This window comes from Blennius ocellaris (genome assembly GCF_963422515.1).
Source record: "Blennius ocellaris genome assembly, chromosome: 17".
Lineage (NCBI taxonomy): Eukaryota > Metazoa > Chordata > Actinopteri > Blenniiformes > Blenniidae > Blennius > Blennius ocellaris.
The window spans coordinates 16,976,731-17,089,618 of NC_137666.1; the positions used below are offsets into that span (position 1 = coordinate 16,976,731).

The 112,888-nt window shown below is 42.4% G+C and overlaps 7 protein-coding genes across 7 annotated transcripts; 5 read left to right on the forward strand and 2 right to left on the reverse strand.

Moving 5' to 3' along the window:
* Positions 1–5,155: 5,155 nt before the first annotated feature.
* On the forward strand, positions 5,156–12,904 carry thbs1a (thrombospondin 1a). Its single transcript, XM_080512984.1, is given in 23 exon segments — positions 5,156–5,285; positions 5,370–5,456; positions 6,018–6,577; positions 6,673–6,751; positions 6,831–6,920; positions 7,009–7,118; positions 7,414–7,539; positions 7,825–7,921; positions 8,022–8,195; positions 8,283–8,459; positions 8,550–8,723; positions 8,808–9,088; positions 9,175–9,393; positions 9,590–9,697; positions 10,085–10,244; positions 10,344–10,443; positions 10,445–10,460; positions 10,864–11,098; positions 11,204–11,431; positions 11,514–11,785; positions 11,876–11,973; positions 12,062–12,201; positions 12,301–12,904. Coding segments are annotated over 22 exon segments (3,516 nt in total). The 5' UTR covers positions 5,156–5,285; positions 5,370–5,392; the 3' UTR covers positions 12,309–12,904.
* Positions 12,905–16,085: 3,181 nt separating this feature from the next.
* On the reverse strand, positions 16,086–56,079 carry fsip1 (fibrous sheath interacting protein 1; the record flags this gene model as incomplete). The annotated part of the gene is made up of 9 exons (XM_080512663.1): positions 16,086–16,193; positions 31,624–31,776; positions 49,058–49,219; positions 52,674–52,784; positions 52,966–53,075; positions 54,060–54,141; positions 54,294–54,448; positions 55,788–55,839; positions 55,921–56,079. The coding sequence occupies 9 exons, from the start codon at positions 56,077–56,079 to the stop codon at positions 16,086–16,088; spliced, it is 1,092 nt and encodes a 363-aa protein (XP_080368789.1).
* Positions 56,080–56,289: 210 nt separating this feature from the next.
* On the forward strand, positions 56,290–63,473 carry LOC308142743 (sushi domain-containing protein 4-like). Its single transcript, XM_080513294.1, has 11 exons — positions 56,290–56,450; positions 57,037–57,157; positions 58,452–58,643; positions 59,292–59,483; positions 59,589–59,780; positions 59,862–60,056; positions 60,204–60,395; positions 60,691–60,885; positions 61,712–61,844; positions 61,933–62,321; positions 62,423–63,473. Exons 2-11 carry the CDS (start codon positions 57,061–57,063, stop codon positions 62,446–62,448), a joined length of 1,803 nt encoding a protein of 600 aa, XP_080369420.1. The 5' UTR covers positions 56,290–56,450; positions 57,037–57,060; the 3' UTR covers positions 62,449–63,473.
* Positions 63,474–65,542: 2,069 nt separating this feature from the next.
* On the reverse strand, positions 65,543–68,814 carry LOC308142316 (hepatic sodium/bile acid cotransporter-like; the record flags this gene model as incomplete). The annotated part of the gene is made up of 5 exons (XM_080512664.1): positions 65,543–65,598; positions 65,678–65,877; positions 67,049–67,227; positions 67,693–67,897; positions 68,426–68,814. The coding sequence occupies 5 exons, from the start codon at positions 68,812–68,814 to the stop codon at positions 65,543–65,545; spliced, it is 1,029 nt and encodes a 342-aa protein (XP_080368790.1).
* A 4,864-nt stretch (positions 68,815–73,678) lies between these two features.
* LOC308142638 (protein max-like) lies at positions 73,679–83,478 on the forward strand. The gene is made up of 4 exons (XM_080513147.1): positions 73,679–73,795; positions 78,199–78,306; positions 81,155–81,278; positions 82,251–83,478. Exons 1-4 carry the CDS (start codon positions 73,760–73,762, stop codon positions 82,433–82,435), a joined length of 453 nt encoding a protein of 150 aa, XP_080369273.1. The 5' UTR covers positions 73,679–73,759; the 3' UTR covers positions 82,436–83,478.
* Positions 83,479–85,198: 1,720 nt separating this feature from the next.
* On the forward strand, positions 85,199–95,129 carry LOC308142042 (ras-related protein Rab-15-like; the record flags this gene model as incomplete). The annotated part of the gene is made up of 7 exons (XM_080512332.1): positions 85,199–85,322; positions 93,885–93,945; positions 94,044–94,104; positions 94,240–94,317; positions 94,580–94,669; positions 94,848–94,913; positions 94,989–95,129. 7 exons carry the CDS (start codon positions 85,199–85,201, stop codon positions 95,127–95,129), a joined length of 621 nt encoding a protein of 206 aa, XP_080368458.1.
* Positions 95,130–96,353: 1,224 nt separating this feature from the next.
* On the forward strand, positions 96,354–97,156 carry gpx2 (glutathione peroxidase 2; the record flags this gene model as incomplete). Its single annotated transcript, XM_080513155.1, has 2 exons — positions 96,354–96,575; positions 96,803–97,156. The coding sequence occupies 2 exons, from the start codon at positions 96,354–96,356 to the stop codon at positions 97,154–97,156; spliced, it is 576 nt and encodes a 191-aa protein (XP_080369281.1).
* Between the last annotated feature and the right edge of the window lie 15,732 nt (positions 97,157–112,888).

Genomic DNA, 112,888 nt, shown 5'->3' on the forward strand with positions numbered 1-112,888 from the left:
GCAGTCACATGTGAACATTGGGGGGGGGGGGGGTCAATATCTTCTAACTTCCGCAGGTCTTTAATTCAATACTCTTTCAGCAATTGTTCATGCGGTTTGGGATTTTTGTGAACTACATTACATTCCCCCTAAGAACTTACAATGGTGGCTGATACCAATAACTGGGAAAGCAGCATTATTGTAGTGCGTTGGTCTAATTTTCTGTTGGAGTTGCTGGTATTATTCATTGGTGAACTTTAACTTGAGGACACCCCAAGTCTGTTTTTGTAATGGAAGCAGACATCATATACACATAAACATTAACAATGGCGAGATCACTGACATTTGTATGAACAGATGAAGTTGAATTGTTATTACGGTGATTGTCAACTGTAAAACTATCAAGTCCCAGGAGAATATCCACTGAGAGTCATGACACGCTGGAGGCGAACGTCGTTGTTATTGTCCATCTACTCACACAGTAGCAGCGTTTTCAAAAAGTTGCGTTTTCCAACGCCTGCAGAGTGATGGGAGTCAGGGCATTTTTGTAAAGTTACATTTTCCCCCCGTTTCCATGGAGATGGAGTCACAGTATTTTGGAAAAAATTCACCTTGGGAGCCATTAATAAAAAAAAAGTTGTATTTTCATTGGCTCAGAGCGCCGTTGTTGTGTAAACAGACACCCAAAAGGCATTGAAAGTTTTCCAATCTCCCTTAAACACATTGTGTAAACGGGGCCTGAGCTTCTATCTGCTATATAGAGCTTTTATAGAGACCTTGTTATAGTTTGTGGAGCATAAAGTGACAGAGTGGCCTGTTTATTCCCCCAATCAGGAAATCCCTACTTTTTAATGAGTTGATGCAGTCGTTTGACATGTTAGAAATACACTACCTTGACTGCAACTCTCATCAAGGATAAGTTGTTAGTACTCGAGCACTCCAAACAAATCCCACTGGCTTGTTTCAAGTGGATGGGAGTGCTTCAATAAACACGAGTCTCTAAATAGACGAGGAACCAATATCTCTGAAGCCCCTCTATAGTGCTTTTCTTCAACATTCATAAAATTAAGTGGAAATGAACAATTTGTTTTAATTTAATCCTGTCCCCTACCCTTTACTGCTGGAAGCAAGTATTGGAATTCACCCCAGACAGCAAGCCATAAATAATACAAAAGATAGAGTCAAAGTGATTTGATTTTTCACCACAGATGCAACGTTATCTCTATGTTTGACACGTGGAGATAAATTAGCCATGACGACAGTATAAAACGCAAGAATGACAACAACTAACGAACATCAATAAAACTGTTTAAGCAGCTAGAATTATCTAATTATAATTAGATTTGATAGGTATAGCTAAACTATATATTGAATTTTATGAGCTTTTTATCAAAGGATGAACATGTTTTATGGTTCCGGGTTAATTTATCCAGTGGAAATAAACAAAAGCTGCTAATTCAATAATAACGGTTGCAGACTCATGGGATGGATCTTCCTGAAATGAAACTAAGCATTGTTTAATGCTCAGTTTTGTATGTTCAACTGAACTTTTTTTCTAAAAAGACTTGACAAACTTTATGATTCACCACCAGTCAACTCCCACTCAGACGCGCAGTATCTCAGCTCCCCCGGCTGGAATGAAGCTCTCAGAGGAGTAGACTTTGGAGTAAACACTCGCTATCTAAGGACTGTTTCCGTTCTGGCTCGGCTCTGAAAGTTTATTCATCCGGGCTTTGCAAGTCCCGTCACCTCCAGCTCAGCGCTGTCCCACGCTGCCAGCCTGCAGGGAACTCCCACCCAGCTGTGTTCAGTCACACCTACTGATCACATCTCCACAGAAACCCGTTCCCACTCTGATCCCACCTCCAGCCCACCTCACAGCCCCACAGACATTTTTCCACTCCGCCGGTCGACCTGCGGGGCTTCATTACTGCCTCATTGTTTCCTGTACGTCTCACCAAGGTGAACAGTGCGAGCTGTAAATCCCCAATGTCGCTGCGGCAGCAGAGGTCATAAAACTCTTGCGTCCGTGCGGAATGTTTACCCTGGATGGAGCGCAGGTAACCAGATGTGGTGTCTCATCTCAGATCAGAACTCCTATTTTTAGATGGCTCCTCTGTTTTTGGAGCGGGAGTCCTCGCAGTGCCCAGGCGCCTCTGCGTTCCCACTCTTTTTCTTTCCAGAAGGCTTTCGTCTCTCCGTTGCACACTCCCGCTCTTCTTTCCACGACGCTCCTGCGCATCCACAAGCAGCCGACGTGTTCGCAAACACTGGCTTCTCCGAGGAAATACAACACACATCTGTGGTCAGGACTGACCTTAAACAAGCCGGCATGATCGTGTCCTCACTTAATGGTACTTTGGTGGGAGAGGAAAAAAAAAGCGAGGGAGAGATGGAGGTCATAGGTTAAATGCTCAGCTATAAACTTTCAGCAAGCCAGCAGTGCCATGATTTGGAAGGAATTTGAGTTAAAGTGAGAAGAATTTCCTGTCTTCTAGGAAAAAATGGGAAACTCATGAACGATTTACTTCACTGCAGCCAGTGAAGAGTTTATATGAAAAACACAAGGAAGAAAGTACAAATACACACTGTTCAACATTAGGTTAAGCTTCCAGGTGTCATCACCTCATGAGAGATCTACACAGCTGCAACCTGATTGGCTCAAGATGACGTCAGTCATTTCGTAACCAATCAACGCCAGTGATTAAACAGGAAGTGTGGGACGAGACTAAAGAAAACTATAATATTGTCATAATTACTAGATTTCGCACCATTTAAAAGATGCTTATAATTCTGTTAATCTCTTTACTGACTAACTTGATGTTGAAGGGAACATCATAACAGCACAACTTTTGGAAACGCTTGGACTCTGATTCCATGGAAACGGGGGACAAACGCAACTTTTTGAAAATCCTGCTGCAGTGCATGCGAACCACAGCGATAGTAAATAGTTCAGATCATATTCATTTGTGAGCAGATGGACGATAACAACAATGTTTGCCTCCAGAGAGCCATGACTGCCAGTCCATGTTCTCCGGGGAACAGTCACCCGGAATACAAATCCAAGTTGGTCATCGGTCTTTACGAATGTCCGCGTACTCGTCATTGTTAATGTATATAGCATATTGTGTATGGGATTTCAATGCAAAGCCAAACAACAGTACCCACTTGTGGCCCAACATGCTAACTACATTATTTGTTTGTGTCTCTACCATTTCCGTGTACACAGACATTGATTTTAATACATTGCTGTATAAACGCAAAACTTTTCTGAAACAAAAGCACAAAAACAATGTGTTTTCACTTGAAACGTTGTCATGGGAACTGGGCCTGAAAAGCTTATTTTTACTTTAAGGTGTAAATATTAAAGAGAAACATCTTTGTCCCACTTTTGGTTCACCCCCAGAGTGTAACTACTGAAGCCCTCTGCTTAAAATGATCAGGGACCACCCCTGCTACTTCAGGAGTCTCGCATAGACAGCTGTTGAGCCTGGGTAGGAAAGTGGGCCTAAACTGGAAATGGGACCTCAGAGAAGAAAGAAAATGTCCTAAAAGACCTTTATTAGACTTTATTAGACACTGTGTGCAACAACGACAGTATGAGGGGTATCCCCCTCATGACCCCCCCTGCTTCATGTCATGGTGTGATTCAAAGGGTGAAAATGTGTTTTTTAATCTCATTTAAGCAAATCTTGCTTTTCATATTTACATCATATGGCTTATGTTTGTATTTACCTTAAAAAAAAAAATCAAATCACAGTTAAAAATAAAACATGTTTATGGATTCCTCATCAGTACACACAGTCTCTGTTTATTTGTATATGATGCCCAGAAATGCCCCTGCTCACATAGCACAGACTTTTCCCTAAGCTTCTCAGAAAGTGCTCAAATAAGGCAAACTGTCCAAGAATTCACCAGAGTGTTTTTTTTCTCTTCTTTGGATTCATCTGGTTAAACCACAAGTTGGAATTTTTTTCACTAAGCTCTCTAAAGAGGACCTTATTCTTCCTCTTTCAGCTGCTATTTAGAAAGTTTATTTGCGGTAAATGATGCACGACAAGTATTTAATATATATTACGGAATATCTTATTTTTATGAAAAAATATATTGTAATTACATTTTAATGATACATTTTCATAGAAAGTAGTTAGTTGCAACTATTGCTCATATAATTTGCAGTTACAGTCAGTTGATAGAGGATCTGATGTCTCTACACACATAATGCTCCAACAAGCATATTTCTACGTTAGTGATTAATAAAATTAAATGAAAAGTATGAGCTATAAAGTCCATTGCTTTTATATATTGTGCTCATCTAATAGTTATTAAACCATTTATGTGGATTTCTTTTTACTTTAAAACTCGCAGGTTATTAATGTGTTGTATATTTTGGATGGTCTTGTGCTCATCATATTGTAGATCACTTAAAGTCCTATTTTTGCACATGATTTTGCTGCAGACAGGCAGACAAATAATTCTTCCACAGACCTGCAGAGCTTATTTTTTACTCACTGAGTCCCCTGGTGGCCATAAAGGGTATAACAGTATTTAAACCGCCTGCAGTTTGTTTAAATATTAACTCAGATCAATACAAAGAAGCATAATTTTGTCGTTTAATATTTTTTTTTTATGATTTTCATATAATAATAAGAACCCGTAAAAAAAAAAAAATCCTGCCATCTGTTTGATTTGTGAACTCATTCTGGTTTGAATTCAAGTCTTTATGTATTCCTCTAAAGGTTAGATGTAAGAAAGATGAATAATTAATCTTTTGTTTAACCGGAAACGACCAAGTTTTGGATCGGGTGTGTGTATGAAATATTTGTCCGGTGATGGAAATTCAGCTCAGGAATGCATTTTTCCCCCTATTGTGTGTGTGTGTGTGTGTGTGTGTGTGTGTGTGTGTGTGTGTGTGTGTGTGTGTGTGTGTGTGTGTGTGTGTGTGTGTGTGTGTGTGTGTGTGTTTTCGTGTGCGTGTGTGTGTGTGTGAGAGAGAGAGAGAGAGAGAGAGCGAGAGAGGGAGAAAGAGTGTGTGCGTCTCGGATATTCCTCTGACTGGCTGTGAGGTAAGAAAATAAGTCCGTCCCTCTCCTCCCATTGGTCCACTCTGGATCTCAGGAATGTCCCCAAACTGTTTAAATAGCTCTTATATCGATGGGGTAAGGCAGTAGAATAACTTGAAGCATCGGAATTAAAACAGCAAACCGACTTCTAAAAGAAGAGAAAGAGGATAACTGATCAAGCAAGGACTTCTTTTCTATTTTCACAAGACTGTTGTATTTTTTTTTTTTTTTTTAATCTTCAAGGTTTGTAGACAGATTCTGAGTGTATTTCTCTGTTTTATGTCTCCTGGATATGTTGATTAATCCTGTGTGTTGTTCTTGAAATAGGACTTCAATTTGAGACGTCAACCATGATGCTGTGTGGCATCTTTTTGCTGCTGATGCTTTGGAGTTGTGAGGGCGCACGGTTGGCAGGTGAGGATGGAAAGAAAAAACTACAACTTTGTCAATTGTTTCTTGAAAGAAAAACTTTGTCACTTGTTTCATTTCACTTATGGAGAGTTTTAGAGTAAAGATGAATCAGTATGAGTGACGTTTTCGTAACATTTCTATAAGGAGTGGATGAAGTTTACAGCCGCGTTTTTTCTGATTTTCTTTTAAAAAAAATTATTTGACAGTTGTTTCTTTTCAAGAAAAACTTAATCAGTTGTTTCTTTTTACTTGTGCGTAGTTTTAAAGAAGAGATTAATCCGAATGAATGAGGTTTCTGTTACATTTCATGGAGGAGTGGATAGTTTCGTGCGCTCCAGCCGCTCTCTCTCAGTTGTATTAAAAAAAAAAAATGTCAGTTGTTTCTTTAAAAAATAGAATTTTTCAGTTGTTTGTTTTCCGTTCTGGAAGGTTTTTAAGTACAGGTGAATCGGCATGAGTGAGGTTTCTGTCACATTTCGAGGAGGAGTGAATGGAATGTCGTGCGCTCCGGCGCACCGCGAGAGAAACTTGAAAGTAACGCGTGTTTGTTCTCCTCGCACGCAGAGAGTCGGGATGATAACAGCGTGTTCGACCTGTTCGACTTGGTCCGGGTCAGCAAGAGACACAACGGAGTGGGTCTGGTGAAGGGCGCGGACCCGTACAGCCCCGCGTACAAGATCCTGAACGCAGACCTGATCCCCCGCGTCCCCGACAGCTCCTTCAGGGACCTGCTGGACTCCATCCAGGCCGAGCGGGGCTTCCTCCTCCTGGCCAACCTCAAGCAGTTCAAGAGGACCCGGGGCAGCCTGCTGACCATCGAGAAGACCGACGGATCCGGACCCGTTCTGGAGATCATTTCCAACGGGAACGCGAACACGCTGGACCTGGTGTACTCCACCGAGAGCCAGCAGCAGGTCGTGTCCATCGAGGAGGCGGACCTGGCCACGGGACACTGGAAGAACATCACCCTGTTCGTGCAGGACGACCGCGCGCAGCTGTTCGTGGGCTGCGAGGAGATCAACGTGTCGGAGCTGGACGTGCCCATCCAGAGCGTCCTGACCACGGAGGTGGCGGACATGGCCAGGCTCAGGATCGGCAAGGGAGCCGTGAAGGACAGGTTCATGGTAAGTTTTGATGTGTGGAAGACTCTAAGGACGAATAAATGCCACATAAACACCAGACAGATGTAATTTTAACACTTTAATCTCTCTGTATTTAGGGAGTTCTCCAGAATGTGCGTTTTGTCTTTGGCACGACTCTGGATGCCATTCTGAGAAATAAAGGATGTCAAAATGGAGGTAAATATCTTGACTGACTGATATTCTGATAAGTGATCATTTTGAATACAAAATAATCTCCATGCTTCTACTCTTATAGCTACCATTACTGATGTCCTGACTCTGGACAACCCAGTGAATGGCTCCAGGCCTGCCATCAGGACCGATTACACAGGACACAAAACCAAAGGTGAGTCTTCTCCTCCCTCAATGCTCTACTTTATGGCTCTGCTGTAAAATTTTAAGAGTGGAGATCATTTCTTGGTTGTTTTATTCAGATCTGCAGTCTGTCTGTGGCTTCTCCTGCGAGGACATCGCCAGCATGTTTAAGGAGCTCAATGGACTCAATGTGGTCGTCAAGCAGCTGTCCAATGAACTTCAGAAAGTGGTAAGCTCCACTGAGGTCTGCTCTATGTCATCATCCCCCTCTGAGCCACTTGTCGCTGTAATGACAGCCTCCCAGGCCAAGTCCTTAATGAGACCCATGTGAATACACAAATATGTTTGGCTGACAGTTGCATTTGCACTGCTTCACTAGATTCAAGCAATGTCTTAATCACAGTGTCGGCTTGTCATCCGCTTGTACTGGAACTTTGGCAAAGTGTAAGTTTTCCATCCTGCATCCTGAGGAAACCCTAACCTCTCTCTCTCTCTCTCTCTCTCTCCCTCGCTCTCTCCGACAGTCCCAGGAAAGCACACTCCTGAAAAGCCAAATCAAAATCTACAGCGGGGTTTGCATCCACAACGGCATCGTGCACAAGGACAAAGACGAGTGGACCGTGGACGGCTGCACCGAGTGCACCTGCCAGGTGAGTGTCATCACACCTGCTGGAATGTAACAGGCCGAGTAAATGACTTCCTCCATCCCCGCTGCAGCCGTGTTTATGTTAGCGCCTCCTGATAGAATCACTCTGTCTCTAACTATCAGCCAGCCAGTGTGAGGTCAGGTGTCTGTTAATGGGAGAGTGTGAGAGAGGATGATGTTTTCACTCAACACAGCAGGAGTATTGTCTGATAAGATGTACAGTAATTAGTCTTGGAACAGGGCCAGCAGATCTTATTCTTTACACTCATTGTGCTGTTCTTCTCTCCAGAACTCTGCTACTGTGTGTCGTAAGATCTCCTGCCCTCTGATCCCTTGCGCTAACGCCACCGTGCCTGACGGCGAGTGCTGCCCTCGTTGTGGACCTCGTAAGTTGCCTTTTAAATCTGATAAACCTGTTTTTTGGGAGGGGGTTTTATTTGGATAACATTTTCCCACAATTGATTTTGTCTTTCTTCTTCCCTACAGCAAATGACTATGCTGAGGATGGTTGGTCTGCTTGGTCTGACTGGACTCATTGTTCAGTGACCTGTGGCCGTGGCATCCAGCAGCGTGGACGCTCCTGCGATCGCATCAACAGCAAGTGTGAGGGCACTTCTGTCCAGACCCGTGACTGCTATCCACAGGAATGTGACAAACGCTGTAAGTCATCAAACTTCCTCATCGCAGCCGTCTCTGATTTGACATTTTCTGGGCTTGTGGGGTTAATGGTGTATGTATTTCTCACAGTCAAGCAGGATGGAGGCTGGAGCCACTGGTCACCCTGGTCTTCGTGCTCTGTGACCTGTGGTGAGGGGATCATCACCCAAATCCGTCTCTGTAACTCCCCCACACCACAGATGGGAGGCAAGGACTGCGAGGGAGAGGGACGCCAGACCAAAGTGTGCAAAAAGTCGCCCTGTCCGAGTAAGTCAAACACCAGCAAAGTGTAGGAGCAGCAAAGTATTCCTGTGCTCAAGGAACGACAATGAATGTGTTGTTTTTTTAACATTACAGTCAATGGAGGTTGGGGACCTTGGTCACCATGGGACACCTGCAGTGTCACATGTGGTGGAGGAACTCATATGCGTAAACGCCTGTGCTCAGACCCTGCTCCCAAATATGGTGGAAAGGATTGTGTTGGTGATGCAACTATGACTCAGCTTTGCAACAAACAAGACTGTCCCATTGGTAAGCGTTTGTAAAACTACACACCCACACCACACACTTCACAGCAGATCAGTTTTGTAATGTCTTGATCCCTCCTCCACACAGACGGTTGTCTCTCCAACCCTTGCTTCCCCGGCGCGAAGTGCATCAGCTTCCCCAACGGCTCTTTCAAGTGTGGCAGGTGTCCTCTTGGCTATACTGGCAATGGCGTCACCTGCAAAGATATCAACGAATGCAAAGAGGTCCCCGATGCCTGCCACACTCATAACGGAGTCCATCGCTGTGAGAACACCCAGCCAGGATACAACTGTCTGCCGTGTCCCGCGCGGTTCTCTGGTCCTCAGCCCTTTGGAAGAGGAGTGGAGCAGGCGACGGCTAAAAAACAGGTTGGAACAAACACCTACTCGCCGTCTTTTGTAGTTTTACACTTTGCAGCTTTCATTTGTGTTCACACTTTGGCGATTTTCTTTAGGTGTGTGCACCTCGTAACCCTTGCCAAGACGGTAGCCACAACTGTCATAAAAATGCCAACTGCATCTACTTGGGCGTCTTCTCCGAGTCCATGTTCCGCTGCGAGTGTAAGCCAGGGTATGCAGGGAATGGTCACATCTGCGGAGAGGACACTGACCTGGACGGTTGGCCAAACACCAACCTGGTGTGTGTGGAGAACGCCACCTACCACTGCAAGAAGGTTAGCCACACTCAAAAGACCATTTTTACCACACACACACACACACACACACACACACACACACACACACACACACACACACACACACACACACACACACACACACACACACACACACACACACACACACACACACACGCACGCACACTGTTATTGTGAAAACTGCTTCTTTAACCACTCTTTTCTTTCTCTATAGGACAACTGCCCCAACCTTCCCAACTCCGGTCAGGAAGATTACGACAAAGATGGTCTGGGTGATGAATGCGACAGCGACGACGACAACGACGGAATCCCCGATGATAGGGTGAGCAGCTGTCTTTTTAACCCTAAAACCTTCCTCAATAAAACTAGACATGGCAACCATCCTTCCTCGGAGTGGTAGGAATGTAAAGTCTATGTTTGTGTGCAGTTGAATGTGGAAAACTAGGAGCACAGGAATGGTGTTTTGTATTTTCTGCTTTAAGTCAGAATTGAGGACAGGCTTCTTGCCCAGTATTCTCTGTGTGGAATTGGAAAGTTGGGAAAGAAAAATGCAGTGGTTGAAACTCTCTGATGGAATATCACATTCCAGCTAAAGAAAAGAAAAAAAAACAATGATATCAACACTGGAAAACCACATTTCTGTTCCTATAAATATAATTTCCTCATGACCCATTTTACTAACAAACCTGATATGTCTTTTTGAATTCAGGACAATTGCCAAAGAGTATACAACCCTGCCCAGTACGACGCAGACAGGGATGAAGTTGGGGACAGTTGTGACAACTGCATATTTGAAGCCAACACCGACCAAACCGACACTGACAACAATGGCGAGGGCGATGCCTGCGCTGTGGACATCGACGGGGATGGTGAGTAACTTCATTCAATTCAATACAATGTATGCCTTCCTCTCATCTGCACAATCATAACCGATTAAAATATATGTATTTTTTTTCCCCACTCGACAGGCATTCTGAATGAGAACGACAACTGCCCGTACGTCTACAACGTGGATCAGAGGGACACCGACAAGGATGGGGTGGGAGACCACTGCGATAACTGCCCACTGGCACAACCCCGATCAGGTAACGTCAGGATGTCACCTCTCACCTCCGTATTAGAACTGCCATGACTGACAAAGTGTAATCTGACATGTAACGATAAGAGTATTTCACACAGGATGCAATGTCAAGGCCAGTTTTAATAAGAGAGAGGAATGTAAAGGCTTTGTGGGGAAAGTGCTTCTCTTCTCTTCTCTTCTCTTCTCTTCTCTTCTCTTCTCTGCTTCTTCTCTCGAAGACACTGGACGATTGTCTGCCAAGACATTGCTTGCATACCTGAAAACAAGAGTGTATTTAAATCACACCTCTCATGTCCGAGCTGGCGAATAGCAGCAGGGTGATTTGTCTGAAGTTGGGACAAACGTCTCACAGTGTGCGATCCCGGCTCCGAGAAACCTCATCTCAATGGAATTCTGTTCTCCCGCAGATCGACTCTGATTCAGACAACGTAGGAGACAAGTGCGACAACAACCAGGACATTGATGAAGACGGCCACCAGAACAACTTGGACAACTGCCCTTACATCCCCAACGCCAACCAAGTCGACCACGACAAGGACGGCAAGGGTGACGCCTGTGACCACGACGATGACAATGACGGCATTCCTGATGACAAAGACAACTGCAGATTGGTCTTCAACCCCGATCAAGTGGACTCTGATGGTGAGCATTTCACACACAGAACATAAATGCCATGGCCGCTACAGGCACAATATGAAGCCTTCCTTGTAAAAATCCAGGATTTTCATGGACGTGTGTTTCTTCCAGGTAACGGCCGAGGCGACGCGTGCAAAGACGATTTTGACGACGACAAGATCTTGGACATCGACGATGTGTGCCCAGAGAACTTTGACATCAGCGAAACAGACTTCCGCAGATTCCAGATGGTTCCTCTGGACCCCAAGGGCACATCTCAGATTGACCCCAACTGGGTGGTCCGGCATCAGGGCAAGGAGCTGGTTCAAACCGTCAACTGTGACCCCGGCATTGCTGTCGGTATGTAACACACCAACAAGTGTGCCTCCACATGAAGCAGGAGCAGAAAAGTGATTCTAAAGCGTCTCTCATTCCCGTTCAGGTTACGACGAGTTCAACGCGGTGGATTTCAGCGGAACATTCTTCATCAACACCGACAGAGACGACGACTACGCCGGCTTCGTGTTTGGCTACCAGTCCAGCTCCCGCTTCTACACCGTGATGTGGAAACAGATCACGCAGACATACTGGTCTCACACACCCACAAGAGCTCAGGGCTACTCTGGCTTGTCAATCAAGGTGGTGAACTCCACCACGGGACCCGGCGAGCACTTGAGGAACGCCCTGTGGCACACCGGTGACACCGCAGGACAGGTAAGGCTGTCTTAACTGAGGATTTAGGACAGTTTTCTCAATATTTTTCACACTTTTCTTATATAAACTATTGTCTTTTGACATTTTCAGGTTCGCACTCTGTGGCACGACCCCAAGAACATCGGCTGGAAAGACTTCACTGCCTATAGATGGCACCTGACCCACAGACCCAAGTCTGGACTTATCAGGTGAGTTTCAATTATTCTTTTTGATGCAGATTGGATTTAGTGATCTTTATGTCACAAGAAGTTCATGGGATGATGTGTTACTTTGCAGAGTGGTCATGTACGAAGGCAAGAGAATCATGGCCGATTCTGGAAACATCTACGACAAGACATATGCTGGAGGGCGACTAGGCTTGTATGTCTTCTCTCAGGAGATGGTTTACTTCTCAGATCTCAAATACGAATGCAGAGGTAAGCACACAAGAGATAATTACACATAAAAAAAAAAAAAAACTTATTATCTCCTGGGACAAGAGCTATAACATGTTTTCTGTCCATCATTTCTTTCAGATACATAATCGGACCACAGAGACAGTGTGAATCAGTGACACGACAACTGGACTGATTTGTGTTTAACTTTTGACAAATGCACATTGGAGGTATGACGAGCAAGTGAGCTGACGTGAGGCGAGAGAGTCCTCCGGAGCTAAAGCCAAATGAAAGTTCAATGATAATTCCGCACGAAACTCAAATTGCGAGCACATCTCTGCTCAGAAGAAAAAATGGCTCCCTCACTCTTTTTGCTCTGATCTGCATTGAAAGAGGGCCACGTTTTATCGCTTTGCACACCTGAACTGTTGGTGGTATTCCTCTGTGGTTGAGGGACCAAAGGGACAAGTGTTTTTTTGTTGTTGGTTTTTTTTTTTGTAACCTTTTTTAAAATATTTTTTGAGCATTACTATCCATCTGCTGTGGACTCAAATATACTTCTTTAAGTATGAAGAAAGCGGTAGGAAATCTTTCTTAGGCCAGGGTAAAAAAAAAAAAAAAACCCTTTGAAGGAACTGTTGAGGGACCGTGGACAGTATGGACTGATTGTTTCTATCAAAGAGAGTGAAAGTTGTTTGTGTGTTTGTGCATGTGTTCCACTTTTTTTTTTTTTTTTTTTCCAAAAGCATAATTACAAAGACAACAATTGAAACCATTGTGATGATGCCCATTAATACTGACGTGTACATACAGGATGTATTTGAGCACAGTGTAGGGCTGGCCCAGAACGTTAGTCTTCTCAGGAAAGAGCACAAGGAGAAACAAGGAGGGCATGAAATTCAGGACAGCACAGGGCTCCAACGCAGGCACATTACACACTGCTTGGAAATAGTAAATACTAGCAAATATTGTGTTGATATCTCTCATTTACTGGACGTGTCAAGGGATATAAACAGCAAGGGCCAGTCTGTAAGATTACTCGCTGTTTGTATTTAGGCTGAATTCTTCTTTTCTGCACCTTATAAATATTTCATATTATCAAAACATAAAGATCCCCTGAACATGTACAGTATTTTTATTTTTTTTAATCCAAAACATTCAGATTCATACCTGCAGTAACTTTAAAACATCTTGCTTCTACACAGTGTGCATGACTGGAGTGCCTGAGCTTGTGTGTACATTTCCGACAAGAGGGGGTCAAATGAAACCCCCGATGTACAAATATTACCTCATTAATTCTTTTTGTATTGAGGCCAGCAATACACAAGAATCACTTAACAGCAGAGTATAAATTGGTTGGCTTCTTCTTCTTTTTGTTTTTCAAGCAAGGCTTTTAGTACCATTATTTTTTTTTATGTTGTATATAAGATATTTTGTAGCAAAAAGAAGCCCAAACAGGAACATTAAGAAATTCAGAGATGTTGTCTTGACAATGGTTTTTTTGCAACATTTCCTGTGCAGTTTTGATAAATTATTGTTTGTTTTATGTTGAGGTTATTTCATTTGTGTAGATATATATATAGATATATATATATATATGCTATTTAAATAATTTATCTTGAAGCGTAGCCTCATATGGAAGCGTTTCTGTCTGTATAAACTTATTTGCACACTGACATAAGGATGTCTTTGTTATGTTTGATCTTTTTGTGTGTCTTTTTTTTAATTATTAGTGACGCTTTTCTATAAACATTTGTACCATAGTTTCTACCCAAAGTGCTGTTTATACTCCAGTCTGTTATTTTGTAATGTCGAATGAACAATAAACTCTTCAAGAGAAAAATAAAAAGTTTCATGATGTGTTTTTGGGGAGGCAAACATGGAATTAAATAGCTTCTTTCTTTGCAATTTTTAAACCTTCTAATGCTGCTGTGTCAAGCGACTGGAATCCATTAGTTTAGTCTGGAGAAGCCTCAGAGGGAGGATCTCTGGGAGTCAACAAGACGAACGTTTACCATGAAGAATATCCCACGTAAGCAGCACACCCATACAGATCTGATCACACGTTACAGAAGCATCTGCAGACACATTCAGACGATCGCACAGGAGAGGAGAAGACGTCGGAGGAATTCTTCAGTCTGGAGCCATAAATCCACCGGCTGTGGGGAAGTGAAGTGAAGTTACGGCTGTGGCAGGAATGTGCATTGAAATTCCATAGCTATAAAAAAAAAAAAAAAAACTCTGACTGCCAAGATAGAAGCAAAACTTCTTCCACAGCAGGGTCACAATGAGCTGTAATCAAAGGCACCAGCCAGTAAAAGCCAGACGGCCTCAGTACGCTGCAGGTCCCTTTACATTAGAGCTGACCTCATTCTTACCGTAATGAGCTCACTGTGTTTCCATTGTCCCAAAATGAGCAGTAACTCCTGCCTTCTCAAAATACACCGGGTCAGTTACATACATGGGATTTGTAATACAGACAGTTAGAGTACTTGTACTGAAGATGGATCTCATAAATCTTTATAATTATGTGATTGGTTAAAAAAAAAAAAAATACAAAATACAAAAGTCTGATGCCCCAACTTTTTAAAGTGAAAACAGAAACGTTTCGTGTTGGGTGTCTGTTTACATGACAATGCCGCTCAGAGCCACTGAAAAGGCCACATTTTGAGAACAGCTCCCAATGTGGAGCTTTTCTAAAAAGCTCTGACTCCATCTTCGTGGAAACGGGGGAAATCGCAACTTTCTGAAAATGCTCGCATGTCACATGTCGAAGGCAGAAATGCAGCTGCTGCACATGGGAACCATCGCTGACGTAGTTACTTTTTCCGCACATGTTTTAGTAGATAATAACAACAGTGGCGGCCTCCAGAGTGTCATGACTCCCAGTCAGAAACACAAATTCACCCACTTGTTGCCCAACAAGTTAACTGCTTTGTTTTCCGCTGTGTGAATGTGAAACTTTTCTGAAACAAAAGCTAAAACAAACAATGCGTTTTCACTTGAAACATCGTCGTGTAAACGTGGCCTGAGTTTCACTGATGGCAGCTAGGCCTCGTGTCGGGATTCCACCTCTGAGGCTCACCTGGCGGACGGAGCTTTTAATCCGGAGGAATGCGAGGTAAATTCTTGCCGTATAAGACTTGGCTCGGAGAGTGTGGGTGAGGTGAAGACTGACATGAACGGGCCCATAGATGTCCAGCCAGTGCCAGGAGAGGCAGGGCCTCTAGGCTCAGGTCAGCCAGGTGCGGACTTGCAGCTCCAGCTGTGCGAGCAGGAGCGAACAAGAACCTTGTCAATGCGATCCTAAATGGAGTAATTATTGACGTGGCAAATTCCAGTGAACATCAAGCTTTAAAAAAAAGGTCCTAAATTAGAATATCTCTGTAATCTGAATCACCTGTAAAAGGTGGAATGACAGGAATGTGAGCAGCCGAGCAGCAGCTGACTGTCACTCCTGTGAAGCACAAATCATCTTTAATGGTCATGTAGGATGTCCAGCCACACACAACTGACACACACACACCATATTTTTCATAGCAGAGGGATTTGCTTTAATACTTCAGTTAGTGTTAAGACAGATTCGCCATCAGTGAACATTCGTGTGTGCCGCAGAACACTCAGCGTGCACCGCGCCCGGTTATTATGGATAATAAAAGCAATCTTCTGATCCTACGGTTAGTACAAAGAGTGGCCCCGCTGCTCTGTTTCCACAAACAGAATCATAAACACAAATTTTAGAAAAAACAAGCCAGTTGTATTTAGAAATCAGAGATCAAATAAAGTACAAACTAGCAGCCGGTAATAAAGTTTCAAGAATACAACTTTTTCCATATTATTGATGTACAACAAAAATCAAAACATTTCTCACAGTCTTCAACCCTCTGTTACAGCCTAAAAAGATGTGTTTCTATTGTTTTATGGTCTCATGGTGCCGTATCAGTCATCTTCAGGTCCTGGCTGCAGCTCTCTGTCAGCTCACATTCATCCAGTAGGTTAAGGAGCTGCTCCTCAGTGAGCGCTGCAGACTCCTCCTGCAGGAAACACACAAATAAAACAGTGTTTAAAATGTGTTTGAACTTAAACATTAAAAACGTATGCGTCTGTGTTGCAGATACGGCCTCCAGAACTCACTGTCAGATTATCAGTGTCACATGTGCACTGTATTAAGAAACGAGCGATAGAATAGTTTTCCTCTGATATCTTCTCCCTTCCCGACCTCCTCCCTGAATTTACTCCCAACAAATCCACCGAGCTTCGAAACTTGGTTCCCGACAAATCCAGACAATTCTGCGATGCATTAAATCATGACCTCACACAACAGTGGCACTTTATACTTGTGTGCTGTTGCTGCTGCTGCTGCTGCATCCCTCGGGGTTTTGCTGGAAGCCGTCTTTAAAGGAGTACTTCCAGTTGGATCTGAGTGTTGTTTTTCCACAGATAAGCCAGACTGTTCACAGGTGGCCTGGGACTGCATGTGAGGTTATGATGACAGCCGCCCAGGTTAGAAGGGAAAGGTCTTCAGAAGTACAACATTTCATATTGGCCGTTCGATATGAAGCAATGTGACCTAAAATAATCAGCCACGTGAGAAAAACAAAAGTTGTGATGTCATTTAGAGACAATTTTAGTGAAACTCCAAACCTGAAATCGTCCTAATTAAACCTGCTAACCCTAAAAATAAAACTTTTCACCTACATTCAGACAATCTTGTGCCATTTCAAACAATCTTGGTAATCTTTCCTCTGACAGTCAGACCACTGGGGTTATGCACAACTCTACTTTCAGAATGTTCTTCCTGCTTTTATATCTTCCAGATTAAATACAGTATTTCCTTTCACTCTGGTCATCGATTCAGCCAAAATATCAGGGTTTTTTTTAATGCACGCTAAAAGAACTGCAGACCTCCCACCAATCCTTGCTGCGCTCCACTGGCTCCGTGTGAGTTTTAGAATGAATCTTCAAATGTGATTACTTGTTTTTAGATCCTTAAATGCTCTGTATCCTTATGGTAGAGGGTTTCAAACTCCCTATGACCACATTTACTGTCTGAGATTGAAGTTTCCTTTTAGCTGTATCAAAATCCTGACACAAAGATGAGCGAGTCTTTGCTGTTCAGACTCTCCGGTTGGAGAACTCAGGCAGGTAAATGTTTGTTTTCTCTTCTAGATCCCTCCTTAAATCTGACTTTCATCACCTGGCGTTTACTGAATCATTTCTCTATATTAACCCCATTTAATAGTATTTTATTCATGTTTTTTTTTTCTTTCTAAAAGCAACTTATTTCCATTGTTTTGAGCAAGTTATTTTTCAGGGCCTGTTTAAATGTTGTTCCAAGTCACAATGTATCAATGTGGGTCAATGTTGGGTCAACGTATCAATGTTGGGTCACTAGTGGGTGCTGTTAGCTGTTTTTGAAATGAGAAACATGCACACATGTTTGCGGACAGAGAACAATAAGCTATATACATTGTTAAGCTTTAGACAGTATGTGTGAGGGGATTACAGTGAAATGACCAGATCAAGGATTCTTTAGTAGTTCAGCTCAACATCAGTACTCAGGTTACAAATCAACATTTTTCCTCAACTTACACCCTCTGCAAAGACAAAAAAAAAAAGTTGTGTTTTACTTTTTAAGTTCTCCTTTGGAAGCTGGTTTGAAAAAGGCATCCTTTCAGTGGCTCTGAGCACCGTTGGCATATAAAATGTAAGTTGGCCCACTTGTCCCAGCATGTTAAGTCTTGCAATACATGTTTAGACCACAAGGTGGTGTAATGAGTTACTCAAAGTAGAAGTTGGAGGGATATAACCGCAAAATAGTGCACTAGCGCACTGAGTGAGTAGCAAGCGCTGGCTTCGCACCTCATTTTCAGTTGACCAAACTAATGTTAAAGAACTGATCTGCTGACACGGGATGTCATCAGAAGCTTGCACCACTGCAACTACAAACCAAAATGCTACTGCAAAAGAAAGACTGTAGTGTATGTGACTCAATGCTGCCACCTAATGTAGGACAGTAGCATGACTTTAGCGGAATGCCACCTGGACATGGCAAATGCCAAGTTCTAATAAAGAGACAAAGTAAACTTGCAATTCTTATGTTGTGACTCCGAGGGGAGACACGTCTAATTCACCTCGACACAAGTGCTTTCAGACAGTTGCCATTCTTGGTGTGAGAAAGCTGAACTTTGTTTAGACAGCTGTGACATTAGAGTCCATTCGTTCCAATGATATCAACTCCCTACCTTTCAAGACTCGAGGAATATGCCAAAAACGTGTCCTGAAGTGACAAATGTAAAACCTCTGAGTGGAATAGTGATTGCTGTCATCATCCTCTCGGCATGTGCTCTCGTGTTTCTCGGCATCATCACACACTGGATGAAACGTCCCTGCTTCAGATGAGGAATGTCCTCATATTGATATGCTGTCTCAGTACAGTATTCGTTTAGTTTAGGATCAGCAAAAAAAAAAGACAAAATATCGCTATATAAGGTAATACAGTGTTACCAAATAGTAATTGTGGGGGGAACCGTGGTTGACGCCACAGTGTGACCCATCACCAGGCCCTCCTCTTCTGATAAAACGTCTGTGAAGCCATTTCTATCTCTTCCCCATATCCTGCTGAGTCACTCAGACAAAATCGCATTCCTGCCGGAGCTTAAAGCTCAGCGTCGCTCATCCAGACCACCTCCTGCAGACCTCCAACCCCCCCCAGACCCCAACTGCTGAAATATGAGGTATATTCATCAAAATTCCTGTCCCATATTCACAGTCCTCCTAATTATAGGTGATGGCACGTTGGCTTGTGTTACTTATTTATGACCTCCGCGATGACCCTCGCAATCACACGCACGTCATCTTCAAGACACCACAGGCCCCTCCAAGACATTCCAGCCAATGACGGACGGAAAAAAAGAGCCAAATCCGTAATATCTTTCTGCACGCGGTCCAGCATCTAAAATAGCACACTTAATGTCTCCGCTCATTGGATATACCGTTTTCCCTCCATGTGTATTCTGTTATATAAGTTTAGCAGACGCCGGAGAAGAAAAATAAAAGGTTTTGCTTGAATGGCAACAAATTCTTACAAACCTACGCGAGTCATGAGTGCAACTTGAGACATTCGGCAGAGAAAAACTGCCGGTCAATTACAGGCACATCTGTATTTTTAGTGGACATAACTGGGGTAGTAAAATGTGCCCCACTGGCTTGAGTATTAATGGTCAGAAATGCCTTTAACTAATGCCAGCCGTCTTGGAGATGGGAGCTACATCTACAAGTTTCCATTAGACAAGAGAGAAAAAGAGAACAGGGTTGAACTTTTTCTTTTACTGCTGTGACGGATTGTTACGATTCTTTAGAAGTGTTTGACCCCAGGTACCCTCAAAGGTATCTGAGTGCAACTTTCCTTTTTTTTTTTTTTTTGTCTGCTCACACAGACAGCTAAGATCACACCGTGTGTTCTCTGTTCACAAATTAAATCATTGAGAACTCTCAGTCAAAGGAAACCTGTCAGAAAAAGAAAACATATCAACATAAAAGACTTCCTGGTCCTGGAAGGATACACGTTTTTAATTTCCATCCATCAGGCAGCCACACATTCACATTCATAGCCACGGGTAATATTAGGGACACCTATTAACCTCGAACACGTTTTTTTGGCATGTGGGAGGAAGCTGAAGTCCTTGAGGAAAGCCCGGGCATAAAGACAATAATAGTGGCCAAACTCAGTGAAGAAAGGCGTCAGGACACACATGAATGCAATAAGGCCCTGTTTTGGGTGACTGTTTACACTACAGTGGTGCTGAAAGCCAGTGAAAATGCAAATCTTTGAAAACAGAACTTTTTGGAAACATTCAGACTCGGAAAACGTGACGCCTTGAACTTGTATTTTTTTGTTTACCTTATCGACAGGACTCGTTCAGATTACCATGTCAAACTTATTTTAGTTCAAAAGTCACTCAGAGTCCAATTTGATGTCAAGAGGAGCAAAGTCATCGACTCCAAATTCCAAAGTTCTCACTCAGATTTAGTGCAAAAAAATCAACTGTACGTGTTGAAAATCTTCATATCTGATGCAGTATTTACAAAAGAATAAAATACGTTTGAACAATATGAAATTTGATGAGGGAAAAAAAGGAATCTAAAATCCAAAGTTGTCTGTTTTGGTTACTTTAAGCTGTCCGAAGATGTGTGATTGGTCATACTGTGGCTGCATGCAGGGACTCAGTGTTCTCACTTAATTTAGCTGTAAAAGGACAAATGAAACAGTGTTTTTCCAATGAAATGCAAAAGTGTCATCTCCTATTTCCTTAAAAAAAAAAAAATCCTGAACAAATTGCTATGATGAAGGCAAATAAGCTTTAATATGTGTACGTGGCAGTCAGAGATCACTGCCATGAGGATCAAACGTTGAGCTGGAAGGACCACTACTGTCCCACGCAGATTCCCATTTAAGACCACTATGGCCCTGTTTACATTACAATAACGTTTTGAAAGCAAACGTCACAGAAATTTGTATGGACAGGGAGGGAGTTGTATTGCTATTCGTAAATAACTCAAAAGGTTGGAAGACAAATACTTCTATTAACTAACAGGGAAACACAGAAGACACGGCAATCCAACTAACTCAAAGAAACAAGATTGCAAAACATGGATCACAAATCCAGAGAAATGCAGGGGAAAAACACAGAAGAACTGGCAACAAGACACAGAATTGACGCCCAGCTTCAATGCAATCACAATCAGGTGCAGACAATCACACACTCAGACACAGGTGAAACACACCGGGGCGGGGAACAACAATGAGACACGATGAGGGAAAGTCCGGGACACTGAAAATGAGAGACAGTGTGAGACTTCAAACTAAAACAGGAAACAGACCAGACAGAAAATGTGCACTTTGACAATTACAGCTGAGTCAGCTACAAAACTACCAAGTCCCAGGAGAATATGGACTGTGAGTGATGACATTATGGAGGCTGCCATTGTTGTTATTGTCCACCAACTTGTGCCTGCGCAGAGGAACTTGTCACTACAGACGGCCGTGGTGCGCTGTCAGAAAAGTTGCGGTTTCCACCGTCCACATGAAGATGGAGTCAGACGTTTACCAAAAGTTGTGTTTTCAGTGGCGTCATGCACCATTGGTGTCGACGGACCCCCCCCAAAACACAGCGAAAGTTTCACATTTTCACATAAAAACACTGTTGTGAAAACGGGGCTTAAGTCATTGGCTTTAACTAAGAGCTTGACAGTGTGTGAGAGGTGGCAGCTCTTTAGTTGGATTTCAATTACGACTAGTTTGCTGATAAAACTCTTGTCACTATGATTTAGGAGACGGGTGGAGGTTGGGTCTCTTCACACAATAAACCACTACTCCACCTGACCACACAACATTTTCTCACCAGAGGGACACGAGTGTGCACATGGCAGCTGGACGGGGAACATCCTTTTCCACCATTTTGCAGAAAGTGTCAAACCCCATACCGTCTCTCTCGTGTGTTTTTCCCCTCCGTTTGCAAATTTTGCAGGTATTTTCTGCAAGTTCCTGAATTGTGGTCAACCCCCCCCGAGCCAGCCCAGTGTTTACTGTTTGATGTTTTTTCCTTTTCACCACTTTCCTCTCAGCCCAACCGGCCTGACTCACACTCTGTCTGAGGTTTCTTCTTGTTAAAAGGAAGTTTTTTTCCTGTCCACTGTTACTCATGTGGTAATTGTTGGGTTTTTTTCTCCATTTAATTGTAAGGTCTTAACCTTACTATGTAAAGTTAACCGCGATGTGGTGATTTGGCACAATGTAAATATAGCGAAACAGAAAATTCAGTTGAACTGCACGAATATATGTAAATACACACGTTGATTTCCATGGGATTTTTGCTTTTGTTTTGTTTTTTTTTTCTATTAACCGGTCTGGAATCAAAGTAAAAACAGCTGTGGGAGCTTCTCAGCTTGGGGCGAGTGTTGGAGGTTTTCCCAGCCAGGCATGAACAGACTGAAGACTGAGGATCTATAGATCGTCTTCACACTGACAATCCCTGCTGGTGAAAGTTACAGGCCTTTGACAGCTTTATGAAAACACGGCGGCACACACTCTCTCGCGTTTCACCGGCATCATCTGGCACAGGAAGAGTGACGTTTGCTTTCATGTGATTTGTTTGCATTTCGAATGGCGAGCTCTGTTCTGTCGTGTTCATATTCGCTGCACTCTGAAGTTCATTCATCACTCCGCTTCACTTATTGGCAGATTCTCGCTCTGTTTGAGCCAAAATGTGCCAGTTGAGTGAAATGCTTTGACGTGGCTGTTCATCGGCACCAAACATTTTAAAATAATTATGAAGTATCCTCACAAAGGAGCAGACTTTGACCCGGACATGTTCGGAGTCTTTTTTTTTTCATTCATAGTGTTATACTTCATTACAGTCGCCACATAATTTAGTCTGAGAAGCAACCTGTGCATGACTTTTAACTGTCTCTCTCAATCAGAACGTCCACATAATAAGCACATGGGTGAATTGTTGTAGTTTACCTGTGACATTAGCGAAGCTGTTAGCACTGATTCCTCATTCAGTTGAAGTTAGGGTTAGGGTTAGTTGAATGGTTGCGGTACAATATGCAAGGGCCATTCGCGTGATGAAGAAAATATAGAAGGCTAATCGTGGGCTGAAAGGACAGCAATCTGAGAATGTGTAAAAAAACTAAACAAAAAGTAAATTGTATGCCATTGCAACGTATACATGTTTTATTTCATTTTTTGACAGGTATGACTTATAGCCTGGATCATGAGGTACTTTTAATTGCATGTGCTCCTGCATAGATGATGCTGTGTTTGGCAAAAAAAAATTGAAAAACAACAACAAAACTGAGTATGAGCAATTAGATCTGTGGATGCAGACTGATGGACTGAGGCCTTGTTTACACGACGACGTTTTTAAGTGAAAACAGAAACCTTTCATAGTGTTTTGATCATCCGTTGGAGCAACTGGGTTGAAAACGAACAGCCAAGGATGAAACTTTTCAAAACGTTTTTTATTGTTCATTCATTGTAATAATCAGTGTTTTCTGAAAACTATTTCCAACAATAACCCCAATGAATGCATTATGATCCCACAAAGTGAAACTTTGGTTGGTGTCGCTTGTCTCCAACATGTTGCATTTGTCTAAACACCCCTAACAGTGTGTTCATGCTGAATTCCCACCATCCCATGTGTCGCTTGCCCTCCAGAAAAAAAAAAAAAAAAAGAGTCCAGTTTCGGGAACAATGGCCAGGTGGATGAACTCCCAAGCCTGTGTGAAAAGATTGAGGTTTTCGGTCACTCTTCACTATCAGCTTTCCATCAGGGAAGGAATCTGCAATCTGCCCTGCAGTGGACCACCGCCTCTGCTCAGCTGTCTGGATACACGGATGCAGCACTAGCAGCGTGAGCTGCTCGGCTTTCAAGGTCACTGACTTCAGTCACATACCTGAGCTCTATCGGCCACAGAGCCAGAGGCCAGTTCTCTACTAATACAAGGAGGAATTCTATTCCCCCATTCAGATGCTGAGACCTGAGTAGCTTCTGCTATAGCAATACCTGTGACATCACTGTGAACACATCAGCAGATGTCAGATAATGTGGTTAATATGATAATAGCTCACCTCGGGGAGTTCCCGATCAAAGCCAATAACTGCTGGATGAATCCCAATATCCTCACTTTACCCCGTCAAACAGACCCATGTGCTGTGTGAATGAGGATACGGAGCCTTGGTGTCTTTCTACACGTGAGATCTGCACGTCATTTTTCATATGTTCATCTCTCACGTGCTCCGAAGTTTATTCTTTTTGTTTTTTTGCTCCAAAATAAAGACCATACTGTACTTTGAATGATTACTCTGCCTCAGTATGTATTCGGAGTTGCTGTGGCTGGTTTGTGAGAGCGCATCATCCTTCAATTCAGAGGTTTGGGTTCGATCCATATGTCGGAGGACGCTGAACTCCAACTGACTCACAGTGATGTGCTACATGGCAGCCAGCGCCATGTGAGCGTATGAGTGAGTGAATGTGACTGCTGGGGCAGCAAAGTTTGACAGTAGCCATGTATTAATATTAACATACTCACAAAACTGTAATCAAGTCACACTCAGACCTTAATCCCTACTTTTGTATCTACATTTGTTTATAGAAATTTGTCATGTTGCCCTTCTTCAAGTACCTTTTCTGATTGTCTGAGAAAAGTAGTTTGAACGGTAGTTCATTTAGATTCAGGAAGTTGGAGGATTATAAAATGTGACTATTGAATAGTTGAGAAGGCGTAGGATTGATTAAGTTTTGCAAATTCCAAACCCTTTTCAGAAAAATTGAAATTGACATGACATATCCTAGATATACGTGCTACACTATTTGTGTATGTATGCAAGTAGGTATTTCTAGATTAATGTAAATTGGGACACATATTTTGTGTGCATATATATAAATATAATATAGATGTATTTATATAGATTTAATTGCAAGGGGTTTATGTATGTATATATATGTGTGTGTGTTTGTCTATGTGTACATATACTTGCTTATATATATATAACCAAGTGCTCAGATGCGAGCACTTGCTTCTTGGTTTCTTTCTTACTTGTGAATAATGAATATCTTACATTATATTAAGATGAATGCCGGAACCTGGTCTGGCCCTGGGTCATAGTGCGTTTGTCCTCAAGGCAAATTCACTTCTTTGGTATAAAATGAATATCTATAAACAATAGTCCAGCTTTGCATCAAATACTTTGAGTCGACTAATTAGTACTTTTACTTAAGTGTTTTAACTACTATTACATAAGTGCATATTTTCAGTAGCTTTCAACCTTTGATCATCAGTTTCAATGAGTGTATTTCTCAATACATGAATACATGCTGGTTCAGCAGATGATCTCCCCATCTGAAGGTTACAGGTTCAATCCCCCATCTCTTCTTGTCCATGTGTCAAAGACAACAAGCCCATAATTGCTTCAAATGGATGGATTGAGCTGATTAGCATAGCAGCTGTCAGCTTTAGTTGCGTGTGTATGAGTGTGCGTTTAAAAGTGATTAACAACGTTAAGTATTAAAGCAGTGGAAAAGCGCTCTTTAAGTCGAATCTGTTCCAAACACAGAGGGTTAGGCTCACAGGCACTGAAACTGTCTGAAGTCTCCGTCCACTGTCAGTAACTTGACCTAGTTGACTAAACAGTGGCAGGACTGTTTTCCTTCATATCATCAGTGACAAGCACAGCACATAGTGTTGAAAGCTGAGAAAGATTCCGCAGACATTTAGCAAAAAGCCTTGTGGGAGTCAGTGAAGGGATCGGAGCGAGAGAGAGAGAGAAACAAACAATCTGACTCACTTTATGTTTATAACGAATTCTTGTATTCAAACTTTGGTAAGCAAGTTCGAGGATAAATGCTGATTCAGGGAATTGAAAAACAGAGTTTTCAAGAACAGGGTTACTTCAACGTAACTCATGAAGACCTAACGCAGCGTCGGTGCTCACTGTGTAATTCTTTTTATGTATTCCCACCTTGCTATTTGCAAACAAACCAAAAGCTAGGGGGTTTTCCTTCTCGACAGATTTTTTTTTCCCCCATTTGATTTCATTACTAATGATTTCATTATAATGCTTTTATAGCTGATTGCTTTGTGACTGTAACAAAATTGTAAATTTCTGTCAAGTGATTAGGATTCCTAAGCCTTCTTATTTTAAACATTTCAATCGAGCACAAAAGGTTCAAGCCAATGCAATATTATGATACAATAAGCTACAATCCAATCCATTTTTATTTTTATTTTTCAAGATGAAAACCTCAATTTGTATAATGTAATGCCTATGAAACATTTCCCTGACCAGATATATTTCAGAAAAGTTTTGCTGTTAAACAGCAACATTTTAGAAAACCATGTCTGTTTACACGGAAACGACAGAAACTATGAAGTTTTCTAGTCCGGCAACAAGTAAGTGTCGTTGTCTGGTCTTCTAGTTTGATTTATGTGTTTTTATTAGTTTCCCATTAACAAAATACAATCATATATACATATCCATGAATGTATGAAACTTTACAAAAGTACAATCTTACATACTTCCCACCGCCACCCCCACAGTCTCCCACTGTTTGCAGAACAAACAGAGGGAGACCGTCAACTCGTTCCATATGGCTTTGCTGCTTAAAAAACATAAAAGTAAAAAAACAGAGCAGAGGTCCTGTTTAACATAATTGTGAATATACCTTCATCCTTTTCTCATGCACTCATCATTGAAATGCATCTGCTACCATTTCTGTTTATATTTGTGCACTTATTTGTGATCCTGGAAGACATATTTTCATGTGCAGCAACCTTTGCCAGTTCAGCAGCCCATTCATCAAATGGATGAGTTCCTGGGGATTTCCAGTGTCTGAGCAGAATTTGTCTTCCAATCATGATCACAGTCTGTGCCCAGTCCTCCAGTGTGATACCTTTGAGCGTCCAAGAACGTACAATGACAGACAGAAATCAAAGTGTACACCCGATACATGTACAATATACTGTAATTGTGCATTCTCATCCAGATACTCAACTTCCAGACAGTTGCATGTTCCCTCGTTTTCACAGGGATGGTGTACAGAATAGGAGCGTTTCTGAAACATTCCACCTTGGGCGCCACCAGTGTCTCCGAGAACCGTTATCCTGTTTTAATTTTAATGTGCTTTGTTGCAAACAATTGAGTGACTTCATATCACATCTCAATCAAGTTGTTCACCGTTTACTTGAGATCGCCAGAGATGACTTTGCTACTGATCTGGCCAGAGTACAAGTGCAGAAAGAAATACAGGAAATCCACATGTAACTTCCTATGTTTAGATGCTGCGGAGACAGAGATTTCATCCATTTCGAATATCGTTTTCAGTTTCAAACCTATACAGACACGAGTTTGAGCGCGTGCTTCTCTGCCACGCACAAGGAAATGCTGAGAAACCTTGTCACGAGCCGTCTCCGTTTTCAGTGATCATATAGTGGCAAATAGGAGCAGACAGCGTGACAAGCCAGCGCAGTGGCAACCAGCCAGCAGCCATGGGTGGAGTGGAGTGGAGAAGGTGGTGAAAGATCTTCGACGAGACAGACAGATTTACAGAGAGAGAGAGAGAGAGAGAGAGAGAGAGAGAGAGAGAGAGAGAGAGAGAGAGAGAGGGAGAGAGAGCGAGAGAGAGAGAGAGAGAGAGAGCAAGCACCATTTTTCTCCGGTTTTCTGGTGAACCTGACCAGCTTTCTGTGGAAAAAAGTTGTGAAACTGCAGAGTTGGCAGAATGACGGAGGCCCGGTGCCCGAACAATGAAGCTAACAGATTCAGGCCAGCTGCGGCCTGCCACGGTGGCTGGGTATCCTCCTGGCTGTACGTGTGTTTACCCTGCTGTGCCATACTTTTTTTTTTCTCTCTCTCTCTCTCTCGCTTTTCAAAACTGGAATTCCGATGAGTTTAACTGCATTAAGAAGCTCTATAATGGCAAATGTGAGCCTGAAATTATGAGTGATAGCGTTGGCCTGATTAAAAGAAAACAGCCCCGCTTCGACTTTATAGTAAAGAGCCGGGATTGTCCTTCCCGTCACGGTTGATGTGGGACTGCAGCCAGACAACGTTGCAGGGAAAAGAGAAACGGATCAGCTGAAACATAGAATACATCAGCTGAAAACCGCTGTGTTCTGTCTCGAAAAAAACATGATGAATGCCGTCTTCGAGGAGAGATCATCAAGATGTTGCTACACGGGAAAATGCGAGACGGACCTCTTAAGGTGAGAGGGGAGTTGTTTTTCCTTTGGCGAAAAGGGTAAGTGTCACTGGAAGAGGAATTGTTTGGACCACAGGCCAGGAGTGCGGATGACGCACAGCATTCTCGCAAATGTCTGATGTGAGTCCAAGCCGGCACAACTTTTGTTTGAAATAAAAATCAAAGCACAACAAGTTAAATCAGGTCGATCACCTAAATTCACTGGAATCTAACAATGCAAATAATCCGTTGTCACAACTACAAAATTATAACTTCTCTCACATTATCATACAAGGAGGAGCCCGATTTAATTGAATCCTGATGAATCTGCATAACCTCTAATGATGTTTTGACAAATAAAAATGCACTTAATTAGCATAAATGACAACATGAATAACCTAAAGATTTTAGTTTGGCTGTACTGTAGCTCTGATGTCAAATAGGGATCCAATCTGATCTGGAGGACCTTGCAAAGGTGGTCACCACTCACAATCCTCACAATGGAAGGATCTGTGATATGAGTTTCAGGTTGGAGGCCTTTCTGCACGTAGTTTGCATGTTCTCTCTGAGCGTACATCGGTTTCCACTGATGACACTAAGTTGAATTAAGGTGTATATAGGATGGATGGATGGATGAATGGATGGATGGCTGGATGGAGTCTGTGAAGACATGCACCCTGGGAACGGAGACAAAAGTCTGGAAGTCTGGAGAAAAATAGCTTGGCAAGCACTATTTCAGGTTTATCAAAAGTAAACATCTTCTGAATACAATCATAGTTTTTTGCAGTGAAACAAAAGAAAACACTTCAAGATGTTGTTACCTATAGGGCATTGTGCTATAATTTCACCGTTCAAGTCCAATCGAGCTCAAACTGCGCTGCATGTGGCACCGCAACTCCAATTTCTTCAATTGAATCTCCATTGGACATTCTATAATCATAGGTTTTACTGCTCATGCACCTTCACATCCTCTGATCTCTTCCTTCCCATTGGGCCCGTCTTTTCCATCAGACAGCTGTGCACAACGTCTGCATAGCAGGTAGACAAGTTCCAGGTAGAAAAGCACACCGCGAGAGAGTTTTTGAGTTATGGATGTTGTACAAATCAACTTTATGGGGATACTGCAGCTGTGTGTGAACGTGGTTAAGAATGCCCTCCCAGACAAATTCTGCACAAATAAATCTTCCATAACCACAAAACGAGCCCAGTGGCACTAAGAATACACACAGCCAGCGAGCTGTTTGCATTGAAGTCACTCGCTGGGGTCTGTGACGCGACAATAAATGCAATGACACACGGCTCAATGCAAAGAGCGAGCTGCAGCGGCAGCAGTTAAAGGGTGTGATGTCTTGTGATCATCATGAAAGAAGTTTCCTCGAAGTCAGCCTATTAGCGAGAGAAATTCCACTTGCCTCACCATAATAAGGCCCAGAATAGGTCTTGGTTGAATGAAATGATGCCCTGTGATGTCAGGGTGTGGCTGCCACTTAGCGTTTTTATCACCGTGCTTTTATGTTTAAATCTGGCTTATACACATCATATTGTGCTCCATCCGTGTGAGAACTGAGGTGAAACGCAGCACTCTTGAATTTGTATTTCACTGATGGTAGTGCGGTTGAGAAGCAAAACTTTTTCTTTTCTTTTCTCTTTTTTTTTTTTATTTCCTGCAGGACTGCGAAAACGCTTAAATTCATCTCCAATGTTTTCTTTTCCTCGCCGACGAAATCCACAGTCATAAATGTCAGAAGAGTCAGAAGTCCGGTCTTTCCACTTTTGTTCCTGGGACATTCTTGTGTTGTGTCTTTAGCTACAGAGTTTGGAGAGAGAGAGCGACACTTCTGCGGCCGTAAGTCTGCCGAGGCTCCGGAAAGTCAGACGGTTTCCAGGGAACACGACGGAGGGAGGACATCGGATCTCAGGGAGGAATGTTAGAAAGCAATGAAACAGAAGGTGGACGGAGGCCACACTCGTGAAAAAAAAAAAAAAAAAAGTAAAGAAAAACATTCAAACTGAGGGTTTTAAGAGCACGGGGCCAGTGGGGGGCGCCAGGGAGCACAGCAGCAGGAAAATATCTGAGGGTCAGGAGGAGGCCTTTTCCAAGCAAAAGACATCGTGATAATAACAAATGAATGGAGGGTAAAACTAATAATTATTTGATTAAAACACATATATTGTAATTATATTGGAAACCTGGGGCAAGTTACTATATATATAGTCACTTCCAGGTTCTTCTTATTCATTTAAAACCAACTAATGATAACATATCAAAACACTTTCCTAATTTCAACATATTGAAAAAACAAAATTCAGAGGGCATTAGTGCCATGTGGTGATCTGGATGAATCAGAATTCAGGCTGTTTTATAATGACGCCCAACAAGAATTTAAAAAGAAAAGACAATGTGTTGAAATTTTTGATTTCCAGATATTTCATTGAGTGTTTATAAAGACTCATACTTGACTCATAAAGAGTCAAGCTTCACTTGCTGGTATTTTGTTGAGACTTCGTAATTTAGCATCTGTTTCTGTTATTGATAAACCCTGACCAGGACAAATAGAGACCGACACATACACAGCCGTGGGCTGTTTCAAGTCCCCTATTAACCTCCTACACACAAGTTCTTGAAGAAAAACTCCCACCAGGAACATGCAAACTCCACTCAGAAAAGTTGGACCTGGATTCAAACCTCGAACTCTCGCTATGAGGCAAGAGGAGAAAGTGCTACACCACCATGTGGCCTGTTTCCTTCCTCTCTTATACAGTGAATTTAATATGTAGTACTGTAAGATCTGTTCCACATGTGAAGGAATGTGTTCATTTTACAGACATTTTTCATTGCAAGTTTAGGTACTTTAAGATGGTTTGACAATTTTCACTTGTATAGCTAACTCAGAAAGTACACAAGAAAATGAAGAAAAAACCTGATGTAATGTAAAATGGTTTTAAATAAATTAATTGGTTAGTTAATTACTACTACTACTACTACTACTACTACTACTACTACTACTACTACTACTACTACTACTACTACTACTGATGATGATGATGATGATGATGATGATGATGATAATAACAGGAACATAATGTATAAAACAATCATCATAAAATATTAAAAAGAAAGAAAGATTAAGTATAAGTGTTGATTGAGTTTGTTTAATAATAATATCATGCAGGTATTTATTTATTTATTTATTTATTTGATTGATGGTGGTCATTCATTAGGTTTATGTATTATTAGAAAATGCCTGTTCTATTAAAACTAACACTCACACATCATTTTGTGTGAGTTGTACTACATTCTACAAACATCCACAATATTCCGCACCACGTTTTTTTCTCATCAGAACAAACCAAAGATGTGAATTGTGGTTTATAGGTTCAGTGACTCCCACACACTTTGAAAACATGCGCAACAAAACATAGATTTCTGAGTAAGGTCTGGAAGATACATGTTAGTGACCGGAGAGGGAAGAAACAAAATAAATAAGAGAAAGGATCTGCTCCTGCAACACAATAATGGCTTGTGATTTCCTCATCCCTGTGTGAGAACGACTGATAGCGAGCTGTGTGCTTGTAGTAATTTGTCAGATGCATGTGTCCACTCTGAGGAGTCTTCTAATGCTCAACGCAGACGGTGAGTGAACTTGAGCATTGGTAGTGGATATGAGCATGTGTTTTCTAGTGTGTGCATGTGCCTAAATGAACATTGCTTTGAACTCACCGTCATCTCCTGGCCTTGGTCCAGGATCTCCAGCTGCTGTTGGATCTGGAGGAGCCGCCTCTCCAGGCCTTTTCTCTCCCTTATATCCAGCAGGACCTTCTCCCCTGGCTGTGAGTCCCCATCGCACTCCCAGCCCACCTCAGAGCCAGCGCCCTGACACACAACAGACACGATTAGTCCGCATGTGGGAAGAAACGACTCATCTCACGTGGATAATCGACATTCAGAGCTCACGGAGGTCACCTGGAGGCGTTTCAATGAGGATTAAACAGGTCACCATAGTTCCTAGAGGTTCAAATTCCTCTAAAACAGGGATTTCTGCATTTTATCTGTTAATTTGCTATTTGAGAGATTAATGCCGGACTTTCTAATCCTTTGTACATGATAGCACCATGCTGTTAAAACCTGATGGGCTCTATAGGCCTGGGATCCACTTATTCATTTGTATGATTAATCTTCACTAAAATTAAAAGGTATTCCAATGAACCTCAGCTATGTTGTACCCGCTGTACTACTCTCTGGGTGCCTCACACTAAAATCAGGACCTGATTACAAGACCTGAGAAAATTCAGTGCACATGGGGTCCAAAATAAGCCACACATTTTTGGGATCCACGTGCACTGACTCGACGACGTGAAGCACGGGTTGACTCCAAAGCAAACTTTGAAAATGGGTCAGGAGGAAATGGGAGAGCCATGTTTGGAGGAGCATCAACGGCCAGCTGATATAGTGAGAGGTTTGTCCTCCGGACCACAGCCTGGATCATTTTGTCTGAGTTGCAGTCACACGGAGAGAAACAATTTCTATTGAACTACTCGGATCCAAGTGACACACATTAGGATCTCACGTTCTCCTAATGCCTGTGCAGATCCTGAGGTCACAGAGGAACCGCTCTCTGTGTGATGAGCGTCCAGTCATCCATTCATCTTCTCAACTACTAAATAGTACTTAAGTCCTGCGGGCTGGAGCTGCTCCCAGCTGAATATGGGTGACACACACACACACACACACACACACACACACACACACACACACACACACACACACACACACACACACACACAACCACAACTGCTGTACCAATGATAAACGATGGCCAATAAAATTATTCTTTCCTCATCCGTCTTTTTAGTTATTTATTTCGTAATGTTGACGTTCGGTTGTTTTGGAATTCCGTGGTGTTTCCGATTAGAAGCTAGTGTTCTTGGATGAGACGCAGCACAACACTTTCAGGCATCATGTGCACAACATTTCAAGTAAAAACTCAGTTTTGTTTTGTTTTTTTGTTTTTGTTTCAGAAATGTTTCACATTTACATGACAACACCTTTGAAAACTCTGCCGCTTCCACTGCTTCTTTCATGCTGTAATAAACTGGAACACTACAACCGGGTTTTTACGGTAAAGTGATGCCATTTGGAATAAAGAACAAAACCATGGGGACACACCAATGATTAGCCTGCACTACAGTCACAGTTTGACCTGTAAAAATAAATCAAACTGCAGCTAGGTCAGAGAGATTGTTGGGTCTGAGAGGATGTTGCTAACCGCAGAGTGAGTCCAGTGCCATGTGATTGAAATCTCCATCTCTCTTGGTTCGTTCAGATGGCAAGCAGGCGTACATGCAATCTAACAATATTTCAATTGATTGACGTTTTATAAAATGTTGACATCTCTTGCATCGGGAAACAGCTGAAGTTACCAACCGAAACGCCGAGTTACTAAATCGGTTGTGACACATTTATGATAGGAGGTAATCTCAGTTAAAGCCGTGGCGGGAGAGCAGTTCACTGCGTGTTGAAGACCGAACGCTTCTGCCCTGGTAACGATCCCGGGAGACTGGATTTTCGGCAGCTGAATGGTATGTGACTTATTAACATTTGAAGCTTGGCAAAAACAAAAATCTCCGCAGAAGTTTCCAAAGTGTGTGTGGCCTCACCTAGCGCTGCGTTCTGTCTCCCTTCGGGGAAATAATGACAGCTTCTATCTGAAGCTTCTCTTAAAGCGGTCGTTACTAGAGCCCTTCACTTAAGACTCACTCATCCTCGACTACAAAAGCCAGGACCACGGCGGGATCAGACGCTTGTCATGCGCTAAAGTGAGAAACGCTCGTTCCAACCAGGAAAAATAAAAATTAAAGTCTAGCTTTACCGCCGTGCTCACACCACTAACTGCATGTTGCTAAAAAAGCCCAGAATCTTTGGGAGAAAGCAGTTTATTTTATCTGGAAAACGACAGCTCCCTTACTTGTTTTTTTTTAAACTATACACCACAATCTTCAAAACTGAGTGTCAGTAATAATAGTAACAAATGTATCACTAGTCAGATCTATAACTCTGGAGTATCTGTTGTGTTTTTGGCTGAATTGACTTTTTCTGGCTATTTCATCTTGAACTAATGAGGAGAAAGCTCCAACCTTTTAATGCCACCCTGTTTATAGATGATATATGATTACTATTTAGAAAAACAACAGAATCACAAAGGGTTTTTGTTGTTGTTGGGTTTTTTTCTAACATAGGTACTTGGAAGTATGGCTGTCAAACATTAAACTGTCAACACTGACCAACAAGAAACTCCAATCTGGCCCATCAAACAACCAAGCAAATTGTAAAAAAAAAAGATTCTTAGAAAACATTGAGTTTGTGACATATTTCTTAAGAGTAGTATTATACAGGCATAATACAACAGCTATTGGAGAATTGTTTGGGACATTTCATTTTACTTTGCACCAAAAAATATCATTAAAAATTGGTTTTGATGTTGAGATTGTAGTCATTTTCTGTATTAATTGTTTGTTCTTGTGAAAATATAGGCATTTTCATCACATATGCGCTGCGCTACAACAGAGAAAAACGTCTGCACTATTTTACCGGTTCCAATTACTGAAGATGAAATTGGGCTGCATGTGGCCCTTGAACCAACATGTGTTTGACACATCTGCTTCACAGTATATTTATTTAAAGGTCCAAGGTTCATTTTTCTGTTTAGAATAAAAAAAGACAACAAAAGCAGATTTTTTTTTTCATAAGAAACATTGCTATGCTGCAAATGGTTTGCAAAGCTGCAAAATGTTCATAATAAAGCCAGCTTTGCAGTAAGTGATCTTTCACATTTTACCTTTATATTATTTGAATAAATCTGAACCAAATACTAATTAATGGTTGAACTTGACTTGGCATAGTTTAACTTTTAATCTAAAGCCAAAGAGCCCATTTACACAATGTTTTCAAGGGAAAAAGCAAAACTTCTGTTGAGGTTTTGGGTGTCTGTTTACATGGTGCTTAACAGTGCTCAGAGCCACTCAAAATGCAACTTTTTGAAAATGGCTCCCAAGGTGGAACTTTGGAGCTGCTGTCATGTAAACAGGGGGAAACTGTCATTGATGTAGGGAGGACTGAAAATGCCGGCAGAGCAGTTGCAAGTGCTCTTCTATCCAAAATTTGAGAAACACAAAGAATGCAGAAAACCCAGGGAACATGGAGAAAAGCACAGACAACACACTCAAGCTTCCCAGAGATACAGACCAACTGACACTCAGGCACAGGTAAGACACACCAGGGAGGGGAAAAGCAATCAGACATAAGAAAGTGAAGTCAAGGAGTCTGACACAAGAGACAGTGTGAGGCTTCAAACTAAAACAGGAAACAGACAAGACAGAAAACATGCTGTGTGACAAAAGCACAGCCATCTGAAAAACGCCCGGGCTCTGTCTCCGTCTCCATGTAGACAATGAAACCGCTGTTACTGCGCATGCCATAACAGTCCCTAGTAACATGGCTCCCAGTCCATATCCTCCAGGGATTTGTTTTATGAAAACTACATCATTTTCAGTGTTTCTGCTGTTTCAGTGTAAAATTACATCAATTTCAAAACGTTGATGTGTAAATATGAAACTTTTCTGGAAACCAAAACACAATAATTATGTGTTTTCACTTGAAACATGGTGTAAACGAGGCCTAAATAAACCCACTTTTACCTCCTTCATACAATAGATCGCAGTTGGGGAAGTCAGTTTAATGCCTTTTTTTTCCCCCAAACATTGTTGCAGAGTTAAGATCAACTGTTAAATATATTGAAAACAGATAAGTATGTGTGCACAGATTTTTAAAAAAATAAATGCAAAATGTGCATTCATACTCATGTGATTTATAATTTCATTAGACCTCATGTATGTGCACATATACAAAATAAGAAACCAAAAACGTTCAACATCTGCTTTTCCGAAATCAACTCATTTTCACAGAACCATAAAGTGTGATGCATCAGTATTGTGCAATGTTCATTTGGACATTTGAGTCTGATTTCCTGAGTGGAAAAGACATTTTAAACAGCAACAGAAATAGTATTATTGAAGCATGAATAAACTGTTGATGTGGGTCTGCTCTGAGAAAAATCACTTGAAAATTGGGTTAAAATGTGAAGACTTCTATTCTGTTTGGTAGCCAGCAACTTATTATGCTAAGCTGTGCCAACAAGGTCAGTAGTAAAGTTATTGATGAAGGGTTTGCAGAAAATGAATACCACAAGTTCAGAATTGTTTCCAAGTAACGGGAAAGGACAAGAAGTGAAGCGGTCATCGGTTCTTGTGCCATTCAAATTGTAGTAATGAGTCATCTCCTGGAAGAGATGGAGGAAATCATGTTTCTTGACCTTAATAAACTCCAGCTATTGTTCTAATCCGCTGCAGTGTTTGTGCTTCTTCTCCGGGAAAGTGCGATAACTTTGACCCAGCATGAGTTGAAACTTCCAAAAAGACTGGAGGAGAGATAGAAAGAGGGGTTTTGTTTGTCAGTGAAACCTTTTGGATTGGGTCTGTGTTGAATGTTCGCTATCTCCAATAATCACATTGCCGATTTGGGTCACACGATTGTTGGCAGGTAACTCAAAGAAACAGATTTTGTTTTCTTTGGGCATGAGAAACACGTCAAACAGAATTATCTTTCTGGATTTAAAAAAGAAAGTGTGTCAGCCTGTTGATGAAAAGTCCAATGGATTCCTTTCAGTTTAACTCAAGGTGAGATAAAGTGCACCTTGGTGAAATCTCGCATCGCTCCGACTGGCAATTGTGCCTCCAATTTAAAATAAACGTTAATAAAAACACATGGAATGAAATCACTCGTGCATGATGTGACGACTTGTCGGCGTTGTCCTTGTTTCACCTGGTTTCACGTCGGACTTCAATCAGCCTCTCGCATTTTCTCTGAATATTAATATTTGGCAATTAATGTTGAGATCCAACCCGGGATCAATACATTCCATCTAAAGGCGCTCATGCTATCCGAGTACGAAACAGCTGCAGGGGTTGATGGATGATCTGCGGTTGTCCGATGTGACGAAATTGGAGGGAGAAAAAGTGAAGTGTTTGCCGGCCAAACACTTCACTTCAAATCAATTCAAAACAAAAGTTGGACTCCTACCACACAGATATACCGAGTGTGCTAGATATCGATGCTTCCATTAAAAAGAAAAATATAATTATATCGTGTCAATCATATCAGCTTAGCAGAGGGAGCCGCTGAGAACCACAAAGTCTTTGTGCAGCATCTGTCATGCATCTCGCCAAATATTACCAGCTGGATCATGCAGCCTCACATATAATAAACACAAAGCAAATGTTCAGGTCAAACTTGTGTATCAGTGTGATTTTACATCCCGCAGCAATATGTATCTATTACATTAATTTCCAACAAAGTGATCGTCGGGGTTCCTTCCTGCAGGAGGTTTTTTTTGGGGAGGACTTGGTGGACTTGTTCACACACTCGGGACAAAAGCTAAACAAGGACAGTCTGAATTGAGGCAGCTTCTCCAAGGAAGTGTCAACACCGAAGTCATAAAAGCTACCGCACACCCCAAACAAACACATTCTTGGAGTGTGTGGTCGTTAGAATCAAGCTGGAGGAGATACAAGTCACAGGATGGGAATTATAAGACTTCTGGGCAGTTTGTAAATAAAAATGAAAAAGTAGAAAGATAAATAAATAAGGGTTTTTCCTTGAACCCCCCACCCCCACCCCCCACCCAACATTTATGTTCTCAGGAGGCGAGCCATTAAAAACTGTTTGATTTAATGTGCAGAAGCAATGAAATGGCTCATTGCCTTGGACGCCTTTGTTAAAGTGAAGAGTTCTGTAGGTCACATTAAATCCTTAAGTCATTTAAAAACAGGCAACTCCAATAATGAAAAGAGCCTGTTTTTCTATTGAGTTAGCGGCTTAATATGTAAATTGAGCACAGCCAAGTACAATGGCCTGGCAATGACTACTATTATTTCTGAAGCATGCCTTTAAACCTGCAGTATGAAGCGTAGGCAGTGATCGTTTCCTCTTATATTTAACTTTACCTATTTGAAACGAAAACATATTCCCTTTAAATACAAGTTTTAAATCCAAATGGCTTCAGATGCGATTTGCGGTATATTTGTTAAATAAAGATTTCTGGTAACTCCATGTAATTTCTTGTAATGAATTGGCAGCGTACTTCCCAAGAAACTAATTGTGTTGATTGGAAAGTGTGCTGCTCCAGGTCTGGAGGCCCGACCGCACATCACAACGGGACAGTGCAGTCACGGCGAAGGAAAGCCAGACGTGCTGACTCACGCCGGGCCGCCTGCTGTTGTTCAGAACAGCACGCTCCTCTCCTTCTCTTGCTGTGTGTTTTCTGACTTCTCTCCCTCTGTATCTCCTCAAATCTGGAGTAGTGTAGGAGCGCTGGCTGTGCCACGTGGAGCCCGGCTACCTGCCAAGTCCTGTCCACATGCCTCGCCACGAGCACTCCCCGTGAGCGCTCCAGAGCAGGCTGTTCGGAAGCTGCAGCTGAGTCTCCTGGCTTCATGTTTCTCCGTCGCTCAGACGGATGTTTTGTCCAGCTACGACCCGACTGTCGGGTCCTGAGGCAGCTGGAACACAGCTATATGCTGGAAGGTGTACGTTTGTGTAAGATATATGGTACAGTCTTACTCTACCCAGCAATACCTCTTTCAAGTCGTCTGCAGCTTTGTACAAGTTAACTCTGTTGGTTCTCCAAACTGTGTCTCGGTTGAAAGTGTTTACTGTATCATTGCTGTGACACATTAGCTGAATTTTATGAGGGTTAATCTAATGACTGATGATTCATTCATTAAGTTCAACTAAAGTTCCATCAGTGCTGCGCACACATTATTTTATTGTGAAAATCACATTTACAGTTAATTAAGTTAGTTCAGTCAGTATTTTCTATCCCTCCTCAGATGTACTTTGTGGCAGCCACGCAGAACTCGGCGTAACACCAAGACTTGAACAGATTTATGAAGTGATGACACCGAGGAGAAGCAGCAACGATTCAGCGAGGATTACTCTTACAAAGGTACGCTAATATTAATTTAAGCCCACCAATACGTCACAGGTACTGTAGTAATCCTGTGCTCGGCTAGTACGGCTAACACTAAGGCCCTGTTAAACAATGCCATTGTTGTTTTTGTCCATCTATGTGCAGAAAAACATCTTACTATGGCTGTGGTTCACATGCTGAGTAGCGGAATTTCAGAAAAGTTTTGTTTTCCCCCCGTTTCCACGGATACAGGGTGAGAGCGTTTTTGTAAAGCTGCGTTTTCCGTGGCTTATGTAAACGGACCCCCAAAACGCAATGAAAGTTTTCACTTGTCACGCAAAGAAGGCCAAAAGCAAAACAACCAGAACAGAGAGAGAAAGCAACTGAAGTAATAAGCAAAAATAGTAATCAGTAATAGTGATCAGTTATGATGTTACATTGATGTGTTGTCTGTGAATTTGTACCACAAACTGCTCCAAGGCTGCATCACAACCTCATTGTTTTTATGTCACCATCTTGAAAATGTCCCAGATATGATTTCTGCTTCCTTCCAAGCTGTCTCCTCCTGATCCAAAGTTCATGTTTTCAAATCTGTGCTCTGGACCCGTGGAGATGATTTGGTGATTGCTGAACATTCCTTTAGTATTAGAGGATTCACTTGTGGGTCATCTGGACTTTTTACTTGCCCTCTTTTTCGAACACGGGGGTGGTCTGAAACAATGGAAACCTTCTGGCGTCCTACAATCAGTAGAGCACGATCAATGTGATCCTGGGTTAAAATACCAACACCGCATGTGTGTTCTTCGTATCCAAAGAACAATCAGAGACCTAAAAATACCTCTTTGAAGTTTTTGCTCTCTCAGGTTGTGGAGAAAAATCTTTCATGTATAATCTATTTTATATACTTCACAATCTGCACTTTTTACTGCGAAGAGGCACTCGCAGGATTATGTCCATCCAACATCATTTATATTAACAGAAAGTAATATCAGTGTTTGCCAAATAATGACACAGGTGAAATCAATTTGAGCAGAGATCAAGAGGCAGCCCGTGTTGAATATTTATCAAAAGCATCTGGAGGGAAGAAAAAAAAACTGTGTCCGGGTTTATTATTGCAGTTTTTGTCACCACAGTGACGGATGCTGCTTATTGTCAAACCCAATAACTGACCTACATTTCAGTTGCTTGTGCTTTGTTCCCAAAGGTGAAAGATAAAAAATAAGACTGTATGAACTGTCAGTGCAGCGAACTGTTTTCTTTATATCATTGTGATAATACAATTAAGGGTTTTTGAGGGGCCGATGCAAAAGAGAAGCATTATATTTCCACGTATGAGTCCTTTCCTCCATTTAGCGTCTTTTATTTGGTAAACACGTCCTTCCACTTGGCAATAAGTCAGGCTTGTTTCACACCATTAAGGCTGTGTATCGTCTTCTATGTTGTTAATGAATTTTAAGAAGGATTGAGGTTCGAGAGGGAATCATTTTAGGAAGACGGAGGGTCACGTTTCTGCTCTTTGAAGGCAATGTTGGCTTTTTAGCATCATTAAATGAGTGTTTTCAGGATGATGTCTCCTCACGGGCCTCATTCCACATGACACCATAAGGAGTTCAACCATCCTGGGGATGTCCCAAGTGGTCAACTGAACGACAGGGCTCCGAGGTGGACCCAAGATTATATCTCTTGGTTGTTCTGGGAGTGGACTGGGTTCCCCCAGAGGAAAAGTAGCGCTGGGCTCCTTCGATCTTGATACAGTCATTATGACCTCATTTGGAATTACCGGTACGCCTAAATTATACTCCATAGGCAAACGATAAGCAAAGGTTATGCATTGATGTGAACCACATACTACGTGACACAGTATGCAAGGGGAAGTAAACAGACAGCAGTGGCTGAGACTGGCCCGTTCTACTAGGTCATGGGACATCTTTAAAAAAAAAACTCCACATGTGACACAGATGTTCGTGTAGTAAATGTGCACTTTATTGGAGAAGTGCGGTTAAATTCAAGTGTGAACAGCACACACCACCCAGGGGCAATGCAAGAAATTCGGGCTGCATAACCCTTTGCACACCTCCGATGGTAACACGGTGCAGAAAGCATGTTGTAGAACACAGCTGCAGCCTGCGGACTTGCAGTTCACAGCATCGCTGTTAAACTTTGGGCCAAATTGTTTATTATGATCACAAATGCACAGCCAGAAAATAAACACTACCACTAAGTATCTACCGGTTTCCCGACTGATCTTTATGGAGGTGAACTACTTCACGGCACATACAAGCTTGATGCAGAACTTCCAGGGATGAGAGACAGCACAGATGCTCGGCACTGCCCTATGTGTACCATAGACACGGTAGAATACTGAGGCCTCGAGTGTTGGATTGATGAATGCTTGTTCTCACTCTTTTTGCAAGGACAAGCAACTTCAAAAACTTAAGGTTATTGTCATTCTAAGTCTGTCCCAGTCTTATCACTGGATAGCTTCAAATTTGGCAGATAAGTATGAAATTGTGTTATTGTGGTGCAGGTCTCTGAAAGCTTGGTCAAGGGAACGGTATGAAGTGATGAAGCCATTTCCACAAGGGATAAAACATCTTTCAAGACATATGACCAAATCGTGTGTTGTTGCAAGAAGTGTCAAAATGTATACACTGTCCAACAAAATATGCACACCCAATAAAGTTTTATTTGCGATGGGTCCAATTTCTGTCCACGGTATCTTGGACACCATTGTGTGCTTTACACGGAAGTACATTACTGAACACTTCTTTATAGCATATAGTTGAGTTTTTGTTGAAGTTTTTACAGTATTAGAAGTTTTCACTCCATATTGTGCTTGAGTCTGGACAGCCATTAATGTGAACAGCATCTTGACCGACTGCTCAAAGCAATTCTTCAGGCAAATTAAAGTAATTTCCCAAAATGGGAAAGTGATCCTGTGAAAACCATTTTCTTTGAAATATAAAAGAGTTGAGGGCAGTTTGTGGATCATATTAAGGAAATCAGTGAATATATAAAGGTCTGTTTATTGTTACCAGATGACTTTGTAGCAAATTAATCCACCATATACAGCTATAATGAAAACCACTTAACACAAAGTCCTGCTGTGGATCACACCAGTGGGAGAGGCGTTTATAAGAAGACAATAAATGAGGTCTCCCAGGAATTATAGGGTGTGGGAGGGTGTGGCGTTTATTCTTCTAACCTTGTGAAATACTTGGAGCATGCCACATGACAACCATGTCACCTCAGTTTTTGCCACGCAGCTGTAAAGCCATCAGTAGAATGTCTGAGCAAGGACCAGATCACTACCATGCGATCACTGCCAGGTACGTCACCAGCATTCAGCAAGTACTGAATTATGCCAAACTTCAGCTGCTGGTATGGAAAAACAAAACACAATTGCATTCTTTTCTGTTGTGAATTACCACTTTTCCAGTAATCCGGCAGAACCTCAAACATCATCTTCCAAAGTTTTCTTGCTCAGCACAGAGGGTACAATGTCTTTTTTGTTTTCCTGCTGTCATCAATATTAAAGAGAAACATATTGTGCTGTTGGAGTTATTCTATTATGTTAAACCTTCCAGTTGCAGTCAATGCCAGAGCGCATATACGATACATATCCCCGTCACGTTTCCCAACTTTAGGAGAGGTCATCTGGAGTTCTGACTTGCTACTGTCAGTTTTATACAGTTCATACTTGATCCGGGACGAGAGCTAAACTTCTTTTAGGATGAATATACCATGACTGGAGGTTTCCGAAGCTTTAATTATATGACAGAACCAAATAAGATAAAATTGAAAGCTATCTGCTGACCGCATTGTGTTGGTCAGAAGGGCGTTTTTATACCCCAAACTCTGCTCTCTCGCTTAGCATTCTGCTGCAGTTAAAATCATGGGTGCTCATCAGCAACCACACAATGTGACTAAGTGACCTCATAGCAATTCATAAAAAAAAAATACAACACAAACACAGCTGGCGTTACCATGCTAATACAGAAGGTACTGAAATTCCGCTGATTACAGCAGGGGAGCGAATGAATGAAAACTGCGACAGTGACTGAAAGGCATAACACCAATTTACACTGCAACCACACAGTCCACACAAAGCAACCCACATTTGAAAGGATGACATATGTGATCCGTGTGACACACAAACACTAACACACCCATGTCACTAAACATCCCTAAAGCCCATGACAGAATCGTTTCTGTTGGCCTGGAGCTTGTGGGTGGTGCAGGCATTACCACACAGTGGTACATTAGGAGGGGTGTACTGTACATTAATCCTACACACAAACATGTGTTTTCAATGAGGGAGAAGCTATTTCAGCTGAAGCCTGAGAAAAGGGAAGGGGAGCGGAGGCTCTGCAATGTTGTCATAAGCACAATATTAACAGTGTCCAAGGGAAACACAGTTTAAAGTTGTTTTGATTCCATTCAATCCAGATAATTGACGGAGGGTTTCTAGCTACCTGACCTTTTTTTTTTTTCCCAAGCACCAGAAATCACCAGAGGCAAAGAAAAGAAGGAATTTTCCCATCAAGATTTTCACCATGACTCACTGCTTGACCTGTATTAAAGGATGTTGTCCTTTCACGAATACTGATCCTGTGATTCATGAAATCATGACATGGATTTTCAGTGCCATATTATTCAGTCAATGCATTGGAATACGCACCTGCGACTGACTGCAGCTCTCGCGTTCTAGAATACACATCCTCACTTCTGTGCTGCACAGTAATCTGTTGTACAAAGTAATGACCGGCTGCAATAAAGCCAACTGGCCTCGGGACCATCCAGTCATCAGGATATCTTCTTTCCGACTTGGTCCACAGGGACCCTGAGCAACTGTACCTCCAAAGCCTCTGGTGGGGAATCCCAAACTAGTCAGAGACCAAACCAGAGAGCAAGAGTAGCAGCAGGTCCCAGTAGACCTAGACTCAGAGGCCTTCTAATCAGATGAGTCATTTCCACTGGCTCTTCTAAATGGAGAGCTCGACTCCGAGGCCCTATTTACACATGAAAATGCCAAACTTCCATTGCATTTTGGGTGTCTGTTTACACCACAACGGTGGTCAGAGCCACTGAAGATGCAACTTTTTGAAAATGGCTTCGAAAACACTTCCACTCTGTCTCAGTGGAAACAAGGAAAATGCAAACTTTTTGAAAACACTCTGACTCCATCTCCGTGTCCATGGAAGAAACACTGCGTCTGTAGGAAGGACTCAAAATGCAGTTTGAAAGATAAGTGCCCTTTTATTCAAAATCTGACAAAACAAGAAACACAGAAAAGAAAACATTGATTTTTTTTCAAACCAATTTCTTAAAGCAGACACAACACTGACACTTAGATGTCAATTAGATGAGCAATTAGCCTCAATGCCATGTTTTCAGGGTGAGTTTGTGATAATGCAATTTTTTGGACATGTCACTGTATTTTCCACCAGAATGTATCATGGAAATTTAGCTTGATGTTGAGATTGTTGTCATTTTTGATAATAATGAATTAGTTTTGTATAAAAATAGACATGTTCCTCACGTATGCCACAACAAAGAAAAACTTTAAAGTTTAATTTTACAGGTTATTTTGGCACTATTTTACAAGCCCAGCCCACTGAAGATAAAATTGGGCTACAAGTGGCCCCTTAAGTAAAATGTGCTTGACACCTCTGGCGTAGAGATTGAAGAACAACATTTATATATTATTAAGAAAATATATTTCACGGACTGACTCAAGTCCTTGTAAATTCTTTATGAGAGAGTGCTCACGCGGGAGAGATGAATTACTCCCTTTCCATGTAAAACCAAGCAGATGATCAGTCTGACATCGTCAGCAAAGAGACCAGGGAATCCATGGACATCAAGGCTTGATTTAATATCAAGGGAGGAAAAACAAAGATATAAAAACATTTTTTCCCCCTGCCTTTTTGGTATATTTCAAGCACCCAGTGAAACGAGAAGGCAAACGAGCAGGTTCATGAAGTGCTGCCCAAATGGTTTCAGTTAGGAACTCAAGCTGCTACCAGGAAAAAAGGTAACTGCGAAACAAAAGCATACTTCCTTTACGACCACCTCAAGAATTTACGGCCACCGATGCAAAATGAATTACTGGTTTGGAAAAAACATCTATTGTGGGGGCAGTTTATTTTTATATATGCCACAACAGTGAGACAAGAATTGAACTTTTCGACCCTGTAGGATTATTGCACCGATCACCAACAATTTACAGTTTACTTAATGTGCCGCATGAAAACAGTCATTTGCAAACAATTTGTGAATTTTAGGAGTTTTGGGAGTGAATTATGTGAACGAGCTGAGCTGTCAAGCTTTTCTGTCATTGTTTCATTTGTGTTTTACATCATGCGAAGATGAATGACTGCATTCGCCATTTTGCCGCTAATGGAGAGCAGATGATGGATGGATGATGGGGAACTTTACTTTTCCAAAACTTTTTATGATCAAGTAGGATGATTAAAGGGTGAGAAGGGGGGTAACACATCCAGCTGTATAGCATTATCACATTTTTTTGGTTTTTGTTTTATACAATTGGCGTAAAGTCCACTTCACATCACGTGAGAACAGTCTTACCAAATACAAGCCAAGGCTCTAACATAAAGGGCCAGTTCATAGGTTTTTGTCATATTTAGCAGAGTCGGTAATCCTCCCTTCATGCTTTGGTGCTGAAAATATGAGAACCTACAGTGGCCACAAAATCATGTCATTATTGTCAACCGAAGAGTAGATGAGTTTTGCAAACTTACTTGCAAACCATGACAGATAACATGGACTCATTCATTGGTACCAATTGTTTGCATTCTCGTGCAATCGTACAATAATGGAAATACATCCATAGGCTTCAACTCACTCGCACGTCCAACCGACTGGTTGCAACCGTGTGTGACCACACATTAAGAAAAGTGAATAATTAAGAATTCCTGCAATCAAAAAGGCATCGTGATGTAATACTATGATATAATATACTGAACAAAATAGAAATGCAACACTTTTGTTTTTGCTCCCATTTTTCATGAGCTGAACTCAAAGATCTAAAACATTCCCTATACACACAAAGACCTATTTCTCTCAAATATTGTTCACGGATCTGTCTAAATCTGTGTTAGTGAGCGCTTCTCCTTTGCTGAGATAACCCATCCCACCTCACAGGTGTGGCTAATCAACATGCTGATTAGACCGCATGATCATTGCACAGGTGTGCCTTAGGGTGGCCACAATAAAAGGCCACTCTGAAATGTGCAGTTTTTTGCTTTATTGGACTTATTAGTCAGTATCTGGTGTGACCACTATTTGCCTCACGCAGTGCAACACATCTCCGTCGCATAAAGGTGATCAGGTTGTTGATTGTGTCCTGTGGAATGTTGGTCCTCTGCCATGGCTGTGCCAAGTTGCTGGATATTGGCAGGAAGTGTGCCACGCTGTCGTATACCCCGATCCAGAGCATCCCAAATATGCTCGATGGGTGACATGCCCTGTGAGGGTGCTGGCCATGCAAGAACTGGGAGGTTTTCAGCTTCCAGGACTTGTGTCCAGATCCTTGCAACATGGGGCCGTACATTATCATGCTGCAACATGAAGTGGATGGATGGTACACCAATGGGCCTCGGGGTCAGTATCGCTGTGCATTCAAAATGCCATCAATAAAATGCATCTGTGTTCATTGTCCATAGCATACGCCTGCCCAGACCATAACCCCACTGCCACTATGGGCCGCTCCATCCACAACGCTGAAATCACCAAACCGCTCACCCAACACGACGCCACACACGCCGTCTGCCATCTGCCCTGAACATTGATAATCTGTATTCATTCTCCAACGTGCCAGACGCCATCCAATGTCAGCATTTGCCCAAAGTGTTGCGCTTATATTTTTGTTCAGTGTAATATCTGAGCACATTTGTAGTGAGGAAGTGAAATAATTCAGTCGTTTTCTCAACCAAATGTCAGACACGGATCAGATCCAACACTGAGATTCAAAAAAACAACTTTCCTTGTCTACTTCCACTCCTGATACACGAAAGTGGCGACCTGGGCACAGAAAACTGCATTATAAAGTTTTTACAGCACCATTTTCCACTGACAGGTTACGCAAATGATGAGCATGCCATCTGGCATCTGAGATCACAGTGAGATAGGGTCCTGAGATAACTTACTGAGCTCACGTCTAGGATCAGACCCAAACCCAGGACCAGGGGCTGGAAAATGTTAGTTATGAAGCTCATTGAAGTCGGTTCTCCATTGTATAACGAGGCAGTGATGTAAAGAATATACTAGTACAATGGATATGCAGCTTTTCCCATCAAAAGACCCATTTTTCTCACTTTCCACCTCATAAAATTCTTTAAGAGCCACAAAGCCCATTTAATCATTAAAGATCACGCAGCTTTGCTGAATACACATTCATGACGTTTCATGATTACAGTTTAGAAATTTTGCTTTTGTAGATATTTTTAGAAGTTCTGACCTTTGTAGCCCTAATTCAGCAAGTTTAGTTGTTTGAGCTATTTTCACTTTTGACCATTCTTGTAATGTTTGCTATTTTAACAGCTTGACCCGTTTTTGCTCCACTCTTGTCTGTTTCCAATATAATCATCATCATCATCATCATCATCATCATCATCATCATCATCATCATCATCATCATCATCATCATCATCAACAACAACAACAACAACAACAACAATAATAATAATAATAATTTAATTAAAATGGTTCAACAAATAAGTTTCATATATTATATTGTGCGTTATATTGTATATTGTGTATTGTATAAGTAAAATTGATGTTGATTCACAAAATACTCAAGTAAAAGTACACATTTCTCTTCTCAAAGACTAGATTTAAGGCACAAATTGTATCTATTGAATAGAAAAAATATTGAAAATAAAAAATTCGAACTAATAGAGATAATCGATCACAACACATCACTTATGATGTAAACTGTACTTAAATATGAGTTAATTAATGGTTTGAAAGAAAAATACTAATCAATGACAGTTATTAGAATTTCCATTTGTAATGTCTCAATCTATAAGAATGAGACAATATTAGCGGTCACAGTCTGTAAAAAAGTGTCTTTATTATGTGATGATACTATCCTAAACACTGAATTATATCAAAATTACACAACAGTTTTTATTTTTATTTTGTATTGTATTTCCTAGCAACTGCCGTAAGGCGTCGTAGCATGGAGTTTATATTGAAAGGGGGGAGCTGATGAAGTGATTTCAACAACAGCTTGCATTTCATAATACTGTTTTCCCCACTCCGGCTTCCTGGGGGTCAATAACAAAAGAGTTTACAAGACATTGACATCAGCATCATGCAGAGTGGGCCTTGTAATACGAGTTAATGACGAAGCCTTGTTGCCATTCTGGAAGGTGTCTGGAGCAGGGGTTTTCTGAGGGAAGAGCCTTTCTTGCAGAGTTTGAACCACCAAAGGAAAACAAAGCTTGTGCTGTTTTTGTCCTTCAGAAGTATTCCACACACACTGGAGCCTCCACACACTACAGCCTCCACACACTGGAGTCTCCACACACACTACAGGCTCCACACACTGGAGCCTCCACACACTACAGCCTCCACACACACTACAGCCTCCACACACACTGGAGCCTTCACACACACTGGAGCTTAAAATCGCCATAATTGAAAAGGAAATACCCTTAATTTATTCCTCTTATTTAAGCTAAGCATTACACTGACTAATTAGACTTATAGAAAAATATAGTAGTGGATTAGTAACATATTGGTATTACATCAGTGTTATATCAGTAACACATCTGTGTCATATTGGTTTAGTATTGGTAGCATATTGGTATCATATCAGTATTATATCATAGTGTATTTGTAAGGTTTTAGTATCATATCAGTAAGGTATTGGTACTGTACATATTAACATCATACCAGTAATGTATCATATTGGAAAGGCATTACTATTGTATTGGCCACATATTGATAATATATTGGTATTGGCAATACCAGCTATGATTTGGCTCAGAAAGAAATGTAATGGTATGACAGATCACCGGTATCAACCTTAAAGCTGTTGAAGCGCTCACTCAGCTAAACATTGCTCGACTCCAAATGTTTTACATTCTCATGTATACATACCTGGCACACGCTCAGGTTGGTGTAGGATGTTTGCTCTGAGTCCAATTCCTCATCGGGGAGCAGCAGACGGATCTTTGAGTCGATGTCAATCAGCTGGTCCAGATCAGAGGGCTCTGGGGTGTAGCCGTGGCCTGACAGCACTGACACAGCCCAAGTGGTCTCCTGAAAGGAAAGCACCACTGGAATAAGTCACAGTCCTCTGGGTACATGCCTGTCTCATTTTGCTTCCACTTTATTTTATCTCTCCATTGGTTTTGAGGCAACTTCTGCAAAGTCTGAAAACCCGAATAAAGAGAAAAGTCTGACGATTGCTCTTGGTATTCTCTTATGGATAGATCAAGTGCCAAGCAATGACAACTGCCTCCGTCTTAAAGCAGTTGTCTGGTCCAGAGAGAGTTCCATCATATCCTGTGGGAAGTGTGGTGGGAGTTGAGCTCATCAGAACCCAGGGGGGAGATAACAACTTTCTACAAGGCTGTCAGGCCAAGAAAGATTAAAGCCCAACAAAGAAAAGAGCTGAAGAAAACTGGCAAAGCAACAAATAGCAAACAGAGGGGGCTATTAACAGGGTGGAGAACAATACAGAGCCAGCAGTTTTAAAACAGATGCACACTCTTTATATGACATTGATTTGTGTTCAATTGAGCTTGGAGTGATTTACTTGGATCAGAGTATTGCCATCCCAGACTTCATCCACGTCCCCTTGGATCACATTGAACACTTTACAGACATTGCATAAGAGAAAATGAGTTATTTGATGGACCAACAATAAATGATCAAGTACAGAATGATTTAATCATGCCAGTGTTTACTATGACATGGTAACTGCAACAAAGCAGTACCTTTGAGTACTTCTACTCTTATCCAATGATCTTAAATGCAGCCTTATTGAACTCTGCGGCCGATCCCAGCAGATCCCACCCTGTAAGGGTCAAAGGGCAACCACAGAGAGAGACAGGCTGCCACACACATTCACAGCTACAGGCCATGAGAGTCCCCAATTACCTTCAACACATTGTTGGAGCGTAGGAGGAAACAAAAGCACCCCGATGGTACTGAAGGTGGGCTGTGAGAGGTCGATCACAATCCACTCTTCAAGTTTCCTCTATTCAGTTTTGGAGCTGATATTGAGATTCTCGAAAGAAATATGCATAAAAATACATATGTCAATTATAATGTTCAAAAAAATTCTAACAGTTATTTGATTTGTCTTATATTAAGCTATTTAATTTTTTTTTATCATGCTGGTCTTCCAGGTGTGTCACTCAATGACATTAAATAACACCTTGTGTATGAATAAGAAACAGACTTTAACAAAATACTGGCATGTGATTAAGAATAGACGTTTACAAGAATATTTTTGTCTACCATGTCAAAAACTAATAAAAGAAGGCAACATTTAAGCAGCAACATTTTAAAAAAGTAGAACATGCAGTATTGAGATTGTAAATAAGATATTTAAAAAAAAAATCAGATTGGCCTGGGCTCAGATACTCAACATGAGGCTCCTACAGTAAAAGAAGTATGATGCTTGGCGTGTTTTGGTTTAATTATGATGTACTAAGTGTATTACATGCTGTGCAAACAACTTTAAAAAAAGGAAGTAGCTATTTATTTATATGTAATTCGATGAAAGCTGCAGGGGACCCATTGTTTCAATAAAACATGCACATTTTTATTCAATCAAATCAGCATGTGTTTAATAAGACTAAGTACAGTCTGCTAGTCCTGTAATGAGACCTACTACTTTTTTATTTGAATGTGTTCTCTCCTGCAGGCTGAGTTTGTTTCCCAGGTCACCGACTGCTCCTGATTTATCACCACAGGCTACCAGAGCCACACCAAACCGTGCAGCTTGTTAGGACCAGTGTTGGGAGCATTTGGCTTTTCTTGGACGAGCCCCGAAGGAATCTGCCTCGAAATGTGGAAAGGCCTCAGAGCTGCTGGTGCATCCCTGCCAAAGTCCTCCTGACGTAAATCATGCCTTCGCTCTATTATGACCATTCAGACCAGTATGTCTCACAATAACAGGAAGTAAAAGGACAGAGAGCATCTGCAAGTCTGCTGAGTTTAGAAGCAGCCACCATCATTACTGCAGTATTGTTCTCGGAGGCAGACATCGTAAACAGAGTTTTAAAAGAAAATGAAAAAAAAAAAAAGAAGAAGCTGCCTATGTCCTGCGGATACAGAGCTGTCTGTGTCAGGGTAAATAGGACCACATGTTAAAAGGTAAATATGTTTTTTTTAGGTTTAATCCAATCTGACTTTAAACTGGCCTCATTGATGCAACTTCAAAAGCAAAACACTTGAATGTCGGATGCTGCGACTGGGTTCAACTCCTCCAGGTATCTGATAAAAAAAATAAAAAATAAAAAAAAACCCTAAGAGGATAAACAAACATCTCACTCCCTGAGCTGCTCTCACCACACCCGCACTGCGAGGAAGAGACTGGCTTCTGGATTTTACTGAAACCCTGTGGAGGGAATTGTTGTGGAAACTTGATTATAAGATTGATCCATAACATGCTGCGTTCCATGTGAGCCGCGCACGGCATTTGATATCTTGTTCTAAGTCGGCACTTCTTTTGAGGGAGTTGGGAACGTTTGCCCACAGGCAGTCAGCCTCTCATCAAAACATGAATATCTGACCAATGTGGCTTCTGGAAGCCAAGACTCGGCTGAGTCATTTAACAAAGGGTTTAAAAACACAATTTCAAATGCAAAGTAATGAAACGAAATGTTAGATACTGACATACATTTCAATAAATCATCTCATGAAAGATCTGTTGACAAATGCTGAAGGTAATGTTTGCATAAAAAAATAACAACATTGTGTTTTGCATGAGGCTGCACCGATAACGAGCAGGTAAAAGTGTGGAGATTTTTAGATAAACAACCGTGACAGAAGTAAACTGATGACTGCAGATTACAGACTGGGATTGTACTGACTGGTGATTAAACTGTGGATTAGCATTTATGAGCTCAACAGTGACTTTTTTTAAGCAACGAACACTAAAGGAAAAGGATACTGGTGATGCGGAGTGGTCCTTAAACCACAGTTTGCAGCTATTCTACAAACTACTAACGTTTCCACCAGAATCAGCTCGATGCCTCCCTCAGGGGACGATACAATTTGACACCCTGTTAACCTTTTTTTTTTCTTCTTTTTTTTTTTTGATCTCCTTGGGGGAATTTACCCTCTCATTTATAGTTTAAGTACACGTAGTAGGAGCCCTAGGGCCCAAGGTGCAGCCAGGGGTCAAAGGTCACAGTCACAGCGGTAACCTGCATCTGCAAACTTCAGAACGCAAACTCGCTTCTCGAGCTTCTAATCCACCACAGGAGATTAATTATGGTCATTTGGCAGCAACCAAGCTTGGTGACGTGTGTGCTGATGGCCGGCTTGAGACACAGTGAATGTTTGGGTGTCACGAATGAAGAATTGTGAGTCATCGAATTGGACAACCCAAATACTTCTCTTTAAGCACTTCTCTTTAAAATGAAGTGGTATGACTTGTTTTAATCATATGTGATCATGAAGTTGGTTTTAGAAGAAGAGAGACCCCTAACATGAGGGAGAATAAAAAGAGCTCTCTGAGAGCATTATGTCGGCCTACCTCTCCTCTGGCCCCGACCTCTTCCTCTTCTTCTATTTCTCGGAGGAGCTCAGCCAGACGCTCTTTCTCGGCCTTGGTGAGAAGCACTTGGCCCCCCTCACTGCTCACCAGCTATTGCATTACATAACAATCCGGAGGGGGAAAAGGACATTGAAAATCATTATCTGCTCAGCATTTTTTATTTCTGCCTAACACAGTTCCAGCTGTTTCCCTCACTACAAAAACAATTGCTTGACAGACTTGCGTTGGATTCCAGCATTGTGCTGTTGGCCTGACGTGAACTTTGACATACCTCAATGTTCCTCCTGACAAAGTCCTTGTGTTTTTTCTTCCCTGTGGAAGATCCAGAGGGGCTGAATCCGACTTCACAGGCCTCCACCGAGCTGCCCGGCCTGTTTTCACCTGTCAGTAAAGAGGAGGCACAGTTTAACTCCTGACAGTCTGACAGTTCACAATGTAAAATCAAATCAAGTTTGGAATGCATACTATTTGAGGTAAATGTTAATTCAGGCCTCCACAGGAACAATCTGTTAATGTGTCTGAACAAAACAATAACTACTGAAATCCTCAGTTTCCAGGCTGCTGATTTGTTTTAAGGGGGGAAAAAAGAGAGAATTGTTCCTCTCTTGAGATCAATATAATCAAAAAAACACACAATGTTGATCTGAAAATTGCTCATGAGTCACAAAGTGGGAAGAAATGCTCCAAATTAACTTCAGGAAAACTGCTGTAATATCTCATTGAGTGGCACGACTGAGTGGAAGAGCTCCCAACTTGGAAAAGTGAGAGCTGTGAGTTCTCTGATCCCATGGCGCCATCAAGTGTACAATCTTTTTTCTGCAAAGTTCTGTTTGTGAAAGCTTACTTTGCTCCAACCGCTGGTCGTCTGCATCATGCTCACAGTCGGGGACCTGAGTTTCAAACACAGATGGAAAATCTTCCTCTTCTTCTGCTTCTTGGAGGGAAAATAAGGTTAATTTATGCAGAACTACACAGAAAAGACACGCAAATTGGTTTCAACAACATTAAAAATGAATGGAAAAAGGCAAAAACTCAAAGCTCGAAAGTTCACGTTCAAGCGTCTGAGAACTTGCTGACATCAGTGAAGCAAATATGTTGTAAAACATTTTAAAGGACATTTCCCACCCTGGATACTTTGAATTGCTTCGAATACATTTGGAAGCATTTCACTCCGTGGAAAATTGGCATGATGAAGGCATGACGTTGGAATTGCAAAATGTGTTTGGGTCTTTTAAAATGATATTGAGTTAAATGTAGAATTTGTCATCATAGAGCCATACATTTTAACAAAAAAAAACAAAGGGACACAGGGAGTAATTTGCATATTTGCTACATTTCTGAATCACTTTCTGTGTTTCTACTCACCAGTGAGTGCTTCCAGTGCCAAAAACTGTTGTGTGTTCAAAGCTTCATGAGCACTTTCAAAATGGCCTTCAGGTTTATTCTGCTGTAAAATAACAACAAACAAAATACACATTAACTATCTCACACTGAATGTGAACACAGTCACAGATTGGACAGTGAAGTAGACAAATCTGAGTAAGTGTAACATAAGTGATGTTTTTACTCTCTCTCTCTCCGCGTCTTGATGATACCCACCAGCAGTTCTCGCCAGAGCTGCGCTCGCAGTTTTTTACTCTGGAGTCGGGTTTCTTTTTCTTTGCTGGTTGTTGCACACAGAATTTCATCAAGTCGCTTTATTTCCTCCATGGCTGTTTGTACTTCAAGATCTTCGTCATTTTCTGCAGTACCATCTAAAAGAAATGCAACTATTTTATTGTTCCCAATGTTTTCCTTTCGGGGCCCAGATTTGTGTCCAAGTAAACCAATGTGAGCCCCTCCCACCATACCTTGTACAATTACAAAATGAAGGTGCTACAGAAACACAATTTATGTGTAATACAATGTCTTTATTATATGTTCAATTCAATTCAACTTTATTTATATAGCACTGAATACAACACAGTCATTTTGAGGTGCTATTAACAGAGAAATATTTTGTATTGTTTGTTTTTTCTTCTAATAAACTATTTTGGTTAACACAACGTCTCAGAGTGTTTAGTGGTCTGGAGCTGCTTCAGTTTACAGATTTAAACTTTCATTCACCAGGTTTTCACTGAACAATAATTATTCATTTTAAACAATGTTGGTTTCCTGCAAATGCTTTATGTCTTTATTTTTTTACTTTTTTTTTTTAATTGTATTTTAACATGTGTATTGTACAGTGGCCTTGAATGTCCTGAAAGACGCTGACAAATAAAATGTATCAGTTCACTGCAAAAGGTGCCTTCATCTCTAATTCCGTCCATTGCTTCTATATGAATCCATAATTCTATCTAACTTTCTTGGGACACTACTTTATTTTTCTTTTGGATCAATTCACCTTTCTTTTTAGCCTGGCGCACCACCACTTCTCTTTTCGATTAGTGATTTCCAACAAGGGGGACACAACCCCGATGGGGGCTCAAGTTTCATGGAGGGTCGCAAACCCCTTTTAATTTCCCATTTTTGTACATTTGAAAAATAGGTGAAAAAGCATTTACCTCGTTATGTCACATAGCTACACATCTAAAGTGCTTACATTAAAAGTGTAGTATTTATTTAAATAATATATTTTAAAAAATGTTTTTTTAAAGTCTCTCCAATGAACACAAAACGGTGTAAGGGGGGAAATAGCAGAGCGTCAGGCTGAAAAGAAAAAGGAATCCATTAAAAAAAACAAATAAAAACCCAAAGGTTTAATAGGATAATGTTTCAGCAATGGACAAAATACGAGTTGAATGCATATTATGTGGCGGAAAAATGATGAATGAAAGTTTGAAACTGTGCAGACTGAAGCAACACCAGACCACCAAACACCCCAAGAGCTTATCCTCAGTTTATCCTCAGGGGAAAGGAACTGATCATTACAGAATATAACAAAGAGGCTATATTACAGCGATGGTGTGTTATGAGGTTCCTTCAATAATTTTTTTGTAATAGTACAGGACTTGATGGGGGTCGCTGAGTCTACTATGGTAGGAATTTGGGTCTCTTAAGAAAAATAAAAAGTCTGGAAATCACTGCTTTAGATCACCAAGCAAAAACAGTTACCTTCATCAGCACATCTGTCTGAGGAGTCCTCTATGTTTTCTTCAAGATTGCTCTGAATACACAAGCAATTTGTGTCATGTTAGTGCAAATAACTTAAGTTCAGTAAATAGGAAAGGAACGGAATATAAAATACCTGATCGGGGGCATCGTTTGTCAAAACAACGAGAGAAAACGGAGTTGTCGGTGATATTCTCTCAATGGGAGGCAGTGACACTGAACACACGCGGTGTCCTTTCTGCTCGCTGGAAGCAGGTCGAGAAATGTTGTCTAAACTTCCTCTGACGATCTCCATAGTCCGAGTTCCATAAATGATTTATAATCCCTCAAAAAGTCACTACAGCTGCTCGACGTCAAGGTTTTCCTCCTCGGTAACCAGGGACGCGACCATTTCCGGATGTTGTATCTATGGACACGTGGTTGCCATGGCGACGGTACGGACCAGAGGCGGCGCAGCTGACGCTTCAATCAATGCGGCTAGCAGCTAGCGTAGCGGGGCGAGCTAGTAGTTAGCTAGCGGTGAGCAGCGCGGCGCCGCTAGAAAAAAAAAAAAAAAAAAAACCTCGATAAACCTCACTTTTATGGTGTCCACCGTCACGCTAAATGCCTTCGTCCACCACAGAGTGACAGCAGCGACGGTGAGGGTATCCAGGCAGTGTTTTTGTGGTAGGTGCCGCTGCCCGACCTGTCATTTACGTGTCTCGTTCCCGTTAGCATGCTAACAAAGCTAATATTGATTACCCCGCTGCGAAGCTGAGACACACAATGAAAACCTGGTCTGCTTCAATATTGACTTTTTATTAAGAGAGGTGTTTTCCCCCCCCAGATGTTAGAGACACATTAAACACGATTCGCCGAGGGTTAAGAGTTTATTTGGGCCTGTTGATTGCAATATATTCAGCTCCCACTGCTAATGAGGAAGCAGTGAAAATGGGTGTGTAGCCTCTGAGACGGAAGCCTTTCCGAACCCAGATCATCGTTTGTTTTCTGGGGGAATCTACATTGCTGGCGCGCCGGGTGCTTTAAAAAAAAAAAAAAAAGACGATCACATATAAAATGTTGTGAGGACACTCATCCTGCTCGCATTATGACCGTGTTGTTGCCTCTCAGGTCGTCCCATTATCACACCCATTTCTCTGGCAGCTGTCCAGGCTCTGCAGTGTACCTGCACCAGGCAGGTGTCTGCACACCGAGCCCGTTTACCGCTATGTGATCGCACTTCAGTAATCACAGGATGTTTCCATCACAACAGGATGAGTTGACTCTGAAGGAGAAGATGTGCAATGGAATGATAGAGTCAATATCGACAGCCACTGAACGGTTCCTCTTGTTGCTGCTGTTACTGACCGGAGAGCCCACCGTGCAAGGCTCAGGTGAGAGACTCCAGGCTTCTGTGCATGAGACAGTGCACGACACATTCATGATCGCAAATTTAACTTGATGCTAAAGCTACGGACCACCAGATTAGTTTGGGGAGCAGGATGTCATTCATTACACGTCAGAGTGACATCCTGTGATTTGTACTTGGATTCCATTAAGAGGAGACATTAGCACCATTAGGAATATAAGGAGTTCTTTATTGGGCGTTTAAAAAAAAAAAAAAAAGGTTGTTGATGATTGAGGCATGCTTAAGCTGGGAGACATCCAAAATGTGCAGGACATCGGCCACCGAGGAACAGATTTGCGGGCCCCTCCTTTATCCCTGGAAGAGGAGAGTCAAAACACTGAGTTCAGGAGTCACGTGCAGCCCAGTATCATCCTGAGTGGGTCAGACCAGTAAAGTCGTGCTATAATAACCTTTACATTTAAAATTGAAACTTTTACTTTGCTGTGGTGTTTAAGTGATCAAAACGTCTATGTTTTCATAAAAACAAAAAACAATTTCTATGGACATTACAAACAATCTCAACATAAAGCCAATTCTAGTGAAACATCGTGGTGAAAAATGCATTGATATTTACCAAAAACGTAGCTGTTGCATTATGGATGTTTTACAAACCCACCCTGACCGTGTGGCATTGAAGATTTTTTGATAGCAATGAGGGTGCGACCCTTCATGGCAGCATTACAGATGTCACATATATATTTTATCTGCCACTTTGAAGTTTGTTCAAAAATCAATGTTTCCTTTTAAGTTTTTTACCGTTTGCTTGGTGGTTTTGTCTATAAACTGTCCCTGGTCCAACAACAAAGTGAGAAACTGCAGCAGATGTAACGGCGTCTTTATAGACTTTAACAAATCCACCTTTTTGGCAGAGAGGAGTCGCTGTGGTTTCCAATTTATTATTGTTATAGCGGACACACATTTTGCCAAAGACACAGTGCAATCATGGTCTGCAAGAAAGAATGGAGTGTTAAATTGAGATAAATTCACAATATTTGTGAGATAAAGTAATTGAAAACATTTATTTGACAGACATCTATTTTTTTATTACTTGTGGCCAGAAAAGCTCAAGTTGAGAATTGTTTTGACGTTATTAGATATTTAGAAATTTGATTTACCTCCTTGTACTACTAGAGGGAGCTCCACAGTTCCACCACAAATGATCTCAAAGCAGTTGCGAATCCAGTGGTTCTGTCCTGCCGGGTTCTCTGTATTGTTCTGGTCAGAAATCATCCAGAAGCTTCACCACTCTCCTCCTCCTCCTCCTCCCCCTCCCCCTCCAGGATGCGTGAGGCCGTACATGGTCCAGAACAGTTGGGTGAATCTGACCGAAACCAACAGGGGCTCGTTCCCTGTGGGCACCGTGCTGCAGTACAGCTGTGACCCCGGTTACCTCCCCGATGGTCCCAGCATCCTCACCTGCAGCCCCCCGGGGAGGTGGACCTCCGACCCGCCTCACTGTATCCGCAGCGGTGGTGAGAGATTCTGTCCACTTCTTCTGTCATGTAACATATCGATTTCATGAAGCACTTTTTTCCACACAATCAATCCCAACAACCTTGGAGCTGATGGTCTGCAGCAGCAGAAATAATAACATATTAATTTCCTATATCACAGTGGTGCGAGTGCGACCCACTACATCCCTGTGCCGGTGGCTTAAACTGATGACACTTTCCACAGTGTAATCGTTAAAATAGAGTAAATCCTCCTGGTTTCAGAGGCGATCCTCTCAGAATGTGAGAACTTTTCCAGGGTAGCAAGGAACACAAAGAACTACTTGTTAGGAATTCCCAGAGTAGTTTAAAGTTAAAGCCATGTTCCTTGTTCTGGTCTCTATATTTAGAACCTGCTCTGCTCACATGGTGCACACGGGCACCACGTCGGATACCCGTGATGGAATCAACATTTTTCCCTTTAATAATGAACATGTGTAGGAATCCATGTGAATGAAACCGACGGCAATCGTCATGAAAAGAACTAATTATATCACAACAAACCCTACCGAACCTGGTTCCTCCAACGTGTCACTGCGGTAATGGAACAATCCGAACATCGTGTGGCACTTCGTGCTCAAATAACAGACAATAAAATATTGAATCCTGTGATTTTTCTCCCTCCATCAGCATGCCTGCCCCTCTCCAAACCCGAGAACGGGGGCTACACCTGCCACCCCTCCCCCTGTCGCATGTTCTCCCACGGTACCATCATCGAGTTCTTCTGCAATGAGGGTTTCGTCCTGAACGGAGACTACAACTACCTGACGTGTCAGGACGGAGAGTGGGACGGACCCATGCAGACCAGCTGCGTGAGCCAAGGTCAGTCCAAAATGTCGTGTCGCCGCTGGTTTTGGCCACGGCAAAACGCTCACTTTGCCGCCACGTTGACTTCGTGACTGATGCAATCGCTGCTTCGACTTTCAGGCTGTGTAAGACCGTCGATGGTGCAGCATGGCTCGACTAACCTGACTGACAGCAACAGGAGCCTGTTCCCGGTGGGAACCGCGCTGCAGTACGGCTGCGATCCCGGATACCTGCCGGCCGGGCCCAGCATACTCACCTGCACGTCGCTGGGAGACTGGTCCTCCGGAGCCCCACGGTGCATACGCAGCGACGGTACGGCCGGAGACGGAAGGCGGTCACACCGGCGGGAGCGCTTCTAGACCTTAATATCCGGACTTGCTTTTGTCTCCACAGTTTGCCCGCCTCCATATCAGCCGGAGAACGGCGGGTACACCTGCCACCCCTCCCCGTGCAGGAGGTTTTCTCACAACACTGTGATCGAGTATTTCTGTGACGAAGGCTACGCGCTGAAAGGAGACTACAAATTCCGTACCTGTCAGTTTGGGAAGTGGGACAGCTCGATGGCCATCAGCTGCCTCATGGACCAAGGTAGAAGTTCACTTGGTGGCACACTGACACCCCGTGAAGCTATAACGGCTTGGACTGAGCTGAGCAAATACTTTTGGCAATATAGAGTTTGTGAGCATCTTCCACTGACAACACCCTGCAGTGACGGTCTGTTTTCTTTTGCTTAAGGTTGCGTGAGGCCCTCCATGGTGCAGCACGGCTCGGCCAACCTCACAGAAACCAACAGGAGTTTGTTCCCCGTCGGCACCGTGCTGCGGTACAGCTGCGAGCCGGGCTATCTCCTGGACGGCCCCGGCACGCTCAGCTGCACCTCGCAGGGAGACTGGTCGTCTCAGCCGCCCCGGTGTCTCCGCAGCGACGGTAAAAGCGCCTTTCAAATCAATTTTGACTGCATTATTTGGAAACGCTGCGTCTATTTAAACAGCATCAGCAACCGGAATGACTATTAGTGTATCTATCGTGTGTCATCAGAATGATGGATGTCTCTTTGCACAATCACAAAAAACAATTTTGCCTGAGAAACATAGGTTATTACGTCGTACTGTGTTGCACCTTTCCGCAAGAGTGTCGATCTCCTCAGACCACGCTTCCCCATTGCACGCCGCCTTCAAAACAATAGAAATATGATCTGTGCTTCCTGTCTCCTTCCGCGCAGTGTGCCAGCCTCCACACGAGCCCGAGAACGGGGGCTACTCGTGCCACCCCTCCCCGTGCCAGCGGCTGTCTCACGGCACCGTGATCGAGTATTTCTGCGAGGAAGGCTACATTCTGAAGGGGGACTATAAATACCTGACCTGTCAGTACGGCGTGTGGGACAGCCAGATGAAGCTGAGCTGCATGATGGAGGACGGTAAGGATGACATCCAACCTCGCCAGCACCCGATACATCTGCGTCATTTCCACCATCGTTGGATGTTCATAGCGTTATTGCATGCGTCCTTGTGTGTTTCATGTACAAAAGCAAATGACAGCACCCACTAGTGGCCCAGAAACGATGGTTCGTCGAATTCAAATAGTTGCTGTGTAAATTTTCCTGAAACGAAAACGCAAAAATGATGAGTTGTCACTTGAAGCGTCGCGTAAACGGGTCCTAAATATTTGCTTGTTTTTGTGGAATAGTTTCAGAATAGTTTCTTCTGTAAGAGTCATGAGATGTTGTGGCTGGTACAAGATAAACCGAAGTTAAGACAGAATTCCAAACTTTTTTTTTCCGATTGAATTTTAAACGTGTTTTACAGCTTCAGATGAATTGTCCTTAGTGGGAAATAAGATACAGATCCCTGCTCTGGGCTTTTTTTAATAAATATTCCTCGATCCTGCTGTATGTTTGTGCTGATTTCTGCTTCCCATGAACATTTATTAATTATTTTCTTTCCTGTGTTTCCTTTTTGCAATTCCATAAAAGAGACCAGTTTAGTTCCGGTTTCCCTTCAGTAATTAATAGTTTCACCCTCCACTTGCTTGGCTGGCAGGACAGTAGGATGTGTTCGGACTTTGTTGATGAAATACATGAAGTATTGTGAGAAGAATTCCCCTGCGGGAACAATCAAACTGTTCATGGGGAGTGAAAAGCCTCCGCCGGCCCTCACTTTGAAAAGCACTGAACTGGAGGACATCTGACCTAGTTTACGTCTCAATGCCGTAACCATGGCAACCGTTTTGTGTCCCCCCCACAGACCACAATCCGTCTCTGCCGCTGGGAATGCCGGCTCTGTCCATCGTGGCGTCCACGGCCAGCTCGGTGGCTCTCGTCCTGCTGCTCGTCGTTCTCTTTGTGCTCCTGCAGCCCAAACTCAAATCTCTCCATCGGTGAGTCTCCGGCCATCCTCCCCCCCCCCCCACCGCGAACCGGGACGCTCCCGTCCTGACGGCCGCCGTTGTTTGTCTCCGCCTGCAGACGTGACCCGGGCGTGTCGGGTCAGCCCGTCTCCATCATGGTGGAGGGCGTCCAGGTGACTCTGCCGTCGTACGAGGAGGCGGTGAACAGCGGCGTCGCCTCGGCCTCCGCCCCCGAGTCCCGAGTCCAGATCGTGCTGTCCGAGGGGCAGCACGCCACGGCGCCGGAGGCTGGCCCCTCCCGGCCCGCATCCTCCAAGCAGCAGCAGTCGGAGATGGCGGTGGTCCACGCGGCGGCGCCGTCCCCCTCGTCCTCGTCCCCCTCGTCCTCCACCTGGGCGGCAGAGCAGGCGGGTGAGGCGGCGGGCGCCTCGTCGTCGCGGCGGAGGCCGTCCGCAGGCAGCGAGCAGCACAGCCTGTCTCTGGACTCTGAGATGGATTACTCCGACGGTAACGCCGTTTCCCTCCCCTCTCTCTCTCTCTCTCTCTCTCTCTCTTTCTTCTCGTCTCTCACGCCACACCCCGTGTTAAACCTCCCGTTTCCTCCGCAGACATGCCGCTGCTGAAAGAAGCCTGAAACACGCCGAAGCCTTTGGACTCAAAACCAGGTGTACAAAAACTAATCTGCACTGCTGAGCAAGACTCTTGTCAACGTGGCCGTCCACCCCGGAGGAAACCCCACCAACCGGCTGAGAGGGGGGGGGGCAGCAGCGGGCTCCTCGCAAAGGACTTCATCTCACCGCCCCACATGTACATAACACGTTTACATCCTCATGAGACGTCCGTCCGGCGAAGGACGCCATCGTCACACGGACAAAACTGGGAGCTCATCATGTTTACCGTTCCTTTAAACACACACGCACACACACACACACACACACACGTTCCCGCAAAGATGCATGAAGATTCCCGTCCCAGTTATTGATCTTGTTGTTTTGGATGACTCTTGTGATTGTGAATCGATCGATCACCGTCTCGTCACACAGCCTGCGTTCGCCAACACACACACACACACACACACACACACACGTCCAGAGGTATTTTCTCCCCCGTGCTCACCACCCCTCCCCCCTCCCCCAATGGCCTTAGCTTTCCACTTCTATGCACAGGTATATAATATGTGAAATACGGACTTTTCAAACTGAATGTGGGTTAAACGCCTTCCACCGCTTCGTGATTCTGATCGTGTGTGGCTTCGTCAGGCGCCAGAAAATATGATCCTTTTAATTTATTCAGGCTGCTTTGGAGATTCCTGTTTTTAATGGGAATTTTAAAAAGAAGAAATCTATAATAAAAAAAAAAAAAGAAAAGTGTTTTAATTTATTTTTGTGCCCAGAAGGCTGTTGATCAGCTTCTTTGGATGCTTCCACAGCTCGCACTGTTCACTCCGCAGCTTCTGTCTCAGTTCCTGCAGGCACGTTTCAGTGTGACACTGTAAAGGTTTCAAAAAGAAAAAAAAAAAAGTGTACAGATGAGTGTGATGTCAGTGTTCACTTTTCTTTACTTTTGGACTGAGGAAGAGTTTGATTTGTGCAGATTGTATTTTAATATATGTAAAAAGTTTTAAGTTAAGTTTACTCTGTATATATTCTATGGTCTCATGTTTTGGATTAAATATTATTTGCGGTGTTCAAATGGCACTTTGTTTTCTGGGGGGGTTTTTTTGAGTCCTTTGAAAGGAAAATTACCATAAAACCTTCAAACTTCCTCACAACATGAAGCCTCTTTGGTATATTTGATGATCTGTAACTGATCATAAAAATCATATTGACTACTTACAGTATTTAAGTTCTTAAGAGTCCATCAAATATGAAAAAGAAGTTATCGTATTGCAAATTTTCAGAAAGGTTTTTTTAGACTCAAAGAGACAAGAAATAGGTAAAATTCTCCAAAAAAAATACAATTGTAAGATAACTTTTCTTGTAAAACGTGTAACAATTGTCATTTTGAATGTAATAATGCCGATGATGTAATCATTTTTGTTTGCAATACTGTCGTACCATTTTAGAGTAATTTAATAAGTTATGAAATTATTGCCTGGTTGTATTTTTTAGAATAACTTTTAAAGAATCTGTTGAACATGTGATGATGCGTAAGAACTTAATTTCTTAGAAATTTGCAGTTTGCTTCTCAAACCTATATTATTGCCTTTATTCCTTTATGACATTTAAAATGGTCAGAATCGATCACGACCCAATGTGTAAAAAAAGTAAGCTGACAATTTACATTGTCCACATATTTCAGCCATTGTCCTATAAATTGAACAAAGCTCAGACTTCTATATATGAGAATTTTTGAATAAATGTTTTTCCAGCAGGGATGTTGTGCAACACGTGGATTTAATAACAGATCACAAGAATAAGTGAATATAAAACCAGAGAATTCTGTCTTTCGCACGTAAACACTGAGAAGTCAAAGAAAAACTTGTTTCTGTGTTTGATTCAAGATCTTTGGGGAATAATGGCGAATAATATTCTAAGATTTAGAGGAAACGTAACTGTAAGAAGATACAAGACAACAAACTGGTGTTTGAGTGTGTATTTTGTGTCTTCACACAATAAAAACAGACAGTTTTGCAGAGGAAGTGTGGCAGGATGCGTGGCCCCCTCCACCCAGTGACTGACACCCCAAAACTCCCACGCTGCGAGAATCTGCACCAAGTCGTTGAAGTCTTTGGTTGAATTCCTGATTCCTGACAATTAAAAGTGATAGCTGCTATGTGCTCATTTGTGACATTTCATTTTACATAGTAATGAAAAGTCAATATACAAAAAAACTACATCATGAAAAGGTGTAATGCTTTATTGAATTTCACTGCACTAAATATAGGCCTCTGGTTAGAAAAAAAATGATCTAAACATCTGAACTTGTACAATATTTTTGTATTTTGAGGTAGTCTATTTAAAATTGTAGGTAATAAAACGTATGAAACATTTCAGATTACATTTTGTGTGCTTACCACTTGCTGCCGACAGTAAAGTACCGGTAAAAGTTTGAAGTTTTCACCCAACCCAGCCGCTTTGAATGGGAAATTTTTCGCAGTTGCTGAAATTGTTTGCCGAAGAGTTCACAAAATTCTACGCACACTATTCCTGAAGTTTTGATGTGTTTTTGTTTACAAGCTCAAATCCGGTGAAAGATAATAGTTAATAGTAGGGATAGGATAGTAATGTTTCTGCTTCACCTCTTAAAGGGGCAGGCGCACAGAAAAAGGCTTGGAATATCTCAGATTACGTGCTATAAATCTATCAAATATGTTGCTGTTTTAATTAAATCAATTGAGAGGTTGATTATGCACCAGAATTGTGTGTTTAGTATTTTTGCCGTGACTTCTGATGTTCGCCCTCCCAATAACCTGAATACGACACAATTAATTACTTACTCACTGATCAAAATAGACCAAAGCATTTGAAGGTGAGTATTCCGTCATGTAAATGTGTCGAAAAGTGGACATTGCCCAGACGGGACACCAGAGCTTCAAAACAAGCACACGGAGGCTGTAAAACAACTTTTTGATCCCCAAAGTAGAACTCTAATCCACCTCCCACCCCCCCATATCGTCCATATCATGACAACACTTGTATTCATGACCTCTTCTACGTGCTGCTGCACACGGTCACGAAGTTTTCGAAGGATTTGAGGAAGGGACGGACAGCGTCCCTCATCAGCCATCACGGTTGTTTCACCTCCTCGGGAGGTATGACTTGAATGTCCAGGTGCGATTCATCTGTGGAGGGTAAAAATAATGTTGTTGTCCGGTCTGAAACTGAAAAGATGCAGACTTCTATGCGTCTTTGAGCCTTTACCTGCAACCGGTGACTTGTGCCTCTCGTAACACCTGAAGCAGAGGGCGATGAACAGCGCCTCGCAGCACTGGGTGGTGACGTACACCAGGGGGAAGAGGAACATGGGTCCAATCACCGCCCGATCGAAGCTCACCTTCAGGATGGTTGTGCAGAGCTGGAGGTTCTGGCATCCCGTCTCCATGGAGATTGTTCTGCAGCATCTGGAAAGAGATCGGCCTGCAGTTATGATCTGATCATCTGAAAAAATTGAACATCAATCGCCACTTTGTTGTCATGTAAACGTCAAACTTTTCTGAGACGAAATCGATAAGTGTTCACTTGAAATGTTCTCGTTGTAAACGGGGGCCTTCCACTCACAAAAAAACATGAACTGCGACACCGAATAATTCTTTAGTATCTAAAAGTCGCTTCGAACAAAAGTCACGTAAAAAATTAGATTTTGGCAGAAGCAGGGGCTCAGAATGTAGTAGACGTGCTTTTGGGAGCCCCGACTCCACTTGATCTTTACATCACCCTAAATGATTATTTAAACGCCACTCGACATATGTGAAGTGAACGCCAAAGCTTCAAGCAAGATGACGAGGCCTGAAGGTAGACAAAAGGAAGGAGGCACCGCTGGAAACAAAGGTCTTAACAACTCGATGAATCTGGTGGACAGCACTGCAGGAGCAAATGTCCTTACTCGACATGAGGCCCTGGAGGCAATACATAAACATGATCTTGTCAATCGGGGGGAAGTGTCATGGTTTTATATGATTCTGGTAGGTCTCTGTGTCTTCCCCTGTGTATCTCACCTCATGTTTCCAATTAGCCAATGGCCTTCTCCCTCTGTGAGCTCCTATTGTTGTGTTCCACCTGTGTCCACCCCTTGTCTATTTAAACCGCTCTCCCTAGGTTGTCTTTGTAGGTTCGTCTCCTCATCGTGTCGCTCCTGTTTTCCTTGTGTTCCATGGACTTTTGCTACAATAAACCTGGTTTTTACGATACTTCTTGAGTCTGAGTTGGGTCCACCTGCATTCCCTGACAACCGCCTGGTGAAGAATTTAACCAAATTTAAGAATTTAACAGGCCATTAGGGTTTAACCAGTGGTTAAATTAGAGTTTTGAACAACCGGGCCCTTGTGTTTTGTTAACTTTGGTGGGTTATGAAATCTGAAAATCCCTCAATTGTTGTTCCTTTTTTGAATCTCCTTTCCAGTAGAGTTTGTACTTTCCCTTAGCAGCTGAAAAATTCAGGTTAAGCGTATATTTTATTGCACCTTTCCCTGTTGCATGAAGCATGAAAACACTTTGAACAGACGTTGGGAGTGCTACACACGAGTAGAGCATGCAGTGTGACATTTAGACCATTTTATTTATAGCTTCACTTACTTTGGACTGAATCTGCATTTATAAGCCAACAAATATCCCAGTGTGTAGCCGATGGCCGGCAGCAGAGCCGCAGTGATGAGAATATCTGGAGTGAAGATCATCCACAGCAGGTGTCCCACTGAGATATAAGACAGGACGAAGATGATGACCGCTGATATAATCAAAATGCAAACTCCGACCTGTGGAGAGCAAGGAAACACAAAAGTGGGAAAACAGTCCATTTTACTTTTTTACTTAGATAAAAGAACTGTAACAAACCAACATTATCATGAAATACTGTCATGGTTATGATCTTGTTTTTTAAATTATTGTTTATAAAGCTTATTGTCATTGTTCTTATTCTTTTGCTACTGTTTTATTGCTAATTTGCTGCTGCAATCATGCAAATTTCAACATTGTGGGACAAATAAAGGGTCTCGCCTTGTCTTGAAGTGCATCAACTCAGAGGTTGTGCTGACGTGGTTTGAAGCATTACACAGGGTGCATCCGAATAGTCCCTCCTATAACACTTTTCAGCTGTTATATGTACCTGGACTTTTTCTGAATTTCCACTTTTGTGAAAATCTTGATATTCTGGTGTTATTCAAACCATATATCTGCTTAAATGATCAGTTTTGTTTTGGCTGCCCTTTGAGAAGTCTTACCTTCTTGATATAAGGTGAGTACTTTGGTCTGTAGTGATTGATGGCAATGCCGACGCAACAAGGAAACAAGGTCATGATAAGAGAATAAACAATGCCTGCGTACGGCACAGCTTTTTCCAGACCGGGGAAACCATGGCTGTAGATGAAGAGCAGTAAAGGCATCAGACCCAGGCCCACTACGCTAGAGCAGGTGGTCATCACAATGCTGCCAAGGGGGGAAAAACATGGAATTAGTTAAAAAAAAAAAAAACATTACTAACTGCATGAAAAGGAATTGCAGAATATCACATACATGGAAACATAAAGATGAATGAAATTACAGCATAAAAACCTATAAATTATCTATCCAGTGGAGCTAATCCCAGGTCACTATTTATGAAGGCAGAAAACAATCTGGACAGGTCATCAGTTCACAGCAAGACAAGACAAGACAAGACAAGACAAGATAAACACACACACACACACACACACACAGTTCACGCTCATCAATCATTATTGTATCTAATCAATTGCAAGGTTTTTCAGACAGTTGCATCACCGGCTGCACAGTTTCTGCAGAAATCTGAGTGCATGACATGTGCCGCCGTGCTTTATGCTAGCTCATGAGGTAACGCTGTTACACTGCTGGATCAAAGCAGTTTGTGCACACGCTGCCATCTGGTGTTCAGTTCTGGGTCTCAGTTTCCTGCGATCATTTCTTTTCTAAAGTTAGGAATCCGTAGTTAAGGTTTACCTGAGGTTCAAATCCCCTTTCAGGGCCAAGGAGAAAATGTTGGATAAGGTTCCTCCAGGACAACATCCGGCGATGAGCACAGTCACCGCTTTTATGGGGCTCAGCTGCAGGACTTTGGACAGGGTGAACGCTGTGAAGGGCATGATGCAGAACTGAGACAGCAGCGCGATGCCGATTCCTTTTGGCTGGAGGATGTAGGCTTTCATTTTAGAGACTTCCATCGAACAGCCGAGGGATATCATAGTGTTGATGAGAACGACGACGACAAAGCAGTTGAGGGCCACGTCGACGGATCTGTCAATTGGGTCGACACTCAGGACTCCGACATCAGAGGTATTTCCTTCATGAAAGGAACGAGTTTGTCCCTCATAGACGTCTGTCACATTCATGGCGGCTCTATTCCAGCGCTGTATGAGTCCAGAGGATTTCACCTGCCACACAAAAACCCAAATCTTCAACTAATTATCCAATAATGCTCTTATAATATAATATATTCTTTCAAACAGATTTCAGCTCCTACTGGACACTGTTCGTGTATGTCATTGGTCCCCAGACTTTTTCCTTCCTCCCTCCTTGCCTTAAAGAAAGACAGGAGACCCCTTCTCTGAAACCAAAGACTTCGACACACAAACTGCACCCAGAGCTTAATTTAGGCCGAATCTTGCCGGAACAGGATCTGGCACCTCCCAGATTTTGACCGACACTTATTTGATTGGATCGAACACTTCACCCCCCCCCCCCCCAAAAAAAAAAAAATCCAACCTCTTTTTCACTTTTATGTAAAAGATAGTAAATATTTATTATTTGTAGATTTTTCTGTTCTGAAAGTATAGTGAAATTTGATGAGTGGATGAATTAGCAGTGATTTTTCGCTCTGTGCTAAAACATGGCAGATTTGACAGATGTCACTCAGAGAGAGAAAGCGCAAGAGAGAGAGACAGATGTGGTCCGAACCAGCTGATTGTCCGTGGTTCTTCAACGCTGATTCATCATTCTTTTATTAAACATTTAGGTTAATTGATTGTTTGTGTTTCCCCAAAAAGGGAAATTACTATTTGAAGTGACCTTCCGGGGCTGGGCTTGAAAGTCACACGCTGCCGCAAAACTACTAATTCTTTAAGGAGAAAACACAAGGGGAGAATTTGTGACCTTCAGATCAAGCAGATTCACCACCGGCCGGCAACACTCGTGACAAAGGAGGAATTTATAGGCCGTTTGTTTTGTGTGTTTCGAGGGTTTACATCACGACACATGATGAAAACTGTAACATCATTGTTCCTCGAAAGAGGAGGCAATGTATGTTTTTATTGTGTAGTTAAGGGTTCTGTCACGCGGGCCTGGTTGCCATGGCACGAGGCGATGGCATGGCTGGAGGGGATGCGGAGAAGCTGGATACCTGTTGAGTGCACTGGGTATTTATGTATGTACAAGAGTTGCTTGTAAAAGTATTCAAAACTCTTGAACGTTTACAAATATTGTCACAATGCAACCACAACTGAAAAAATATTGTATTCAGATTTCATGTGGTAAACCAACACAACGAGAAATGGAAGGAAAATGACCCATGATTCCATTTTTTTCTTGTGACGTACAAAGGTTTTCAAAGGCCACATTTACACGTACCCGGGTTTTTCCAAAAACGGATATTTCCCCCTCTACATTTACAAACAAATCTTCATTGACAAGGACCTGCATATACACCTGGTTCAGAGCTACTATGAGCAGCCAAACCTGTAGGGGGCAGTGTAACGAGAAGCGTGAAGCCATGATAGCCAATCAAAATCCTGGAAAACCACACGTCACGAGTTGTGACATACCCAAGTGTTTTCTGATGTCACCTCATTGGTAAATAGAGTCCACCAGTGTTCATCGCAGTATAAATCCAGCTGTTCTATGAAGGCCTCGCATGTTCAGTAGAGAACATCTGTGAACAAATGGCATCATGAAGACCAAGGAACATACCAGATGGGTCAAAGTTGTGGAGAAGTTTGCTGCAGGGTGTAAAGGGTTAAACAAGCTCCCCGCGGTTCAACTGCAAGCCTAACGAGAGATGGTCGTCCACCTGAACCAGGAGTCCATAACCTGCATCTCTGGAGCCACATGTGGCTCCTCAGCTCCTCTGTAGCGGCTCCCTAAATCATCCAGAAAATTCTATGGGGAGCATATTAAGTTACATGTTTCAAAGTACCCACTGTTCCTGAAGGCAACACAATCTGCAATGCAGTCACTCACAATCCCACAACCCTCTCAGTGGAAGCCACGCCCCCATGCCAGAACAAGGCCAAAAGTTTGAACCTGAATAAATATGGGTTAGGGTTAGGTTTTTTTTTTATACTTCAAAACAGGATTTGAATGTGGAAAAAAAAAGGTCCTAATCGGAAAATATTGAAAACAAACCTTTTGGCCTGGATCTAGCTCCATAGAGGTTCACCTTTTTGAAAAGCATCAACTTCACAATTATGAAACATGTTGCATTGGTCTATCACATAAAATCCCAATAAAATACATTTGGATACATTTTGACTGTAATGTGACTATAGAGGAATCTGGAAGGATCAAAAACTTTGATTCTTCCTTTTCAGACATAACTACTGTTTACATTAATATGTGGTAAATGTATATATGATAATGTGTTTGGTTTTTTTAAGTTCTGATTTACATGATTATACTCTGAATTGTTCTGTTGCAGGGACGTGCTTTACAAATAAAGGTTCTTGCAATTCAGACATGAAACACTCTGGTCTTTGTTGCAAAGTGGAAGCTTCTTTACCATCTTTAACTCACCCTTTGCCTGTACACTATGTGTGCATTCCGGCTGTATGGTGGTGGTGGTGGTGGTGGTGGGGGGAGTTACTATGTAAAAAGTCAGACTGAAAAACAAAGTCCAGTCCACTAAAAAGACATGAAACACTTGGTATTCATGGCAGGCCTTCTCTAGTGGAGAAAAACACTGGGCAACTTGGATTTACATCACAGCATTCCGTTAAATCAAACTGTTACATGTTTTTTTTTGTTTTTGTAGAACAGCGACAATTGTTTCCTGTAAAAATGTATTAGTAGTAGCTCAATAACTTAAGTGCAGTAAAGTTTCTATTAAAGCAACATGTCACAAAATTAATTTTAAAACTCTTTTAAGCATTTCCATTCAGATCTGATGCATATGCTAAGTATATTAAAATAGTGAATTCTTGATTAATATCTTTAACAATGAAGTTACTTACATCATGTATACTCGTTAGAAAAGGCAACCCCTGACTATTGAGGGAGAGAATACTAAAAGTTTAGAGTTTTTAAAGACACTAAAGACTAAAGGTAACCCTACATTTAACAGTTTGTTATAGTTTTCTTATGTATTTCCATTATGTCTTTGTAAATCACCATTGACCTCTTTTGCTCAGAAACTATTCAGGATTCATCAGTGTGTGGTTGCAAACCAAATATATTCTCAGTAATATTACTGTTTCAGTGGAATCTGTAGTCATGCCTGCAGACATGTAGTAGAAAGCAGTGGCTGTGTGTACTCAGGCTGAGTCTTACCTTCAGCAGCTGCAGCATCAGACTGTGTCCCCTCTGGCTCCTGCCACCATCTGACTTCATAAACCAGCGAGAGGCTGCAGGAGTTCGGCGTCAAGCTGCAACAATGTTCCAAAATCAAAACCACAACTTCCTGTTGACTCTTCAAGAATAAAAGTTTTTGTGTGGTGTGTGTGTGTGTGTGTGTGTGTGTGTGTGTGTGTGTGTGTGTGTGTGTGTGTGCATACAGTTCAACACAGGTTAATTCTTCAGAAACTTATGTCACTGTAGGTGGGAATGTCCTATGGTTAAAGATTCCCGGGGGATGTTAAACAAACAATTAAAAAAAATATTATTTCGAAAATAATCTAAATTAATCCTGCTCACTTTATTTTTTAACTTTATCCAAAGCCAGATAAGTACACCAAGCATCTAATAATAGATTCAAGCCTTCTGCGTGCTATAATAATTACTTACTCTCTTTTGGGAAAAAAAACCCAACTTGCATACAAAGAATAATAACACATTGGGTGAGGCAAACATTAGTAACCTTTGCTCTAGATATTGTGTGGGGTTTTCTTCGTAGAGAACAAGGATAAGATGCTCCACCACTGTGTTGACTAACTTGGGCTGAATGGGATCACCATCAACTACAGATAGCGCCTCCCGCTCATTTCCTCCACCTTTTTTATGAGCCAAGGTCTTCACAAAGCTGAATCTCCGCAACACTCATGTACCATCTCATGCAGATTAAAGGAGATGGGTGGTAAACAGCTTTGAACACACCGCCAGTGAGTTCTAAATAGTTCCTGCAGCTCCAGTGGTTCATCATAGTTGAAAAGTGAAGTTCCACGTGGCCCAAGTCTCCCTCCACAACGTTTTCTGGTTTGTTAACGTCTATAGATGCTTCTTTTTCTGTCTGTATATTCGAAATAAAGATTAATTGGTTCGTGCTGTTCCTCTTCATGCTCTGACCTCTTTCTCAGGCCCAGTTTTCCTGGTGGCCACAGGTCAACTCTGCATTCAACCTGTATTTCATGCCCTAAAAATACAATTTCATGTGCACAAATTACGATTACAAAATTACTTGTGGCCACAAATGACTCATTTGTTGCCATGTCATTGTATGTGGGAATGTCCTATGGTTAAAGATTAACTTGTGTCGACAATTTGAAGTTTTATTTCGGATGTCATATCTGGGGCTTCACAATGGTATCATGAGGTCAAATGGGCAGCCATGGATGGGAGATGGGGGGAGGGCAGCTGGAGAGCTGGGCCACCATCTGGCCTCATAATCATATGCTGAGTGAGGGCTGCAGCCCTGATAACAATGCCCACTTAAACAACAATACATTCTGGTCCTTCATATCATCTCTATTTAAAGTTCACACCCACACATCAAACATAGTTGTGCAATTGTGTCTGTGCTGATTGCAGATTATTATACCCATATCTAAAAAAAAACATGATGATTTTGAGGATAATTAAACATTTGTGGTCTTTCTGGAGAATATTGTTTGGAAGATGTACAAGATAAATGAGATATATTAGTGGGCGCGTCCAACGTTCTGGGAAGTGTAGTTCATACAATTCACTCATCCAAACACAACTGCAGTAAATAGTTGAGAATGATGACTGCATTTCCCAGAAAGCCCTGCGTCTTCGCGATTGCGCAGTGCGTGTTTTCCCGTCCATGTGTAGGCGCATCACGTGTGTCGGAGCTGAGATCGTCATGTCTCTGCTGTAGCAGAGCCCCGTGAAACACTACATTAAGTCTGCCCTCTCGCACTTTGTTCTGACAGCTGCCCCTTTTACCGAAGAATGAGCGAAAACGATGACATCGAGGTCGACAGCGATGTACGTGTTTTAGTTTCTTCCACAAGTAGCTAGCCCCGGCTTGTTAGCAAAACTTTGACGGTCTCGAGCGCAGCAGCTAGCCTGATAGCTCCTTAGCTCGTCTGCTAACACTAGATGTCAACAGAACGAGTCTGAAAAGCTGATCAAGAGGATAATTTTTGGAGGCTGATTGTACGCGAAAAGAGTATGGGGAATATATTCACGTTCTTTTGTGATGCTATAACTCGCCTTGATCGTTCTCGGATCGATCATCGTGAGTCAAACTTGTTTGTTCAGATGTCAGAGCTCGGTCTGTCTGTTCCAAACGACATAAAACACGAAATGCGGTCTTAAAAATATCCTGTTCGAGGAGAAAACAGATGTGGTGAAACACAACAAGCGAGTTTAGCTGCGAGCAAGGTCAGCCATTCAGCGAGGTTAACCAGGCTGCAGCATAATCCGACATGTCAAATGTCTCATCTGTCTTTAATGTTGATTTCTCCTGTTGGTGCAAAACACAGCCTCGACTCTGCATGCAGCTATAATTCATTTAAGCTATATTTAGGAAGCTGTTGCAGAAACACAACAAGGAGATAGTCCTTCTCCCTCCATGTATGTTTGGATCCAATATCTTGTTTTGATCACTATACTGTGTGGAATCTCACACACAGCTGATGCAGCAACAACGTGCCTGAGTGGAGTCGATTTCTCCTCCTCCATCACGTTTGTCTGGTGTGGCTCGGCCTCCCTGCACATTGGATTTGGTCAATGAATCGCAACTCAAACACATAAACATGCATGCAAAGTACACCTGTATTCCCTCAGGTTTTCATGTTTGTCTTTATTTTCCCCTGCACACACGTCCTGTACATGCTGCTATTCATTCTCTGATGTGTGCTGTCAGGTCAGGACATGATGGTGGTCATGTATGTCACAAATCAATGGATCCCCCTCCCCCTCTGTCATTAAGCCGGATCTCCAGCTTCAGATCCGAATAGAGCGACGCCATTCATGCACTATCAGAATGGTTAATCCTTCAATTGCGAATATAGCTTAACATCAAAGCATATTTCATTTGAACAACTCTCCCCCAAAACATCTGTCTCCATGGTAACATATACACTCAACAGTCCGTTTTCCACTTTATGAAGTGCAATTATTCATATATGTGTGATATTCGGTTAACATGCGATAAAAACACACTCAGGTCTGATTACGCGAGAAGATTTTCAGTTGAAAACGGAAAAGTTGTGTTGATTTTAGATGTTTGTTTACATGACATTGGTGCTCGGAACCACTGAAACTGCTTTTCTTTTTTTTTAAACAACCCCCAAGGTGGAAACATGCGTTTTTAACTTGAAAGGTTGCATAAATGGGGACTTAAGCACATTTCATTGTTTGTGTGCTTTGAGATTTGTTCTCTATAACAGTGCTGTTTTTGCAAATTAATCAGTTTTATTTCCTATTTAGAATTGGTCATGTATTTCACATGTTGAGAGATATGAGAAAATGTGCTTATATTTTGTTTTTGGAAGAATTATGCATGCGTGTACAGTGACATGGTTTTGAGTTACAGTCAAACTACCAATATTAGTTTAAGTGTATATAGAGTAGTAAAGAGATTCATCATATAAATTATATTTAGTTTCAATATTAATGTGATGCCAGAAACTAGTTTGAGATGGTTTGATGTTTGTGGACTGGAAGTCTTCATCACAAGATGGTCCACTGTGGTCTTTAAATCCAGCTTTTCATGGTGTTTACACCAAGTGCTGTAGAAATGGAGACTCTTTAGACCTTCTCTGGTCCAGTTCGGGTGGTCGTGTGTCAACTGTAGCCTCAGTTTCCTGTTTCGACAAAGCAATGACTTCTGCTGGTGACAATTACATTTTCAATGGTTTATATACAAGCGTGAGGTAAAGAAAGACAAAGCTGTAGTGAGCAATGATGGATTTAACATAACTCTTTCCTCTGAATTATCAAAATAATGTGACAGACATAGGGTTAGGCAGAAGACGAGATGCCCCAGACGCCTTCTCCGTGGCTGGCTGGCCTCACATCCTCATACTCTCTCCATATACCGTCATTTTGATGGGGAAATGGCTAATAAAGTTGGATGTGTTGAAACCGATAGACTTTTGATCCCCTCTCGGCGCTTCGGCTGAACATTTATTGCACACTGCAATCCTGTTGTCTTTGTTGGAAACAGTGAAAAATTCACACACTGGTGACGGCGGTCAGAGCAAAGATGAGCAAAACCAAGGCAACGGTAGCTATTTATAATTAGCTCTGGTGATAAGCAAAATTGTCATTATCTGACTCAACCGTGTCATTTTCCCCAATAATGGGCCAATTTTCAATGGTACCGATAGTTATAGTTCATCCCTAATTTGAACTTTTGGTTCTTTGCGGATCTTTGCAAGTCATCTCCAACCGGTCCGGTTTGTGGTTCTCCAGATGTTTCAGTGAAAATATCAGCAGTTTGTGAAACAGACCAAAGACCCTATGACCCTGAAGGTTCAAAGACACTTCGATCATCTTTCTTCATTCTCATCTTCACCATGTCGACATGCAGACATATATTCCAGTTCTGCCTTGTGATTAGCAGATAGTTGCATTAGTAATTAATCGCATAGGTCAGAGACTGAAAATCACCATTTTATTCATGACGATTGCCATCGGTTGCATTCATAGCGATTCCTACATTTGTTCCCTATTAAATGGAAAATCGTTGATTTGAGCGCAGGTATCCAGTGTGGTGCCCGTGTGCACCATGTGAGCAGAACAGATTCTAAATATAGAGACCAGTACAAGCGACATGACTTTAACTTTAATTATTCTGGAAGCTTCTAACAAGTAGTTCTTTGTGTTCCTTTGTACTCTGTAAAAGTTCTCCCTTTGAGAGAGGATCACCTCTGAAAACATGGAGGATTTGCTGTATTTTAAATATCAGTGTGGAAAGTTTCATCTGTTTGACCAACCGGCACAGTGATGTAGTGTGTCGTACTCTCACGGATCCACAAGACGTACCAATCACAATCTTTGATCCCTGATTAGATTTCTTAGAGTTGAGTTTCGGCCGTGACGGCACTTTCCTGATCCGACACATTTCCTTTGTATGTTTCTGCAACTTGGTGCGACGGTAAACTTGGACTAAATAGTCTAAGCTGGTTGTGTTTAACGGATGCTTCCACATCTTCATACTCTGCTACTGCAGATATTCCATGTGGCCTTTGGACTGTGTTTTGTGTCTATTTGGGGTTGTTACATGGCCACTTGCAGCATGTGGCTAAAAACAGCCACTGAAAACGTGATTCCCTCCCACAATCTAAAAAGGTGCATGTAATGTGTGCCCTTAAAGTGCTGTAGGTGTAAATGTGTCTTTCTGTGCATGTATGGACAGAGGTTTGATTGATTGAATAGCTGCATTTCGCCTCTGATCATTCTATTACTGGTTTAAATCCGATGGAAGCTCATTGTTTTGATCAGTGCACCAAGCAGCAGTGTTTGTCAATAGTGTGACTTTGGGCTTAGCGATTGTCAGTCGCCTGCTTGATATGTTATCTTGAATTGGACGCGATCGTTAACTAATCACCTAAAGTAGCTTGCAAAAGTGTTTTTGCCTTTTGAACTTTTCCACGTTTTGTCACAATCAAGTCAAGGAAGCTGCTCTGGTCAGCTGAGACCCAAACTGAGCTTATTGGACAAAACACTACGTGTGGCTGAAAACTATGTCTTGAACATCACACTGAACACATGATGAAACATGGTGATGGCAGCATCATGCTGTGGGGATGCCTTTCTTCAGGAATGACAGGGAAGCTGCTCCGAGTTGTCAAGATTGATGGCGTCAAATATATGAGTCTCAGAGGAAAACCTTTCAGTCTGTAAAAAAAGACTTGAGACGAGGACAAAGGTTCACCTTCCAGCAGAACAATGACACTAACCATACAGACAGAGATACAACGGAATGGTTGAGATCAAATCATGTTCATTTGCGTGATTGGGAAAGTTAAAGTCCTGCCTCGTAGGAGTGATTGCAGCTAATGGAGATTCCAACGTCCAACGTTGAAGTGTTGGTGTCCTTGATATGCATTGCCCTCGGAAAAGTGTCCAGGAGCCCTCGAAAGGCCTTTTCTTGCTACGACAACATGAGCCAAAAATAAAAAACCCCAATCTTAACTTGAGTCGTCGCTGCAACACAAACTGAATTCTGACAAGTCTTTTGGAGACAATGGCTAAAACCTTGGAGACTGTTGATTTCCGGCATTCCAAATCACGCTGACAAGAAGCTAAAACAAGTGATGCATGACATGCGCCGATGCAACGTCAGTGCATTAGGTAGCCCACAGGACTTGTAAAATAAGTGACTTTGTTTTGCGCATCTTTCAATGCGAGACTTAATGTTCCGTATTTATTTGCAGGCAGACAAGCGAGCACACCACAACGCGCTGGAGCGCAAACGCAGGGACCACATCAAAGACAGCTTTCATGGTTTACGAGACTCTGTGCCTGCATTACAAGGGGAAAAGGTGAGAAGATGCATCTTCTTTTTTTGAAACATCAAAACCCAGGGCCTAACGGCCTTTGGGCCATCTTTCCAACCAGTTTAAACGTCACCCAGGAAACTCCACCACGCTGGTTCCAAAGGTAGTAAATCTCCACAAAGTTAGTAGAAAACCAGTTTTGCACATTTTAGCAAGTAGCAGTGAACAGTAGATGCGCTTTCTTAGCTTAGCTTGCCTATATCTGTTAGCATTTGACCAAACGATAGTGTAAACCAGTGCTTTTCAAATGGTGGGGCGCGCCCCCCTGGGGGGGCGTGGTGGGGTGTCAGGGGGGGCGCGAGGCGGGCGCGACTTTCAGTATTAGTGTCTTTATTCATGCTTGAACAATAAAAAAGGGGCCTCCAGCCACTAGGTGGCAGCAGTGCTCAAACTAATCAACAGGCTGCCTGTTCAACCCAGTAGAGAAGAAGAAGTACTACACCAACACCGGTGTAGAGAGCTGGAGGAGGAGGAGGAGGAGAGGTGGAGAAGTTTCTGACAGGAGTGAAAAGAAAAAAGGATGAGGCGTCAGAGGAAAAGAAAACAGGTGAGAGTAAACATAAACCTAGTAAGAGCAGGAGATATGACGATGCTACATCGCCCTTAGGTTTACCGTGAACACGTCGGAAACGAGGAAACACCCGTTTGTGTTTTATGCCTAAAAACTCTGGCAGCGGACAGCATGAAACCAAATAAATGAAGACGGCACCTGGAGACCATACACCCGTTATGTCAGTAAGCCACTGGAGTTTTTTCATCGTAAACTCCATGAGTATCGCCAACAAGCCGGTCATTTTGTCAGCGCGGCATCAGTAAACAAAAAAGCACTGTTAGCCTCTTAAAAGTTGCTCACCACATCGCAAGGTGCAAAAACCCTCACACCATAGAGATTTATTTTGATAATCAGGCGATTGTATGCAGAATGCTGGTGCCAGCAACTGATACAGTGGTTTATACAGATAAATAAATAAATATGATCAAGTTCTCAATGGTAGTACAATTCGGGGGGAGGGGGGCCTTGAAAAAAATTCTGTCCTCTAGGGGGGGCGTGACAGAAAATAATTGAGAACCACTGGTGTAAACGGTTGAACAAGCTGAAATTTAGAAGGTCACAGTACTTACAGACACTCCTTTAGCGTAGGAGGATAACAGAGGAGCTGACAACATTTTCTAACACTTCTGGTTTCAAGCAGTGGGCATGGGGACATCAGTGTGAATGCACTATTGCCCTTTTTTTTCATTACAAAGCTGCAAAAACATTTTTCCTGCAATACAAACAATGATGAGAACACAACAGGAACATTTACCCCGACTTTAAGACATTGAATTTAAATTTTCAGGAGTCTGAACCTATAGCAGCTTTACGAGAAATGATCCAGGATGACATGAGCCAGCGATAAACGTAATTACCGTATTAACCAGACTTTAACTTGACTCCATCAGACAAGGTGTCATAAAGAGTGGAAAAGATGTATAAAAGAGATGTAGTTTCATTCTGTGAAGTAGTGCCTCAGCATTTAACCCACTGTGAGCTGCCTTTGTTTCCTTTATGACGGTAATAATCTACTTCTCTCCAGTTTCTCACACACGCCGAACTCTTTGTGTGTTTCCTGCTGCACATTTGATCATTTTTACTTTCAATTCTGCTGTGAAGATTCTCTTGCTGTTAGTTAAATGATGTAGCAGCCTTTTTATTTTTTTGTCATACAGTGACATCTCGTGGTCCGAGATTGTAAGTACAGGGGGAGTTTGATATATTGTCGTTTCGGGCTTCAATCACATCCTCTCATCCCTCCATTGTTACCTTTGGTTGAATGCTGCACCTATAAAATGCTTTAATATATAACTATGTTACCTCGTGTTGATTTTCACCCATAGGGGATAATTAGAGGAAATATCTGCAACAGTATGGATGTTGTATTGGTTAATTTGCTAATATGTGTTGCACGACCGACCAAGTTATTGAAAAAATTACATGATTTATAGTCCAGAAAATATGGTCAAGCGAGTTGTTTCTCAATCTGAAGGTTGAATCTTCAAGCCTCCATCTGTCCACCTGTCAGAAGTGTCCTTGAGCAAGAATATCATAAAACCTTTCTCCATTTAACATTCGGTTATATAATTTCAATGAAAAGAATCACGTCTTTTCTGCTCTGTGCTTCTTTGGATTAGGATTATATCAAGAAAAATGTCATAAATGAGCTTGTTAATTAATCAACAGAAATGTAAAATTTTTAACATTTAAAGCACCATAAAACCATGTGCCAGTTATATTTAATTATCTGTTCTGGGTTTTTTTTCCAATTATTTGAAAAAAAAACTTCTGTTCTGTTTTGTTTGTTTATTTAAGAGGATCCCCATTAGCTGATCCCAAAATGACAGCTCGTCTTCCTGGGGTCCAGACTGTACATACAAAACAATCATCACATCTTAATTACTCACAATCTCAAAAAAAAAAAAAAAAAAACGACACTAAAAGCACTTATTAAAATAAAAACATGGAGAAAAGCCACATACCCTTGAATCGCTCAATCAAATAATCAAGATTGTATTATGGTGTCGAGAACAAAATACATTCTTTGTCTCTTTTTAAAACCAGTTTTTCCCTTAATATCACGAACCAGAACCGTAAGATTGTTCAAAGCACAGTTACTCTATCGAGTACAGTCCTCTTCATAGAGATAGACTATTATGAATTTATACAAAAGAGTGAAAACACAATAGTTTTAGAAATCCCTTAAGATTCCTTTTGGTCGAATTAAAAGGAATGTGATCGAGGAAACGACCAGCTAGTCGACTTTCGATTGATCCCCATCACCGTTTGTGTCTCCAGGCCTCCCGAGCACAGATCCTAGACAAAGCCACGGAGTACATCCAGTTCATGAGGCGGAAAAACCACAGCCACCAGCAAGACATCGACGATCTGAAGAAGCAGAATGCACTGTTGGAGCAGCAGGGTAAGCAGATGAAGTCATTACAGAAACATCGAAACTGAAGCAATCGGTTTAAAATATCTGACACGTCGGCATCCAGCAAATGTTCTGTTAACAGCCGACCTGAGATGGAAGAGAGACACACACATTCCCTGCTGTGGAAGTTCTACTGCCACCATGTTAATCACATTATAATCGAGGCAGCAGATCGCCGTATCAGGCTCGTGGAAACAGTGGAAACCACTTAATTTAAATTAATTCTTATAATAATTAATTAATTCTTCTGTGACCAATGCTTTGGAACGAACACTTCACAATCAGTCCCCCAGAGGGCGCTGCTCCGAATCTGCATACTGCCTTAATACCATGAAGAATAATAGAATAGAATTACTCCTCAGAGGAAAAAGTGGATGAAAATGAACCCTGTAACATTAGAAGATCACACTGCGCATAGATAGATAGATAGATAGATAGATAGATAGATAGATAGATAGATAGATAGATAGATGGATATCTTTTTTTAAAAATGTTTAAGAACATGGCACACACACACACACACACACACACACACACACACACACACACACACACACACACACACACACACACACACACACACACACACACACACACACACACACACACACACACACACACACACACACACACACACACACACACACACAGTTCAGAGGCCACATACAGCTTAATTTCAACTTGATTGGGCCAAACTGGTAATACGGTGCCATAATAACCTTTAAATTTAAACTTTAAAATAGTTTCTTTGTTGGGGTGCACAATTTATGTCATAAAATTCTCTGTATTTTCACAAAACCAACCAGCTACTAAGGAGAATGACCCCAATCTCATCATACAACCAGTTAGCGTGGGAACAGATTGATGATGTTGTGATCTCCGGTCTGATCGGTGTGTGTGTGTTGTGTGTGTGTGTGTGTGTGTGTGTGTGTGTGTGTGTGTGCTGTGTGCTGTGTGCAGTCCGCGCGCTGGAGAAGGCCAAGGGGAACACTCAGCTCCAGACCAACTACTCTTCTGACAGCAGCTTGTACACCAACCGCAAAGGGAGCGCCGTGTCCGCCTTCGACGGCGGCTCCGACTCCAGCTCCGAGTCCGAGCCGGACGAGCCGCCTACCAGGAAGAAGCTGCGTGCAGAGCTGAGCTAGACCCCCCCCACCCTTCCTCCTCCTCCTCCACCACCACCACCACCACCACCTCTCCACTGACTCTTTGCACCCACCAGCCCAGCTCCTCCACACCGGTGGGACAGAGGTGCTCCCGTTGTATAAAACCGCTTCAACTCTCCTTCAACCCCCCCACCCCCAAAAGTGAGGCAGCTCTGCAGTTTCGAAGGACTCAACGCTTTTCAAACCCGTTCATAATCAGAGACGACGAGGTATGAGGCTTTAGTAGAGTTCTAAAAGTAAAACAGATTTTTTTCTTTTTTTCTTTTTCTTTCTCTCGCTTGTTTTGGAAGACCTCTGCAATCTGTTGGAGATGTGAGACTTTCCCAGCAAACTCCTATTTTTCCCGAACTTAATTTGACAAATTCCGATATGCAAGGTACCCCCCCTCCTCCTCCCCCACCCCACCCTTTATAATTCAGTTTAGGCGGCTAATTTGTTTTCTTTCTTTTTGTGTTTGAAATGTTTGTAATCAGAGGAACCCTTCTATTTATAGTGACGCACCAAACTACATTTCCTCGCCTCACATACACACACACACACACACACACACACACAGTCTGATCTCCTTCATGTTTGGATGGAGGTCGTTCAGAGAAACAATTTATTTCCCTTCTATTTTTACTATCATGAAATAAAGATATTAGATGTCAAAAACATAAAAAGAAAAAAACCCTGGATTGTTACTGAATGTTACGCAATGCAGTTAAAGGGCAGTGACTTTGTTTCTGTTGATGGAAGTCCCTTTCAGTGTGTTAGTACATAAATAATACTGTATACTCTTCAGTGGTGTCAGGTCTGCAGAGAAAAGCCTTCCCTTGAAATATTTGCCTGCGCTGGGAACGTTTCTCTCTTTTCTTCTTCGTTGCAGAGGTGAGGTAGTTGTTTGCGTAATCGTTATTTGTTGGTTCCATTCCATGGAAATTACAGGTATGTTGTACATACTGCCAACGGTTGTCTTGCAAGTTAAGGCAAACCTTTATTATGAGACTATAAATAAAACTATTTTATCCTTTTTGGATGCATTTGTGACTTGGTGTGGTTTTTTTGTTTTCTTTTAATGCTCTTGTGTTTACAGGCCTCCCAGAGGATGCATGCGGCTCCAGTTCGGCTCGCAAGGAAATTATAAAAAAAAAATGTTTTAAGAAAAGTGCATTTTTGACAAACCTTCTTAATGGTAGTAGACACAACACAACCCCGAGACCCAAACTAAAACATCAGTGATGCTGCCGTAAAAGACAAAAAACCAGGAAATGTGATCTAATAAAGGTGTTGATCAAAAATCTGCCATTAATGTGGTTTATATTGGTTTAACTTGAGATAAAGTAGACATCTTAAGTATTTTATGGACAAAAATGTTTTGTGTTGAATTAATATTCCTCAAAATATAGGAGATCCACCAGCCCTACGGACACTGACTGAATAACAAAAATATGAACACCACACAAAGATTTTTGTCATTTTTGGTAGTGAATGGTTGGTTTCCGCGACAAAAATAATGTTTTCATTTTCTGTGCTCTAAGAGAAACTTTAGAGTTTCAGTTTAAAGGTTCTGACACTATGTTACCGGTCCTGTCTGGATAAAATTGGACTGAGTGTGACTCCTGAACTAAAATGTGTTTGACGCCTCTGATTTAGAAGGAACTCACGTAAGTACTTGGAAAAAGTTCCCCTGTAGAGACGCTTTGAATGGTAACATTGGATCAGACTGTTTCAAAAACACAATTGCACCTCTTACATGATTTGCTAAGAACTTCTGGTATTCTTCTGTGAGATAGCTCAGTTTCTGTTGCAACAATGTACTTCTGTTTTAATCGAATCCGACGACAATGAGGAGGCCTGATGTGGACTTACGGGTCAAAGCCAATGGAGTTACAGCAGTAATACAGGAAAGAAGATGGACTGACGATCACAATGTGTCCATTTAAGTAAGAATCGTTGTCGTAATTTAACACGAGCTGTGTTTACACGGACACATGTTGTGATCAGAATGAAAGTGCTTTATGTAAACACAGATATCCTGTGATTCTGATTTAATATTTAATCCTTGCTGTGAAGTGAGAGTGCTATCACCACTGCCATGTACACACTTGATCTAGTCACGTCTCACTCACAAACCACATCTATAAAACATGCATGTAAGGTTAATTGGTGAACCTTAAATTGCACGTTGCATATGAGTGTGTATGTTTGCCCTGTGATGGACTCGTGATCTGTCCTTCATTCACACATTGTAAATTGGCATAATTTCCAGCTGATTAAATTAATTTTGTTCGAAATAAAGGAAGGATTGAGATTGTGAAGCATTCACCTTTAAAAATGAAAAGTGTTCTTTTTGCAGACTCGTGAGGACAGATCTCCATGATACCGGATGAAAGGGAGAAGCACGTTTAGTAAATATTGATTTATTAGTCAGCTCAGGGTGAAGAAACTCCAGGATGCCGGTTGTTTGCTGCCTTTAATGACAGTAGGAAATCCAAAACTTTTATTAGAAAGATTTGACGAAAATATGGAAATATGGTTTATAACGCTACTGGGAATGATGAATAAAATTCATTCCATGAAAATAGAATCAAATGAAATACTTTAGAGCATAAAAAGCGATGTGAGTTAGTGAAGTGGTCCACCAGGAGCGGAGAGAGTTGCGGTATTTACGAGGTGCCCTGAATGCATCGGCAGTGCAGCGAGAAGCCCACAGGCTGCAGTTATGCTCACTTTAGTCTAGTTTTATTATTTTACTCAGTTATGGCCAAACAGTACGATATTCTGTTCCGGCTGCTGCTGCTCGGAGACTCCGGGGTGGGGAAGACGTGCATGCTGAGGAGGTTCACGGACAGCGAGTTTGATCCTGCACATATTTCCACCATCGGTAAGAAAAAAGTCTTAAACCACGTCCCACATTGTGAGTGGGATTAGTGCAAAGAGCCAGAAGAAATAGCTGAAGCAGCCAGGGCTACTCATAACGGGGCTGTCTTGACATAAAGAGGGAGATATCCCCAGAGAAATCCGTTTAAAATGTTGAAATGAGTGTCTTTAGAATATAAGATCCACAGGTAGCAGGTGTGGCTTCTTGTAATTGAGGGCCTGGGGGCACGGGGGGGCACATTAAACTGATGGAACTAAAGACTGCAACTGATATCTCTTGAATCTTCTATTTAGTAAAGGCAGGACTAGGTTAAAAATAAAAACAACAAAAAACCATTGTCTTGTCATCTCATGTCCTTTAGATGGTCTTTTTTTTGTTGTTGTTTTTTTCCCTCAGAAATACAAGTTTGAAAACATGCCATGTTAGGAGCAGAGAGAGTGGAGAGTGACAAAAACAGGTTGATTTATGTAAAAAAAAAAAATCACTGTTGGAAGTATTTCAGGTATTTTTTAAGGTACTTTATAATTTTGCCTCTGAAGGTGGAATATTTTCTCCTTCTGATGACAATCATGTTTGAAAAAGGGAAAAATGAAAAGTCCCATGAGTGGATCAGACTCTTTGGTTTCTTTAGGACAAAGTTGTATTTAATTGTCCTACTTTTGTTTTTACACAAGTGAAATTGCCAAGCCTTCCTTGAGTTTTGGATGTGTTTGGATCACAACGGTGCTGACTGCTCTGACTGTCAAAATGGAGTGAAATCAGTTTAGGCTGTTTCTGTTTTAACAGACATCATTTTGAAAACGTTGCTGCATATACTTTTCTGAAAAGAAAATGCAAAAATTTTATTTAACTTGAAATGCTGTAAACAGGACCATCCAGATTTACTTCTTGGAAGTTATTACAAACTTTCCTGTTCCTTTATTTTGAAGAGGTGATGACTAAAGAGAAAACATCTACATATTTGTCATTGTTGACCATTTTTAAGTTGTAGCCTTCTGACATTTTTTGGGCCAAAGTTTAATATTTTTCACAAAATAAAAGGTGCAATCAAGCATAATGGGTCAAAAAAATACAATAAGCTTATTCATTTGCATTTTGAAGAATATAATATTGACAAGTATTTGTCGTTCGACCTTCTTGTCTCTGTTTTCGTCCCACAGTTTATAAAACATCTCTGAATCCGACTGAAAGGAAGTTTCTCACATGGACTGGGAAATGTTGCACGCTTAAGTGCACGAGTAAATCTCTTAAAAAAAATTTCCACAGGTTATTTTTGCGATGAGTTAATGAAAATCAACATGTTGAAGCCCCAGTATCTGTTTGTGTTGAGGCAGGCAGCTCCTTCTCTCTCTCTCTCTCTCTCTCTCTCTCTGTCTCTCTCTCTCGCTCTCTCTTTGTACAGAGGGTGTATGTGAACTCTTTATTTACGACTGTCAACATTAAAATCAGGTTGGACATGTTGTCCACTTGCTTACTCGGATGTCTTATCTGCTTCATCACTGCAGTTAGTACAATATGTGACTCAATCCTGAGCAGGTTCACTGGTGCAGAACTGCACATTTTTAGCATCGTCATTTGTCACCTTAAAGGTATACAGGAGGATTTTCAGGAATTTTAGGAAAGAACCGCCCTCTCCACCGTTTGAAAAAAGTGCGCATGCGCAACGCTGTACCTGCTCCCGAGACGGAACGCCTACTAAAACGCGTGCGAGAGACATGCACGAGCCCAGTTCTCCTCGTGCACGCTCTGTTTACAAGTCATAAGTCGGCATCGCTCACATAAGCTCACTTTACAAGAAGATTTGCACCAGAGGGGGTTGAAACTGTGTAAAAATGTCCGAGAATAATGCGTCGGGTCGGCCACCGGCTTGATGAGGACCGTGTAGAGTGAGCTGCGCGCAGGGACGGGCACGTACGACGGGCTTACGTCATATATCACCAGAATGATTGACAATTGGGAGGACCAGTTATTTTGATGATCCACCCGGAAGAAGAAAATCCTCTACTATACCTTTAAGAACAATGTGAGAACTCATTTACCCATTTATCTTCCCTGCCAGTAACACTGGTTTACCTGTTTGTTTGTTATGTAGAGAGGAAAAAATAGAGCTTGTAAAAAATAAAATACCCCCCCCCCCTTAACCCTTGTGTGGCGTTCAAAAAAACTTCCTTATGTGGCGTTAGTGGCTGTTTTCAGCCACTAACTTTGACAGCCGTAAAATTATATCAGAAGAATATTTTTTTCAAATTTTTTTTGCATAAATCTGTTAATCAACCTCAGTCCTGATCAAAACTACCAATTTTTTTTTTTAAAATAGTAAAAATTAACCCTTTAAATGCCCAGTAAGAAGATGAAGTCACTGATTTTGGGAGGGGAAAAACACAAAATTACCTCTTTTCAATATAATAAATGATCAGAGACAAGAAATGTATTACATGTTATCACGGTCTTGGATATGTCAAAGATTAGTAATGCAACTGACTTTGAAGCATATTTAGTTTTTGTGCAGCATCAGCTTTTCCAAAAAACTCCCTTATGTGGCGTTGGTGGCTGTTTTCAGCCACTAACTTTGACTGCTGTAAAAATATATTGGCAAAAAAATTTTGGAAATTTTTTTTGCATAAATCTGTTAATCAACCTCAGTCCTAATCAAAACTACCAAATTTATTTTAAAAAATAGTAAAAATTAACCCTTTAAATGCCAATTTAGAAAAGAAAGGCACTGATATGGGAAAAATACACGCATTATTATCTATTTTTTATATAAAATGTGATCGGACATCGGAATTCTTTTACATGTTATTACAGTCTTGGCTATGTCAAAGGTTAGTAATGTAATTATCTTTAAAGCATATTTAGTTTTTGTGCAAAATCAGATTTTCAAAAAAACTTCCTTATGTGGCGTTGGTGGCTGTTTTCATCCACTAACTTTGACCCCTATATAAATATATCAGATAAATATTTCTTCAAAAAAAATTTCAATAAATCTGTTAATCAACTTCAGTCCTGCTCAAAACTACCAAATATTAAAATAAATAAATTCAAAATTAACCCTTTAAATGCCCATTTAGAAGATGAAGGCACTGAAATGGGAAAAAATACACACAAAATGACTCATTTTCAATATAAAATGTGATCGGATATTGGATCTTTTTTACATGTTATTATAGTCTTGGCTATGTCAAAGATTAGTAATGTAATTATCTTTAAAGCATATTTAGTTTTTGTGCAAAATCAGATTTTCAAAAAAACTCCCTTATGTGGCGTTGGTGGCTGTTTTCATCCACTAACTTTGACCCCTATATAAATATATCAGATAAATATTTCTTCAACATTTTTTTGCATAAATCTGTTAATCAACTTCAGTCCTGCTCAAAACTACCAAATATTAAAAAAAATAAATTCAAAATTGACCCTTTAAATGCCCATTTAGAAGATGAAGGCACTGAAATGGGAAAAAATACACACAAAATGACTCATTTTCAATATAAAATGTGATCGGATATTGGATCTTTTTTACATGTTATTACAGTCTTGGCTATGTCAAAGATTAGTAATGTAATTATCTTTAAAGCATATTTAGTTTTTGTGCAAAATCTGATTTTCCAAAAAACTCCCTTATGTGGCGTTGGTGGCTGTTTTCATCCACTCACTTTACAGCTGTAAAAATACATCAGATAAATATTTTTTTTCCATTTTTTTTGCATAAATCTGTTAATCAACTTCAGTCCTGATCAAAACTACCAAAAATTATTATGTTTTTTTAAATGAACCATTTAAATACCAATTTAGAAGATAAAGGCACTGATATGGGAAAAATACACACAAAATCACCCATTATCTGTGTGTGTGTGTGTGTGTGTGTGTGTGTGTGTGTGTGTGTGTGTGTGTGTGTGTGTGTGTGTGTGTGTGTGTGTGTGTGTGTGTGTGTGTGTGTGTGTGTGTGTGTGTGTGTGTGTGTGTGTGTGTGTGTGTCCTTTGTGCACTGACCTTGATATAGCTAAAAAATGTAAACATGCACCCAAGTTCTCGGAGCTACACAGAGTCTACATAGAGTAAACAAAAACAAAGTGCTGGCCAGGTGGCCTTTTCATCTTGAGAAGAGGTCCCTTGGCACTCAGATTTCACAGAGTTGACCTGGGCCAAACATAAACATAAACAAGGTAAGTCTATTTCAGCGCGTGCATAAGTTCTGCTGGCCATTTGCTAGTGAGAAGAGCAGGAGAAACATGAAGAGGAAATTCAGTGCAAGAGAGGCCCTGGATCTTATAATGGAGAGTGAAGAGTCATCCTCCTCAGACACCACCACCTCAGGAGAGTCCGATGCTGACTTTGCTCCACCCTCGACTTTTTTTTACCACCTACCCACTTGCCCAGGAGCTCCTGAAGAGGAAATTGGCCTTGGTTGGAACTGTGAGAAAGAACAAGCCGGAGCTGCCACCCAACATTGTGCAGGTGAAAGGTGGAGCTGCTCTCTCCTCCATGTCTGGCTTCACCAAGAACACCACAGCTGTGAGCTATGTTCTGAAACAAGGCCGAAATGCCATCCTGCTGAGCACAAGACACCAGGAGCCAGCGCTGACGGAGGGCTCAAAGCAGAAGCCAGATTGTCGTCGCCTACAACCGCTGCAAAGACGGGGTTGACAATCAAGATAAGGTATGTGCCAATACATATTTACCACATGCATCCTATTGCTGTTAGCTTTCTACTGAATTTCTGTGCTCGTAAAAGATATATATTTTTTAGTTTTGATGAAGTTTCCATATGCCATGTGCAGCTATTTCCCGTTTTGAAATCAGGACTTATTGTTTTCTTCTTCGATTATCTTTTTAGCTTGTCGGCACCTACAGCGTCAAAAGGAAGACCAATCAGTGGCCCCAGGCGTCATTGTTCAACATAGTTGAGGTCTCAGCCTATTGCATTGGTTATCTTCCTGGCGGTGGATCCCTCGTGGAATGAGGGAAAACACTACAAGAGGAGGCTTTTCTTAGAAGAGCTGGGCAACGCTCTGGTGTCTCCAGCAGTGTTGAGGAGAGAGCATCTTCCTCGAGCAGCAGTTACTGCCGCACTGGTGAGAAATGCAGGTTGCTGCAGCTGCCCCAGCAGAACCAGAAGAAGAGCCAGAGCCATCAGCAGCCACCAGCAGGTCAGGAGGGAAGAGGGGGGCCTGCATCTTGTGCAAAGGGTGAAAAAGAAGTGGACACATGCAGCCGTTGTGGAGGGCACACATGCAAAGTGCACCAGATCACATGCTGCAAGTCCTGCTGGAAGGACTGAATCCCTGCTGCTGCACAAAAGTTCATAATGTTTGTAATGTAAGATAAAAAAAATAAAGAATTTCCTATGTTCAATCACTTTATATTGAAAATGGGTAATTTCATGTGTATTTTTCCCATATCCGTGACTTTATCTTCTGAATTGGCATTTAAAAGGTTAATTTTAAAAAAGTAATACTTTTTGGTATCAGGACTGAGGTTTATAAACAGATTTATGTAAAAAAATCGGAAAAAAAATATTTATCTGATATGTTTTTACAGCTGTAAAGTGAGTGGATGAAAACAGCCACCAACGCCACAACAGGGAGTTTTTTTTTTAAACTGATTTTGCACAAAAACTAAATATGCTTCAAAGATAATTACATTACTAACCTTTGATATATCCAAGACTGTAATAACATGTAAAAAGAATCCAATATCCGATCACATTTTATTTTGAAAATGAGTCATTTTGTGTGTATTTTTTCCCATTTCAGTGCCTTCATCTTCTAAATGGGCATTTAAAGGGTTCATTTTTAATTTTTTTTTTAAATATTTGGTAGTTTTGATCAGGACTGAAGTTGATTAACAGATTTATGTGAAAAAATTTTGAAGAAATATTTATCTGATATATTTTTACAGGGGTCAAAGTTAGTGGATGAAAACAGCCACCAACGCCACATAAGGAAGTTTTTTTGCCGACAGTGCATTATTGACCGAGGGAAAAATTTAAAATCAAATTTTTAAATTGCATGTAAAAGTAAGCTTCCTCAGCAAAAATCATGCCATTTGAGCCAATACAGTGAAAGTTATGGCCAAATTAAGAGGAAAAATTACTCCAAGTGGACGTTTTTTCCCCCAATGCCACACAAGGGTTAAAATAGCTTCTAAAACTGATCAAAACAGGATATTATTAAAACTAACTAAGTGGTTAAATGGCTATAAATAGCTTAGAACGTTTTAAATTTGTGAAACTGACAAAAGTGGCTAAAATTGATAAAAAAAAAAAAAAAAAAACAACAGTTTCATCATTGAAATGACTAAAACAACAAAAAAAAGTTAAAATGGCTAAACTTGTTTAATTCCTTCGAAAGGTAAAACTACTAAATATAATAGACATTCTTCTTTTTTTTTAAAGCATAAAGTAACAGATGAAATCATAAAAAATAGCTACAACATCAACGGTTAAATTTGCTTAAAAAAAGAGATTTAAAAGACTGAACCAGCTAAAACTTAAAAATGGGGGTTAAAACAACAAAAATGTTAGATAATAGCTGAAACTGCCTAAAATTGTTTAAAAAGGTAAAACAGTTTGGAATATATAAACAACAAAAGCAGCTAAAATAGGTAAAACAGCACCATAGCTCAAACGGCTAAATCCAGTTAAGCTCGTTAAAACAAGTTCAAAATGCTGACTGATATTAAAGATATTAAATCTTCTATGGTTCAGTTTTTGTATGGATTTTAAGACCATCACTGCATTTTTATGATCTGCATTTTCAAAAAAACAAAACGTTTTTTTTGTTCTTAAAAGTTGTAGATCTCAGGTTGTGTGAGGCGTTGAGCTTCACAGTGTTTGACACCATGTCGAACACTCTTTTGAATATTTCCGTCCTTCCTGAATGCGGGTCGCTGGTTGACGAGCACATTAGTGCTCCGGATCACTGCGGCCTCTCTTCCTGATTCGGCCTCCGACTGACGGCTTTCAGGAAAGAATCGAGTCGAACGTAAGCTGAGGTTTCCTGAGGTGGAAGAAAGAAAGACGGAGCACAGTGAATTGTTTTAATCCCGTGAGAGTCTGTAGAGCTGGAGGGATTTTTCCTGGGATTACTTCAAAGAGCAGCCTCGTGTTTATATTCCCCGTTTACTGTGATTATTGGCGAACATTGGCCATTGGCCTCGGTAATCCACCTCATTAGATCTGTTCCAGCAGTCATTCATGGGGCCTGTTTTTGTGTTTTGTTTTTTTCCAAGTGTATTCAAGTAAAGTGATTATTCCATTGAGGGTAAATGTGCTGAAAAGTCTATATAAAGAGGGGGGGGGGAAGCACAATCAGCATGATAAATCCCACTTATCTGCTTCAATTCAGACTGTTGCTGATTTGTGGTCACTTTATTTTCTTAATGTCACTTAAAGAACAGACAGTCTCTTGAAACCTTGTCTGAAATAGTGTAGTAGAGGCTTGTTTTATCTCCAGGCAACACGAACTGGACATTTTTTTTCTTCATGTTTTTAAAGTGAATCCTGAGATTAATGAGACGATACACACTGATACTCGGGAGAAGTTTTAATATATCAATTTTAATCGCATAATTCAAGACATCATTGTTTAAAATGTAGGCCAAAACAATATTGTTTCTTCGCGTCCTTCTTAAAATTGATCCCGTCCACAAGGGAAACATCTGCGTCAACGTGACATCAGGAAAACCACTCAAAATTGCAAATTGCCCACAAACACACGCCGGAAGCGGAGGTGACATTTTCAAATATCTGGAACCCCTTTTCAAAACAACCCTGTTTTCAGGCTCCTGTGAGCGGACGAAAAATGATGCAGCGACATGAAACGGAGTTGTCGTGTGAACCTGTTTACGCAATGTGTACGCATAACGCTTCATTTTAGCGTTTTCGTTCCAGAAAAGTTTTCAAAACGATGTCCGTTTATGGCAGAAAACAATGTCGTTGGCATGTTGGGCCACTAGTGGGTGCTGTGGGTTTATAATGAAACCACACACACGTGCGCAGACGGAGCATTTTCAAAAAGTTCCACCTCTGGGAGTTGTGGAGTTTCCCCGTGTCTCCGAGCATCGTGTTAAACAGTCTCCCAAAACGCAATGACATTTTCCCCCCCCATTTCCAACTTGAGAACCAATCTTTGTTGTTGATTCCTTCAGAGGAGAAGCTGTGGTCGGCCTGCCGTCGTAGCCTCCCTTTGTGGCGACGCAGTGATTTAAAAGACGACATTATGCACTGCCGCTGCGTCCCATTCATCGCAAACAACGGAGTCTCTGAGCAGCGCTCATTAAACGCTCACAGACACTTTTACACCAGAGTAACTTGTGTGTTTGTGTGCAGTCAAGGTTTATTCATGCTCCCAAGTGCTTTATAAGAGCAGTTAAATACAAGAAAACTACGGCGCACATCGGAGGAAAGAGTTCAGTGTTGGAACAGAAGAGCAAAACTCCTTTCAAGCCACTTTATCTAATTAGCGTTCGACCCCAGCTGGGATTTTGGTTGCGCCTGAACTTGGAACGTCAAAATTCACCGTTCTTCCGTCTTTTTTGTGTTTCTTCTTTCTTCCTAATTTTCAGGAGTGGATTTTAAGATGAAAACAGTGGAGATCGACGGAGTGAAGGTGCGGGTGCAGATCTGGTGTGTGACACCCTTTTTAATTAAAGTTTCAGTACTTTCATGAAGGTTTTTATACGTGTGTGTGTGAGACGCTGGTGTGTGTTTGGTCCCACTGCCAGGGATACAGCCGGGCAGGAGCGCTATCAGACCATTACCAAACAGTACTACAGGCGTGCACAGGTAATGAACTGATCAGCCATAACATTAAAACCACTGGTGGGTGAGGTTAATGACACTCATTTGCATCATCAAATGTAAAGTTTTGTGTAAACAAAGGCCAAGGTGTTCCTGGTCTGGGTGCAATTTCTCTTGCAGGGCATCGTCTTTGTATATGACATCACGAGCGAGCCGTCCTTTCAGCACATAGCGAAGTGGGCCAGCGACGTGGACGAGGTGAGGCAAACGTAATTCCACTGCCTTCTGACAAACGCATTGTCTTTGCGTGGCTCCGTGCGCCGTTGTTGTGCAAACGGACACCCGGCACGCAATGAAGGTTTTTTTGAGTTTTCTTAAACCTCGCTGTGTAAACGGGGCCTCATCGAAGTCCGGCCGCCTCCTGCACGACCGAGCGGCTCGGCCTGACTGGCGAGGTGACGCCGTCCCGCATTCCTGCGCCGCGTATCTCACCTTTTCTGTTTGGTTTCTGTTTTGTCAGTACGCCCCAGACAAGGTGCAGACAATCTTGGTAGGAAACAAGTTTGACGAGGAGCTCCGGAGACAGGTCACTAAGGAACAAGGAAGCAAGGTTTGACCCAACATGTTTTATTCACACTGTTGTGTACGACTGTATAGATCAGCGAGAAAACATGCGGATGTTGGATTGTTAGAAAAAGAGAGAGAGAGAGAAAGAGAGATCATGCTAGGAAAAGACATTCCCTTGACCCGACACTTTTAAAACCACTGCTTCTGCCTGAATCTCACAGCTAGCAAAATCCTATGGGATGGAGTTTTTTGAGACCAGCGCCTCCACCAGCAGCAACATCAGTGAGGTAATCCAGACAAAACTCGGCGTCTCACTGGAAATGTTCTGAAATGTTTGACACGCATTTGCTTTTCTCCTCCAGGCTTTCACACGGGTGACCGAGCTGGTGCTGCAGGCTCACAAGAGAGACGTGGACACCCTGCTGGGCTCACTGGACGAATACCTGGCGAAAGTGGCGTTGGAGGAAGAGAAGAGTGATTCTCAGCGGGCCTGCGTCTGTTAGGAAACACTGGACTCCACACTTCAGAGATATTAATTTCGCTTCCAGGACAATAAGTTGTTGGTTGAGACCTGTTTAATTTGAAAGTGCAGTTAGCAGCAGCTACCACTAGAGGGCCAGTTTGTGTCCTGTTCACTGCAGCCACCAGTGCAATCTAACATCCCTCAAAACTCTCAGCGCACACACACACACACACACACACACACACTCCTCATTGTCCTCAAAATGCAGATTTGCACAACGTATGACCAGAATTGAAGTACTGTATTTCCAGATGTTTTTAGAACTCACTTACAATGTAAAGTACGCACAATGACTAATCGTTTTCTGGAGGTGACCGGATGATAGATGCAAAATACGAACTAGCCAAAGGAAAGGCTGAATTATTTACACGCAGAAACTGAAACCAGGCAGGGGCAGATTAATTTACACAGACCATTTAATTGATCAAGGAAGACGGTGTTGTGCCATGATCATTGTTCCCTCTGAATGCAGCATGTTCTTATTTACTTTCCTGAATGTATGAATATATCTGATATTTGTTGATGTTATTGTTGCTCAAAATGATGCAGTCGGGTTCTGATGACGCACGACATTAAATGCAATCCTAAATTCTTGCAAGCTGTTATGAAATAATCTAAGCAATATATGAATAAATTTAAACTTTTATATTGAAAACTAATGAATTGGATGTCTGAAGCATGCAACGCCAATAAAATAAGACTGAAGAAGTGAAGTTGGGTCCACAGAGAGTTCACATAGGACCTTCATGCATTTTTCATCTCATGCTTTGACAGACGAAAAGAAAACACACTAAATATTTGATGGCAGAGAAAACTGATACATGTCAGAGACACCATAAAGATGCGTACATGCAGTAATAAATGTTTCTTCTGTAAGCCACACAAAACAAATTTAGAACCCAGTATAATATCTCAGGAACTTTTTTTGCGGTACATTTAATTTGAGCATTTATTGTCATGTGCCCGACATGTAAGATATGTAAGATTACTTGAGATATGAGCGCACCTCTACAATCAGTTACAACTGTGTAACTGACACCGGCGAAAGGTGTAGTGTGTCAGGTGGGGATCGGTTTTCTTCTGGGCTATCCGACACCCATTAAAGGCAACTTTCTGCGACCGAGCGAGTCATGCGACGGCACGTTCGGATACTGCCACACGTTTAGATCCTGTCCGCCTGCAGTGCGGCGGCACAGGAGACGAGATGACGTTCATCGCCAAGACCTTCTACGACCTGAGAGCCACCACCCTGGAGGGCGACGCGGTCGACTTCAACGTATACAGGGGACGGGTGGTCCTCATAGAGAATGTGGCCTCGCTCTGAGGCACCACCACCCGGGACTTCGGCGAGCTCAACCTGCTGCAGAGCAAGTACCCCCACCGGCTGGTAGTCCTGGGTTTCCCCTGCAACCAGTTTGGATACCAGGTGAGTCGAGCCAGAAATGACTCGGGGATGTCCTTATACGCTGATGATGTTTGATTGTTCTTGTCAAACTTGTTGAGCATTTTCTTCAAATCTAATCTGATGCCACACTTTGTGACAAACCAGTTATGTCAATGTTCACGTTTTGCCACGAGAAAAATCAGCATAGAGTATTCCTCCTTTATTCAGTTATGACCTGGAAAACAATCAAACAAACACTTGTCTTTCAGGAGAACTGCAATAATGCCGAGATCCTGAATTCACTCCAGCATGTCCGCCCGGGTGGAGGCTTCACGCCCAACTTCACCATCTTCGAGAAATGTCACGTCAACGGGACGAACACGCATCCAGTGTTTGCCTACCTGAAAGACAAACTGCCCTATCCTGACGACGACCCCACATCCCTCATGCAGGATCCCAAGTTTCTGGTTTGGAGTCCCGTCGGCAGGTCGGACGTCTCCTGGAACTTTGAGAAATTCCTCATCGCACCGGAGGGAGAGCCCTTCAAAAGATACAGCAAAAAGTTCCCCACCATTGACATAGAGCCCGACATCCAAAGACTGCTGAGATTAACGAAGAACTAAGAATAGCCCCCGCCCATGCCTCTTAATGACTTCTAATATATAACTGTCAAAGATGAGACTCTGTCTTCCACACAGTTAAGCCTTAATAAATGATGGTGACATTCTAAAAAATGAGGGGATATCACCTGAATCCTGTAAGTGCTTAACAACTGTGGATGACTAAATAAAGCACAGCTTATTTTTCAAACAAATACATTTTTTGTCATGGAAAAAAAGAAAACCCTGCAGAAAATTACCTTAATTTCACTATCATACATCCCCCATTAAACTACAGCTGGTTAAAGTATTATAGATGATGGGTGTACGGTGGTACCTTGGTGTCATTCTGATTGTAGTACTATGGTACTCACACCAAAGTATCTTTCCGAAAGAGGACGATTCCCATTAAAATCAGACTTTGGTTTATTTCCCACATCCTTGTCGTACCCCCAGGTAGCCAGCAGATGGCACCAGAGATTAAGCCATGCAGAGAGACAAGTTCTCGTCAAGGCTCTTCTGAATTAACATGCTCCACACATACACACGCTGAGAAAATGTTTGCACTGCAATAAAACCCTGCAAAACAAATGCGTCTCTCACTGAAGTCTGTCTTTAACTGGACCATATACTTTCCAACTCGTCATAAAATATGTTCCTCTGATACCAAAATAGACGCTGTCGTGCCTGAAACAGCTGAGTGCAGGCACAGTGGTGAGGCTTGTATTGTAGCAGAAAGGATGTGGAATCATTTTAAACACTCTTTAACTCAACTCACGTGATATTCCGCAGGCTCATTCACCTCCCCTTTGTGGAAAGCCGAAATACATTGATGGAGCAGATCTTAGGGGAAATGTGCAGAGTGTGCAGATTCAGGCATACTTAACTATCACATTGACACCTGAGGACAAATCCTTGGTCATTCATTCAGGAGTGCATCAACCTTGCTGTGTTACGTGACGGCACTGTTTGCAAGGTCTGCAGATTAGGGCTGGATTTTCTGCACATCCACTCACATCCACGTTGGCCGATGATGTCAGAGTCACAAGCTACCGGGGCCTGGCAGGGCCTTAATGTCTCTGGCAGGTCACTGTGGCTACGCTAGCGAGGCAGAGGCACTCCAGACCTGACATCTTTCATTTCCACTCTTGGTGGAGAGGCGGACTGTGCTTGACTCTGTCTTTGCATATCACATTCAAATATTTGTGTTGTGTATACACACGGCGACGTGTGATTAATACATTTTCCACTGGCCTGCAGCTCCGTGTTTGACTGCAAGGAAAGCATTGTTGCCCATTAGGCGGAGCAAATATTGGAGGAGCAATAGCAGGATCCTGTCCTGCACACACACACACACACGCACGCACGCACGCACGCACACGCACACACACACACACACACACACACACACACACACACACACACACACACACAGCTGGCAGAGGGAAAATATCAGCATAGAGGGTTTATTTATTACAGATGGGCCACTTCATTCAATTTGTTGAAAAATGCCTCAAACACCAAAAAATGAAACAAAAACACAACACATGAAATATTTCTATACTTTATCCTTCAAGTGAAGGCACTGTTTATATTGGTGAATATACAGATTTTGATTTATTATGCTCAACCAGAATTTCATTGATGAGAAAAGACACGGTGTGTTAACGTACAAGCATGTTCTCAAGGTTTAAAAAGTTGCACCAATAGGAATCAAATTACTTTTTGATTGATTTTTATTTTTCACATGACTTGCAAAATAAGGCCAAACTTTAAATGTCCAAGCTCCAGTTACTATATCTAAAGGATAAACAGGAACCTGTATTTCAGCGACAACTGGTAAAGTAATTTTCCGGTTATCTGTGATGATCCTCTTTCATGGTCACAAACCCTAACCCACCAGGGAAATCGACTTGTAACTAAAAAGCCTTTTCATAACACAGATAACTAAGTAACAACTGTTCAGCAGTGTGAAAATGAACTGTACTTTCAAAGCTTCGATTCTATTGATGTCTATGATGACACATGGGAACGCCGATAAAGCAGCACTGCAGTAGACGGCCATGTTGGCTGCTGTTCATGTGAAAGCTGTAAACTTGGAAATGAGACCTTCCCAACTGGTAACAATTCCATTTCCCAGCCGCATGAATGAATATTTTGAATATTAAGTGCAGGACTAGATCATGTGTTTTATTTCACTTAGAAACCTTACAAAACTCTCACATTAAGTGATAACTGACGGTGCTAAAATAGTGTTGTTCTTCTTTTGCACCACTGAAGCTTCCAAGTATTCTGTTAAATAATTCATTAACTCCCCTAAATATGTTGAAGAGAAAAAAATGTAAGCAATCATCTTTGTCCAACCAGTCCATCACATGACAGAGAAACACATCGCTGGTCAATTTAGACACAAGTTCATCTATGAAGGCAGACTACTCCAAGAAGAGACGATTAGAACATTGTGTAGCAAAACGTGTTCTCTGAATTTAACTTAGGTATGTAAGTTGAACAAGTAGTTCTCAAAATTTTCAGTTATTGGTCTGAATTTGAAATTAAAGAGGCGGCCTTATTTATCAACATTTTTAGGTGAAATGGTTTTAGCTGCCTGGCGTTAACTTACTGTGTGAATTTTGTTTTTGTTTTTTTTTTAAATGCAGAGTGAGAGTTCTTCGTTTTTCAACTTCCTCGTTCACCCACCACAGGTGAGCACTGTTGCCACGGCAACGTTTGCTTTCCCCCCACGAAGCCTCGCGAGACTTGAGGGCAAAGCGAGAGAAAGAGAGAGAGAGAGAGAGAGTGAGAGAGAGAGAGAAAGAGAGAGAGAGAGAGAGGGGAGGTGATCTCATCCCTCCAGCAGCTGCATACCGCAGCGAGGCAAAGCCGTAACTTTCTATCAAACTTCCAAGTTGCCTTTCGGAGGAGCGGGACGTTTCCGAACCGAACTCGTGAGCACCTCGCGTGGGCTTAAAGACAGGAAGAAGCAAACGCTTCGTTAGTTTAATTTTGTTTCCCTTTTTTTTTGGGGGGGGGGGGGGTGCGCGAGGACTTACAGCACCTTGTTACGAGTTGCGAGACAAAAGGAGGAAAACGCCGCTCCGTGTTGTGGTGACATCCAGAGAAGGAGAGGAGGTGAGTGTGGAGCACAAGGTGCCTTGTGGCGGCTGCTGTGTGAGGAGGACAAAGCCAGTCGCTGCCAGTGTTTCCCCAACTCGCACATCTGCCGTGTGACATCGTTTTAAAACGCACATCTTGATGTGAAACACTGCGTCGCTCTGCATGTCAAGGACATCGTTCCCTGCGCCGCCGTTTTACAGGTGGTACACTGCTCACGCACTGAGCACGGGATGTGTACATGTCACCACCCGCATTTCTTTTTTTTTTTTTTTTTTTGGTACATCCCGTGTTGTTGCCACGCGAGAAGGCTTGTCAGACACCCAGGCGATCCTCTCGTGTCACATCTGGTGCTGTGATTTGTTTACAGTCTAGTCTGATTCATCATGTGGCCGAACAGGAGGGCTGATGCTGGTGTATGACCAGTCTCCATATGATGAGCAGGCTCCATATGATGATCAGGCTCCATATGATGATCAGGCTCCATATGATGATCAGTCTCCATATGATGATCAGTCTCCATGTGACTGGTCAGTCTGAATATGATGATCAGTCTCCATGTGACTGGTCAGTCTGAATATGATGATCAGTCTCCATGTGATGATCAGTCTCCATGTGACTGATCAGTCTGAATATGATGATCAGTCTCCATATGATGATCAGTGACTGATCAGTCTCCATAGGAAATATTTTGGCTTCTTATTAAGCTCGATCTAGTAATAGGGTGTCCACGTCCTGTAATGATGGTCCATCCAGACTCTCCCCAGCTGTCATCTGCACGTGTACTGTCTATGTTTTTGTTGGATGCTGGACGAATGTTTCTTTCTTGACTCTGTACGACTCCTTATGCTCTGGTCTTGGTCTTTACTTGTCTTGACTGCTTAAGGTATTGGTCTTTTCTTGGTTTTTGGATTCTCTGGTCTTGGTATTGACTCAGTCCAGGTCCTTTAAAGTCGTGTTCTTATTTTGGTCTTTTGATGCTCTGGTGTTGGTCCTTATTGGCTTGGCCCCTTAAAGTCTTGGTCTTTTCTTGGATTTTGGAAGGTATGTTCTTGTTCTTGACTCGGTCTCAGGTTAAGTGGACAGCACTGGTAGAGGATGTTAATGTCTTTATAACAGTGTTCTTTCTCTTGTCTCTAAATCTCATCAGCTGCGATTGATCTTACAGAATAAAGTCAGATTGAATTTTTTCATATTTTCAATTATATCTACCTATATATTTTGTGGTTGTTTGCACTCACATGGTACTCCAGTCTGATAATATGTCCTGGGTCCCGATGTCTCCTCCAGCTTGTATCAGTCCTCCAGCTTCTTCTACTTCTTCTTCTGAGCTTCATTTAACTCATTTTAGATATGTGTTGGCATCGAGTTGAGGACAGGTGTTTCTGTGTGGGGTTTGCATGACCTTCTTGTGCATGCACAGGTTGTCTGAGAGGTCTTTATTTTCCTTTCGCAGTTCAAATACATGCATTTGAATCCAATTCCCATCCAGAAATGACCCCAAATGATGGGCCTGTCCATTGTGTAGCTTCTCTTCATCCTTTGTCAGACCCAACACCCATCGAGCCTCAATTGGATAAAACGTTATGGAAAATAGATGACTAGATAGTTTTACCCTCCAGCATGATTCCTGCTGGGAAAAGGCATTTCCCTGACCCACCCAAGTCTTGGCTGCAGGCCTGAAAGTCCCCCCCCCCAAAAAAACACACACACACACACACACACACACACTTTAAAAAGCACTAATCCATAGTGACTAATACGAAATGTATCCACTGTGGTCATATTGACTGATCTGAGCGAGGGTACAAGTGCAGTGTTGGCAGCGTGAGAAGCTGGAATACATCAGTGGTCGCAGAGCCGTGAAGTGAGAAATGTGCTTCGTTGGTCAAAAATGTAACTTTTTTGTTGTTGTTTTTTTTTTTTACTCGAGTTTTTAAATAATACCTTTCCTTGTTTTTGTGTATAATTTCAGCATTGTAACAGTAGCCACGCTCTCATGCTTATTTCCTTTCCACCTCTGAACCTCAGTGCTGATAAATCAGAGGGTTTGTTACAGTAACTCTTGGATAAGTTGGCACGAGTTGGGTGGAAAAAAAAAAAAAAAAAAGGGAAGCCTTGGAGTTGAGCTTTGGGCCAGGATCAAGGATTTTTAACATTCCTGATGGGCTCAGCTGACCTGAGGTAGCGGGCAGGACTGATCACACAGCTCCATTGGCGTTTTGACTCCGGAGACTGAGGCCAAAGCAGCATTAGCCTCATGTAACTTCTGTTGATAAAGATTTTCCTGGTACACCTGTCAGAAGAGATCTCCAAGCAGACCCGGGAAAACAAAAACGGCCTGTGCTTCCTATCACCACAAATATCCCTCCCCCTCCTCCTCTCTTCCAACTGTGGGACCGCGTTTCCATTTTTCACCTTTTGCATCATCTCTCGCACAACAATTGTTTACGCTCCTCATTTGCGGCAGCGTCTCTCTGTAAAGTGTCCCCACGTTCACAAAAGGATGCTTCCTGTTGCTAAGTCGAGCTTATGTTTCTATTGTCTCTGGTGCATTGGCTCGAGGGGAATAGCTCCAGCAAAGATGAAAGGCAACAACAAGAGGAGCTTTGTGCTTGCTTTTTAATTTGCCACTCTGGAATGTGCTCGCTGCAGTTATGCTAAGTGGCCATCAGAAGATGTTTGAGTTAACTGTTTACGTTATATAATGAATGATGGGAGCGTCATTACTTATTCATGCTCAAGTTCAACGCAACGAGTTCATGCACTCGTCATGGGTAGGACTTCGTTATCTTCACGGACGTATTTAACAATGTGATAAATAGGCTGCAGGTTTGACAAGTCTGAGTTCACTTTCCAACATGGCTGCCCACAGTGTGCTATGTTTGCATAAACAGTGTTGTGATGTTTGATTTTCAAGTCGTTCCATGATTTGTATATATGGCTGGCGTTTGCCTGCGTTTATCTCTATTTACACGTTGAAGAATCGACCACAGGAACGGCTTTACTGGACGTCTTCTTTACTGATTTATGAACTGCAACCTGCAGGAAGATATTTTCAGAGTCTCTAAATATCATCATGCCATTAAATGGCCAAAATATGCCAAAATATAATATTTTTCAGTCGAATGTATTATGTAAACGGGCCTTCCATGTTTCCGAAGCAGCGAGACGTAATTTTATTGAAGGTTTTTAAGTTTCTGTCAAAAGTCATCGGCCGGTATGGGGGCGTCCAGTAGAGCTGCGGTCGTGCAGCCCATTTCTGAATGCAGATAACAATATAATTTCATTCGTAAGCATGTCACACTGGAAGCAGCAGATTTCTAAGCAAACCTCGCAGACCGTGAACCGGCGAGGTCACCGACGTTATGGACATTTCCATTGAAGTCGCTCTTGTGCGAGCTCTTTTTGAGTGCAAATAATAACGTTACACTGCTTTTCATTCACTAGAACAGTGGAACTGTGTCAAAGCTCGCGGCCCTTGAAGCCCAACTTAAGCCTTGACGTATTGACCTAGAGGGTGTGTGTATTTTACGACTTCCCAGTTTTAAAAATATCATAGATTTCTCAAGTGAGAACGGGAAAACTGCGTCAGGCTTTTACATCATTTCAGGGATTTTTTTTTTTTATACTCAGCTTTTTAGAATATTTAACTCCATCTGTGCCGTCTGCCACCTTTCACTAATGTAGGACTCGAGGCGCGCTCTTGTTCTGGAAACCACATTATCATGGTCTCAGCCTTGATTCTGTCTTGGCTCTTTAAAGTCTTGGTCTTGACTTGGTCTGGGGTTAGGTGGGCTTCTCCTCCATGTCCGACCGAACAACAATCTAAACAAACCTTGAGACGTCCACGATCTGGTGCCCCAACGTGGCCGGTGTCGGCATGCGAGGCTCATTTCTCCATGAATGGGAACTCGACACCACGTCACAATGACTCACTTATCCCCGGCTTCTGATGCGTTTTTTTTCGAAAACAGTCTTACCTAAGGAAAAAGAGGAAGCTCCATCAGCTGTAACCGTGAGTGATGTGTCTGTCTGGTGTGAGTCACTGCTGCTCAGAACTTGATGATGATGTGCATTACTGCTGGTGACTGAGGGGCGTTTTTGAGGTGTGACCGCAGTTGTGCGTTTCCTGCTCGGTAATCTGTCGGAATGCTCCCGTCTTTGTCCGGATCTGACGAGTCCACTGTATAACAACTGACATGAGGGAAGCGCGGGGCTCGAGAGCGACAATGGTGGTGATGTAATCCCCTTTCAGCGCTCTGTCACAGTGCAAATGTGTGCGGACAAAGGAAAATCCCCCTCCCCTTCGCCCCACCTGCCAAAAGTTTTGGGAGCTTCGCTCGGTAACAGGGACGCTTGTAATTATCCGTGCGGGAGGCCCTCTTCACTCGCTCGCTCGGCAGCGGCGCAGGTGCCCACGGTCGGACCCCGCGTTCGGCGGTCTGGTACTTTATGTCCGTGAACTAAGGCGACCTCTCCGTGACTGGGTTCCTGCCATCCCGCTTCCAGCCCCGAAAAGCCCAAAAACCAAAAGCCACAGTCATGTCGAGATCAGACGCTGCGTAATTCCCCTTCTCTGCTCCAATCGAACCTCTCGCATGCTGAAAATAGTTTGACTTGGACTGGAGAGAAGGGGGAGTGAAACACACACACAGACGGACAGACAGACAGACAGACAGACAGACAGACACACACGCACACACACTTTATTAAAGAAAAATGAAAGTGTGAGGAGAAAAAAACAGTGGGATAGGGATGATGATGATGTGTTGCTGCAGGCTATCTTCGCTGCCACACAGAAATGACGTGCGCAGTATTGTCTCGACATGTCTGCCAGTTGCCACACACACACACACACACACACACACACACACACACACACACACACACACACACACACACACACACACACACACACACACACACTCTGGAATGAGTTACACACGACTCCGCTCCAAGAAGAATCAAAACATCAAGCAGAGTTGCAGGCCCCGTGCGGCTCATGCAGAGCTTGTGTGGGCAGCTTTTGGAAAATAATTCCACATACAAGAAAGGAGGGGGGGGGGGGAGAAAAAGAAAGTAAATTTTTTTTTTCTTGCATTCGTCCCCTCCTGTGGACAGAAATCCGAGAAGCAGGCAGGAATGTGCGAGGGCTCGGTCATGGCTGATCTCCACACAGATCTCAATGCATAGACAGGTCTGTTCAGCTTTTCCTCATTCCTCCTCATGTGTACAACAGTTTTTATTACTTTCAGGAGCTGCTATTTACAAGGTCGAATGCAGTAAAACTGGAATTCTGGCACAATCATATGCTGCCTGAGTTTTCTACACCCCCCCCCCCCCCCCCCCCCCCACACCCTCCTCTCTCGCACACATGCCGCTCTGGAAACACAAACTGCAAAAGCACCCTTGCTGTTATTTGTGTTTGTTTTCCAGGCTCTCTGAAACTCCCAGAAATTCCCTCCACACGTTGCTCCTAGATTCCACATCCTTTGCCTCGGATCCCGGGAATCTATTTCCACCCTGCGAGTTCCTGCTTTGCTTTGCTGCGGACCAGAGGGGCTTCTTTCTCAAGCTTCAGATGACTTTTTAAACAAACAGACCGTCTCAGGTGGGCTGAGTGAAGTTTGCGTTTTTGCCCAACTTTTCAAGTTGCATTTCTACACCCTCTCATTATTCCCACACCGACTACGACTGACTAATAGATTGCAGCAAGGAGTGTGTAACAGTGACACACTGGTTCTTCGTTTTTTTTTTTTTTTTTCCCATGTCGCTCCAGGTGCAAAGGGCAGATAGAGCGGGTTAATAACAAACATGGCTGCTTTCCCAGCCTTTCCTCTGCTGCTGCCTGTTTCCTGTGTATTTCATTGATGTATTCCTGGATACCCAGTGTGGCTTCGCTGCAGAAAGCGCCGATGTGGAGATATTGTGGTGCGAAAAGAAATGTGTGTGTCTGTAATGAGATCTGTTGGTTTGCGTGTGCCCGCCCACACAGACCCCGGGCTGCACGATATCAGACGGAACACGCGATAATGTCGTTTGGTATTGCGATCACTGTGTTTCTCGCTATTAATACACGGTTAATGTCTTTGTGCTTTGAGATCCGTTCTTCCTTCTGGTATTAGTCAATTCAGTTTTTATTTTTAGATTGGGTAATTCTACAATATTTGGTGAAATGAGCGCCCTTCTCTTTTAGATTTAAAATGTCCCTGTTTCCATGGAGGCTGAGTTGATGTGTTTTCGAAAAGTTCAACATTAGGGGCCATTTTCAATATGTTGCCTTTTTTTTTTTTCTCACAGTGTCTCTGAGCACCGTTGTCGTGTAGTCGTACACTGAAAATGCAACAAAAGTTTGGCATTTTCACATGTAAACTTTGTGTAAACGGGGCCTCGGTGGCATAAAGACTGTAAAGGTAACGAGACGGTGCAGATTGAGAAAATAGACCCTGGAAATCTAAACTGAGGACAAACACAACCCAAGTTTAAAAATGGGATTCTGCACACACACGCATTTTGTCACTCGCATACAAATGTATGCCTTGCTAATGAAAAGTTGGGCGTGTGCCTGTGTGATTGATGCTCGCCACGTTCCGTGGCCTTACACGAGTCGTATTTCACTTTATTTACGTTTTAAGCGTCGATGTCGCAGCTCGGTTCACATTTGTGTTGATCTCTCAGGGAATGTTTGACAGTAACATTATAAACTAGCGTGTCGCCACCCATTCCTATTTGTGTTTATTTAATGCTCTTGAATAGAGCAACAGGATGCAGAAGAGCGGGTCGAGGCTTTAGCCTTCTGAACCACATTCATCAACAAAACCTGGGCTCGTGTCTTTATTTTTCCACCTTCCAACTTCTTCAGTTTTCTGAACTGCCTTCCATTTGAACTGCAGCCAAACATGTGTGACACAAGGTCAAGTGATTGTTGTTTGATCCCCTCTGTCATGCTGGCGATTGGAGAACATGAGAAATGCGAGCACGGCAATGACATGGACGTTTGATTAGTAACCGAGTGATGACTACATCTGCAGCCTCAAGGCCAGAGATTACTGTACTCCAGACCAATGGTTATTATAGCAGGCTACTTGGGACACATTACACCCGGAGCTGTTTACGCCCGGCCTCATTATTACTCTTTAGAGTCGTGGTGGAGGGGGGAGGAGAGCTGCTGCTCTTGCTCGGCCTTTGTTTACATGTTTCTCATACTTGAATTGAATGCTGATTAGAAGGAAGTTAAGTTTTGTTGTTGGTTTTTTTTTTCTTTTCTACACCGTGGCTCACCTTTTGCCTCATTGTTCATGTACTGACACTTTGTTTGAAAATGCACTTGTTCTCGTCATATATTTTGTAGCAGATAAGTTAAAACAGCTGTGAAATTATGACACAAGCACCAGAACTGGCACGGAAACACATTTTGTATTTATATTTATTTATAAGAAAATCACTATAGCTACCTGACAGTTGGGATTTTCCAAGTTGGTCGCCCCATTTTTGCAAAAGATAATGAATATTTTACCAACAAGATTTTGCATTATTGTGGAAATCCTACTTTATTAATCCTCTTGGGGAAAATAATTTCTCTGTATTTACTCATCCTGTTTCTAGAATGTGGCGTGCAGCCACATTAGGGCGCTCTGGGGGAGCTGATGAGGGTCTTAACTGTGGGAACCGAACGTGCAAACTCCCGCTCCCAAGTCCGCTTTTATAGCTGCCCAAACTTTAGCCTCAAATCTTATGTATTCTGACTTTAAAAATGTACTTCATTCGGGATTCACTGAAGAATTACTTGTTGCAGATGTGAACCAATTACAGGCACAAGCATTCTTGAAAGTGAATTTTGAGACCAATCATCCTGCATGATTTCCATGTGTGGGCAGATCCAGGTGAAATTCCAGGGCCTTCTTTGCAGCTTCTTCGTATGCCTGCATGCATTTTAATGAAGCGCTCCACCTCCTTCCTATAACCCAAAGACACCTGCATCTGCTAAATGACGAGTCTTGTTTCTCTCCGTGTCTCTGTGATGGATGAGTTCACTGTATGTTAGCTCTGAGCTTGTAAAAACATTTATAAAACAGTTGTAGAATAAGGTTTGGAATCTGAAAGTCATAACGACACAGTTTTACCAGTCAGGCCCACTCAAAATGAAATTTGACAACATGTGGCCCCAGTCTAGAAGACGAATGGATGAATTACAGGGAGTCTTCATTTTTCTGTATTCGGTTAACTTGAAAATTTGCCCCTGTCTTTAATTTTTGACTAAACGTACGCATTTTGCCACAATTTTCAAGATTTCCCTGACACACTCCACTCAAGCTTGTGTAACTGGGTTTTTCCAGCTGTGGAGATTTTAATTGTGGGATAAGGCCTCTTGCCCGGAAAGCAACTCTGAAACAGAACAACTACATGGAAACTGTCTTATATGGTCTAATGTGGCCTTAGCTGAAGAATCAAACCGCCAAAAAAATCCACAGATGTTTTCACATGGATCTGGCCTGCGTACTCGGGGAGCAGTGGCAGGGTCTGCCAGCGGAGTGCCAATAAGGGCGGAGCAGCAGCAGCAGTGGCAGCAGCGGCGGCGGCGGCAGCAGCAGCGGCAGCAGCGGCGGCGGCGGCAGCAGCAGCGGCAGCAGCGGCGGCGGCGGCAGCAGCAGCGGCAGCAGCGGCAGCAGCGGCAGCATGCTATGCAGGCTCTGCATTTCTGGCGCGCTGTGATGGAGCAGGGCACCACTGTTACGCAACACGAGCTGACTTATCGTAGTCCGGATGACCGTGTGAATTGATTAACTCTGCAGGCCGAATGTTTCTAATTGAACTGGAAGTGCACTCGGCGCTGCGCTGGCCACGTGCCAGAATCAATGGCTCGGAAAACGCGTCTCAACTTTGCGACACTTTTTTGCTTCGCTCCTGCAGGACAGGGCGCACTTAAAACGTCGCCGTCACGACAGTGGCATTCTGGTGATTACCGAGGCACACCTGAGCTCGGAGGCGAGGCTGCCCTCCGAGATGTGGAGGACAACAGACGCTCCTCCTGAGATGTGGCAGAGAATTCCCCCTGAGGTTCCCCCCCCCCCCTTTTTCTGTGAGGCTGATAATAAGAAGGCCTTCCTCCTTTTCTTCTGTAGTGAGCTGGAGCTCTCTGTCCCCAGCACTGCAGCCTATTATGCTCCCTTATTGAACTGCTTGCCTGGCAAAATCCAAACCTCACGTTCCCCCTCCTGCTAAATTAAAAAAGGCTAATTACCAAATCGTGCGCGCTTTGGCATGCACAGTTAATATCGGGTGGCAGCTGAGAGAGCTTTCACCTTGACTCCAGAGTGTTTTTTTTTTTTTTTTTTCCCCTGGCCTGCTGCTCTCTCAGCTGAGGATTCGGTTGTTTCCTAGCAGCGCTCTCCCGCTCCCCTGTCACACGGCGGTCAGTGGGGAATCCATACAGCCACGATACATCCGCCAATCCCTTTGCGTGCAGCCCGAAAGAGTTGCCGTGCCCTCAACTCGATTGCCGCAGAGAGACTCTGAGCAGCTGTTGATCGATTTGAAAGGCCGGTTAGTTCGTCCGGCGAAAATGAACCCCGGAGGATGCGGAGAGCAAGTTATGATAGATTTGATTATATACCCCGTGGACCTTTTTAAATAGCCTGCGGTCAGCGCTGCGGCCGCTGCAAGCGGAGCTCGCGTTTCTCTTGTTTGCTCAGCAAGGGTCACAAACTCCTCAATCAAAGCATCACATCTGCTTCTTTTCCAGAACGTCGCTTTGCCCCAACACGCCCCAAGAAAGATGAGGAACAAAGCCTGCCCGTCATTCTCAGACGATCTCATTTTCAAAACGCAATTTCAGCAAGTTGAAGAGTTTCATGTTCTGTGGGAGGTATCTGTTTCTCCTGCGCTGTTATCTGATCCCAGCATCCGCTTAATGCATCTGTGTTTCAACAACAAACACTGCGCTGCTGTAACGTGAGCGCACGCTCAGAGTCAAGAGGTTATAACGGATATAAAATGTGTTCCGTCAGGATTCTTCGCTTTGCGGCCCTCCGGGGTTCGGCCCGCGTAGTCGGGCGGAGGACGTGAGAGGACGCGCCGGTGGACGACTTCCAAACGTCGCGGGCATCTGTCGTGTCGACGCCTCCGTCGCGAGAATCTGTCAGGCTGCCGCCCTTGCCGCTCACGCACGGTTAGGCTAAAGATGCTCATGCACTCCCTCTGACCTGCGTGCACACGCAAAACTCACAGTGACGCTGCACTCACAATGTGTACAACCACCTGCTTGTTGTCACCTTGATAATTAAGATGAACTAGGATTCATCAGTCAGTGGGATGTCTGTTAATTGTTGACTGTCACTACGAATTGATCGCATCATTTTTGCGTTTTCCTTTTCAGAAAAGTTTCACACAATGTGTTTACACATCAGCAGCAGGAATGCTAAAAAATGATGTAATTTTCATTTTGGGACACTAGTGGGTGCTATTGGCAGCAGCGTTTCAGAAAAGTTGCATTTTTACCTGTTCACAAGGAGAAGGAGGATTTTCACAAAGTTACACCTTGAGACCCATTTTCAAAAACGCCCATTTTCAGCGATTCCGAGCACCGCTGTCGTGTAAAAAGACGCCCAAAATGCGACAAAAGGGTTTCCGTTCTCACTTGAGAACGTCGCGTGAACAGGGCCGAAACCTTAAACAAGATCCAGACACATCATTGCAGCCTGGAATGACGGAAGTTCAGCAACACAATTTTGGAGAACAGAGCTGATGAACGCTCACTAAACTGCTTAAAGGAATTTCTTCAGGTGAACTTCTTTTTAAATGTTCTCAGTCGTTTGAAGATCAACTCTCGGAGATGACTGTGACATCATACGTGTCCCTTAAAGAGCCAATATAAGTTCTTTACTTCATCTGCCAGTGGTCATAATGTTACGGCAGAATTTCTCTCCAAACTCTTTGGCTCTTTTTGACTCTATGGAACACTCGTACGTCGATCCTTTTTCCTCCAACTGGAACACAGTGTCTGGGTGAAAAGTTTCCCCAGTAAAGATCTCTTGTAGGTGCGACACACACCTCTCGGTGTTCAGAATCGTTATCGAGCGTCTCCTCTCCCACCGACGCGTATGGATCAGAGCCCCGTCCAGGCTTGGCACCGAGCGCACGGCACTCAGCTTATGGTGACACGCAGCGTGATTCTGTGGCACGAACTGTGTGTGACCGCTGGGAACCGCACCCAGCCACCGAAACGCCACCGGTGCCGATCTAATTAACTCTTTGATTGACGTGGCCCCGCTCCGAGCTGGTGTGACATCGATCCACTGTGCGCGGTCGAAATGAAGCCGCGCATGTTGGGATGCATAAGAGGCGTGAGCGGCCGCTGTGGATTTGTTTTTGAAAATGTAGTAATGGCAGGGTTGGAAGTGTGTGTGTGTGTGTGTGTGTGTGTGTGTGTGTGTGTGTGTGTGTGTGTGTGTGTGTGTGTGTGTGTGTGTGTGTGTGTGTGTGTGTGTGTGTGTGTGTGTGTGTGTGTGTGTGTGTGTGTGTGTGTGTGTGTGTGTGTGTGTGTGTGTGTGTGTGTGTGTGTGTGTCCCTCCGGCTGAGCCCCATCCCCCGTCCTCCGGCACGTGGAGAGGCTGAATTATAGACAGCCGGCACACAAACTATTCACTCTGCCCCTCAACTGTTAATTACACTGCAGCTACTCTCCCCTCCTTCTATTTTAATCCCCAACTGATGGAAGCTGCTTCATCCTAAACCCTCGCCATTGAAAAGCTCCACGCGGGTATGTTGTCTATGTTTTCTTCTAACTTTTTACTATTTTTGGTGTGAAAAAATAGAGGAAACGGAGTGGCCCTATAAACACATATTCACCCGAGCCCACAGAGGCCTATTAACTCGGCACAGTGCTGGGAAATTGTTGGCTGCTTTACTGCAGTGCCAAAAGTGGGAATATTCAAGCATGGTAATGCGATAATATCTTTTGAAGCTCAAAATGTGTTACAAAAGTCAAGGCTGGAAATAAATAAGTTTGTTTGTGGAAGATGTCATTTTACTTGTATTTAATTGTTTCCACATCATAAAGTCCTGCGGATTTAACAGGTGTAATGCTTTTTGTGCATCATGTCGAAGCAGCAGGAAGACATTAAGTGTAATACTTCAACAGATGAAAATGAGTCCAAACACACAGCCAGTGTTTATTAAGAACTACAAACTCATTTATGTGTTTGTGATGGCACCATATAGAGAAATTCTACATTTGAAGCTCTGGATATGCACAAAATAACGTTTTGAGAGAGAATCTGTTTGACTCAACATCATCGTCAGTGATAACTATCGGTTAAGCGTCACTCTGAATAACATATAATTCCGTTTCTTCATTAAAAAAAAACAAAACCCACCATGTGCAGAGAATAGATTTGACACTCCCAAGTTGAAAACTTTGTATATGAAAAATTTGACTTGTTGAATTTGGACGTTTATTATAAATTGGCAGTGTGATATTTTGTTTGAAGTCGAGTTAACTAAAAATGTCCCTCCAAGCCCTTCCAGACCTTTCTCCAAAGAGAAATTAAATTAAATGTTTGCCACACATCATTATTGGACTACTTTTTGGAGGTTGCTATGGCAACATGATGGGGAAATAGTCTGTATTGGCTGTTTGGTTGC

Excerpts from the sequence above, each read along its gene's own strand:
- LOC308142743 (XM_080513294.1), top strand. The coding sequence starts at position 57,061 with ATGTGCAATGGAATGATAGAGTCAATATCGACAGCCACTGAACGGTTC. Across the intron at positions 60,396-60,690 it reads CCGGTGTCTCCGCAGCGACG|TGTGCCAGCCTCCACACGAG; the intron begins GTAAAAGCGCCT and ends CCTTCCGCGCAG. Across the intron at positions 62,322-62,422 it reads TGAGATGGATTACTCCGACG|ACATGCCGCTGCTGAAAGAA; the intron begins GTAACGCCGTTT and ends TTTCCTCCGCAG.
- LOC308142638 (XM_080513147.1), top strand. The coding sequence starts at position 73,760 with ATGAGCGAAAACGATGACATCGAGGTCGACAGCGAT. Across the intron at positions 73,796-78,198 it reads ACATCGAGGTCGACAGCGAT|GCAGACAAGCGAGCACACCA; the intron begins GTACGTGTTTTA and ends ATTTATTTGCAG. Across the intron at positions 78,307-81,154 it reads CTGCATTACAAGGGGAAAAG|GCCTCCCGAGCACAGATCCT; the intron begins GTGAGAAGATGC and ends TTGTGTCTCCAG.